Here is a 139811-nt window from a genome sequence, read left to right as displayed (position 1 = left end):
ATCCTGGGTGGAAGGAGCCCCTGGATGGGGCTGGGATGGTCCCCAGGGATCTCAGGAACCCTGGCCCAAACAGTTCCTGGGTGGAAGGAACCTCTGGGATGGTTCCTAAGGATACCAGATCCCTGCCCCTGGGTGGAAGGAGCCCCTGGATGGGGCTGGGATGGTCCCCAGGGGTCACAGGAACCCTGTCCCAAACAGCTCCTGGGGGGAAGGAGCCCCTGGATGGGGCTGGGATGGCTCCCAGGGGTCACAGGAACTCTGATCCTGGGTGGAAGGAGCCTCTGGATGGGGCTGGGATGGTCCCCAGGGATCCCAGGAACTCTGATTCTGGATGGAAGGAGCCCCTGGATGGGGCTGGGATGGCTCCCAGGGCTCCCACACAGCTCCTGGGTGGGAGATGATCTCCCCATCCAGCATTGCTGCTCTCTGGGGTTGGAAATGGGGTTATCCTCCTGTTCTCCCTCCCATCCCCAAGGCTGGATGGGATCTGTGGAGCCTCTGGCCAGGTTGGTGATGGATCAGGGCTTTCCAAGCACGGCCCTGCTGCCAGGTTTGTGTGAGGAATCCTCTCCTGAGCCCCTGTCCTGGAGCTGCCCACCCTGAGCATTGCCAGGGAGGATTCTGGCCCTGGGGGTGCCCTGTCAGGCCATGAATCAGCCCCTGGTGGCCTTGCCAAGTGTGGCTGAGTGTCCCGAGGCTGCTCCCAGCTGGGCAGGGCCACCTGGCTCCAGCTGCACCCCTGGCCTGGCTCTGTCTGTACCTGGGGACGTGGTGCAGAGCACCTGGGGGTGTCCCCAGCACTGTCACACAGGTGTCCCTGTGCCACTGCCACCCTGGGGACAGCTGGCAGGGCAGCAGGGAGCACAGGGACGTGGTGCAGAGCACCTGGGGGTGTCCCCAGCACTGTCACACAGGTGTCCCTGTGCCACTGCCGCCCTGGGGACAGCTGGGAGGGCTGCAGGGCCCCCAGGTGCTGCTGAGCTGAGTGCTCACAGTTCTGGGGGAGCTCAGAGCTCGGCTCTTGCCATGGGCAGGGACACCAGGGTTGTTCCAAACCCTGTCCAGCCCAGCCCGGGGCAGCCACAGCTCCTCTGGGGATTCCAGCCCTGCTTCCCCACCCTCCCAGGGAACAATTCCTTCCCCAGATCCCATCCCTCCCTGCCCTCTGGCAGTTTGAAACCATTCTCCCTTGTCCTGGCACTCCAGGGCCCTTTTCTCTCTCCATCTTTCCTGCCAGCTCCCCAAATTTTGCCTTTTCCAGCCTCTTTTCCCCCCATAATCCAGGTGCTTGCTCTGCCCCCACCCTGGGCACACGGGGGCTGAGGGATCCCTGCGGTGCCACATCCCCTGCAGTGACAAGGGACAGCTTTTGTCCCTCTGCAATGTACAGAGGTGTCCCTGGCACACGCCCAGCCCTGTCCTCTGTCCCCTGTGGCAGTGGCTGCATCAATTTTTCCACGCTTTTTCTCAGCCCTGTTGCTCACTCCTGGGCTGCAGCGACAAAAAACAAACCAAAAAACAAACAAGCAGCTTTGGAGAGGGTTTTTTTTTTTGATGTAACTTCCCCTCCTGAACCCCATGTGGCTGCTGAAAATGAGGAACTGGGGCTGGCCTGGGGTGAGGGGGAGCTGGGACCTGCTGGGCATGGACTGGGAGGGTCCCCAAAACCCCTCTGTGACCTGCAGGGTCCCCAAATCCCCTCTGTGACCTGCAGGGTCCCCAATCCCCTCTGTGACCTGCAGGGTCCCCAAACCCCTCAGTGACCTGCAGGGTCCTCAAACCCCTCTGTGACCTGCAGGGTCCCCAGTCCCCTCTCTGACCCTGTAGGGTCCCCAAACCCTTCTGTGACCTGCAGGGTCCCCAGTCCCCTCTCTGACCCTGTAGGGTCCCCAAATCCCCTCAGTGACCTGCTGGCACCTTCAGGGTCCCCAATCCCCTCTGTTCTGCACCCAGGTAACCCCAGCCTTGTTGTCCCCTGTCCCCTGTCCCAGCAGGGTGACAGCAGAGCCCGTCCCCAGGCTGGGGCACACGCGGGGTGGTTTTGTGGGTGTGTGACAAGGTGACAGCTTGGTGACATTCAGAACAAAGCCTGGGCCCCTGGTGCTCCCTCCCTGCCACCCCTGGGTGTGAAAATCAACAGCGAGGAAGGAAAGAAGGAGGGAAGGAAGGAAGGAAGGGAAGGCTGGGCTGGCCCGTGGTGAGCAGCAAAGCTGTTTTCACTTCTTTCTTCTCCTTTTCCCTCAGTCCCCAGCCCAGCTGGGCTCTGGGTGGGTGGGTGATGGTCCCTGCCCTGTCCCCCTGCTGTCCCCTCTCCCTCCTGGAGCTGCTCATTGATTTTTCCACTCCTAAACGGCCCCGATCGAGCGGGAAATCAAACCCAGCAGGGGCCTGGTGCAGTGGCTTTGGGGGGCTCTCATCACCCAGAGGGTGGCAGGAGGTGTGTGCCAGGCACCGGTGCCACCTCAGAGCCACCTCAGAGCCACCTCAGAGCCACCTCCCCCGGCAGGGTAACGCGATCCCTGCGGCTAAATCTGGAAAATGGCCCCGGGGGGGCAGCTCAGGTTTCTCAGCCACACCTGGGCCTGGGGACACTGCAGGTGCTGTGTCCCCTTCAGGTGGCACTGCCAGCCGGAGCAGTGGCTCTACCACCGGCCACGGGGCTGCGGGGCAGCGCCCGATGTCCCCTCCTGCACTGAGCAGTGGCTGCTGAGCAGCCGCCCCTGTGTCACCGCCCCCGTGTCACCGTCCCCGTGTCACCCACTGCCCCCGTGTCACCCACCGCCCCCGTGTCACCGTCCCTGTGTCACCGTCCCCGTGTCACCGTCCCCGTGTCACCGCCGCAGGGCTGGGGGACAGCTCGGGGCTCCGTCACCTCCTGGAGCAGCTCTGGGGATCCTCCAGCTGGAGCCACCCCCCCAGTGCCAGGGGGACTCTTGCTGATATCACAGCCCTGGAGGGAGAGCATGGAAGGGCCAGGAATAACCAGGAATAACCAGGAATAACCAGAAATAAATAACCAGGAATCACCAGAAATGATCAGAAATAACCAGAAATAAATAACCAGGAATCACCAGAAATAATCAGAAATAACCAGAAATAACGTGGAATAACCAGAAATAATCAGAAATAACCAGAAATAAATAACCAGGAATAACCTGGAATAACCAGAAATAACCAGAAATAACAAGAAATAACCAGAAATAAATAACCAGAAATACCCAGAAATAACCAGGAATAACCAGAAATAAATAACCAGAAATACCCAGAAATAAATAACCAAAAATAGCCAGAAATAACCAGGAATAACCAGAAATAAATACCCAGAAATACCCAGAAATAAATAACCAAAAATAGCCAGGAATAACCAGGAATAACCAAGAATAACCAGAAATATCCAGGAATAACCAGGAATAACCAGAAATAACCAAGAATAACCAGAAATATCCAGAAATAACCAGGAATAACCAGAAATATCCAGAAATAATCAGGAATATCCAGGAATAACGGAGCTGCTGAGCAGCACAGGGACATTTGGAAGAGAGATGCATTCCCTGGGGCTGCAGCCTGGTCAGCCCCTGTCCCGCCTTCCTCCCGACTGGAAAAGTGGAGTTGGGCTGTGGAGAGGGGCTGGGATCATCCAGATTTTCCCTCCCTTTCAACCCCTCCATCATCCCCTTCCTGACTGCTCCATCTCCCGCTCCAGTGGTGCCTCCCTGTGCAAAAATCAGGGAAACCTCTCCTGACTTTTCCATCTCCCCACCCTTGCTCTCTCTCTCTCTCTCTCTCCAGCCTCTCCAGCTTTTTCAAAGGCCTCCCAGCTGCCCTCAAAAGGGGGAAGAAAAGCTGGAAAATTGATTCTTGTGGGTGTCGCAGCCTCCAGGGACGAGGCTGGCTGAGGGTCTCCCAGTATGAACCAGTCTGGGGGTCCCCACTGGTGGCTCTGGCTCAGTGGGAGAAGCACTGGGTGCCCTCCCAGGAATAACAAGATGGAGCAGCCGTTTCCATGGGCTCCCGTGGCTGTCCCTGTGGGCCAGGGGAGGGTGGGATGTGTCCCCAGGGTGGGCCCCATGTCCCCATCCTGTCCCTCCTGCAGGGCTGACTCAGAGTGAAAGCAGAAGCTGCTCAGCATTTGGGGGCTGGGGGAAGCCAAGCAGAACCAAAGGGGTTATTTTAAACCTGACCCTATTTCCCCCTTCTTCTCACCAAACCAAGCCCTGGCCACCCATCCTCATCCTCATCTTCTGCAGCTCCTCTTGGCAGTTTTTGACTCTCCCAGCCCTGTTTTCTGTAAGGGGGCAGCTGGGGGGACCTGCACCAGGGCCAGCAGGGCTCAGTGGGTGCTGTGGGTGGCTTCCCGTGACACCCACGAGTGCCAGCCCTTCTTGAGAAAAGCCTCTCTCCCTTCCCTTCACGTTTGGGGTTTTACATCCCCCGTGGGCATCCCCTGTGGGCATCCCCCCTCAATCCAGCCTTGGGTTGGGGTTGTACATCCCCCGTGGGTTTCCCTCTTAATTCTTGCCTTAGGGTTGTCCATCCCTGGTGGGTTTCCCCCTCAATCCAGCCCTGTTTTAGGGTTGCACATCCCCTGTGGATTTCCCCTTTAACTCAGCCCTGGTTTGGGGTTGTACATCCCCCGTGGGTTTCCCTCTTAATTCTTAGTTTGGGATTGTCCATCCCTGGTGGGTTCCCCCCTTAATCCAGCCTTGGTTTGGGGTTGTCCATCCCCCTTGGGTTTCCTTCTTAATTCTTGGTTTGGGGTTGTCCATCCCCTGCGGGCTCCCCCCTTAACTCAGCCTTGTTCCATCCTCTCTGGGGTCTTTTCCAGGCTTCTGTTTCTCACCCCAGCGCCCCCCCTGTGCCCTCCTCCAGGTCTGTTCCCACATCCCCCTTCACGAAGCTCCAGTGGCTCGCTGTGCCCGGCTCTGGGCTCCCATCCCCCTCGGGCCAGGCCACCATGGCTGATTAATTCCCCTCCCCTGGCTGCTCAATAGCTGCTCTCGAGCTGTGTCATCCTCCGAGGCGCTGCCTTGATTTCATTTCCCCTCCGGGTAACGCATAGCACCGGCTCGCTGTGGCTGTCACCACCGAGGCCATCTCTGAACTTGCATTTAAACAGCAAAACCCTGCAGATTTCTCTGCTTTCCCCTCGCAGCTTTTCCCTCTGCCTCCCGTGCTTCCCTGCCGTGCTGCAGCAGCATCTCCTGCATCCCAGCGATGCTGCTGCAGCATCTCCTGCATCCCAGCGATGCTGCTGCAGCATCTCCTGCATCCCAGCCCTGCCGGGGTGGCCGGGGGTGACTCCTGGAGCCCCGGCAGGCATCCCCCAGCCTCCGGAGCCACCATCCCCTTTGTCCCGAGGAACAAGGGCCGCTCTGTGCCGGGCGGGCGGTGCTGTGGTCCCCCCCGTCCCCGCGCTCGCGTGCACCGAGCACAGAGCCCGCCTTGTCCCGAGCCGGGCTTTGCCCGCTCCTGCCCCCGGCTCCTGGCACCCTCCGGCCTTTTCTTGCTGCTCTGCCCTCACTTTCTCTTTCCCTTTCGCTGCCGGGCTCACTCTGGGCTCTGCCGTGTTTGGGAGGTGGCTCCGGGGTGAGTGCGGGGTCCTGGCTGCTCCATCGCGGTTCCCTTCCTGCCAGAGCCTAAATTCCCCCCTCTCCTTGTCCATCCCAGCTCCGGCCACCCTTCCCCATCCCCATCCTCATCCTCGGCAGTTTCCCTTCTCTAGAGATTCCTGGGGGTGCTTTTGATTTCCTCAGCCTGGTTTTCTGTAAGTGGTGGGGGGGGGGGTCTCACAGCCAGGCCGGGTGGTGGCACCAGGTCCTCAGCCAGCCCTGGGATGCTCCTCCTGGTTTAATCACGAGCCAGAGTGGATGTCTCTCTGTGCCTCAGTTTCCCCGCTGGGCAGGGCTGTCGGTGTCCTCCTGGCAGGCTGTGGGTGACGTGCTGTGCCCTCCTGGCAGGCTGTGGGTGACGTGCTGTGCCCTCCTGGCAGGCTGTGGGTGACATTCCGTGTCCTCCTGCCAGGGTGACCTCTGTGCCAAAGTGGGCGCTCTGGGATATCTCTGTGCCTCAGTTTCCCCACTGTACCAGGCTATCAGTATCCTCCTGGCAGGCTGTGGGTGACATTCCGTGTCCTCCTGGCAGGCTGTGGGTGACATTCCATGTCCTCCTGCCAGGGTGACCTCTGTGCCAGAGTGGGTGCTCTGGGATGTCTCTCCGAGCCAGAGTGGGTGCTCTGGGATATCTCTGTGCCTCAGTTTCCCCGCTGTGCCAGGTTGTGGGTGACGTGCCGTGTCCTCCTGGCAGGCTGTGGGTGACGTTCCGTGTCCTCCTGGCAGGGTGACCTGTGTGCCAGGCGGGTTGGTGGCCTGCACCCCCCAGTGCCGCCATGGCGTCGCGCATCGGGCTGCGGATGGAGCTGATGAAGCAGCAGGCGCAGCAGGAAGCCGAGCGGGAGCGGGTGCAGCAGCAGATGATGATGAGCTACATGCAGCAGCAGCGCATGCCCGTGGCCTCCAGCCCTGCCATCAACACCCCCGTCCACTTCCAGTCCCCACCGCCCGTGCCCGGAGAGGTGCTCAAGGTACCGTGGTGTCCCCTCCGTGCAGTGGTGGTGGTGGTGGTCACAGGGGTCCCAGGGTGAGGGAAGAGATGAGGATCTTGAGTCCATTTTTTAGAAGGCTGATTTATTATTTTATTATATATATTACATTACATTACATTACATTACAGGCTGATTTATTATTTTATTATATATATTACATTACATTACATTACATTACATTATAGTATAGTAATAGTATAGTATAGTATATTTACTATATTTTATATAGTATTATATATTGTATATTATATGACATTATGTTATATTATATTACATTACATTATATCATACCATATAATATAATATAATTGTTATATTATATTATATTATATTATATTATATTATATTATGTTATATTATATCATATTATATCATATTATATTATGTTATATGAAAATGATATACTAAAACTATACTAAAAGAATAGAAGAAAGGATTTTCATCAGCAAGGAAAGGAATGGATGATAATAAAATCTTGTGACTGACCAGAGAGTCCAAGACAGCTGGACTGTGATTGGCCATTAATTGAAAACAACCACGTGAGACCAATCAAAGATGGACCTGTTGCATCCCACAGCAGCAGATAACCATTGTTTCCATTTTGTTCCTGACGCCTCTCAATTTCTCAGGAGAAAATATCCTAACTAAAGGATTTTTCATAAAATGTGTCCGGCACACCTCCACCTGGGTCCCTGATGGGTTCTGTCCCCCCTTGCAGGTCCAGTCCTACCTGGAGAACCCCACCACCTACCACCTGCAGAAGTCTCGGGACAAGAAGGTGCAGGCTTATCTCTCTGAGACCTACGGGAACAAATTTGCTGCCCACGTCAGCCCCGCCAGCCACTCTCCCAAGCCACCCCCGGCCGCGTCCCCCGGCGTCCGGCCCGGCCACGTCCTGTCCTCCTCGGCAGGCAACAGCGCTCCCAACAGCCCCATGGCCATGCTCAACATCGGCTCCAACCCCGAGAGGGAGGTGAGCACGTGTCCCCTGCTCTGGAAATTCTCCAGAAACGGCAGAAATCCATTTTGGTTTAGGTGAGATGTACATCTTGGAGTTAAAAGTGTGTGGTTTGAAAATGGAGCTGTTTGGTCTGGCTGCCTGTTCTTGTAAAAAGTCTGTGCTGAGAGAAACTGCTTCAGCCAAAAGGCAGAAATAAGGGTGAAGAGACAGAGAGACAGAGGCTGCTACAAGAGCAGGTCAACCTGACCCAAGAATTCTTTCTAATAAAGAAGAATTAGCGGCAAATGTCACATGAAATCGGTAAAAATATGCACGAACCTGTTGTGAAATGGCACGCATGTGTATTGAGAGGGGGATAAAAAAGGATCTGGAGTTCCCAGAGGTGCACAGGCCTTTTACAGAGAGTGATCTCCACATGCTCCAGCACTGTTACAAACATCCAACTTTCAACATACAGCTTTACAACTTCCACAAAGTTGTAGAGTTTGTGTTGGGAATGGCAGAGGAGCCCACGGTCACTTGTTCCTTCTTCCTTTCCAGTTTGATGAGGTCATCGATGACATCATGCGCCTGGATGATGTTTTGGGCTACATGAACCCTGAAGTCCACATGCCCAACACGGTGAGTGGGGGGTGACAGGGAGGGGCTGGGCCTGGGGGTGTCACAGCCCTGTCCTTGCAGGTACAGAGGTGGCACAGAGGGGACCTTCTGCCGTGTCCCCACAGCGGTGCCGTGGTGGCAGCCCCAGCCAGCCTTGTCCTTGGAGACTGCAACACCCACAAGAATAAAATTTTCAGCTTTTTTCCCCTTGAGGGCAGTTGGGAAGCCTTTGAAAAAGCAAGAGAGAGGGTGGGGAGATGGAGCCAAGGGAGGTTTCCCTGCCAGGAGCTTCCCCAGAGCAGCACCAGGGGCAGATCCATGTGGCAGCTGGTGCCTCCCAGTGGGATCCATCCTGCCCAGCCCTTTCCAGCTGTGATTCACCTGCCCTATTTTAGATGTTGGCCATGGGAGGGGATCAGCTGTGCCCTTTCAAGTCCTGTTTTCTTTTCTGCTCTGGTGAAAGCCGCTTTAAGGACCTGGGAGGACAATTCCAGCTGCCCAGCTGGGTGTAATCACGGTGCCCAGCCCTGCATGGAGCTAACCCAGCTGTCCCTCTGCTTTGCAGCTGCCCATGTCCAGCAGCCACATGAATGTCTACAGTGGGGACCCTCAGGTGACAGCGTCACTCGTTGGTGTCACCAGCAGCTCCTGCCCCGCCGAGCTCACCCAGAAGAGAGAACTCACAGGTACGTCCTGGCCCCAGAGCAAGGCACCAAAATGGGGCTGCCCTGTCCCCAGGGGGGTACAGGGACCCCAGTGCCAGCCCAGCTGCAGCTTTGTCCCCTCTGGGTGACACCCCGCGTCTCTTGCAGATGCCGAGAGCCGAGCCCTGGCCAAGGAGCGCCAGAAGAAAGACAATCACAACCTGAGTGAGTTCAGCTCTGCCTCTCCCCATCACTCTTCATCCTCATTCCTCTGAGCTGGGGCCCTTCCCATCCCAGCTGACCCTCAGGAGAGCCCCCTGAGCCCCTCCTTGCTGGCTGTGCACAGTGGGGTACAGGGGACACCTGGGGGAGATCAGGTCGGTTGGGAACCCTTTGGAAAAGCTGGAGAGGTGGGAGAGAGGGATGGTGAGGGAGCAAGGGTGGAGAGATGGGAGAGCCAGGAGAGGTTTCCCTGCCAGGAGCTTCCCCAGAGCAGCACCAGGGGCAGATCCATGCGGCAGCTGGTGCCTCCCAGTGGGATCCATCCTGCCCAGCCCTTCCCAGATGTGAACCCTGTGATGGTGCTCACAGGGGCCTCAGGCTGAGGGAAGAGACGAGGATCTGACTCCAGGTTTCAGGAGACTGATTTATTATTTTATTATATATATTACATTAAAACTATACTAAAAGAATAGAAGAAAGGATTTCATCACAAGGCTGGCTAAGAATAGAATAAGAAGGAATGATCACAAGGGTTTGTAGCTTGGACTCTGTCCGAGCCAGCTGGGCTGTGATTGACCATTAATTACAAACAACCACATGAGCCCAATCCCAGATGCACCTGTTGCATTCCACAGCAGCAGATAACCATTGGTTACATTTTGTTCCTGAGGCCTCTCAGCTTCTCAGGAGGAAAAATCCAAAGGAAAGGATTTTCCATAAAATGTGTCTGAGACAAACCCAGAGGGAGGATCAGACCTGCTGGGCCAGGCATGGAGCAGGGTTGGCTCCCGAGCTTCCTCATCCTGGGCTCCCCAGTTCCTTTGGAGCACAGCAGAGGGATGTGGGACATGAGGGACAGGAAGGACACGTGGGAGGGACACAGAGCCTTCCCTGCTTGCTGCCTGCTCACCTCCATCCCTCTCCTCTCACCCACAGTCGAGAGGAGGCGAAGGTTCAACATCAACGACCGCATCAAGGAGCTGGGAATGCTGATCCCCAAAGCCAATGATCTGTAGGTATCCATGGCTCCTGCAGGATTGTGGTGGTGTTTGCAGGGGTCTTAGGATGAGAGAAGAGATGAGAATGTTGACTCCATGTTTCAGAAGGCTTGATTTATTATTTTATTAGATATATTATATTAAAACTATACTAAAAGTTGTGGGGTCACCTGTGAGGACGCTGGAGGGCACAGTTTGTGAGATGTGCATCGAGCATGACACAGAACCCCAGAATCACTGAGAAAAGATTAAATCCAGCCTGTGCCCAATCCCCCTGGGCATTGAGTGCCACATCCAGGTGACACCTGCAGGGATGGGCACTCCAAACCTGCCTGGGCAGCCCCTTCCAAAGCCTGACCACCCTTTCCATGAGGAAATGTTGTGCTGTTTGCAGGGGTCATACGATGAGGGAAGAGATGAGAATGTTGACTCCATGTTTCAGAAGGCTTGATTTGTTATTTTATTATATGTATTCTATTAAAACTATAGTAAAAGAATAGAAGAAAGGATTTCATCAGAAGGCTGGCTAAGAATAGAAAAAGAATGATAACAAAGGCTTGTGACTGACCAGAGTCCGAGACAGCTGGGCTGTGATTGGCCATTAATTGAAAACAACCACATGAGACCAATCCCAGATGCACCTGTTGCATTCCACAGCAGCAGATAACCATTGCTTACATTTTGTTCCTGAGGCCTCTCGGCTCCTCAGGAGAAAAAATCCTAAAGAAAAGATTTTTCATAAAATATCATAGCTACACAGGGTTGGGGTCACCGAGGGCTTTTAGGGTGGAGGAGAGGGGAGTGGCCGCACTGCTGGCAGCCAGGCCCATCCCTTTTTCCATGCTGGGTGACAGGGACGTGCGCTGGAACAAAGGGACAATCCTGAAGGCGTCTGTGGACTACATCAAGAGGATGCAGAAGGACCTGCAGAGGTCCCGGGACCTGGAGAACCACTCCCGGCGCCTGGAGATGGCCAACAAGCAGCTGCTGCTCCGCATCCAGGTGAGCTCCCCGGGGCTCTGCCCCTCCTCAGCCCCACCTGCCCCTCACTCCTGCCCCACCCAGGGCGTGGCCAGGCTGTCTCCTGTGACCGTGGTCACAGGGGTCTTGGGATGAGGGAAGAGATGAGGATCGGACTCCGTGTTTCAGAAGGCTGATTTATTATTTTATTAGGTATATTATATTAAAACTATACTAAAAGTTGTGGGGTCACCTGTGAGGACACTGGAGGGCACAGTTTGTGAGATGTGCATCGAGCATGAGAAGAGGCAGCTGCTGTTCCTCTGGGGAATCCAGTGGAGAAAGCTGTGCTGGTGTCTCCAAACCTCTGGATTATATCTGGGTAGCAATGCTTGGCTCCTCCCCCTGGGCTCCCATCTCCCAATGGGATGCTGTAGCTCTTATCAGCCATGCAGGGACATTCAATAGCTGTTATCAGCACAGGTCCCCTCCCGAGGGAGGAGTGATTGTGGTCACTCAAAGAGAGAGAGATAAGGCAAACTGCCCACTTGACAAAGGTAATCTGCCCTACAGATGGCAATGGAATACATCCTGCATTGCAATCTTCAATAGCTTCTCACCTCTGTGCGGTGTCACCCCCTGAACGCCCCTCTGTGTCCCCTTGGCAGGAGCTGGAGATGCAGGCGCGTGTCCATGGGCTGCCCACCTCCTCGCCCTCGGGCGTCAACGTGGCCGAGCTGGCTCAGCAAGTGGTCAAGCAAGAAGCCAGCGGGGACGAGGGGACCCTGGAGCCACTGCTGCCACCCCCAGAGGCCGAATCCCAGCCCCAGCCAGCGCTGCCCGTGCCCCCTCAGTCCCCCTATCACCAGCTGGACTTTACCCACAACCTGAGCTTCGATGATGGCTCCTTCCCGGACAGCCTGGAGCCCGGCCACAGCTCCTCCTTCCCATCCCTATCCAAGAAGGAGCTGGACTTGATGCTGATGCAGGACACGATGCTGCCCCTGGCCTCTGACCCCTTGTTCTCAGCCATGTCCCCCGAGGCCTCCAAGGCCAGCAGCCGCCGCAGCAGCTTCAGCATGGAGGACGCAGACATGCTGTGATGGGGGAGCTGCCGGGGCAGGGATTGCAGCACAGCTTGGGGTGGGCAAGTCCCAGGAGCCTCCTGGCAGGAGGAGCCCGTCCCACCACACACTTGGATCTTCCCAGGAGTTCCTTTGTCTATGCAAGGAGGGCTCGGGTGCCACCGAGTCTGTCACAGCTTCTTTTGGCCAGGAGGAGGAGGAGGAGGAGGAGGATGGACCTTCCTGGCTTGGCCTGACTGCAGATTCCACAGCCTGGCAGCGACATCTGGGCTGCTTTGCCTTTCAGCTGAAGCCTCCTGGCCTCACCCCCTTCCCCGGGGTGGTGCCTGGGAGCCTGGAGCCCCCAGGGTGGTGCCGTGAGCTTTGTGTCCTGTTTGGTGTCTCCTCACCCTGCCCTGGGATCCTTCATCCCCACCGAGTCCTCCCCAGCCCCTGGATGCTTCCCAGTCCACCCAGTTCCTCCTTGCTGGGAGCACTCACTGCCTCTGGGCTCCCAGCAGGGTGACGAGGTGTTAATTAATTAGAGTGTGTTTATTAATACAGCACCACTGGGGGTGTTGTCTGCAGGTGGCTGTTGAAGCTTCCAGAACACCTGGAATGGGCGGGAGGTTGATGCTCCAGCAACCCCCTGCTGTCACCCCCAGCACCCCAAAACCTCAGGGCGAGGCTGCCAGGTGGCCCTGAGTGTGCTGGAGGTGTCCCCACCCAGTGTCTGTGCCCTGTGCCACCCCCAGCTCTGTCCTGGCAGGATAAAAGGCTTTTCCTGGGAGGATAAAAGGCTTTTCCTGGGAGGATAAAAGGGTTTTCCACTTCTTTTTTTTGGGAGGTACTTCTTGAAAGTCCTGCCCCACGTGGGCAGGAAGCTCCAGGCTGTGAGCAGGGAATGGTTTGTGCCAGCTGCCAAACCCGAGCTGGGAATTCAGGGGTTGTTTCTCCTCCCAGTGTCACCAGTTTGTTCCACAGCTCTGAACTGGGGAGCTGCTCTGGGCTCTGCCTCAGGTCCTGACTTCCCAATCCAGCTGGGAAGGAGCTGGGAAGGCTGGAAAACCCTCCAGGGTTTATTGTGGGAGAGAAAAGGGAAGCTGGAGAGGAGAGGAGACCCCTTGGGGATGGTCCCCCCTGGGTCACCCTGTGTCCCCATCCTGGAGCTGGGTGACCTGGGGGGACACAGGGATGTCCTGGGGTCACAGGGGTGTTTTGGGGGGACACAGGTGGCCCCTGGTGTCAGGATTTGGGGTTGGCAGTGGGGGCCAGCCCCACAGAGGGGTCTGTGGGACGTGAGGATGCGGGGAAGTGCAGAGTGAGGAGGAGCTGGAGCAGGGCAGGGACCTGAGGGGACACTGGGTGACCCGGGAGGGGCTCCAGATGAGGAAGAGGAGGATCCAGGAGAGCTCAGAGCTCCGGGCTGGAGCTCTGGGGGTGTTCACAGGAGGCCTTGGCACCCTTTGTGTGCAGCCATCAGTGCCTGCAAAGAGAATTGTCCCCACCAGGGTCACCCCTGGCCGTGCTGGGGACCTGGCTGTGGGAGAGTCTGTGCCCTCCAGAGGGGCTGGGTGGGTGCTCAGGGCACAAAATCCCACAGGAAATTCAGATTATTGTGGCTTTAGGGTGCCCTGGCCAGTGCTCAGCACGAGATGTCTCCCCTGGCTGTGAGTAAACAGTTGTGGATTATAATTACTATTTTTTTTTTTTAATATTTTTGGGAGTTTCGTTTGTTTTTTCTTTTTTTTTTTTTTTAATGCACTGTGCTCTGATTAAAAAATTTTACTACTGTTTTATAAATAAATGTATAAAAGAATGAACTGGAATGGAAGAAGAATCATTAAAAATATATTTATTTACAACATCCTGGAGCGTGGCAGCTTCTTCTTTGTCTCGGGGTTTTGCAGAACCCCTCTGGGTGCTGGGACCCCTGGGCCAGGCAGGTTTTGGGGACTCTCCTCAGTGCAAAGGGAAAAATTCTATTTTAAAGTAGAATTTAAAAGCCTGTGCCTGGTAAAACTTATCCCAAGCCACGTGCCAGGTTCCCACTCCCCTCAGTGCTGGTGTTAAACACACACAGGATGGGGAAAAAAGCAAGAAAATCCACCTTAAATTGGAAAATCACAGGGGTTTATCTTGGAAACTTTATTAAAAGGAGAAGGAGGGGAAAAAAGAGCGAGAAGAGGCTGAAGGTGGTGAGGGGGGGAAAAGGAGTGAGCGGCTCCAGACACTTTAGAGAAAAAAAAAATTAAAAAAAAAAAAAAATCCCTGATTTGATTTATCAGGGGAGTGCGAGCACTAAATAGAGAACAACGCCTGAAGTGTGAATTATTTCCTATATTAACACAGAGAAAAAACTGATGGCCTTTTCATGTCAGGAGAATAGCATGTGGGGAGGGAGGGCAGCCCATGACATTGTTCCAGCCCGGGCTCTGCTCACTCTTTATCAGCCCGAGATCAAAATTTATTCCCAGGATGAGGCCTGCGGGCCCGGCTGAGGCCCTCAGAGATTTTTAAGGGCCTAATTAAGAAAACAGGATGAAAATGGCGAAATAAGAGGGCAATTTACTTCTTGCAGAATAGGGAGATCAAATCAACTTATGAGCAATTAATGTGCACAAGGAGAGAATAAAGGGATGGCGGGATGTGGAAGAGGGGCCTCATTTTAATGACATGCTCTGGTGTTGGCATAGAGGATTACTCTGAAGGTCAGATGGAGATTGAAACGACCTTGCAGGTTCTTAACCCTCCTTCCAATTAACAGAACCAACTCAGAAATGCAAAAGAGCCCGGCTCGGAGCGCTGTCATCCCTTTATGTGCTGCAAAAATAAAATTATAAAGGGGAGAGGGAGGACGAGAGGGGCTTTCCTTGGGTTCCACGGAGCGCTGTCATCCCTTTATGTGCTGCAGGGAGGGGGGAAAAAAATAAAATTATAAAGGGGAGAGGGAGGGTGAAACGGCCCAGAGGAGGCTCTTAAGTACAGCCCGTGAGGCAGCCACGGAAAAAATGGGGGAAAATCAGGAAAAATCGGGAAAAATCCAGAGAAAAATCCAGAGACTGAAACGACCTTGCAGGTTCTTAACCCTCCTTCCAATTAACAGAACCAACTCAGAAATGCAAAGGAGCCGAGCTTGGAGCGTTCTCATCCCCTTATGTGCTGCAGGGAGGGGAAGAAAAATAAAATTATAAAGGGGAGAGGGAGGACGAGAGGGGCTTTCCTTGGCATTCCTTGGGTTCCACGGCCCAGAGGAGACGGGAGGGGAGGCTCTGAATTACAGCCATGGAAAAATCAGGAAAAATGGGGAAAAATCCAGAGAAAAATCCGGAGATTGAAACGACCTTGCAGGCCCTTAACCCTCCTTCCAATTAACAGAACCAACTCAGAAATGCAAAAGAGCCCGGCTCGGAGCGCTGTCATCCCTTTATGTGCTGCAAAAATAAAATTATAAAGGGGAGAGGGAGGATGAGAGGGGCTTTCCTTGGCTTTCCTTGGGTTCCACGGCCCAGAGGAGGCTCTTAATTACAGCCCTTGAGGCAGCCACAAAAAAAAAATGGGGAAAAATCGGGAAAAATCCAGAGGAAAGGGAGAGGGGGAGAGCTGGAGGGGCTGGGGGATGAGTCGGGGCTGGGGGCTGCGTGTTGGGGTGGACTGGGATGGACTGGGATGGACTGAGAGGGACTGGGATGGACTGGGAGGGACTGGGATGGATTGGGATGGACTGGGATGGACTGGGATGAACTGGGATGGACTGGGAGGGACTGGGATAGACTGGGGTGGACTGGGATAGATTGGGAGGGACTGGGATGGACTGGGATGAACTGGGATGGACTGGGAGGGACTGGGATAGACTGGGGTGGACTGGGATGGATTGGGAGGGACTGGGAGGGACTGGGAGGTATTGGGAAGGACTGGGAGGGATTGGGATGGATTGGGATGGACTGGGATGGACTGGGGTGGACTGGGAGGGACTGGGATGGACTGGGATGGATTGGGACAGACTGGGATGAACTGGGATGGATTGGGATGGACTGGGACAGACTGGGACAGACCAGGACAGACCGGGACAGACTGGGGCAGACTGGGGCAGACCGGGGCAGACCGGGACAGACCGGGACAGACTGGGGCAGACTGGGACAGACTGGGGCAGACTGGGACAGACGGACAGAGCCGTGGGATGGGCACAGCACGGCAGGGTCCCGCTCCCACCCTGCCCCTGGCGCTTTTCCCAATTTCGGGGCTGTCCCCACGGTGAAGGAGGGAGGATGGGGACCCCGGGAGGGGCACAGGGGACCCCGGGAGGGGCACAGGGGACCCCGGGAGGGGCACAGGGGACCCCGGGAGGGGCACAGGGGCCGGGGGGCTCGGGGCGGCAGCGGCGAGGCTGCAGCGGGGCTGAGCAGCCACAAGAGAGAGCCCGAAGGTTGCGGAGCAGCCGGGGCCGGGCTCGGGAACGGGAAAGGGAAAGGGAAAGGGGATCCCCGGGACCCGGACACGGGGATTTGGGCTCTCAGCCCCCAAATCCATCGATCTGCAGGTGAGACCTGACCTGCAGAGCTGCCCCAGCCCGGGCTCCCACAGCAGCAGCACCTGGAGCTCAGCCAGAGGAGGCACCGGGGGATGCTCCAGGGCTGGAGCCAGGTGGGACCCCCGGGGATGCTCACCTGGACAGCAGAAGGATCCAGGGACACCTGGGGATGCTCACCTGGACAGGACAAGGATGCAGGGACACCTGGGGATGCTCACCTGGACAGGAGAAGGATCCAGGGACACCTGGGGATGCTCACCTGGACAGGAGACGGATCCAGGGACACCTGGGGATGCTCACCTGGACAGGAGAAGGATCCAGGGACACCCGGGGATGCTCACCTGGACAGGAGAAGGATGCAGGGACACCTGGAATGCTCACCTGGACAGGAGAAGGATGCAGGGACACCAGGGGTGGCCCTGGATGAGCTTTAGGGTCACTTCCAACACAAACCCTTTTAGGATTCTGTGTGGGAAGTGCTCCCTGCAAACCCCAGCTCTCGCTGGGAGCTGATGCTGGAATTTGCTGGGATTTTTTCCTGTGGGGCTGGGAAAAAAAAAAAAAAAAAAAAGAGATTTTTTAACACCTCAGGAGCCATTTCAGCAACACCAAACCCGAGAGAGGCGATGGCTTTTTCAGGTGGGGAGCAGCCCCACAGCTGCCTTGGCTCCCAGAAACCAGAGCAAGGAAATCTTTGCAATAAAGAGGGAGAGGCTGCAAAACCTCTGATGCCTGTCCAGAAACTGATTCCAAAGAGAAGGGGCTCCGTGGGTGAGCCTCTGGCTGGGGAGGGCCTGTTTGGCCCTGCTGCTTTTCCATCAGCAGCTTTTGAGGGATTGGGGAGCCCTTGGGATATTTTGGGCAGCCCTGAATCCCAGTTCAGAATTTTCCTCCCAGTGAGAAAAGTGGAATTCCTCACCCTAAACCCCTTTAGGCTGCACCCCAAATCCTGGCTATCAGCTTCCTCTGTCTGAATCCCAGTCCTGGGATTTTCCTGCCATTTGGGAATGTAGGATTCCTCATCCCAAATCCTGGCAATCTGCTCCCACTGACTGGGGGCCACCCTGAATCCCCATCCTGGGATTTCCCAGCTGGATGACCCTGGAAATGTGGAATTCCTCATCCCACTGCACCCCAAATCTCAGTAATCAGCTCCCACTGCCTTGGAGCCATCCTGAATCACAATCCAGGATTTTCCTCTCATCTGGAAATGTGGAATTCCTCACCCTAAACCCCTTCAGGCTGCACCTCAAATCCTGGCTATCAGCTTCCTCTGTCTGAATCCCAGTCCTGGGATTTTCCTCCCACCTGGGAATGTGGAATTCCTCATCCCACTGCACCCCAAATCTTGGTAATCAGCTCCCACTGCCTTGGAGCCACCCTGAATCCCAATCCAGGATTTTCCCCCTCTCATCTGGAAATGTGGAATTCCTCACCCTAAACCCTTTTAGGCTGCACCCCAAATCCTGGCACTCTCCTCCCTCTGTCTGAACGCCCATCCTGGGATTTTCCTGCCATTTGGGAATGTGGAATTCCCACCCCAGCCCCTCCAGGGCCCTGCTGTGTTTGTCCATCTCCCACACCACCCTGGAGCTCTTTTCCCCTCTTCCCCCCAACGCTCTGGAGCTGCTTTAATCAGCTCCCAGTTTTCATTTCGTGCCTTTCTCTCTCTCCTTTTTTTTTTTTTTTGAGGGGGCAGTGAAATTTATACAATATTTAAGCAGCATAGTGGAGTCCTGGAAGATATTATTAATGTAAAAGGGACAGGCTGGAAATGCACTTGAACCTGGTTACAATTAGAGGGTGATTTTTCTAAAGGTCAATGAATTCAGATAATATCCACAGGGGGGAAAAGAAATTTAATACCTTTTTAGTGAATTAATTAATTATAATATTATATCAGCTTGGGGTTCTTTTCCAGAATGATTAAGGGAACGATCTGTCTTAGGAGAGGCTGGGGGGAAGTCAGGGAGAGAAGGAGAGACTGACAGAGGGAAGGGGAGAAGGGGGGCAGACTTTAATGGGAGAATAATGGAGCCTTTTCTTCCCTTTCAAAACTTCCTGGATTTCCAGGCCACATGATCCCGGCCTGCTGGGTGCACACCCCTCCTTCCCAGCCTCTCCAAAGGATCCTGGAGGGATTATTCTGAGTTTTCCTCTCCCTTCTGGAGGGATTATTCTGAGTTTTCCCCTTCCCAAAGCTCCCCTGGATGCTTCAGCACCCCCAAGGCTGGACGTGGTGCCAACCTCCAGAGCAATTCCACCCCTGATGCCACCAGCATGGGCTTGTGGAGGGATTATTCTGAGTTTTCCTCTCCCTTCTGGAGGGATTATTCTGAGTTTTCACCTTCCTTCTGGAGGGATTATTCTGAGTTTTCCTCTCTCTTCTGGAGGGATTATTCTGAATTTTTCTCTCCCTTCTGGAGGGATAATTCTGAGTTTTCACCTCCCTTCTGGAGGGATTATTGTGAGTTTTCCTTCTGGAGGAATTGTTCTGAGTTTTCCTCTCCCTTCTGGAGGGATGATTCTGAATTTTCCTCTCCCTCCTGGAGGGATTATTCTGAGTTTTCCTCTCTCTTCTGGAGGGATTATTCTGAGTTTTCCTCTCCCTTCTGGAGGGAATATTCTGAGTTTTCGCCTCCCTTCTGGAGAGATTATTCTGAGCATTATTCTGAGTTTTCCTCTCCCTTCTGGAGGGATTATTCTGAGTTTTCACCTCCCTTCTGGAGGGATTATTGTGAGTTTTCCTTCTGGAGGGATTATTCTGAGTTTTCCTCTCCCTCCTGGAGGGATTATTGTGAGTTTTCCTCTCCCTCCTGGAGGGATTATTCTGAGTTTTCCCCTTCCCAAAGCTCCCCTGGATGCCTCAGCACCCCCAAGGCTGGACGTGGTGCCAGCCTCCAAGGCAGCTCCACCCCTGGTGCCACCAGCCCCATGCCCAGAGGGGGTTGTGGCCATCTGGGAGGGCACAGAGTCCCCAGGAGCCACCAGAATCCGAGGCTTGGCTTTGCTCCAGCCCGGGGAGCCCTGAGGCCCCAGCCCTCAGCAGTGTTGGTTTATCTGCAGCCCAGGATGGAGCTGGAATTTACACTCCCTGCTAATCCAGCCAGCCTCAGAAATTAATTACAGCCTTGTACATTAAAAATTAACATAACCTTTCTGGATATATGTTCTTATGGCACAGGAGTGGGCCAGGGTCCCTGGGCTGCCTGCAGTTGGAGCTGCTTTGCTCCTCATCCTTTCCCTGCCCTGTTTTTCAGAGATGTGGACGTTTGAACTCATTTATCACCAGCCTGGTGGCTGGGAAAGTTTAAGGGGTTTGTGGTTGCCTCTGCTGCAGGCAGAGTTTGCAGGGAAGGGGGAGATTGGGGCGGTCTCCTCTCGCCTTCCTTGGGGGGTTACAGCAGCACCCAAGGGCTGGGGTGGGCTGGGCCCCCCAAAAATCACCAGGGAGGCTCTCAGGGCCTGGCTGGAGGAAAGAGGGGCTGGGAAAAGCTCTTGCAGGAGCTGTTCTGCCGTTCCAGCAGCCACTTTTACACAAAAATAAAAGCAACTTTATTTTATTTTATTTTATTTTATTTTACTATTTTATTGTATTTTATTGTATTTTAAAATTTATTTTATTTTACTTTTATTTTATTTTATTTTACTTTATTTTACTTTATTTTATTTTACTTTATTTTATTTACTTTACTTTATTTTATTTTATTTTATTTTATTTTACTTTATTTTACTTTACTTTATTTTATTTCACTTTGCTTTATTTTATTTTATTTTACTTTATTTTATTTTATTTTACTATTTTATTGTATTTTAAAATTTATTTTATTTTATTTTACTTTACTTTATTTTATTTTATTTTTTTTATTTTTAAATTTTATTTTACTTTATTTTATTTTATTTTATTTTATTTTACTTTACTTTATTTTATTTCACTTTATTTTACTTTATTTTATTTTATTTTACTTTATTTTATTTTATTTTATTTTATTTTACTTTACTTTATTTTATTTCACTTTATTTTACTTTATTTTATTTTATTTTATTTTACTTTATTTTATTTTACTTTATTTTATTTCACTTTATTTTACTTTATTTTATTTTATTTTATTTTACTTTATTTTATTTCACTTTACTTTACTTTATTTTATTTTATTTTATTTTATTTTATTTTATTTTATTTTATTTTATTTTATTTTATTGTGGGAATTCCAGCCCATTCCCGCCCTTCTGCTGAGCTGCAGAGATGCCAGTGCAGAAAGGGGGATGGAGGGTTTGGGGTGCTTGGGATTGCCCAGGGAGGGTTTGTGCCTCCTCAACCAAAACGTGTCAGGGGCACAAGGAGCCTCCTCCTCCTCCTCCTCCTGCAGGGATTTGCTCTCTGCTGCTGCAGCACCACCACAGCCCTGCCCTGTCCCTCTGGGACCCTTCCTCACCTCCCTCGGAGGAATTTTGGGCTTTTTCCCCCAAAAAAGTCCAGCCAGTGCCCGGCCTGGGTGATGCTGCTGGGTTGTGGAATTATTGGATTATTTGGATTTTAAGGGATCCCACCCCCCTTCCACAACCCCAGGGTGGGCTTGGACACTCCCAGGGACGGAGCAGCCTCCAGGAAGGGATTTAGAAGGGCCAGGTTGTGGTGCTGTGCTGGTGGCTCAAAACCCTGCTCTGCTCCTCCCGGGAACGTTCCTTCAACCCTGAGCCCTCATCACTGAGCCTTCATCCCTCAGCCTTCATCCCTCACTTTTCATCCCTGAGCCTTCGTCCCTGAGTCTTCATCACTGAGCCCTCATCCCTGAGCCTTCATCACTGAGCCTTCATCCCTCACTCTTCATCCCTGAGCCTTCATCACTGAGCCTTCATCCCTCACTCTTCATCCCTCAGCCCTCATCCCTGAGCCTTCATCACTGAGCCTTCATCCCTCACTCTTCATCCCTCAGCCTTCATCCCTCCTCCTCCTCCAAGAGGATTAGAGAACTTCCCAGGCCTTTGGGCTCATCTTCTCTCCCCTCCTTCCCCATTTCTCCTCAAATCCCCCCCATTTTTCACCAAACCAACCCTTTCATCCCCCTTCCCTCACCCTCCAGCCCGTCCACCTCCCTCCCACCACCTCCACCTCCCTCCCTCTTCATCCCTGAGCCTTCATCCCTGAACCTTCATCCCTCAGCCTTCATCCCTGAACCTTCATCCCTGAGCCTTCATCCCTCAGCCTTCATCCCTCACTCTTCATCCCTGAGCCTTCATCCCTCAGCCTTCATCCCACACTCTTCATCCCTGAGCCTTCATCCCTGAACCTTCACCCTTCCTCCCTCACTCTTCATCCCTCAGCCTTCATCCCTCGCTCTTCATCCCTCCTCCTCCTCCAAGAGGACAGAGAACTTCCCAGGCCTTTGGGCTCACCTCCTCTCCCCTCCTTCCCCATTTCTCCTCAAACCACCCCTTTCATCCCCTTTCTCTCCCCCTCCAACCCTCAGCCTTCATCCCTGAGCCTTCATCCCTCAGCCTTCATCCCTGAGCCTTCATCCCTCGGCCTTCATCCCTCCTCCTCCTCCTCCAGGAGTATTAGAGAACTTCCCTCTGAATCTCTCCTCAAACCCCCCCATTTTTCACCAAACCAACCCTTTCATCCCCCCTTCCCTCCCCCTCCAGCCCCTCCACCTCCCTCAGACTGCCGGCAGAGCGCCAGCCCCGCTCCCATTGTGCTATCTTTGGGTCCTAAATTAAAATTTATGACATCTTGAAATGAGCAGTGAGGGTAATTTTGCTTCTGAGCGAAGATGCTAATGAGTCCCCTTAATGGCGTGAATAAGGAGTTGACGGGTCGTGTGTCACTCGTGCTGGTGGTGTAATGGCCGCGGTAAGTGGCTGTAATTACACCCTGTCTCGCTCTATTTTGGCAGCCGTGGTGGGAGAGCAGCGCCTCAGCCGCGGCCAAGCCAGGGGGGAGGGAAAAAGGCAAAACGGGGAATAAAAAAATCCCGGTTCCTCCTGGGCATCCTCTGGGCTCCTCATCCCAGGTTCTTCATCCCCTCCTCTGTGACTTTGGAGCAGCGCCTTGGCCAGGTTGGGCAGGTGATGGTTGAGACTGAGCTGCTCCATCCAGAGCAGGAGGGAAAAGGGAAAACGAGGAAAATGAGGGAAAAAAAAAAATCCGAGTTCCTTCTGGGCATCCTCTGTGCTCCTCTGACTCCTCATCCCCTCCTGTGGGACTTTGGAGCAGTGGCTTTGCTTGGCTCCAGTAGGATGGGTGATGGTTGAGACTGAGCTGCTCCATCCAGGGTAGGAGGAAAAAGGGAAAATGGGGAATAAAAAATCCGAGTTCCTCCTGGGCATCCTCTGTGCTCCCCAAGTTCCTCATCTCTCCTGTGAGACTTTGGAGCAGTGGCTCTGCCAGGTTTGGCAGGTGATGGTTGAGACTGAGCTGCCACATCCAGGGTAGGAGGGAAAAGAGAAAATGAGGAAAAAACATCCTGGTTGCTCCTGGGCATCCTCTGTGCTCCCCAGGTTCCTCATCCCCTCCTGTGAGACTTTGGAGCAGTGGCTTTGCTTGGCTCCTGTAGGATGGGTGATGGTTGAGGCTGAGCTGCTCCATCCAGGGTAGGAGGGAAAAGGGAAAACGAGGGAAACAAGGAAAAAAAAATAAATCCCACTCCCTCCTGGGTGTCCTCTGTGCTCCTCTGAGTCCTCGTCCCCTCCTGTGTGACTTTGGAGCAGTGGCTCTGCCAGGTTTGGCAGGTGATGGTTGAGGCTGAGCTGCTCCATCCAGGGCAGGAGGGAAAAGGGAAAACGAGGAAAATGAGGAAAAAAAAAAATCCCAGTTCCTTCTGGGTGTCCTCTGTGCTCCTCTGAGTCCTCATCCCCACCTGTGGGACTTTGGAGCAGTGGCTTTGCTTGGCTCCAGTAGGATGGGTGATGGTTGAGACTGAGCTGCTCCATCCAGGGTAGGAGGAAAAAGGGAAAATGGGGAATAAAAAAATCCCGGTTCCTTCTGGGCATCCTCTGGGCTCCTCATCCCAGGTTCTTCATCCCCCTCCTGTGAAACTTTGGAGCAGCGGCTCTGCCAGGTTTGGTAGGTGATGGTTGAGACTGAGCTGCCACATCCAGAGCAGGAGGGAAAAGGGAAAACGAGGAAAATGAGGGAAAAAAAAAATCCGAGTTCCTTCTGGGCATCCTCTGTGCTCCTCTGACTCCTCACCCCCTCCTGTGTGACTTTGGAGCAGTGGCTTTGCTTGGCTCCAGTAGGATGGGTGATGGTAGAGGCTGAGCTGCTCCATCCAGGGTAGGAGGAAAAAGGGAAAATGAGGAAAAAAAAATCCCGGTTCCTCCTGGGCATCCTCTGTGCTCCTCATCCCAGGCTCCTCATCCCCTTCTGTGAAACTTTGGAGCAGCGGCTCTGCCAGGTTTGGCAGGTGATGGTTGAGGATGAGCTGCCACATCCAGGGCAGGAGGGAAAAGGGAAAATGAGGAAAATGAGGGGAAAAAAAAATAAATCCCATTCCCTCCTGGGTGTCCTCTGTGCTCCTCTGAGTCCTCACCCCCTCCTGTGTGACTTTGGAGCAGTGGCTCTGCCAGGTTTGGCAGGTGATGGTTGAGGATGAGCTGCTCCATCCAGGGCAGGAGGGAAAAGGGAAAATGAGGAAAATGAGGGAAAAAAAAAAAAAATCCCAGTTCCTTCTGGGCATCCTCTGTGCTCCTCTGAGTCCTCATCCCCACCTGCGGGACTCCAGAGCAGTGGCTCTGCCAGATTCCAGGTGGGATGGCCCTGACTCTTTGATGCTGAGCTGCTCCATCCAAGGCAGGGGGAAAAAGGGAAATGGGAATAAAAACCCCCAGCCTCTCCTGTGCACCCTCTGTGCTCCTCATCCCAGGCTCCTCATCCCCTCCTGTGTGACTTTGGAGCAGTGCCTTGGCCAGGTTTGCTCCAGTAGGATGTTGGATGTATTGCCTACATTACAATATAAATTAACTTTCCAACCCAACAGGCTGATGCCACAGAGTTTATTTTGCTTTTCTGACCTCTCACCTTCACTTCTGTCTACTGCAACATGGATCCTTTTGTCCAATAAAGTCTGGTCACACGCACACACATCTGTCTCTATTACAACATCTAAACTCAGCTTATTCCACACAATCACATTACTGCACTATAAATTCCTTTAGCATCTTAACTAATGCAGTTTCTTACTCACTTCAGGCATATTCTTACTTTCAACTATAGAAAGATAAGTTTATGATTTCTCTGTCGTGTCTGTGTGATTTCAATGAAATAATTTCAGTGATTTCTCTGTCTTGTCTGTGTGATTTCAATCCTCACAACTATAGAAACATAAGTTTATGATTTCTCTGTCATGTCTGTGTGCTTTCAATGTCTGTGTACCTTGCTTTCACACCAATCTAAACTTCTTCCAAAGCTGCAAATCAAACTTTCTCAAGCCTGTGAAGATTTCTGCCTCTCCCATTCCCACAGGATGCTCCACACCCCCCTGGCACATCCCTTGATTTCCCCTTGATTTGCCTTTGACGTTGCCCTTGATTTCCCCCTCGGATTTCCCTTGATTTCCCCTCAATTTTCCCCTCGGATTTCCCCTTGAATTTTCCCTCAATTTCCCCCTCGATTTTTCCTTGATTTCCCCTTGATTCTTCCTCGATTTCCCCTTGATATTCCTTTGATTTTCCCTTGATTTTTTCCTCGATTTTCCCCTCAATATCCCCTCAATTTTCCCTCAATTTTCCCTCAATTTTCCCTCGGTTTTCCCCTCGATTTTTTCCCCTTGATTTTCCTGGGGACCCTTCCATCACCTGGGGACACTGAGATCCCCATCCCAGCTCTGCCACGTCCCCAGGTGCCTGCCCAGGTGTGTGACAGGACACACGTGGCAGCTTTGAAGGGACAATATCAATAAAGTCAGGATTTCTGTTCCCAGGCCCGCCGGGATCGTGACCATTGAAATATTGAAGTACTTGCGTATAAACGGCGCTTTCAAGTATTTTTGACAAGGGTACTAATTAAATCTTAATTGACACTGCACTAATTAGCTTCTTAATTACATGGAACCACATAATTAGCAGCACCCTCTGTGCTAATTGTTAATTAGGAAAACCAGGCTTCCCCCCCATGCCTCCCCTCCTGTTGTCGTTTTTAACTAAAGAGGCTCTGGTGGGAGGAGGAGGAGGAAGATGAGGGGGGTTTGTGCTGCCAGCACGTGGCACGGGGGTGGTTTTGGGCTCCAGGTGGGGTTTGGGATGGGGATGGGGTGCAGGCACACCTGTGATGGGGACGGGAGCTCTCCGTGGTGGTGACAAATCCTCCTCTGGAGTCATCCCCGTTGTTCCAGCTCCTTCAGGATGAGCCCAAACCCCCTCAGGCTTTCATTTGGCCGCTTCTCTGCAGGGCTGAGGGTGGATCCCATCACCCCAAAATGGGCACACTGGGGTGGCTGGGTGCTCTCCCCTGCCTGGCCACCCTGGCTTCGCTCCCGGGCTGGTTTCACCCCTCCATGTGGATCAGCTCTGTGCTGGCCCCGTGTTTAACCTCAAAACCTGGATTTTGGAACAGGAGTTACCCAGCTCCAGCTGTGCCACTGCCATGAGGGACTGGGGGTGCTCCATCCCAGTCCTTGCTTCCCCAAAAATCCCACTGGGAATGGCAGCTGTGGGGTGATGCTCTCTTTGTCCACCTTATCCATGTCCCCCATCCCAAAATCTGCTCCAGCATCTCCCTCCCCACCCCAGCCAGCCCACAGTGCCCATCCTCACAGGGGAACAAGCCTGGACTTTTCCAGCTCTCTCCCTCTCTGTTTCTTTTTAATGTATTTTTTTAATCATTTTTAAATTTGTGCAGCTTTCCAGGGAATTCAAAAAAAATAAAAGTGGCCCAACACCTGCTGCAGAGCCTGACTCTCCCAAGAGCCTGGAGGAACGGGATGTGCAGCTGGGATTGCAGACCCGTGTTTATGGGGAAAGAGGTGGAGGGGGAAAGAAAATATCTGTATTTTCATCAGGGGGAAGAGAGGAGGAAAAGAAAAGGGGAGAGGAAAAAAAAAAAAAAAGAAGAGGTGAGAAAATTGTGCTCATTTGACAAATCTTTCTAATTAGGGGCCAATTATGTCCTCAGATTCCTAATTGGGATTCCGGCAGGTTTTCAGGCTTGTAGGGTAATTACAGGCTCGTAATTCTATTAAGATGGAAATTTGGGAGAAATACCTTATCATAACATTTAGATTTTGCCATCTGTGTTGATGGGGCTGCAGCTCGGGTGGGAAGGGGCTGCTTCACTCCCAGGGTGAGCCTGATCCTGATCCTTGTCCTGGTCCTGATCCTCATCCTGGTCCTGATCCTTGTCCTGATCCTCATTGTGATCTTCATCCTGATCCTCATCCTCATCCTGATCCTCGTCCTGATCCTCATCATGGTCTTCATCCTGATCCTTGTCCTGGTCCTGATCCTCATCGAGATCCTCATCCTGATCCTTGTCCTGATCCTGGTCCTGATCCTCATCCTGATCCTGATCCTTGTCCTGGTCCTCATTGTGATCTTCATCCTGATCCTGATCTCGATCCTTGTCCTGGTCTTGATCCTCATCAAGATCCTCGTCCTGATCCTCGTTCTGATCCTTATCCCGATCCTCATCCTTGTCCTGATCCTCATCCCAATCTTCATCCTGATCCTAATCCTCATCCTGGTCCTGATTTTTATCCAGATCCTTGTCCTGATCCTTATCCTGATCCTCATCCTGGTCTTGATCCTCATTCTTATCCTTGTTCTGATCCTCATCCCGATCCTCATCCTCATCCCAATCCTGACCCTCATCCTCATCCCAATCCTGATCCTGATCCTGATTCTCATCCTCATCCCAATCCTGATCCTCATCCTGATTCTCATCCTCATCCCAATCCTGATCCTCATCCTGATTCTCATCCTCATCCCAATCCTGATCCTCATCCTCGTCCTCATCCTGATTCTCATCCTCATCCTCATCCCAATCCTGATCCTCATTCTGATTCTCATCCTCATCCCAATCCTGATCCTGATCTTCATCCTGATCCTCATTCCAATTCCAAGCCTCATCTTAATTTCATCCTGATCCTGATCCTCCTCCCAGTCCTCAGCCAGTGCTGTGGGCATCACCACGGGCAGGAGGGGAAAATGGGGATGTGGGACCTGAGCCTGGTCCCAGACCTGTTGTGTCCTCAGCGTGCTGGGACCCTGCATCCAGGTGGAGATTCCCAGGATTCTGAAGGGTTGGACGCCCCCAGGTCCATCCCCGCCCCATCAATCCCAACTCCAATCCCAATCCCTGCGGTGTTTCCTGCCTGGAATACCCATCAGGGACCTGGAGGAAGAAAAAATAAAAAATAAAAGACAAAAGCTCCCTGATCCTCCTCAGGTTTCCCTTGTCACCTGTGCTTGTCCCATCCCTGGGATGGGTTGGGACACTCCTGTCCCTGCTCCCCCCATGAGCACCTCTACAATTTGGGGTTCCCCAAATCCCTAATGCGAATTTTTATTTTTATTCCTTCACTCTTGGCTAATGAAACCAGCTGTGGGTAATTATTTTAATCTGCATTCCTGGGCGGGAATGCAGCTTCTCCTTCTGGATCTGCAAATTCAGAATTAAAGAAAAAGGGGGGGGAAAAGAATTAAAAAAAATTAAAAAATAAAAAAAAGGAGCAAAACCCTTCTCTCCATGAGAGTCTGGCTGCCTTTGATCTTTTGTGTGAGGCCTCTTATCAGGACCAGAGTAGGTTTACACTGGAAGATACAGGGATAATACTCCACGGAGATAAGCTGCAGCCCCAGCTCTCCTTTGTGAGGGAAACTCGATTGGACTGGCAAAATGTTTACTGGGAGAACCTGGCAGAGAAGGAGTCCCCAGTGCAGCTGAGAGGAAAAGAATAATTTTTAATTTAATATTAAAATAATATTTATTATTAATATTTTTTATTTATTATTGTTAATAATAATAATTGCTTTTTGCGGGGTGATTAAAGAGTGGGGGCTCAGCCCCATGATGGAGCAAAGAGTTGGTTTGCTGGGATACCCCTTGGATTTTTGGGGTTGGATGGGACTGCCAGGACCCCTCCTGGGGAAATTCCATGATCCAGATGTGTCAGATGTTCAACCACTGGATTATTTTATTGGGATGAGAGTGGAAATGGCAGCACTGAGGTTAAAGGAGTGACCCTGGGGTGCTTTTGTCACAAATTTTAGTTCTTGGGGTGTCACAAATTTCAGCTCTTGGAGTGTCACAAATTTCAGCTCTTGGAGTGTCACAAATTTCAGCTTTGGGGTGGATCAGGAGCCAGAGCATCCCAGAGACTCAAGAGCATCATTTGGGTGGGAGGGAGAAGATCTGGATGGTGAAAACTGCTGGGAAACCCCTTGGATTTTTGGGGCTGGATGGGGTTGGTCACTGCCACATCCACACAGGAAATTCCATGACCCAGAGGTGTCAGATGTTCAACCACTGGATTATTTCATTGGGATGAGCCTGGAAATGGCAGCACTGGGGTTAAAGAAGTGACTCTGGGGCACTTCTGGGGTCACAGATCCCAGCTTTGGGGTGGAGCAGGAGCCAGAGCATCCCAGAGGCTCAAGAGCATCGTTTAGAGGGGAGGAAGGAGACCAGGATGGGGAAAACCACTGGGAAAACCCTGCTGGATTTCTCCTTCTGAAGGAGTTCCCCAACTCTTACAGGTGCCAGGAGGAATTTCCCAACTTTTCCAGCATCCCAGACACCCCTTGGCTGCTGGGCAAGGACATTTCTCCCTCGCAGGGCCCATCCCTGGGGTCGCCCCAGGAGCAGCCCCCGCCTCTTGCCTCTCTGTAATCTCTTTCCTATTAATCCAGCTTTTTTTATTATTATTATTATTGTTATTATTATTAAACATCTCTCTTCTCCCAAATCATCTCGGAGCCGCGGCGAGGTCCCCAGTAATAGCTCCATAAATTTCAGCCATAAAAAGTAATGGAGGGAGACAAATGAGATAATTAGGAATAAATCTTGGCGAGGTCTCTATTCATCAACATCCCCCAGAACTGGCCAATATTCCAAATCATTAGCAAAGCCCGTAATTAACAAAGAGCCGAGGCTTCCAGCGTTAATAAAGCTCGCTCAAGTCGAGATTATCAGGTAGCAGCTGACGAATCAGCCCTGGTAATATTATGGCCTTTGTTAAGGATCTTCTTGCTTTTTTTTAAAGCTAAAAACCCCGTGTCTTTTTTTTTATTTTTCCCCCCCTCTCTTCTGCTAAATTTTAATTAGATTTTTTTTTTTTTTTTTTTTTTTGCATCTGTAGAGGGCAAGGGAGGGGACAAAAGGACAAGGGATTTTTTTTTTCTTTTATACTTTTTATGATGGCAAAAGAAGAACCTGATTTTTTTTTTTTAATTTTCTTTTTCTTTCCCCCATTTCTCACTACTTTTATTCATTCCTCCACATTCCACTGCAGGGAGTTCTCCAGGCTGGTACCAATTAACAGCCGACTTTTATTGATTCTTTCCCCTAAAAACCTCAGGGTTTCTGGAATATTTGAGGTGCCAGCTCAGCTCTGTGAACCTGCCACCCCCAGCACCTCGTTTGGGCTAAAAGCAGAAGGAATCAGCCAAAATTCAAGTGCAGGGATTATTTTCCTGCTGTGGATTAGGAATTTTGGGGGGTTTTGGGGGTTTTCTGAGGAGTTTTTCTGCCCCCTGCCCACCTGGACAATGTGGGCACCACAAACTCAGCCCCTCATGTCCTCCATCCTCCCCAGCTGGCACTGAGTGTCCAGATAATTAAAACTGAACTCATTTAATTAAAAATTAAGCACTTCAAAATAACTTTTAAATTGTTTTAGAGCTGCAAGGCTGCTCAGCCCACTTCAAACCCCAGGGAACCTCATTCTGGGGGTCGCACTGCCCCAATTTCAGCCTCTTTAAACTCTCCTAAATAATTCATTTGGCTTTTTTTAAAAACTAAAATCTGCTTTAAATGAAGCTGGGTGAAATCTCTGCTCATGCCAGGGGTGTCTCCAGAGGAGGTGCAGCCACTTGGCACTTCTGGAATGAAAATGTGACCCTCGTGTCTTCGTTTTCCTTGATGATCCCCCTTGATTTCCCCTCGATTTTCCCTTGATTTCCCCTCAATTTTCCTCTCGGTTTTCCCCTCGAATTTTCCCTCAAATTTTCCCTCAATTTCCCCCCAATTTTTCCTCAATTTCCCCTTGATTTCCCCTTGGGTTTCCCCTCAAATTTTCCCTTGATTTCCCCTCAATTTTCCCTCGATTTCCCCTTGATATTCCCTTGATTTCCCCTTGATTTGCCCTTGCTGTTCCCCATGATTTTCCCTTGATTTTTCCTCTATTTCCCCTTGATTTCCACCTCTATTTCCCCTTGATATTCCCTTGATTTTCCCCTGATTTTTTCCTTGATTTTCCCCTCCATTTCCCTCAATTTTCCCTCGATTTTCCCCCGATTTCCCCTCGATTTTCCCCTTGACATTCCCTTCGATTTTCCCTCAATTTTCCCTCGATTTTCCCTCGATTTCGCCTTGATTTTCCCCTCGATTTTCCCTCGAGTTCCCCTCGATTTTTCCTTGATTTCCCCTCGATTTTCCCCTTGACATTCCCCTCTATTTTTCATCTATTTTCCCTTGACATTCCCCTCGATTTTTCCTCTATTTTCCCTCTACATTCCCCTTGATTTTTCCTTTGATCTTCCCCTGATTTTCCCCTGATTTTTCTCTTCATTTTTCCTCGATTTTTCTTTTCCCCTTGATTTTCCCGAGGACCCTTCCATCACCTGCTCCCAGTCCGTGCGCTCCGGTGGCACTGGTGGGACTGGTCCCGCCTTCACTAGAGGGCAGCATCCAGCCTGGAATGAACCTGGAATTATTCGGGAATTATTCGGGAATTATTCGGGAATTCGGCCCCGGGAGCATCTCCAGGACTCCGCACCCCCAGGGCTGAGACCCGCGGATGCACCGAGAGCATCGGGTTTGGGATTTGGGGCGGATTTGGGGAGATTTGGGTTCCTGCAGGAGCCGCTTGTTCCCAAAATCTGGGTGGGATTTGGGGAATTTGGGGTCCTGCAGGAATTTGGGTTCCAGAAGTCTGGATGGGTTTTGGGAGAGATTTGGGGATTTTGGGTTCTTGCAGGAATTTGGGTTCCTGCAGGAATCACTTGTTCCCAAAAATCTGTGTGGGACTGGGGAGAGATTTGGGGATTTTGGGTTCCTGTAGGAATTTGGGTCCCCAAAATCTGGGTGGGATTTGGGGATTTTGGATTCCTGCAGGAATTTGGGTCCCCAAAATCTGGGTGGGATTTGGGAGCAGCTCCTATTCCCACCTGGCACAGGGCACCACCAGGGAGGTTTGGGAAGCTCTAAGAGGGATAAAAGTGGTTGGGAAAAGCACAAATATAGAATTTTCTGTACTCACCTAGTGGTATCTTTAAATATAAATATAAATATAAATATAAATATAAATATAAATATAAACATATTACATATAATATATACAATATCCATCTAATATATACATATATTATATCTATCATACATATAATATATATGTATAATATATATAAATATATACGTATATAAATATATAAAAATATGTATATACATGTGTGTATCTATAAAATATATTTAAAAGATATATAAAATATGTATATATGTGTATAATGTGTGTATATATAACACTGGGTGAACATAGAAAAATCTATGTTTGTGCAAAATATATATATATATGAGCCTATCTATATATAAATGTAAATACATATTTAATTTTTAATATATTATATATGTAAATATTTAATAATGATAATATATTTATAGATCTTCATATTATATTTAATATAATTCTATAATATATTTTGATATATTTATTTTTATATCTTTTCATATCATATATTTTAGAGAATATATTTCAAGATAATGTTTTATAGAATCTACTTTACCTTACCATTTTTATTTTAATTAAAATACAATATAGATATAAATTACTAAAATATTAAATATAAATACATTAAAATTTTGCTTTGAAATTGGTGATATTTCAATATCATATTCTGGTATAATGTTTTAATACTATATTTAAATATAATATTTAAATATTATATTTTTTAAAAATAGAATATATATTTTTACCATATCATTTTTCACCCCATAACTCAGTTTAACCCATGTAGGGCTAAATTCAGCACTGAATTTTCCTCTCCCCAAAAAATTCCCCTGAATCCCTCTCAAACATTGGCACCTCCAGCTCTCAGATATTCCTGAATTCCAGCCCCTCTCCGGTTTCCAAAAGAAAACAACCAGGCAGGAAATCATTATTTGGGTTTGGGAGGCTCCTCTTCCTGAGGGGCTGCCTGGAAAAAACCTCTGGAAAAGATGGAAAAGATGGAAAAGCCTCTGGAAAAGATGGAAAATGTGGAAAAGGCTTTGGGAAAGGTGGAAAGCTCTGGAAAAGGTGGAAAAGGGTTTGGAAAAGGTGGGAAACCTGTGGAAAAGGTGGAAAATCCTCTGGAATAGGTGGGAAAACCTCTGGAAAAGATGGACAAGGCTCTGGAAAAGGTTGAAAGGCTTTGGAGAAGGTGGGAAACCTCTGGAAAAGGTGGGAAGGTTTGGAAAAGGTGGGAAGGCTTTGGAAAAGCTGGAAAAGGCTCTGGAGAATGTTTAAAAGCCTCTGGAAAAGGTGGGAAACCTCTGGAAAAACTGGGGAAACTTCTGGAAAAGCTGGGAAAAAGCTCTGGAAAAAGTGGAAAAGCTGGGAAAGGCTCTGGAGAAGCTGGAAAAGGCTCTGGAAAAGGTAGAAAAGGCTTTGGAAGAGCTGGGAAAAGGCTGGAATAGGTGGAAAAGCCTCTGGAAAAGCTGAGGAAAGACTGGAAAACCTGGAAAGGCTCTGGAGAAGCTGAAGAGGTTCTGGAAAAGATTGAAAGGCTCTGGAGAAGCTGGAAAGGTTGTGGAAAAGCTGGGAAAGGGTTTGGAAAAGCTGGAAAAGACTGGAAAAGCTGGAAAAGCTCTGGAGAAGTGGGAAAACACCTGGAAAAGCTGGGAAAAGGCTGCGGAAAAGCTGAGGAAAGACTGGAAAAGCTGGGAAAAGGCTCTGGAGAAGTGGGAATGTGTCTGGAAAAGCTGGAAAGGCTCTGGAGGAGCGGGAATGTCTGGAAAAGCTGGAAAGGCTCTGGAGAAGCGGGAATGTCTGGAAAAGCTGGAAAGGCTCTGGAGAAGCGGGAATGTGTCTGGAAAAGCTGGAAAGGCTCTGGAGGAGCGGGAATGTGTCTGGAAAAGCTGGGAAAAGGCTCTGGAGAAGCGGGAAAGGTTCTGGAAAAGCTGGAAAGGCTCTGGAGGAGCGGGAATGTGTCTGGAAAAGCTGGGAAAAGGCTCTGGAGAAGCGGGAAAGGTTCTGGAAAAGCTGGAAAGGCTCTGGAGAAGCGGGAATGTGTCTGGAAAAGCTGGAAAGGCTCTGGAGAAGCAGGAAAGGTTCTGGAAAAGCTGGGAAAGGCTCTGGAGGAGCGGGAATGTCTGGAAAAGCTGGGAAAGGCTCTGGAGGAGCGGGAATGAGTCTGGACAAGCCCAGGGTTTCCATGCAGAGGCCGCTCACGTTCCTGGCAGGTTGGGGAGGGGCCGTGGGACTCGGGCAGTGGGAAAAGTGACGCTGCTGGGGCTGGGGGGGCCGAGAGCAGCCGAGGAGCGGCGGCCCCGAAACGTTAATTCCTTCCAGCTGCTGTCAGGCTGGCAGGTTCTCAAAGGAAGTTTAATAGACTGCAGTCGTCTCCCCTCGGCCCCGTCCCCCCATCCTGCCAGGATCTGGGATTACATGAGCTGCTCTGCCTTCCAAAAAAACCAGGTTTATTTTATTTTGTTTTATTTTATTTTAATTTTTTTTTTCCCTCCACTTTTTGGCTCTGGGAGCGTTTTCTTTGCTGTGTGAGTGTGAGCGCACGCACGTGCGCCGTCTTCCAGCTGAACCTGCCCCTTGGATTGCAGGGGTTTTGGGGAATTTTGGGGTGGCACAGTGCAGGAGTGGGGGTTGGAATGAGGAGGAGGAGGAGGAGGAGGGTGAAGAGGAGGAAGAGGAGGAAAAGGCTCCCTGGGCCTCCTGGCTGGAGCGCTCCCCAGCCCGCCGTGTGAACGGGGAGGAAACAGGATGGAGAAAGTATTTGGAGTGGAAAATAAAAATGCTCTCCTGCTTTATTGATCGTGATTGAGGACAGAAATAGCCCAGGCTGCTGACAGCCCTCCCCACCGAGGGAGCAGCCAAATGTGGGGCTCATCCTGAGCTGCTCCAGCCATGGAAAAACCAGGAGGGGTCTGGGGAGCTCAGGGCAGGGGGGTGAGGCAGGGCCGGATCCCTGCAGGATTTCCAAACCTCCCCTTGTCCCTCTTGCTCTGCCCTGGCTGCACCCAGGACAGGCTGAGCAGCCCCTGGAATCCATCAGCAATTAAATAACAAGCTCCCATCATCAATATTCCCATTCCCATTCCCTCCAATGTCCCAGGAATAATCAATCCCCAGCAGGGATTGTAGGAAAAGGAAACCCCTGTGCCCAGCTGGCATCGGGCACTGCCCACCCCAAGGGGCACTGGCACCAAAATACTGGCTTAGGTGACTTAAAAATTAGGAGTTTTAATGGATTTTAGCCAACTTAATTGAATTGTTTCACTGAAAACACCAAACTCAGGGCCAGCCATGCTGGGGAAGGCAGAGAGGGAAGCCCAGGGTGCCCAGGAAAGCCCAGCAGGATCAACATCAGTGTGGGCATGGTGCTGCAACTCTGAGAAAACCATAAAAACCAAGTGCTGGCAGGAGAGTAATTAGTTAAAACCAAGCACATCTGTTGTTAATTAATTCCCAGGCAGGAGGGTTTAACTCTTGCCCTGCCCAGTGTTTTGCAACCTGCACGGCCAGTGCCAACTTGCATCCAGGGGAAGGGTTTAAATCAGCTTTTCAAGCCCTTTCAGGGACTTGAGTTTGCTCTGGTTCGTCATTCCCTGCTCTGGGTCACCAATCCCTGCCCTGATCCATCATTCCCACATCCCAGAACCACCCCTGGGATTTCCAGGAGCTCCTGGGGTGTGAGCAGAGCAGCCAGCACTGCCCAGGGCAGGGAATGCACTTCAGATTTGGGGTGGGGGCTGAAATAAATTTGTCTTTGCCCCTTCCAACATCCAGCCTTGAGGAGCTGCTGAGGAAGGTGGGAATGGCTCTCTGAGGGGGTGTTTGCAGAGGGCAGAGAACTGGGCAGCCCAGCGCTGGTCATTGCTCTTTTATTTGCATTTTCTCAAAGGCAGCTGTCACAGGAGCGTGGACATCACACCCATGGAGGAAAACACACCAGGATGCCATCCCTGCTCTGGATGGGGACCTGCTCCTTTGGGAGCAGCATTCAAGGGCTGAGGAGGAGCAGGAGGGGGGCCGGGGGTGTGTGTGTGACCCCCACCCCACCCAGCCGGCCCTCAGGGCCCTCCTGCACTGGGGGAATCTGTTCCCCATTAAGCGGCTGCGGCTGGTGGGAGCAGCCCTGGCAGCTCCACGCTCCCTAATCAGCAGCAGAAGCGAGGCCAGGCCGGGGAAGGCCAGAACCTCCGTGCCAAGGATGCAAAGGGTTTGGAGCAGAGCCTGTGGAGCAGCTCTGAGCGACCCTGCCAGTGCCACATGGGGCCCTGAGCCCGTTTGCGCCAGGGTGGGCAGGGATGTGCATCCCACCCCTCCCTCACTGCTTTCCCGAGGGGCCACCCCCAAACCCAGCACCCCCAGCCCTCCCTGCGGGCCGTGGGGTGGAGGAAGGCTGCCCACACCATCCTCTGTGGCTCCTCTGTGCACTTGCACCACACTGGGCTCTTGCTCACCACTAAAAATAGGATTCCCGGCCGAGCGGCAGCGCCGGAGGGCAGCGAGCCCAGATCCCCAGGCAGCCCCTGTCACTGTGACCAACTGACCCATTTGGCCTCGCTTTTTAAGTGCTTTTCCCTCCTCGCTCAGCTTCAGCCCAGGCAGCAGCTGAGCTGGGCCAGCCGGGCCTTTCCAAGGGCAGCGGGACCCTGGAGCGGGGTCGTGGTGCCTGGCCCTGGTGCCACGGCCTGGCACGGGTGGGGGTCCCAACCAGGGCAGGAGTGGCCAAAACCACCCCAATTCCAAGGGCAGCAAACCCACCAGCCCCAGGCCTTCCAGAGAATTTGCATAATTTATTTTCTCCTTTGGGTAATTTGTGCTCTGGGGCTGGCGAAGCAGCCTGGAGCAGGTGACATCCCAGGGATGGTGGGACAAGGAGCCAGGGTTTGTGCCCTTGTCACTGTGACCAACTGACCCATTTGGCCTCACTTTTAAAATGCTTTTCCCTCCTTGCTCAGCTGCAGCCCAGGCAGCAGCTGAGCTGGGCCAACCAGGCCTTTCCAAGGGCAGCGAGACCCTGGAGTGGGGTCGTGGTCCCTGGCACGGGTGGGGGTCCCAACCAGAACAGGAGTGGCCAAAACCACCCCAGTTCCAAGTGCAGCAAACTCACCAGCCCCAGCCCTTCCACAGGAATTTCTGTAATTTATTTTTTAATTTGGGGAATTTGTGCCCTGGGGCTGGTGGAGCAGGTGACATCCCAGGGACGGTGGGACAAGGAGCCAGGGTTTGTCCCAGGGCAGCTCAGGGTTTGTCCCAGTGGACCCCAGGGTTTGTCCTGAGAGCTGGGGCACTCCAGGACCTCAACCTGTTCCCTGGAGCCTCTTGCATTTTCCTTCCCAGCACAAGGAGCAGACAGGAGCACCCTGGGGCTTTCACTGACCTGTCCCATGTCCCCAAAGCCAGCTGGGAGCAGGATGGGCTGCAGGGACTGGGGACACAGAGCCTCTGTCCCCAGGGAGTGCCCTGCAGAGCACGTGCTGGGCCAGCTGCCAGTCAGAAATGAAGAAAGACTTTTATTTACAGTAAAAAGGAACCAAAAAAAAATTATAAAATACCGTGACACTTCCCTTCCCGTCTGCCCAGCCCATCAGGGGGTGTCTGCCACCCTCACCCAGCCACCACCTCTGTCCCTGGGGTGGTGGCATGGGGACAGCAATGCTGGGGTCACTTGGCACCAACCCAGCCACCGTGCCCCACATGCCTGGGACACATGGGGGACACAAGGGGGACACAAGGGGGACACAGAGCTTGGTGACAGCTCAACACAGCTGCAGGAAAAGCTCCCTCCAGGAGGGGCTCAGGCTGTGGGTACTGCACTTGGCAGCCAGGCTGGGCACGAGGGCAGGGCCCTGGCAGGACGTGTCCCCCACTTTGGGACACATCAAACCTGGGCACTGGGGACACTGGCAGGACGTGTCCCCCACTTTGGGACACATCAAACCTGGGCACTGGGGACACTGGCAGGACGTGTCCCCCACTTTGGGACCCCACAGTGGTCCCAGTGCCCAGAGGGCACCCAGCCTTGGTGATGTCCCTGCTCCGTGCCAACCCCTGTAACCCCCCTGGAATGCTGTCCTGGCCTGGTGGCAGCAGGATGGGCTGTCCCCAAGGCCAGGCCCCAGGGTGGCTCTACAGGATGGGTGTCCCCAGTCCAGGGGTGGCTCTATGGGATGGGCTGTCCCCAAGGCCAGGCCCTGGTATGGCTCTGAGGGACTGGATGTCCCCAAGGCCGAGCCCTGGGATGGCTGTGTGGGACAGGCTGTCCCCAATGCTGGGGTGGCTCTGCAGGGTGGCTGTCCCCAGGGTGGCTCTGCAGGGTGGCTGTCCCCAGCGCTGGGGTGGCTCTGTGTGACGGGCACTCCTGCTCTCGGCTCAGGTGGCAGGAAGCTCCCACTGTCCCCCAGTGCTGGCAGAGGTAGAGCAGGCCAGGACACCACCAGAGCCCCCGTGGCCCTCTGGGTTCACCCTTCCCCGGGCAGGACACGCTCCAAGGACGAGGATTCCAGCGGGGGATTCACTTTTGTCCTCCTCTTCCTCCTCTTCCTCCGCGAGGTCTCCCCGGGGACCAGCCAGAGCCTCCCCGCTGTGGGAGAGCTGGGGGCTCCTGGTGCAGCTCCCCCTGGCCAGAGGGGCCCTCAGGAGGAGAAGCAGAGCCCGCAGCACTCCATGCAGATCTCCAGGCAGTCGGCAGACTCGCAGCAGGCGTCGATGATGCCGCAGTCCATGTCGCAGGGCAGGTCGCAGTCCGCGCACTCGCCCGAGTTGCAGCAGCAGCAGCAGATGCAGGAATCCTCCGAGGTGCAGGAGCCGCAGGTGGCACAGTCCAGCACGATGTTGCACAGGGTCAGGAACTCGCAGAAGAGGCAGGAGAGGATGCAGTGGACGCAGCAATCTGGGGAGGGACACGGGGTGAGGCGAGGTCAGGCTAGGGGAGCATCCGAGGGTGGAAATGCTCCCTCGGGAATTCATGGAAGGGAGGGGAAAAGGGGTCAGGAGAGGGTCCCCATCAACACCCAGCCCTCGAGAGAAACCGAAATTGGAGGACAGGAGGTGGCCCCACTCAGCATCCACCCTGCAGAGGCTGCCAGGAGGGTCCAGGGGTCCCACTGGGCCTGGAGGGTGTCACCAAGAGATCCCAAGGGATGAGGGGTCCAGGGTTTGGAGGGTGACATCCAAGAGATCCATAGGGATGAGGGGCCCAGGGTTTGGAGGGTTACACCCAAGAGATCCCAAGGGATGAGGGGTCCAGGGCTCAGAGGATGCCACCAAGAGATCCCAAGGGATGAGGGGCCCAGGGTTTGGAGGGTGACACCCAAGAGATCCCAAGGGATGAGGGGTCCAGGGTTTGGAGAATGCCACCAAGAGATCCCAAGGGATGACGAGCCCAGGGTTGGACGATGCCACCCAAGAGATCCCAAGGGACGAGGGGCCCAAGGAGATCAGCTGGAAAGAGACCCCCAGGGTTCAGCAGTACCTTCCTGCGCCTCAATGGGGATGTGGGAAGAGGGCGACTTGGAGCTGCCCTTGCTCTTCTTGCTGCCCTGGCTGTTGATGGAGTGGTGTGGCTGCAGCTTGCGGGGTGGTTTTGGCACAGCCCGGCAGATCCCGTTCCCCGCGTCCCCGTTGGGCAGCAGCTGCGTGCAGGGACCTGGGGACTGCAGGGGTGACCCCACCTGGGGCTGGCCTGGAAGGGAAAAGCAGAGTGTTACCACCCCTGTCCTCTCCAGAGGGAGAAATGTGTGCCCAGATCCCAGGGGAAAACGGGAATCCAGTCCCCAGCTGGACACGGGGTGAGCTGGAGGATGGATGGTCCAAAGGGAAGGTTGGCACAGACGTATTTTATGAAAAGTCCTTTTGCTTGGATTTTTTCTTCCTGAGAAGCTGAGAGGCCTCAGAAACAAGATGTAAACAATGATTATCTGCTGCTGTGGAATGCAACAGGTGCACCTTTGATTAATGTCATGTGGTTGTTTTTAATTAATGGCCAATCACAATCTGGCTGTCTTGGACTCTGGTCAGTCACAAGATTTTATTATCATTCCATTCCTTTCTATTCCTTGCAAGCCTTCTGATGAAATCCTCTCTTCTATTCTTTTAGTATAGTTTTAGTATATAATTTTCTTTTGATAGAATATATATCATAAAATCATAAAATAATAAACCAGCCTTCTGAAACATGGAGTCAAGATTCTCATCTCTTCCCACCACAGATGGTCTCAAGCTATGTCAGGGAAGGTACAGGTTGGATATTAGGAAGAAATTTTTCACCAAAAGAATAATAAAGCACTGGAATGCCCTTCCCAGGGAGGTGGTAGAATCACCACCTCTGGATGTGTTTAAATAAAGACTGGACATGGCAATTGCTGGAGTCTGGTTGAGGTGTGAGGGCACAGGTTGGACTCGATGATCTGAGAGGTCTCTTCCAACCTCATCCTTCTGTGATTCTGTGATTCTGTGATTCTGTGATTCTGTGAGGGACATGGAACAGGAGATGTGGAAAAGGCGGCTGGAGGGAAGGAGGCAAAGGCTGCAGAGAGAGAAAGGGATGGAAAACCACCAAAAAATGAAGATTTGTCAGGAAGGATGGGCTGAAACTCATCGGAAGACCTGAAGGAGGAGATGTTCCTGCAGGGCCAGGAGGGATGAAGCCACCAAGGCTGCTGGACAGGGCTGGACAGGGCTCCTGAGTGTCCCACTGCCCTCTGCAGAGCCACAGCAGATGAGGCACCGCTGCAGAGCAGCCGCTCCTCTCCCCAGCCTGCAGGAACCGGCCACTTCCTTGAGGTCTCGGCAACCTCTGGCTGAACTTCTCTGCAGGAGGAGGAAAATAACTCAGTTCTGTGGCTGTGCCTCCCTCCAGCCTCTCCTGCTGCAGCCCCGTGTCCTGCCAGAGCCCTCGCTCCTGCCTGCTGCCCCCACGCTGCCTCCTCACCCTCACCTGGGAGAGCACTGGGAACCAGCACAAGGTTCCAGCAGCCATCATCCTCCTCAGTAAGGCCACAAATAAAATAAAATAAAATAAAATAAAATAAAATAAAATAAAATAAAATAATAATAAAATAATAAAATAATAAAAATAAAATAAAATAAAAATTAAAAAATAAAATAATAAAAATAAAAGAAAATAATAAAAGAAAATAATAAAATAAAATAATAAAATAAAGTAAAATATAAAAATAAAATAAAAATAAAAAATAAAAAAAATAAAATAAAATAAATAAAATTAAAAAAAATTAAAATAAAATAAAATAAAACAAAATAAAATATAATAAAATAAAAAATAAAAATAAAATAAAATAAAATAAAATAATAAAACCCTGTCTAGTGGTGCTTCAGCCAAACTTTGCTTTTCCTCTCCCATGGCAGTAAACAAGGGATGATTCAGGGCAGAGGCTCGAGGGCAAAGGCACCTCTTGGCACCAGGGAACAGGAGCTGCTTTCTGTGCAGGGCACAGGCGGCCCCTGTCCTGCATCCACCAAAATAAAACAGATGGAAGGTGAAAATAAAGTGGGTGGAAGGTGAAAATAAAGCAGATGGAAGGTGAAAGACACAAGTGGATGGTGCCAGTGGTTGGTTTGACCAGGCTGAGCTGGGCTTGGGCTGCAGAGGGAGGTTAAAGTGGGAGCTTGGTCTTTGACACCCGCTGGGAACTTAAAATAACCAGAGCTGAGAGGGAAGAGCGGGCTGAGAGCAGGAGAGTGGGGGACTGGGGAGACACAAAACAGGTCTTGGATAAAACTGGGATTGTCTCCCCTTCCTAAAAATCTCGTGTGACCGTGTTCACAGGGGTCTTATGTTGAGGGAAGAGACGAGGATCTGACTCCATGTTTCAGAAGGTTTGATTTATTATTTTATGATATATATTATAACTATACTAAAAGAATAGAAGAAAAGGTTTCATCAGAAGGTTGGCTAAGAATAGAAAAGAATGATCACAAAGGTTTGTAGCTCGGGCTCTGTGTCCAAGCCAGCTGGGCTGTGATTGGCCATTAATTAAAAACAACCACATGGGCCAATCCCAGATGCACCTGTTGCATCGCACAGCAGCAGATAATCATTGGTTACATTTTGTTCTTGAAGCCTCTCAGCTTCTCAGGAGGAAAAATGCTAAGGAAAGGATTTTTCATGAAAAGATGCCTGCGACACTCACGGCGTGTTCGTTCATTATGTGCCCTCATGCAGTGCCCTCTCCTGCCTTGTGTGCGCCCTGAGGTGCCCAGAGCTGTGCCAGGAAGGGGCTGAGCCTGCAGGGAGCTGGGCAGGGGCTGAGCCAAGAGCAGCAGCAGCAGCAGCCTGGGGCAGCAGCTGGATTGTCTGGGACTGCAGCAGGATGCACTTGGCGCTCCCCACTTCGCTGCATTCCTCAGATTAAACTGTTTGTAAATCAAAATCACGCTCTGGCTCCGGCCAGGGGCAGCCAAAGGCAGCCAGGAATGCCCCCCTCAAAGTTAGGGAAAATAGCTTCCAATTTTTTTAGGACACGAGGACAAAGCTTTGCTAAAAGAGGCACCTTCAGCTCCCCAGTAATGCAGGAGTGGGGGGACCGGGCCTGGAAAGGAGGATTTTGGGGAAAACTGCCTGTCTACAGCTCTTTAATAACCAAAAACCTCCTGGATGTCTGTAACCTGTAACCTGAAACCCAAAACTTTGGGTTTCCCATGGAGGTGATGCTCCTGGATCCCCTCAGGCTGTCCCAGGGCAGCATCACCGGGGTCCCCCTGCTCGAGCCACTGCCAGGGCTTGGAATGTTGTGGCCACCTGGGTCTGCTGCTCCTGCCTGAAGCTCAACACACAGAATGCCAAACCTGCAACCCCAGTGCTCCAAAATGCTGCAAAACTGGATCTGAGCACAGAGCTGAGCTCAGAGGGGCCAATCCTGGCATTGGTGGGCACAGACCTCACCCTGCACCCTCCAGCCTTTTCTGCCCGGTTCCTCCTGAGCCTGCACGAGCCAGGCTGGCACAGGAATGCCCCCATCCCATGGGAGAGCCTAAATGTGTTCCCCAGGGCTTGCCAAAATGGGAATAACCCCCAAAAACCAATGGTGACCCCCTCCAAGAGCAGCGCGGTGAGGAGCGGGCACAGCAGAGGTGATGCTGCTCACCAGGGGGAGGGTGCCCCAATCCCCCCCAGCCCCGGGGCCCGTGAGGGGCTGGGCTGGGCTGGGGAGGGGGCCGTGCAGGGCTGTGCTGTGACTCAGGCGTGCAGAATGTCTGTGGGCAGCCGGCCCAGCTCGCAGATGCTGCTCGAGGGCTCAGCCGCGGGAATCGAGAGCTCTGCTCTCCCTGTGAGCTCTGCTCTCCTCAATGAGCTCTGCTCTCCTCGCTGAGCTCTGCTCTCCCTGTGAGCTCTGCTCTCCTCTCCCTGTGAGCTCTGCTCTCCTCACTGAGCTCTGCTCTCCCTGTGAGCTCTGCTCTCCTCACTGAGCTCTGCTCTGCTCACTGAGCTCTGCTCTCCTCACTGAGCTCTGCTCTCTCCTCTGAGCTCTGCTCTCCTCACTGAGCTCTGCTCCCCTCACTGAGCTCTGCTCTCCCCTCTGAGCTCTGTTCTCCTCACTGAGCTCTGCTTTCCCTGTGAGCTCTGCTCTCCCCTCTGAGCTCTGCTCTGCTCACTGAGCTCTGCTCTCCTCACTGAGCTCTGCTCTCTCCTCTGAGCTCTGCTCTCCTCACTGAGCTCTGCTCTCCTCACTGAGCTCTGCTCTCCCTGTGAGCTCTGCTCTCCTCACTGAGCTCTGCTCCCCTCACTGAGCTCTGCTCTCCTCACTGAGCTCTGCTCTCCCCTCTGAGCTCTGCTCTCCTCTCCCTGTGAGCTCTGCTCTCCTCTCCCTGAGAGCTCTGCTCTCCTTGCTGTGTGCTCTGCTCTCCCCACTGCAGAGCCTGCATTTCCCATCTTCTCCCCTTCCCTGCCTGCTCCCTGGAGGGGCAGCCCTGTTCCCAGCCACCCTCATCCCACTGGGGAGCTTCCATCCACTTTACACCCCTTGGAAAGGGACTGGGGAGCTTCAAGAACTTTCCACCCCTCGGAAGGGGACGGGGGAGCTTCCATCCACCTAACGCCCCTTGTAAAGGGACTGGGGAGCTTCCACCCATTTGGGGTTTTGGGGGATGCTCCTTTCCCAGGCAGGCTCATCCCCCTTCCCACCACACCCCCCCAGAGAACCCCAACCCTTCCCAAGCAGCTCCAGCTGCTCCGGGAGCCACCCCGGGAGCCGCCCTTCCCTTTCACCTCTCCAGGTGACTCAGGCTCGGTTCAGGCTTTGATGTGGGGAGGAACAAAGCGAGGAGGAGCCGGGCTCCCACCTCTGCCCTGCTTTGTGATGAGTCCCGAGGGCAACACTCACATGTCACAGCTTCAGGAGCACCGCAGAGCTCGGCCCGGGGGCTTTTTGTCAGCACTGCCGGGGGTTTGCCACCTTCCAGGGCTTTCGGGGGTTTGTCACCTTCCAGGGATTTGTCACCTTCCAGGGCTTTCGGGTGTTTGTCACGTTCCAGGGGTTTCGGGGATTTGTCACCTTCCAGGGCTTTTGGGGATTTATCACCTTCCGGGGGTTTCTCCTTCTTCGGGGATTTGTCACCTTCCAGGCGTTTCGGGGATTTGTCACCTTCCAGGGCTTTTGGGTGTTTGTCACCTTCCAGGGGTTTCTCCTTCTTTGGCACCATGGGGCGGGCGAGGCACCGGGGACCCCTCGAGGCAGGGAGGGAGGGCTCAGGCACCTCTGCAAGAGAAAAGGGGTTAGAGCTGAAAATGGGGTTAGAGCTGAGCCCTGGGTCAGCCAAGCTCCCAGCCCTGCCCCAGACACTGCCCATGGCTCGGGGCAGGAGGTTTGGGCTCCCCTGTGTCACACAGCACACAAGGATGTCACCCAAGAGATGTCACCAAGGGATGCACACAAGGGATGAACCCAAGGATGAACCCAAGGATGAACCCAAGGGATGCCACCATGAGATAAACCCAAAGGATGAACCCGAGGGATGAACCTGAGGGATGAACCCAAGGAATGCACACAAGGGATGAACACAAGGGATCAACACAAGGATGAACCCAAAGGATGAGTCCAAGAGATACCACACAAGGGATGAACCCAAGGATGAACCCAAGGGATGAACCCAAGGGGTGAACCCAAGGATGAACCCAAGGGACGAATCCAAGGGACGAATCCAAGGGATGAACCCAGGGATGAACCCAAGGGATGAACCCAAGGGACGAATCTAAGGGATGAATCCAAGGGGTGAACCCAAGGATGAACCCAAAGGATGAACCCAAGAGATGCCACACAAGGGATGAACCCAAGGGGTGAACCCAAGGGAAGCACCCAAGGGACGAATCCAAGGGATGCCACCAAGGGATGAACCCAGGGACGAATCCAAGGGATGAACCCAGGGATGAACCCAAGGGATGAATCCCAGGGGTGAACCCAAGAGATGCCACCCCAGGGAAGCACCAGGTGGGGTTTGGGCAGCCCAGGACGGGCACTGGGGCTGCACCACCCCACAGCTGCTCCCCCCGCTGCAGCACCATCCCAAACAGCCTCCCTGAGCTCTCACATTCCTTCTCCAAAAAGCCAAGGGATCTGGTTACACTCAGCGGCCAGAGCTGGATTTTTCATCCCCCTTCCATGAAAGGGCCACTGTGTGCCCTGCCAGAGCTGGCTGCCACCTCCCTCATCCTCCTGCACTCCGGGGCAGCACCAACCCCTGCAGGAGCCCCCCGTGGGGCAGGAAAATCCTGCAAGGAGCTGAGTTATCCCCCATGGGAGGACTCCTGGTGCCAAACACCCCCTTGCAGAAAGGCAGGAGGAGGCAGGACCACCTTCAGAGCTGCTGAATTCCCATGGGGAATTTGGGGTGCCAGGGGTGCCCGGGGGGGGCTCAGGGCCGTGCCACGCTGCCCCAGCCCCCCCAGCCCTCTGCCCATCCCCCAGAATAGCGAGGTCTTGCACAACAGGGGCTGGAACACGCTTTATATAAAACTAAATTATAGGCTGGGCAGAGGGAGGCAGAGCACAGAGCCATAATTGCCCTGGCTGGAACAGGAGCCCTGCAAGCAGCCAGGGAGGGCAGGGGAGGGGGGGAAAAAGGCCTGGGATGCTTCATTATCCTCCCTAAAACCAGGGTCCCACACAGCAGAGCCAAGGAGGTAAGGAGAGCAATTATGGATAATTAAATATCAGTATTATTGAAAGGAGAAAACGAGGGAAGCTGGGGGGTTCCAGCTGCACCCCAGGATCAGCAGGAGCCTGGAAATGCTGCAGCCAGCCTGGGGTGATGCTGCTCTGCTCCACAACACCCTCCAAAGTCACCCACGTGCCTCAGTTTCCCCTCTCTGCCCTCCCCAGGGTGCAGATCCAGCCTGGGGTGCTGGGGGGTGTTTTTGGGAAGGAAAACTCATCCCAGCACAGAGCGCTGCTCACACAGAGCTCTCACAGCTGAGGAGATTCTGGGGCTCAACCAAGGGAAACCCAGCAGCTCCTGCTGAATTCTGCACAACAGCATTGGCTCCAAATCCCAATGGAGCCTGAGCACCAGATGGGAGAAAAGCCATTCCCATGGCTCTGGAAAGCCCAGAGCAAAATGAGAGGTGAGGAGAGCAGGGGGTGAGTTAAACCCACAGCCTCTGGCATGGCCCAGCCCTGATCCAAAGGCAGAGGTGAAATCCTGATGGATGAGTGTGGGAAATGGATCACGAGGGAATGGAACATGAGGGAAATGGATAATGAGGGAAATGGATCAATGGATCATGAGTGTGGGAAATGGATCATGAATGTGGGAAATGGATCACGAGGGAATGGAACATGAGGGAAATGGATAATGAGGGAAATGGATCAATGGATCATGAGGAAATGGATCAATGGATCATGAGTGTAGGAAATGGATCATGAATGTGGGAAATGGATCACGAGGGAATGGAACATGAGGGAATGGATCATGAGGGAAATGGATCAATGGATCATGAGTGTGGGAAATGGATCATTGGATCATGAGTGTAGGAAATGGATCATGAATGTGGGAAATGGATCATGAGGGAAATGGATCAATGGATCATGAGGAAATGGATCAATGGATCATGAGTGTAGGAAATGGATCATGAGGGAAATGGATGATGAGGGAAATGGATGATGAGGGAAATGGATCAATGGATCATGGGGAAATGGATCATGAGGGAAATGGATCATGAGGGAAATGGATCAATGGATCATGAGGGAAATGGATCAATGGATCATGAGGAAATGGATCAATGGATCATGAGGGAAATGGATCATGAGGGAAATGGATCAATGGATCATGAGGAAATGGATCAATGGATCATGAGTGTGGGAAATGGATCATGAGGATGATTGCCCTGGCCAGGAAGGGGCTGGGGGTGCAGGAGTTTTGGGGAAAAGCAAGAGATCTCTCACCCCAAGGATGCCAGAGATGAAGAGCTCTGAGTGGAGGCAGAGGTGAACCCTGAGCTCTGGTTTCTGCTGTGAGATGTCCTGAGTGTGTCCAGGGCTTAAAACCCCTCAGAAAATCACCCCCAGATCCCCTTCCCTGTGGGAAAAAGGGCTGGGAAATCAGGTGCAGTGTCAGGACCCAGCACATCCCTCTGGCTGTCCTGAGCAGCCCAGACCCTGCCAGGGGGCTCAGAGATCCTGGCACAGAGCCCAAAATGCCCCTGTGGGTTTGATTATGACCTGTGGAGCAAATCACCAACCTTAGATGAAGATCAGCAAAGCCACAACAGTTTAAGTAGAATAATAGTGAAGTTATCACGGGGTGGAAAAGTAGATTTTGGGGTTTTTGGTATGGGGGTTCAGGGGGCAAGATGGAGGGAACTGGGCATGTCCAGCCTTTCTCCTTCTTCTTCTTGGCCTCCATCTCCTGCTGTGATGGTGGCACTTTTGGATTGGTTTAGAATAGAAGCTCACTGTCTAACACAGGTGATAGGTATTGGAAAGTAATTGTAAATATTGTACAGGGAGTTTTTAGTATAAAGACCATATAACACCAAATAACACCACCCCGGAGGCAGGCAGAGTGCCTGGAACTGTCCTGCTGGATGGACCTCAGCAGGGCAGGAGAAAATTTTTTATAGATAAGGAACAATAAACAACCTTGAGACCGAGAAATGAAGAGCCCTGACTCCTTCTTCAAGCACTGGGCTGGGAAAAGAGACTCAGGAACTTTTCTCGGGGTCAATGTGAGCAGTGAGAGACCCTGAGATGTCCCTGCCCCTCTGTGCCCATTCCTGGGGACAGGGACAGGCTGGAGCCCTGGCTGGGTGGATCCACAGGGATATCCAGGCTGTTCTCCAACTGGGATGGAGCCCAGGCTCATCCCTGCTGTGCCCACTTCACACTTGTAATTACCCTGCACAAGGGCTCACACACAACCACAGGCAGGCAGGGAGGAAGGTGGCAATTAAATTAACTCCCCCGGGAACAAGCTGGCCAGGAGAGGGACAGAAATAGCCAGGAATGAAGTTTGGGCGAGCTGATCCTTCCCTGCCTCACACAGCCTCGCATCCCACGGGCTGAATGCGGGGATGGGGTGGGGAAGGACCCAGGGAGGGGCTGGGAGAAGCTGGGCAAGTGTGGGGTCAGCACAGACCCCACAGCTCCCTGCCCATCGGGATCCAGGGGGAAATGCAGGGGGAATGTTCAGGGAAATGAAGAGGGAATGATCAGGGAAATGAAGAGGGAATGATCAGGGAAAGGCAGAGGGAATGGGAAATGCAGGGGGAATGTTCAGGGAAATGAAGAGGGAATGCTCTGGGAAGGGCACAGGGAATGAAGAGGGAATGAAGAGGGAATGCTCTGGGAAGGGCACAGGGAATGGGAAATGCAGGGGGAATGCCCTGAGCAGTGCAGAGAGAATGCCCAGGGAAAGGCAGAGGAAATGCCCCGGGAAAGGCACTGGGAAGGGCACAGGGAATGCCCAGGTAAAAGGAGGGGGAATATTCAGGAAAATGAGGAGGGAATGCTCTGGGAAGGGCACAGGGAATACCCAGGGAAATGCAGAGGGAATGCCCTGGGAAAGGCACAGGCAATGCCCTGGGAAAGGCAGTGGGAATGCTTTGGGAAAGGCACAGGGAATGCTTTGGGAAAGGCACAGGCAATGCTTTGGGAAAGGCACAGGGAATGCCCTGGGAAAGGCACAGGGAATGCTCTGGGAAAGGCACAGGGAATGCCCTGGGAAAGGCAGTGGGAATGCTTTGGGAAAGGCACAGGGAATGCTTTGGGAAATGCTTTGGGAAAGGCACAGGGAATGCCCTGGGAAAGGCACAGGGAATGCCCTGGGAAATGCACAGGGAATGCTTTGGGAAGGGCACAGGGAATGCTTTGGGAAATGCACAGGGAATGCTTTGGGAAAGGCACAGGGAATGCTTTGGGCAATGCTGGAGCAGCAGCTCCCAAACGCCCCCAGGCAGAGGCCGCAGCTCTGCTGGCACAGGAGGAGCTGAACAGGCCCTTCCATCACCAGGCTCATCCCACAGCTCCCTCTCCTTTAAATTCCCCAGTCCCTGCCAAGCTGAGCCTCCCCTGGATGCCTCCTCCCTGCTGCCCCCAGAACAGGACCAGGCTTGACCTGAATCCATCAGGTTTAAAACCAATTGTGAGCCTGGGCCGAACCCTGAGGCCAGGCAGCCCTTGGGATGGGACATCTCTGACTTTTCCCCAAAACTCCTGCACTTCAAACCCTTTCTGGCCAGGGCAAATCCTCCTCAGAGCCCGGGATGAGTCCTGGAGGAGCAAAAGGGAGATGTGGGAGAGCAGCTCAGAGCTCTGGATTTTGGGAACAGAGGTAACGAGGCATTCCAAAACCAATAACCTCAATAAATCACAGCACTGCCCCAAGGTACCAGAGATCAGCAAAGTGATAAATGTGGGGCTGCTTTCTCTGGCCAAGCCCAGGACACGCACATGGAGCCGATTTTCTGATTATTGTCCCCGATCCCAAAGTCCAAATCCATCAGTCATGGAAGTCCTGAGACACCAGGGAGCTCCAAAATCCATCAGGGGGGTGGGAGAACAGGACAGGAGAGAGGAGAGATGGAAAGAAACTGGAAGTTCATGGCTGGAACTGCAGAATTCCTGCAAATTCCAAAGTTTCTACATCCCTCTGGGGGATGCAGGAGCTTCTGTGGAAAAGATCTTTGTGCTCCCAGTGGGAATTCCTGAGCTCAGCATTCCCAAAGAGCTGCACAAACAAAAGGCAGGAGCAGCATCCTGGAGGGAGCACAAACAGGAGCCACAGCACAGCAAAATCTGGGGGTTCCCTTCTCCCTTCCTGCACTGCCCAGAACCCCAGAGGCAAAGCTGGAGCTGTGGTTTGGGGTCCAAACTCAAATTCAATCCCGGTCTGGGCTTTTTTTCCTGTTGTTTTCCCATTGTTTTCCCCCATTCTCTGTCCCCACAGCGTGTTTGGGATGGTTTATGTTGGTTTTGGGATGGTTTATGTTGGATTTGGGATGAGGATTTGTGCTGGGAGATGAGGAAAGGAACCAGCTTTGTGTCCTGGGAAGTTTTGTTGTCCCTTAAAAATTCCTCTTTCCCTTGCAGCTCCACACTGCAATGGTGCCTTAATACCTATAAAATGTAAATGTATTTACATTAAATCAGGTTTTGCTGCAAAAGGAATAATTCCTCCCAAATTGCTGCAGGGGAGATGCCCAAGATCCAGCCCAGCTTCGCTTCCCACCTGGAAAACCTTTGGCCTCACCTGGGCAAAGCTTTGGATAAACAGGAACAGCGAGGAATGCAGTCAAAAAACAAAGTGGTTTCCATGAAAAGTGACTTCCTAAATGCACGAAAAGCAAAACAAAGCACAAAAAAAAAAATACCCACAAAAACCCCAAACAGCTCAGCAGGCTGGGAGTTGTTGTTATTTGTTATTTATAGAGTTTGGGTGGGAAGGGAGGGAGGGGTTTTGGGGCCAGGCAGGCCAGGACCAGCCGGGTCCATCCAGTCCATCCCTGCTGGGAGTTGGACCTGGGTGACAAAACCCCAGTTCCAGGTGGGTGTCCCCACAAATCCCATCCCTGCAAGGTGCTCCTGGCTCCAACCAGCTCCTGCCAAACCAAATTAATGGGAGAATTGCTCCTACAAGGGGCTTCAGGAGAGACAAAACAGGAATTCCCTGCAAGAAGCACCTCTGGCACTGCAGCAATTTGGGAGGAATGATTCCTTATGCAGCAAAAATCGATTTAATGTAAATAAATTTACATTTTATAGGTATTAAGGCACCATTGCAGTGTGGAGCTGCAGGGGAAGGGGGAATTTTTAAGCCTGGAGTGGAAAAAAGGGACAACAAAACTTCCCAGGATACAAAGCTGGGAAGGAGCAGGTTCCTTTCCTCATCCTCATCCTCAGCACCAATCCTCATCCCAAATCCAACATAAACCATCCCAAAACCAACATAAACCATCCCAAACACAAAGGGAATGGGGAAAACAATGGGAAAGCAACAGGGAAAAGACCCAGACTGGGATTGAATTTGAGTTGGACCCCAAATCACAGCTCCAGCTTTGCCTCTTCCCACACTGCAGCAATTTGGGAGGAATGATTCCTTATGCAGCAAAAACTGATTTAATGTAAATACATTTACATTTTACAGGTATTAAGGCACCATTGCAGTGTGGAGCTGCAGGGGAAGGGGGAATTTTTAAGCCTGGAGTGGAAAAAAGGGACAACAAAACTTCCCAGGACACAAAGCTGGTTCCTTTCCTCATCTCTCAGCACCCATCCTCATCCCAAATCCAACATGAACCATCCCAAATCCAACATAAACCATCCCAAACACGCTGTGGGGACAGAGAATGGGGGAAAACAATGGGAAAACAACAGGAAAAAGACCCAGACTGGGATTGAATTCGAGTTTGAGGAGCAGCTGGGGCAGGATAACTCCCCCAAAAAAATGGAAAATCTGGGAAATCATGGGAGGAAGGACACAGGAGGAAATCCTAGGTGTCCTCAAGGAAAAGCAATTATCCCTGGAGCCTGGAAAGCAGCAGAGGTGAGGCCTATCAGATCCAGGGAGATTCTGGGAATTAAGGAGCAGGGAGAAATGATGGAGGGAGTAATTAAGGCCCAAGCCAGGCTGGTAATTGGGTAACCTTGGGGGTTAAACCAGCACAGGTCCTGCCAGGGGGAAAAAAATGGTGTCTTCCCCACCTAAGTCCTTAAAAATAAAAGTTAATTGAGGAGGGGATCAAGGGGAGCTGCTCAATAATCTGCATTTTTCCAGCCCCTTTCATCCCAGCACAGATTGAAACCAGGGCCCGTCACTCCTTCCCTGAGCTCCATGGATTTTCCTTAAAAAAATGCCTCAGTTAGTGGGGAAACTGAGGCAGGAAAATGGGATTTTCCTGCCTCAATTAGTGGGGAAACTGAGGCAGGAAAATGGGATTTTCCCCTCAAAAAACATTCTGTGGAGATGGAGCCCGGAACTCTCTGTAGGCCGGGGTTTCTCCCATGCACAGACCCCCAAAATTCCCCATTTTTTGGGGCACGGGAAGGGATTTTGGGGCTCTCCTGCTGCCCATCCCACAGAGGGGGGAACTCCAGGCATGGAAAAATCTGGGACAAAATCACCAGAACTGCAGCAAATGCCCCGAGCAGGGTTTGGGTTTCTGCAGCTCCCAGGCAGGAGCTTTCCAAGGAAATTCAATCAGGATTTGGAGCAGGAGCAGGGGCAGCACAGCCCCAAGGCCCAGCTTTGTTTTGCTCAAACCCAGAAACTTTGAAAAAAGCCAGAAATCTGCTTTTATTTTTTTTTCTTTTTTTTTTTTTTTTTCTCCTCATGTTTCTTTTCTTTTTCTTGGTAAGTTTTGCATTGCTCAAAGAACAAACACCAGCCAAGCGTTTTCGGGAGCTGACAAGAAAAAAAAAACTTGGAAAGAAAAACCAGAAATGTTGCAAAAAAAGGTCTTTCTGTGGGGTAAAAAAAATACATTTTTGTTTCTTTCAGGGCTTTTTTTTCGGGAGGGGCTCTTTGCACTTTGAGGATGGCTGCGTGCGATCTGCAATCCTGCATTTAAATCAGTGCTGAGACAAGGAAAAAAACCCATTTATTTTGATTTTGGATGGGTTTTTTCTTTGTTCCTACCCCTCTCCCAGAACAGGACAGCCTCAGTAAAAGGTTCCAGAGTGAGGTGGCCTCGATTTTTGCTGAGAATTCCCAGTTTGGGGCACCCCAGGGCTACTTTTGGGGATGAATATTTGGTGTTTGGGGCTGAATATTTCGTATTTGGGGCTGAATGTTTGGTGTTTGGGGCTGAATGTTTGGTGTTTGGGGCTGATTATTTCATGTTTGGGGCTGAATATTTCATGTTTGGGGCTGAATATTTCGTGTTTGGGGCTGAATATTTCATGTTTGGGGCTGAAGATTTTGTGTTTGGGGCTGAATGTTTGGTGTTTGGGGCTGAATATTTCATGTTTGGGGCTGAATATTTCATGTTTGGGGCTGAGTATTTCATGCTTGGGGCTGAGTATTTTGTGTTTGGTGCTGAATATTTCGTGTTTGGGGCTGAATATTTCATGCTTGGGGCTATTTTGTGTTTGGTGCTGAATATTTCATGTTTGGGGCTGAATATTTCATGTTTGGGGTTGAATATTTCATGTTTGGGGCTGAATATTTCATGTTTGGGGCTGAATATTTCGTGTTTGGGGCTGAGTATTTCGTGATTTGGGCTGAAAGTTTCGTGTTTGGGGCTGGGCACGCCTCCTCTTACACCTCAGGGCAAAATCCTTGGGAACAGACAGAAAAAATTAAGGGAATTAAAGGAAATGTGTGTGCCAAGCCCTGAGCTGGGACAGCTGGGACACAGGCAGGGATTGGGGACGTGGATGGGGACACGAGGGTGGCAAATGTCCCCTCTGGGAAGGGAAAAGGGAGGTGGGAATGAGCAGCTCTTGCTCATTTCAAACACAGGTTCTGCTTCTGGAGATGGATTTGTGTCCATCTTCACATGGAGGAGGAGGAGGAGGAAGAGGAGGAAGAGGAGGAAGAGGAGGAAGAGGAGGAAGAGGAGGAAGAGGAAAGAGCCTCTCCTGCTTCCCCTGCTCCCCCTCTCTCTGAAGGAAGAATCATCTCACCAAGCCAAAAAAAAAAAAAAATCCTGTTTTTTCCTCCTGTTTTCTGCTAATTCCTCTAAAAAATAATCACCAGGACAGACAGACAGACAGACAGACAGACAGACTCTCCTCTCCCAAACTACCTGTGGCTATTTCAGGCCTTGCTTTGCCATGTCCCCGTCCCTGCTGGGTGGGAGGGGCTGTGGTGGCACCCAGCCCCATCTCTGGAGATGCCAGGGAATGAAATTTTGTTGGGGGGAAAAAAAAGCAAAAATAAAGCAAAAAAAAAGCAGAAAAAGCTCCGTGTCCAGCTGGGGACCTGAGCTGGGCCAACCCCCCCCCCCCCCCCTCTGTGCCTCAGTTTCCCCGTTTATTCCCCAGCCTGGGGTGGGGTGGGGAGGATCCCAATGAGCCAGGCTGGTTTGTAAAACTTGGGAAAGGGAATGGAGAGAGAATTCCCAGGCTCCGGGCTGCGTGACAGAGCTGCTGGCTCCAGCCCAAGCCACCAGGGCTCTGCTCCTGAGTGTCACAGGGACAGACAGACAGACTGACAGACACCCTGTGACACACTCGTCCCCAAAACCACACGGGGAAGGGAGGAGGGAGAGCCAGGGCTTGGGATGGGGAGCACAGAGCTGCTCCTGAGGAGGAGGAGGAGGGGATGAAGGCTCTGGAGCAGGGCAGGGATGGGATGAAGGCTCTGGAGGGGTGGGAGGAAGGCTCTGGAGGAGGAGCAGGGGGGGATGAAGGCTCTGGAGCAGGGCAGGGATGGGATGAAGGCTCTGGAGGAGGAGCAGGGGGGGATGAAGGCTCTGGAGCAGGGCAGGGATGGGATGAAGGCTCTGGAGGAGGAGCAGGGGGGGATGAAGGCTCTGGAGCAGGGCAGGGATGGGAGGAAGGCTCTGGAGGGATGGGATGAAGGCTCTGGAGGAGGAAGCAGGGATGGGAGGAAGGCTCTGGAGCAGGGCAGGAGGGGATGAAGGCTCTGGAGCAGGGCAGGGATGGGATGAAGGCTCTGGAGCAGGGCAGGGGGGGATGAAGGCTCTGGAGCAGGGCAGGAGGGGATGAAGGCTCTGGAGGGGTGGGATGAAGGCTCTGGAGGAGGAGGCAGGGTGGGATGAAGGCTCTGGAGCGGGGCAGGAGGGGATGAAGGCTCTGGAGGAGGAAGCAGGAGGGGATGAAGGCTCTGGAGGAGGAGGCAGGAGGGGATGAAGGCTCTGGAGGAGGAGGCAGGAGGGGATGAAGGCTCTGGAGGAGGAAGCAGGGGGGGATGAAGGCTCTGGAGCAGGGCAGGGGGAGTTGGCAGAGCCCCTCACCCTCCCCACACTGTAAAGGGGGGGGGAAGCCTGGGCCAGCTCTGCTCAGCTCACACTCAGCTCTGGGGGAAATGAGGAAGAGGAGGGGGCTTTGGGACGGTTTGGGATGGAGGTGAGGCCACTTCAGCCTGGGAAAACTGAACTGGCCCCTGATGGACGCTCCTCTAACACAGAAACACCAAACTGGGCACTCAGGGATGGCCCTGAAATATGGGAGAATGGAATTGGGCACTGATGGATGGCCCTGAAATTTGGGAACACCAAACTGGGCACTCAGGGATGGCCCTGAAACATGGGAGAATGGAATTGGGCACTGATGGATGTCCCTTAAATTTGGGAATACCAAGCTGGGCACTCATAGCTGCCCTTCCAACAGGGGACAGGGACAACAGGGACACATCAAATTGGGCACTCACGGATGCCCCTCTAAGGTGGGAACACCAAATTGGGCACTCATGGATGCCCCTTAAATTTTGGAAGACCAAAGTGGGCACTCAGGGATGCCCCTCCAAGATGGAAAAACCAAATTGGGCACTGATGGATGGCCCTTAAATTTGGGAACAAAGAACTGGGCACTCACAGATACCTCTTAAATTTTGGAAGCCCAAACTGGGCATTCATGGCTGCCCCTCCAACAGGGAACAGGGACAAGAGGTCCCCAACAGGGACACATCAAATTGGGCACTCACAGATGCCCCTCCAAGATGGGAACACCGAATTGGGCACTGATGGATGTCCCTTAAATTTGGGAACACCAAACTGGGCACTCAGGGATGCCCCTCCAAGATGGGAAAAACCAAACTGGGAACAGATGGATGCCCCTTAAACTTGGGAACAACAAATTGGGCACAGATGGACGTCCCTCCAACAGGGAACACTGACCTGAGCACTCACAGATGCCCCTTAAATTTGGGAAAACCAAACTGGGCACTCATGGATGCCCCTCCAAGATGGGAAAACCAAACTGGGCACTCTCTGATGCCCCTTAAGCTTGGGAAGACCAAACTGGGCCCTCACAGATGTCCCCAGTCAGGTCCCAGCGCTCCTGCTCAGGCCACCAGCTCACCTGGGAGCTGAACCACGCTCTGCCCACCCACAGCTCTGCTGTGGCCACAGGAAAGGCAGAAAAGCTCCAAAATAATTTCCCCCAGAGCATTTGACCGATTTTGAAGCCACTTTTTGAAATCCCCCCCCGCAGCTGCTGGTACAGGAGCTCAGCAGAGCTGGGCTGGGGACGAGCCCCTTGCAAAAATCTCTTTGCATTCCCAGCCCATCATTTCCCACCTGGAAAAGGAAGGAAATGCAGGGAAATCATCCAGGGAGTGCAGCTGCTGCAGGGGCTCTTTGGGGCTGAGTTTGGAGCAGAGCTCGTCCAGCTGCAGGAGCAGGGGGAGAGAACAGGAGGATGAATTCTCCAGAGCCAGCAGGGGCCGGTCCAGCTGTGCCGATCCCGCTCTGCTCAGCCTGGCCCCCGAATTTTGGGGAATTTGGGGGTTTTGGGAGCTGCTCCCGGCCTGGATTCACCCCCTTTTGTGTTTGGCCTGACAGAGCACGGTGTGCTCCTGCAGCCTCCTGCTCGGGTGGGTTTTAGTCTCTCCCTGGGGTTTTTAATGCAGTTTTTAATGCAGTTTTTAATGCAGTTTTCAATGCACGTGAAGCTTGGCAGGGCCAGAGGGGCTCTGGGGGGCTCAGCTGTGAGGATTCCCCCAAATTTCCGCCCATTTCTGATCCCTGCAACGCCCCCAGAGCAGCCCCCATGCCCGGGGGGGTTTAACTCCCACCCCCCTCCCCGGCTGCTCCCTGCGTTTGGCACCGGGACAGAAACTGCGGCAGAGTTTGGGACCGAAATCCCGGCGGGTCCCGGCAGCTGCTGAGCTCACACACAAACACAGCACGGGAAACACGGCCAGGGGCACAAACACACACTCACATGTTCAAAAACACATACAAACACAGCCAAACACGGCCAGGGGCACAAACACACACTCACATGTTCACAATCACACACAGACACACCCAAACTCTGCCAGGGGCACAAACACACACTCATATGTTCACAATCACATACAGACACAGCCAGGGGCACAAACACACACTCACATGTTCACAATCACATACAAACACGGCCAGGGGCACAAACACACTCACATGTTCACAATCACATACAGACACAGCCAGGGGCACAAACACACACTCACATGTTCACAATCACACACAGACACAGCCAGGGGCACAAACACACACTCACATGTTCACAATCACACACAGACACACACAAACTCTGCCAGGGGCACAAACACACACTCACATGTTCACAATCACACACAAACACGGCCAGGGGCACAAACACACATTCACATGTTCACAATCACACACAAACACGGCCAGGGGCACAAACACACACTCACATGTTCACAATCACACACAAACACACCCAAACTCACACCCAAACAGGGCCAGGGGCACCAGCACAGCCTCACATGCTCACAGTAATACCCAAACACTGCCAAGGGCAGAAACACACACTCGAACATTCACAATCGTGCATGAACACACACTCAGATGTTCACAATCACCCCCAAACACAGCCAGGGGCACAAATACAGACTCAGATGTTCACAATCCTGCAGAAACACACCCAAACTCACACCCAAACATGGCCAGGGGCACAAACACACACTCAGATGTTGAAACCCTGCACACACACACACTCAGATGCTCACAATCACCCCCAAACACTGCCAGGGGCTCACACACACACTCAGATATTCAAATCCTGCACTCACACACACTCAGATGTTCAAACCCTGCACACACACACACTCAAATGTTCACAATCGCCCCAAACGCTGCCAGGGGCACACACACACACGCTCAGTGCTCACACCCCTCGCACAGGCGCTCTGCCATCCGTTCTCCCCCTCCCCAAAATCCTCCTGACGCCCCCCCCACGCTGCCCCCTGCCCAGCCCCAGCCCCTCCTGCCCTGCCCGTGCCCAGCTTTGCATCCCCGCGGCCCCAAACTGCAGCCGGTGCCCCAAAAATGCACCCCGGGAGCCCCGCACGCACCCCACTGTGCACACACCCACCCGGGACCCCGGACCCTTCCCTGGCATCCCAAAACCTTGCATGGGATCCCGAAATCTTCCCTGGGATCCCAAAACCTTGCGTGCCATCCCAAAACCTTCTCCACGATCCCAAAACCTTTCCCGGGATCCCACAGCGTTCCCTGGAATCCCAAAACTTTGCGCAGGATCCCAAAACATTGCGTGCGATCCCAAAGCATTCCCTGGGATCTCAAAACCTTCCCTGGGATCCCAAAACCTTCCCTGGGATCTCAAAACTTTCCCTGGGACCTCACAGCCGTCCCCAGGATCCCAAAACTTCGCACAGGATCCCGGAACATTGCATGCGATCTCAAAACCTTGCATGCGAACCCAAAACCTTCCCTGGGATCTCAAAAACTTTCCTGGGGTCCCAAAACCTTCCCCGGGATCCCAAAACCTTCCCTGGGATCCCAGAGCCTTTCCAGTGATCCCAAAGCCTTCCCGGTGAGCACACAGCACTCACCCCCTCCAGCCTCGCTCCCCCCCATATGCCCCCCATATCCCCCCGTACCTGGCGGCGGCCCCGCTTCGGTTCGGGGCTGCTCCGGGCGGTTCGGCCGGGGGCTGCCGGGCCGGGACATGGGTGCGGGAGGATTCCCGGGGCTCGGAGCGGGGCCCGGTCCCGTCCCGCTCACCTGGGGCCCCGCGGGGCTCCGCGCCCGCCCCCGCGCCCGCCCCGCATCCCCCGGCCCCGCCGCTGGGCTGGGCTCCGCTCCGGGGCTTTGTCTGCGCCAATCCCTTCCAAAAATAAAAATAAAATTAAAAAAAAAAAATAAAAGAGAGAGAGGAAAAAAAATCGAATTAAAAAAAAGAAAAAAAGAAAAAAAAAAAGAAAAAAAAAAGCGGTTGGGAGCGCGAAGCCGCGGCCAAGCCGCGCTCCCGGAGCTGCTGCTGGAGGCTGGAGCGGCGCCGGGAGAGGGGAGAGGCGCGGGGCAGGCGGAGGTGGCTCCAGGGCCGGCCTCGGAGCTGGGATTGCGCGGCTGGGCCGAGCTCCCGGCGCGGGGCTGCGTCCCCATGAGGGGAAACTGCGGGGGGAGAGCGGGGCTGAGCCGGGCCCGGGGCCCCGGGTGGGGGCTTGGACCCCTCGGGTGGGTGTTGGAGCCCCCCGGGTGGGTGTTTTGACCACTTGGGTGGGTGTTGGACCCCTTGGGTGGGTGTTTCAACCTCCAGGTTGGTGTTGGATCCCCTCGGGTGGGTGTTTGGACCCCTTTGGGTGGGGATTTGGACCCCCTTGGGTGGGTGGTGGAGCCCTTGAGTGGGTGTTTGGACCCCTCAGATGGGTGTTGGACCCCCTCGGGTGGGCGTTTGAATCCCTTGGGTGGGTGTTGAAGCCCTGGGTGGGTGTTGGAGCCCTGGGTGGGTGTTGGAGCCCCCCCAGGTGGGTGTCTGGACCCCCTGAATGGGTGTTGGAACCCGGGTTTGGACCCCTCAGATTGGTGTTGGAGCCCCCGGGTGGGCGTTTGGACCCCTCAGATGGGTGTTAGAGCCCTTTGGGTGAGTGTTTGGACCCCTTGGGTGGGTGTTGGAGCCCTGGGTGGGTGTTGGAGCCCCCCAGGTGGGTGTCGGAGCCCCAGATGAGCGTTAGAGCCCCCCAGGTGTGTGCTCCATCCTCCCCACTCTCCCCCAGGCACGGAACCCAAGCGGGACCTTTATTCCCTCACTCCTTGCCGTGTCCCGTGAACTCCTCTACCTCCCCCACCCCTCCCTGCCTCAGTTTCCCCAGCTGGAAAATGAGGTTCGGCTCCCTGGGGCGATGCTGGGATCAGTGGTGACAGTGTCACAGTGTCACAGAGTCACAGAGTCACTGGGAGCACCGAGGAGCCCGGGCTGGGGCAGCAGCAGCAGATCCCAAACCAGCCTGGAATTCACTTCTCGCCCCGGGGCCGTGTCCCCGCAGGGCCCCACGAGGATTTGTCCCCGTGCCGAGCGTCACGAGGAGCCGGTGGGATGTTTGTGGGGCTGTTTTCAATCCCACTGCTGCTTTTTCCTGTGTTTCCCTGTGTTTGAGAGCACGGGGCTGTGAGGCACCGCAGGGAGAGGCCACGGCCCAGCAGCAGCAGCAGGGACTGTCACAGTGTCCCTCTGTCCCTCTGTCCCTCTGTCACTCTGTCACTCTGTCCCTCTGTCACTCTGTCCCTCTGTCACTCTCTCACTCCCTGCCCTTGGGCTCAAGCCCTGCTGGATTTTGCCCTCTGGAGTTTCAGCTCCTGTTCCAGCTGGAGCTGGGGGAAAGCCCTGGGAGCTCCTCGCTGGAGGGGGAGCAGGGTTCAGATTGAAATTCTAAGAGTAGAGCTGGTATCAGAGCTGTGGTAAATCAGACTGGGGAGGTGTTGATGGTCAAATGGGTTCTTTAATAAATGGTTTTACACCGTCTGCTAGGGGCTGTCCAAATGGGGCCAGCAATGGCCTCTCCCTTTATTGGAGTAAAGCCAGAAAGGAAAGGACTCCTCTGTCTCCTTTTTGGACATAAACCTCTGTGGATTGAATTTCCTAACACCCTGAACCAACAGCTCAGCCTGATCACCTAAAAAAAAAAAAAAAAAAAAAAAATTAAAGAGTAGTGGGGAAGCGGGAAGCTTAATCACGATTTTGGGGGTCCAGGATCTGTGCAGCCCCAGCTTTGGGTGGAACAGGGCTCCCCAGGCTGGCAGCTCCAGCTGTGCTGTGCAGGGAAAGGTTTTACAGGGATTTTGGGGCTGGAGAGCAGCAGGGCTTTACCCACAGCAGCCTGGGGTGCCACTGGGACAGCCTGGAAAGCTCCGTGCTGCTGCTTGGCACGGGCACTGATGGACCAGCAACCAGTGCCCCCCTCCCTGGGGGCTGCAGGGCCCTGGGCAGGGTGGTCTGGGGGGAAATCTGGTCCCATCCTGGCCCTGGAAAGCTGCAGGGATGGAGGAGAGCAGCAAAACACTCGCTGTGTTCAGGGGGTCACACTCAGCGCACTCAAGGGAGTGTGGCCCACAAAAACAAAGATTTGTTTTTCCCCCCAAAATAACAGAGGATGCTAGAAAGGAGCAGCCTGAGCAGGGCCTGGGGTGGGGAAGGACCCAAAATGTCCGAGTGAATCCCTCAGTGATCACACCCAGCTCATCCTGCACTCCCAGTGGATCCCTCAATGATCACACCCAGCCTCATCCTGGGGTCCCAGTGGATCCCTCAGTGATCACACCCAGCCTCATCCTGCACTCTCAGGGTCCCAGTGGATCCCTCAGTGATCACACCCAGCCTCATCCTGCACTCCCAGTGAATCCCTCAGTGATCACACCCAGCCTCATCCTGCACTCCTGAGCTCCCAGTGGATCCCTCAGTGATCACACCCAGCCTCATCCTGCACTCCCAATGAATCCCTCAATGATCACACCCAGCCTCATCCTGCACTCCCCCCGGGCCAGCTGTGCTCCGAGGAAGGCTCTGGCTGTGGGATCTGGCTGGGTTTGGGCAAACAAGGCTGTTCCTGTAGGTGTGTGACTGCACTGACCCACATTCACAAACCCTGGCGCCCTGCACTGCTCCTGGCTCCGCTGTCGCCAAAATAAACCCAAAATAAACCCAGCCCAGCTCTCACAGCTCCCGGCTGCTCCTCGGGGGGAGCAGGGGCTGGGCTCCACCTCCCCTGCAGCTGCACCCCAAAACCCCCAGGTCTGCACCCCAAAACCCCCAGGTCTGCCCTCCATAATGCCCGAATCTACACCCCAAAACCTCTGGATCTGTACCCCAAAACTCTCAGATTTTCACCCCAGATCCCCCCAGATATGCACCTCAAAACCCCTGGATCTACATCCCAAAATCTCTGTATCTGCATCCCCAAACCACTCTAGAGCTGTGCCCCAAAACTCCCAGATCTGCACCCCAAACCTCCCTGGATCTGCACCCCAAAACCCCTGGATCTGCACCCCATAACTCCTGGATCTGTACCCCAAAATGCCCAGGGCTCAAACCCTCCAGATCTGCACCCCAAAGTCCCCTGATCTACACCCCCAAACCCTCCAGATCTACACCGTAAACCCCCCTGACTTACACTCCCAAAACCCCAAGATCTACATCCCAAAATCCTCCAGATCTACACTCCCAAAACCCCAAGATCTTCACCCCCAAAACCCCAATATCTGCAGCCCCAAACCCTCCAGATCTGCACCCTAAACCCCCCTCATCTACACTCCCAAAACCCCAAGATCTGCACCCCCAAAACCCCAATATCTGCACCCCAGACTCTCCAGATCTGTGCCCTAACCCCCCCGATCTTCACCCCCAAAACCCCAAGATCTGTACCCCAAAAACCCCAAGATCTGCACCCCAAACCCTCCAGATCTGCACCTCAAAGTCTCCAGACCTGCACCCCAAATCCCCCTGATTTACACCCCCAAAAGCCCAGATCTGCACCCCCAAAAGCCCAGATCTGCACCCCAAAAACCCCAAGATCTGCACCCCAAACCCTGCAGATCTGCATCTCAAATCCCCCTGATTTACACCCCCAAAACCCCAGACCTGCACCCCAAATCCCCCTGATTTACACCCCCAAAACCCCAGACCTGCACCCCAAACCCTGCGGGTTCCCCGTGGCTCCCCGTGCCCCAGACTGGAGGCGTTGGGAGATTTAAACCTCCCTGACCTTCCCGTCTCCGGCGAGGATTTAGCGCTAAAACCTCGACTTTTCAGTTCAAAGAAGGTTTTGCAACATTCCCGGCATCCATCCCTGGGCAGAGGCTTGGAAAATAAAATAAACAAACAAGAAAAAAAATGTGTGTGATCCTGGAAAACAAGGAATGAAAGAGTGTGGTGGGATGGGGCTGGGTCCTGGGACAGAGCTGAGCTGTGCAGCCCCAGCCGTGTTTTTATGGGGTCTGAGCCATCACCCCCTGATCCGTGGAGCAGAATTTCCCTGTCCCTGTGCACACACAAAGTCTCTAAACAAAATAACCTCCTCAAGGCCCTTCTGCTGGGGGAAGGAGGAGGCTCTGCCTGCCTGGCTGGGTCTGCAGTGAATGACCCCACTGTTTTACACGGGCTGCTGAAAAGATTTTGATGAGTCACGAGCTATTTCTGTGAATAATTAAAAAAAAAAAGAAAAAAAAGGAAATGGACATTCAATATTAAAAAAAAAAAGGGGGCCCTGTGAATATTTATCTTTGGAAGATGGAAAAATTAAAAACTTCCCCAAGACTTCGCTCTGTGCTCCTTCCCTGGTTTCTGCACAGATGGGGATGGGCTGAGGTTTTTGGAGAGGTTGGGGTGGCAGAAGTGGGAGCTGACAGGTCCCATCCAGGACCTGCTCCCACCTCTCCTGGGCTTTTCCTTCCCACAATTGTTCTTCTCCCCATTTTTTGAGCCCCCAGAGCAGGGGGGTTCACAGTAATCCCACCAGGATGAGTGGGCTCAGTGTTTTGGGGTCCCTTCAGCCCTGATCCCAGGGGATGCAGCCACAGAGATCCCCAAGACACCCAGGGAAGGCCCAAATCTTGGAGCAGGAACCCTTTGGAAATTTCCCTTCCTGACCCTGATATTCCAATGTCTTAATGCTCATTTAGGTAAAAAACAAACCCAAAACCCCCAAGGTTCTTCCTCTTTTTTTTTGTTCTATGGAGTTCTTTGGAAGCTTTGCTGGCCCTGGGTTATCCAAGGCAGTGACTTCCCCCAGTTGTGCTTCAGGGATGAGCAAAAAAAGCTCAAAGATTTGGGGTAAAGCATTGGGGTGGACGAAAATCCCAAAGGTTTGGGGTAAAGCATTGGGGTGGACAAAAATCGAAAAGATTTGGGGTAAAGCATCAGGGTGGGCAAAAATCCCAAAGGTTTGGGGTAAAGCATCGGGGTGGGCAAAAATCTAAAAGATTTGGGGTAAAGCATCAGAGTGGAAAAAAATCCCAAAGGTTTGGGGTAAAGCATCGGGGTGGGCAAAAATCCCAAAGGTTTGGGGTAAAGCAAAAAATCTCAAAGATTTGGGGTAAAGCATCGGGGTGGACAAAAATCCCAAAGGTTTGGGGTAAAGCATCAGGGTGGGCAAAAATCTAAAAGATTTGGGGTAAAGCATCAGGGTGGGCAAAAATCTAAAAGATTTGGGGTAAAGCATCAGGGTGGGCAAAAATCCCATGGATTTGGGGCCCAGTTGAGAGAAGGGAGGGATCCATGTGGACACAGCTCTGGTGGGTGCCTCCTGCCAGCGTTTTTTGGGGTGCAGGAAGTTGTGCACCCGGCAGGGGTGACCTGTCCCAGTGTCCCCTCCCATCCACGGACTGGTTTTGCAATCAAACTGGGAGAGCTTTCATGTCTGTGCCAAAGAAAAAAAAAAAAAAAACACCAAAAAACCGACTAAAAAAAAAAAAAAGGGATAAAAAAGTTTCTAGTTTAAAAGTTAAAATCTCCAAGTGTTAAATCCATCAGGGCCAGGGATAATCCCAGGGTGGCTGGGGAGAGGGAGATGGGGATCCAAACCAAACTGGGGAGGGGAAAATGGGAACCCAAACCAAACTGGGAAGGGGAAAATGGGGACCAAAACCCCCAGAAATGGGTGAGGGGAGATGGGAACCCAAATCCCAGCTCACCCCATACTCACCAAGCAGATGAAGCCAATTTTCACCCCTCTCCTTCCTTCCAGGGCTGGCCATTGCTCCTGGAAGGATTTTCTGGGAGAATTTCCTCACTGAAAAGGGGAGTCAGGAATTGGGAAGGAGCTGCCCTGAGAGATGGTGGAGTCTCTATTCCTGGAGGTTTTCAATTTGGGGAATCACATGCAGATCTCAATAAATCAGTGAATTCTGTAAAAACTTTTGTCTCTATTCCTGGAGGTTTTCAAGTTGGGGAATCACAGGCAGATCTCAATAAATCAGTGAATTCTGTAAAAACTTTTGTCTCTATTCCTGGAGGTTTTCAAGTTGGGGAATCACAGGCAGATCTCAATAAAATAGTGAATTCTGTAAAAAATTGTGTTTTGTTTTTTTTTTTTTGATTGTTTTTTTTTTGTTAGGTTTTTTTTGGGGGGTTTTTTTTGGTTTTTTGTTTGTTTTAATTTTTGTTCTTTTTGTTTTTGCTTTGTTTCTGGGGTTTTTTTTTGTTTGTTTCTTTGGGGTTTTTTTGTGTTTTTTGTTTTTTTTTTTCCCCCCCACAATAACCTTAAGCAAACCAAGGCCAGCAGCACGATAGGTAATTTCTTTTATTGCATTTTATAATGCCATTGTCCATACAGATTACATGCAGCTAGACCTACTGTACAAGGGTTTACCGTCTGCCCACGCAGACACACGGAGAGCTCGGGAGTACAAATACACAGCCAGGATTTTCCTTTATACAGCGCGGGGAGGCTCGGGAGGCAGCCGGGGGCAGGCAGGGAGGGAGGCTCGGGGTCGCTTTTTACACATCCGCCCTCCCCTCCGCCCCCTCGGACCTCACCCCAGCTCCCCAGCATCACCTTCACACCCAGCGCTGCGCAGGACAGGGGAAAAACGGGGGAAAAACGGGGAAAAAACGGAAAAAAAAAAAAAAAAAATAAAAACAGGTGGTATGGCAATGCTGGCGCTTCCCGGAGGGGGATGTCCCCAAAGGGGGGATGATGTCCCCAATCTGTCGCGGCTCCATCCTCCCAGCCCAGCCCCTGGCTCTGGAATGTCCCGGCCTTCCCCAGCGCTCCCAGGACAAAAGCCCAGATGCAGGGAGGCAGTGAGGTTGGCCAGGGGTGTAAACAAAGCAAAGAAACCCTTTGGTTTTGGTGCAGGTTCAGCTGCTGCTCCTCTCCAGCAGCTCCTCCTTCCCTCCCAGCACTGGGTTCTGACCGCCCCCCGTCCCTTCCCCAGGTGTGGGGAGAAGAAATCATTGAGGAATTAAAATAAAATAAAATAAAATAAAATAAAATAAAAAATAAACACAAAACCATGGAAAAGTGAGCGATTCCTTCAGTGGGAGATACCAGAAAAATGCCTTTAGGTCCAGGGAGGTGCCCTCAGCTGCCCCCAAGGGTGGAGAGAAACGGAAAATAAATCACAAAAATACAGAATAACCCCCCCCCCCATAAAAAAAAAGAACAATTTGTGTTGGTAGGTTGACAGCCAGAATATCTCTATCTCAATATATACAGACACACAATTCTGCCACGTGTTTGGTCCTTGATCCTCCCCTCCCCGCAGTTTGAGGTAAAACTCGCAGAATTCCGGAAAATTCCAACCAAGAATGAAGCAGAGGGGTGGGAAGGGAGGAGGCAGCGAGGCAGGAGGGGACACTCAGTACCTGGGCTCAGGTGGGAGCCTGCAGAGGTGGCCAGGCTGGGTGGGGGTAAGAGAAGGAATTCAATTTACCCCTGAGTATCAAACCAGGCACGTTTCCCTTTGGAATCCTGGAATTCCCAGGGGGGGGAAAAAAGGCATCACCTGGAGCCACTGGGCTTTTCCAAACCTGTGCATTGTGTTTCAAGGAAAAAAAAAAAAATCCTCTTTTATATTGATATATTTATTTTTATATATATAATATATAGGGAGTGCTCTTGGATGGGGCCAAGGAGCGTCGGGGATTCTTGGAGCGGAGGGGAAGGAGCCCCTGGGTTTGGGGGGGATTTTTGGCAAAATCCGTGGGGATCTGCAGGCCTTGGGATGCTTTTTGGGGGGGTGTTTGTACCTCTGGAAAAATTAAAAAAAAAAAAAAAAAATCACACCCCGAGGAGGTGGAAAAAAAAAAAAAAAGGGAGAGGAGGAAGGTGAAGGAAAAGGGTGAGGAAGGGGAAAAAAGGGGAGCAGCTACTGAACCCCCCAAAAATCAGTGAGGGGGATGAAGAGCTGGCAAAGAGGGGCAATAATTCCCCAAATCCCAAAAGCCTGGATGGGGGCAGAGGTTCCCTGTGGAGGGTGAGGGGTGGCCCAGCATCCCAAAGTCTGGAAGGTCCGGCCCTTCCTGCTCCATCCCGGGAATAAAGCAGCAAAAGGTGATAAAACCCCCATGGCAGCTGTAAACTTGTCCCAACAATGACTTAAATTAAAGAGTGAGGGAACAAAGGGGGAAAAAATGAAGAAAAATGGGAAAAAAAAATGAAAAAAAGGAAAAAAAAAATGAAAAAAAGGAAAAAAAAAATGAAAGGAAAGAGGGGAAAGTAGGAAGAAAAATGGAGGGGGAAAGGGGAAAAATAGGGAGAAAGAAAAAAAGAAGAAATAAAGAAGAAAAAAAGAAAAAAGAGAAAAGGAAATGGAAAAAGGAAAGATGGGGAAAGGGGAATAAAGAAAAATGAAGGCAAAAATAAAAAAGGAAAATAAGGGAAATAAAGAAAAAATAGAAAAGGAAGAGGACAAAGGGAGAATAAGGGGAATAAAGAAAAAGGAAGAAAAAAGGAGAAGAGGAAAAGGGGGGAAAGGAAGAGAAAAAGAGAGAAAAAAAATAAAAAAAGAACAAACAAAAAAGAGAAAAAGAGGAAAAAATAAAGGAGATGGGGAAAATCCACGGTGCCTCGCAGCTCCTTGGGCAGGAGGGGAGGGGACTGGGATGGATTGTGATGGATTGGGATGGATTGGGATGGATCGGGATGGATTGGGATGGATTGGGATGGACTGGGATGCGGGCAGCAAAAGGGGGGCTCTTTGGTGCAGAGCCCGGGAATGGGCCGGGAATAAACCGGGAATATTCCAGGAAGGGCTGTCCCGGCGCTGGGAATGAGCCGGGAATGCTCCGGGAAGGAAGGGCTGTCCCGGCGCCCCGGGGATGCTCCGGGAATAAACCGGGAGTGAGCCGGGAATGAGCCGGGAATGAAGGGCAGTCCCGGCGCCCCGGGAATGAGCCGGGAATGCTCCGGGAATGAGCCGGGAATGCTCCGGGAATGAGCCAGGAATGCTCCGGGAATGAGCCGGGAATGGGCCGTGAACGCTCCCGGAAGGAAGGGCAGTCCCGGCGTCCCGGGAATGCTCCGGGAATGAGCCGGGAATGCTCCGGGAATGCTCCGGGAATGAGCCGGGAATGAGCCAGGAATGCTCCGGGAAGGCTCCGGGAAGGAACGAAGGAGGCGCTGTCCCGGCGCTCGCACGGCACCGCGGGCACGGGTGACACCTAGAGGGGCGCTGGAGGGGCGGCGGGGGGAGCAGGGAAACGCCGGGATCGGGCACGGGAGAGACCCCGCGGCAGCCCCGAGAGCCCCGGGAACCGCCCCAGGGAGTGCATGACCCCCGGGACACGGGGGGACACACGGGGGGACACACAGGGACACCCCGGTCCCTGCAGCCAGCTGGGCACGGAGGATGCGCCGGGGAAGGAAAAGGATGAGAGGGAAAGGAAAGGGATGAGGGGGAAAGGATGAGGGGGAAAGGAAGAGGATGAGGGGAAAAGGATGAGGGGGAAAGGATGAGGATGAGGGGAAAAGGATGAGGGGGAAAGGATGAGGGGAAAAGGAAAAGGATGAGGGAAAAAAGGAAAAGGATGAGGGGAAAAAAGGAAAAGGATGAGGGAAAAAAGGAAAAGGATGAGGGGAAAAAAGGAAAAGGATGAGGGGAAAAAAGGAAAAGGATGAGAGGGAAAGGAAAAGGATGAGGGGAAAAGGATGAGGGGGAAAGGATGAGGGGGAAAGGATGAGGTGAAAAGGATGAGGGGAAAAGGAAGAGGATGAGGGGAAAAGGATGAGAGGAAAAGGAAAAGGGTGAGGGGAAAAGGATGAGGGGAAAAAGGAAAAGGATGAAGGGAAAAGAATAAGGGGAAAAAGGAAGAGGATGAGGGGAGTCCAAGCTCACCCCACAGCGCCAGGAGCCCCTTGGGGGGGAGGTCCTGGTTTGAAAATCAAGTGAGTTTTTTTGGGATGCTATGCACAGCATTTGGGTGCTGTTTGACCACAGCATCCCAAAAAACCTCACTTGCCTTTCAGAGCAGGACAGGAGGTCACAGAGGTGGCACACGGGAACAGGTGACACCTTCCCCTGACCCACAGCTCTGGGTGTGGCATTTCCAGCCCCAAACGTGGCAACCCCCCGGGAATGTCACATCCCAGGAAAACGGGGACAGACAGGGACAGAGGAGACCTCGGGGTCTCACTCTGGAGAGCCCAGAGCTGGCCTTGAAACCCAGAGCAGCTCCAGGTCCACCACAGCAGATCCCTCACGACCTCGCTGGGTGCCAGGACAGCCAGAGCCAGCCTGGCTGTGCCAGGGAAGGGGAGGATTCCAGGGAATGGAGGATTCCCAGGGGAAGGAGAGGATTCCAGGGAAGGGGATGCTCCTGAGGGAAGGTGATGCTCCCCAAAGCCACCACAGGACACTGGGAATGCCACGCTGCCTCCCAGGAGGAGCCTGGCACTGGGTACCCACGTCACCACCCCAGAAAGAAAGAGCAGGGAGAAGAGGGGTGTTTGGTTGTGTTGTTCTCATTATTATTATTTTTTTTTTTGTGTGTGTGTGTGGTTTTTTTTTTTTTGGCATGAATACCATCTGTTCACCTGAACTACGGACCTTCTGTCTCTAAGAAATCTTTTGGTATCTTCCCATCTGGACGCAAACAAAAGGATGAGGAAAAGAAAAGATGAAAAGCAGAATTTCCTCCCCCCACCACCAGCAGCAGCAGGATTTGGCCACCACAGGGATCCTCCAGGGCCAGCTTTGATGACCCCCAGGTCCCCTGCAGGTGCTCATTTGTGGGGATGTTGCCCCTTTGCTCCACCGAGCCCCTGGCCCAGCTTTGGGGGTGGAATGGGGGGCACAGGGAGCCTTTCCCTGAAGTGACATGGGAGCAGTGGCCATCCCTGCTGGCTGGGAGGTGGCACCTGTGGCTGATGTCCAGCAGGGAGGAGGGAGCTGTGACCTTGCTGCCAGCACTGCTGGGGTGGTCAGCACTGCTGGGGATGGTCAGTGATGGTCAGCACTGATGGGGTGGTCAGCACTGATGGTCAGCACTGCTGGGGGTGGTCAGCACTGATGGGGATGGTCAGTGATGGTCAGCACTGCTGGGGATGGTCAGCACTGCTGGGGCCAGCAGCCCCCCACCAGCTGGGGCTCAGGGAGGGTGGCCAGGCTGGCAGGCTGCTCTGCTTGCCAGGCAGAGGTGACAAGGGGACACCGTCCCAGCACCGCGCTGCTTCGTGTCCATCCCAGCTCCGAGCCAAACCCCACACCCTGCACAGGATTCAGCCCCGTTTCTGCTGTTTCTTCCCCCAAAGCTGGGTGGAGGCAGCACATGGGCAGGGTCCACGATCCCTCCGTAGTGCAAAACCCACTGGGGGACACAGAGGTGACAGCAGGGCCCTGCCATGGCTCCCCAGGGCTCAGGGGACAGAGGTGCCTTCCCTGCAGGAAGGAAGGAGGGACCGTTTTGGACAGGAACAACCAACCTACCATCCTCGTCCACCAGTCACTAACCAAGGGAGGAGGGCAGGACAAGTCCAGCTCTTGGGGCTTTGCTTCCATGTCTTGGTGGGGCCGGTCCGTCCCCAGGCAGTGGCAGCGTGAGGGACACGCCAGCAGCAACAGGTTGGTGTCATTGTCATTGTCATCGTCCCAAGGAAAACCCTTTTGCTTTGTGGAAGTGCCTTGAAAGAACCAGGATAACGCCAAGGTCACCTTGGGGAGGTGGGAGCGTGGCTTGGTCTCCGTCCAGGAGGGTGGGAAGGGTTTGCCCCTGGGTGGGGGAGGAGGAAGGAGTCCTTAGGACAAGTCCTCCACCGGCAGCTCCTCCTCCAGGTCCCTGTCGTCGGGGATCGTCACATTCTGGTTGGTGGTGGCCATCAGTGACACGGGTCTGCTGTCGTCCTCTGCCTCAGCCGGCTCCTCCTTCACGTGCACGGGGTGGCTGTGGGGAAGGAGAGCCTTCAGCCTCAGGGAGTGGGTCCCACCACCCAAAACTCCCCAAATTTTCTGGTCCAGAAACCCCCATCACCCTGGGAGCAGGAGCCAAAACCCCCTTTGCTCTGAAAGCTGCCCTCAAGCAGCTCCTGGTGGCTGTGGGGAAGGAGAGCCTTCAGCCTCAGGGAGTGGGTCCCACCACCCAAAAACTCCCTGAAATTCTTGGTCCAGAACCTCCCTCACCCTGGGAGCAGGAGCCAAAACCCTCCTAGCTCTGAGGACAGGAGCCAAAACCCCCCTCACACTGGAATAGGAGCCCACAAGCAGCTCCTGCTGGCTGTGGGGAAGGGGAGCCTTCAGCCTCAGGGAGCTGATCCCATCACCCAAAATTCCCTGAATTATTTGGTCCAGAGCCCCCTCACCCTGGGGATGGGAGCCCAAACCCCCTTTGCTCTGAGAGCTGCCCACAAGCAGCTCCTGGTGGCTGTGGGGAGAGGGAACCTTCAGCCTCAGGGAGCTGATCCCATCACCCAAGACTCCCAGAGGTTTTTCATCCAGAACCCCCTCACTGGGGATGAGAGCCTACAAGCAGCTCCTGGTGACTGTGGGAAGCCTTCAGCCTCGGGGAGTGGGTCCCACCACCCCAAACTCCCCGAAATCCTTGGTCCAGAACCCCCCTCACCCTGGGAGCAGGAGCCAAAACCTCCCTTGCTCTGAGAGCTGCTTGAGGGTGGTGTGTGGCTGTGGGGAAGGAGAGCCTTCAGCCTCAGGGAGTGGGTCCCACCACCCAAAACTCCCTGAAATTCTTGGTCCAGAACCCCCTTACCTTGGGGACAGGAGCCCAAACCCCCTCACCCTGGTGATGGGACCCCAAACCCCCTCACCCTGGTGACGGGAGCTGCCAGTGCCCCACGTGCCAGCCTCCCTGAGCACCCCTGTGCCCTGGCAGGGCCAGGCTGACCTGTACTGCTGTGGGGACAGGCGGGGGCTGTTGCTGCCGTTGCTGTTGACCTGCTCCACGGTGCTGCTGACGTCGTCGTGGCCCACGTGCAGCATGGCACTGGCCGAGCTGGTGTTGATCATGGTGGGGCTGTTGAGCAGGGGGAAGCTGCTCTCTGCCAGTGCAGCCTGTGACAGGGAGCACGAAGGGATGTGGAATTTAGGTTAGAAGGGCCTTAAATCACATCTCATCCCACCCCCCTCTGTGGTGGGCAGGGACACCTTTCACTGTCCCAGGTTGTTCCAAGCCCTGTCCAGCCTGGCCTTGGAGACTCCCAGGGATGGAGTCTGTGCCAGGGCCTCCCCACCCTCACAGGAATGATCTCTTCCATACATCAAACCTAAATTTCCCCCTCTTTCAACTTGAACCCATCCCCCTTGCCCCTCATTTCCTGACGAGATGCAAGACCCCAGTGGAGAACAGGACTGTGGAGGGTTCAGTGTCCCCATGTCCCTGTCAGTGCCAGGGCTGAGTCCTTACCTGGTAACTTGCATTAAGTGCTCCATAACCGAGTCCTGAAATCATATTTTTGACTAAGGTGGGACTCCTGCAGGAAGAGAGAGAACAGAGGGATGCAAGGCTGAGCATTCCCAGCCTGGGGACCGGGGTTGGTGGCAGCTCTGGGGCTGTGTCCCACGGGGAAGGAGCACCCACCCTGTCATCTTTGGTGGCCTTCTCTTTTGGTACTCGTGCTCGTCCACGGTCCACACGGCGCCCTTGACGTTCTCCACGCGCACGAAGCACTTGTGCAGGCTCAGGTTGTGGCGCACGGCGTTCTGCGGGCACATGGGCCTCAGTGCCTCGGCCTTGCCATCCTCCCCCCTGCCCAGCCCCACACCTCCTGGGGGTGTCCTGCCCCCCAAAAAAGACCCCTGGCTGCTCCCTGACCCCATTGGCACCGAGTGGTCCGGACCTCACTTGGAGCCTGATGCTGAGGAAGGTGGGGACAGGGTGGGACAAGGGATGGCAGCTCCACGGCAGCTCTGGTGATGCTCAGCAAAGCCAGCTCCTCTTTCCCTTCCTTTTTCTTTCCCCCCCCCCCCCACCCCTCCCCTGTCGTTTTGGTCCTTTCCCTCCCTTTCTTCTTTACATCGACCATCTTTACATTTCTAAATGTAAAATAAAGAGACACACACGTAGGCAGACAGCGCAGCCCCGAGAGATACCAGCTCCCTTTTCCCCTTCCAACTCCCTGCCATTTGCTACTGCCCCTATTTCATTACCAATTTTAATTTGCCTCTAATTAAATCCTGTGTATTTTTCCGACTCACTTGCTAATCCATGAGGGAGGCAGGAGGCTGGAGTGGAATCTCTCCGAGCTATAATTACAAAGGGCCTAATCACGCCGGGGCTCTGCCTTTGAATAAATTTCCTTGCATTAAGGTTCTCAGATTCTCTGCCTTGCAAATGAGAATGACCCCAATTTCAGGAAGTTGGCCTCGGAGGGGTTTTTTTTTCTCTCCTTTTTTTTTTTTTTATTTCGAGTCCTGATTCGTGATGAGAGACTAATTCGTTACGCTAAAACATTAACAGCAATTTAAAAGGTCGAACGGGGGCTGTATAAACAAAGGAGCCTGGCCAGCACAACAAGGCAAGAGGAGACACAAGGACTGAGCCCCCCCCGTGCCTTCGAGTGCCAGAGTGCCCAGAACTCAGCAAATGGCACCAGCATTTGGATTGGAATTTGAGGAGAAAAACAAAGCTGGGCTCTTCCCTTGTCATCCATTTGTCCATCCATGGATCCATCCATTCATCCATCCATGCATCTATCCATGGATCCATCCATCTGTGGATCCATCCATGGATCCCTCCATCCATGGATCCATGGATCTATCCATCCATCCATCCCTCCATCCATCCCTCCCTCCATCCATCCATCCATCCATCCATCCATCCCTCCATCCATCCATCCAAGGCTCCTGTGACCCCTTGGGGACCCTCTGTGAGCAGCTCCCAGGGTCCCTGGGGAGGGAGCCCCAGGCCCAGCCAGGGCTGCCTGGTGGGATTTTGGGGGCACCCCTGGGTCACAGCAGGACTCTGACCCAGCTCCTCAGGGGACAGCTGGTGTGGCTGAAGCCAGGCCCTGTGTCCCAGCCTCGTGTCACTGTCACCCAGAGGGACATGCTCCATTTGGGCTGTGCCCTGGCACTGGGCTGTGGCACCCCTTGGCCCCACACTCTGCTCTGGCATCACCCAGACAGGACAGAGAGACATCCCAGGGACCTGGAGTTCCAAGAGGGACCCCAGGGAGCAGGACAAGCCCTTGTCCCCCACTCTGTCCTCACCCCAGGACTGTCCTGTCACTGTCCCTGAGAGCACACGCAGGATGTCCCTCCCTGCCAGGCAGGGTCCTGCCCACACTCCCTCCTTCCTTTTGCCCCAACAAAGCCCTGGCTGCAGCCAGGAGTGTGGCAAAGTCAGAACTTCCCCTGCCCAGTGTCCCCTTTTTGCCCTGGTGACATCCCCTGCTCTGAGTCATGGTGAGGATGGGCTTGGGAAGGCTCAGCTGGGGATAAAATAAAATAAAATATAAAATAAAATAAAATAAAATAAAAAACATAAAATAAAATAAAATAAAATAAAATAAAAAACATAAAATAAAATAAAATAAAATAAAATAAATAAATAAAATAAAATAAAGTAAAATAAAATAAATAAAATAAAATTAAAAAATAAAATAAAATAAAATAAAATAAAATAAAATAAAATAAAATAAAATAAAATAAAATAAAATAAAATAATAAACCCTGGCAGTGGGCAGGGTATGATCCTGCACCCCTGGAGCCTGGCATGCCCCATCCCTGTGCTGCTGCCAGGTCACAGGGGAGGTCCCAGGCCAGCCCCTGTTTGGGGACAGAGGGGACATGTCCCCTGCCTCAGCCTGAGGTGGTTTTGTGTTTCCAGGCAGTGTTTGCTCAGAGCCAGGCCCAGCTGCTCTGTTTGCTTCTCATCTCTCTCCTCTAATGATGTTTGCTCTGCACCCTCCACCCACTCCCTGGGCCCTGCTGGGGTCTCCCTGTGGCTTCCCCACCTTGGTCCCCAGCACTCCTGTCCCATCCCAGAGGGGAGCTACAGGAAAGGAGGGAAAAACCCCAGAAAAGTGGTTTTCAAGGGGAGGAAATATGTTATTTTTTGCTGTGTATCCCCCTCCAGAAGAAGCCTGGCCTTGGGCACTGCAAGTTGTGAAGGGAGTTATCCTTGTTATCCTTCCCCCCCTCAAGCTCTTTTTAATCCCCTTTTGGTGGTAGAACAGGAAAAAAATAAAAGAATAAAAAAAAGGGAAGCAGAAAACTGAGGGATGCCCTTCTCCAAGTCTGCCCTTGCTAACACGGGGTATGTGGAAACTGCAAAAAAAACCCCAAAATATTTATTCCTTTCAGCAACAAAAAGGCAGGAAAAAGGCAAATTCACCTCATTGCCGAGGGGGAAACTGAGGCTCTGGGGGCAGTGATGCCACAGAGGGCTCTGCCCCATTGCTGCCACCCTGTCCCCATTCCAGGGGTTTGCCAAAATGCCTGATATCCACCCAAAAGCTTCCCAGGGAAGCAAAGCCAGGATCTGCAGCAGCAACACACGGGGGCCCTGAGCTCCTGGAGAATGGATTCCTCCTCCTCAAGCCTCTCCAAAAGCTCCATCTCACTTGCACCTTGCTGATTTTAATTATTTTTATTTGAACTAGCAGGTTTCCCTCTTCACTCCTTGCTGCCCTGAGCAGGAGGAGAGCTGAAGCTGCCTCTCAGTAAATATGGGCAGCAGGAAACAACAAATAAATAAATCTTCCCTGGTTGAGGCAAGAAGTGAATCACAGAATCACAGAACTGCTCCTTCCACACCCCCCTGCTCCTCTCAGATGGCTTTTCCCAGTTTTGATTTCTAAAAAAAAACCAAGAGGGAGCAGCCCCAGCACTCATGCGCAGCTCCAAAATTCACTCCAGCAGTGAATTCTCCCCAAAATTCAATCCAGTTCTGGGGAGAATTCACCCTCCCAAAATTCATTCTCGCCAGGCTGGCGACAAAACCTCCTCAGTGACAAAAACTTTTGTCTGAGAGGGGTGGGGGGGACCTGATGGGTACAGGCAGCTGTTTGGGGGGTGGCAGAGGGGTTTCCCTGCTGATGGTCCCCCTGCCACCCCCTCTCATCCCTCCCTGCATTCCCAGCCACCAGCAGTGTCACCTGCCCCCAGGTTATCATTAACCTCATTTGCTATTTCCAGTCTCTCTCTCTCTCTCCTGCCTCTGCCCTTGTTCTCCACAGAAAATCCCTGGATTTTACCACACAGCCCTTTGCTGTATCCCACTGTAGGGATGATGCATCACCACAGCCCAGTGAGGCGTTTTGGGGGGGGGGCAAAAAAAGTGGGATTTGGTCCTAAAATAATTTCTTACAGCATTTTAGAGCTGGGCAATGAATTGGCCCTTGAGCACAGGAGCATCTCCTGCAGCAGCCAGGCCTGGGTGGGATGGGGTGAGGCATGGGGGGAATGGGGTGAGGAAAGGGGGGAATGGGGTGAGCCCAGGGTGGGTTGAGGTGAAGTCTGGGTGGGTTGAGGTGAGCCCAAGATGGGATGGGGTGAGCCTGAGGGAAATGGGGTGAGCCTGGGGTTAATGGAGTGAGCCCAGGCTGGGTTGGGGAGAACCCAGGGTGGGTTGAGGTGAGTCCATGGTGGGTTGAGGTGAACCCAATGTGGGATTGGGTGAGCCAGGATAGGATGGAGTGAGCCTGAGCTGGGCTGGGGTGAGCCTGGGGTTAATGGGGTGAGCCTGGGGTTAATGGGGTGAGCCCAGGCTGGGTCAGGGAGAGCCCAGGGTGCCAGGCAGAGCTGCTCTCACCTTCCAGGTGGCCGTGTTCCTCCGGAAGTAGGCGAACATCCGCGTGAACCAGTTATAGATTTCATTCAACGTTAGCTGCCTGTCGGGGGTCTCCAGGATGGCCTGGGCAGCCAGACAGGGGACAAGGCTGTCACTTGTGAGGTTTGACACCCATCCCAAGGGGTTCAGCAGGTGGGAGGGGGGCCGAGGGAGGGTTTTGGGGTGCAGAGCTGGTCCCTGTGGCTCTCACCTGCCGGATGAGCGAGGCGTACGTGAAGGGCGGCCGGACGTCGGCGTTTTTGTAAAACTCGTGATTCTGCGCGAGCTCTGCAGGGACACAACAAACAGAGGGGACAGCTGGAGTGCAGGGACCCTCTGAGCCCCTCAGGAGGGCGCTGAGCCCCAGCCCAGAGCTCACCTGAAGAGATTGGGGTGCAGAACTTGTCCGAGTTCCTCCTGCGGATGGGCCCCACGTTGTGTAAAGTGGAAGAGCTGATGACGGAGGGGCCCTGCCGCAGGGGGGTGATGGGCGCCGTGGCCGAGGTGGGGGGATGAGGTAAACCGTCAGGAAACGTGTCAGAAGTGCTCTTGGAGAGGCTGGCACTGGAGACCAGGTTCAGCTGCACGGACAGGCAGGGAGGGAAGGGGTTGGGAAGGCTGGGAGAGCATCGGGAACGGCGGTGGTGGTGCCAAAGGAGGTGGGGAGGGGATGGCAGGGGGGGCTTGGTGGGATTGGAAAGGGTGGGATGCAGCCAGGGGGTGGGGATGGACCCAGGGGATGGGGATGGACCTGTGGGATGGGAATTAACTCATGGGATGGCGATGAACCTGTGGGATGGGAATTAACCTATGGGATGAGGGTGAATCCATGGGATGGGAATTAACCCATGGGATGGGGGTGAATCTGTGGGATGGGGATGGACCCATGGGATGGGAATTAACCCATGGGATGTGGGTGAATTTGTGGGATGAGGATGAATTTGTGGGATGGGGGTGAATCCGTGGGATGAGGGTGAATCCATGGGATGGGAATTAACCCATGGGATGTGGGTGAATTTGTGGGATGGAGATGAATTCGTGGGATGGGGGTGCAAGAGTGGGATGGGATGAACCTGCGGAATGGGGATGACTCCCTGGGATGGGAATTAACCCATGGGATGGGGATGAAACCCTGGGAGAAACCCGTGGGATGGGGATGCACCCACTCCATGTCAGAGCTGGTGGAGCAGCTGCATTTGCCAGAGGGTGGCCAGGGCACATCCATCCCCCAGAGCCCACCCAGGTGACCATGCACAGGGCAGGGAGGGGACAGCAGCCATCAGGGAGGGGACAAAGAGGGCAGGAAGGGACTCACGCTTACAGGCTGGCTGAAAGGCTTTGGCTCTGAAGGCCTCATGTGGAGATGGGCCATCATTGCTTGGAGACGCTCGCTCTCCTTGGCCAGCTGGGGGAGGCAGGAAGCAGGACAGGGATGGTCACACAGTGCCAAAGTCACCATGGAGGTGCCCACGGCCTGGAGGAGCTGCCACGAGCCCCCAAACCTGGTCTGGACAGGCAGCAACCCCCAGGGTGTCCCCCCAGGTGCCACCTCCTGCCTGATGCTGGTTCCTGAGAACCCCAGTGGGGCTGCGGCCTGTGGGGGCTGCTGCAGCCACCATGGAGGAGGGCACAGGGGCCACTCCAGCTCCGTGTGTGCATCGGGAAAGATCCACAGAGCCACTCCCAGGCTGCCCCCCACCAGCAGGGCCACCCACAACAGCCCTGGGTGCTCTTGTCCCCGTGCCCGCTGTCACTGTCCTGTCCCCTCTGCCTCCCGAGCAGCTCCCTGTCCATCGGTCCATCCATCCCCCAGCGCTCCCACATCGCTGTAATTGCTCCCTGCCTGTTTACTCCCTGCACTGAGCAGAGGCTGAAATATTCACTGTGGCACCAGGAGGGATTTTGAGCGCGGCGCAGCCGATGGGATCTGACACCCCACTCCCCTCCCGTCACCTTCCCTTTCCACCGGGACCCCTCAAGCTCGGGGGAGTCCCCACGCTCCAGCCAAGCCCCCTGGCAGGGCTAGGCGAGGAAGGGGTTAAAAGCAGGAGTTTGCAGCAAGTTTGGAGCAGCTCGGTGCTTTCTCTGCCGCGGTGCTCATTAGAGCTGACAGCTCTCCCCTCGTGATGCAGCCGGCACAGCGGGAGCTCCGCGCTCCAAACTTTCTAATTGGTGGCTCCGTGGCAGGTTCCTCTCTGCACACACAGCTCTGCTCTCACCCTTCAGCTCTTTTTTTTTTTTTTTTTTTTTTTTTTTTTATTATTATTATTATTTTTTCCCTCCTCTCCTTTTCCTTTCCCTCCCCTCTTTAAGCCCCAGTAATTGCTTTCAAGCTTTGGTGAGGTGTGGGGAGCAGGATGGATGGCAGGGATGGCCTGAGAGGGTGCAGCCTCCACAGCCACCCAGGTCTGGCTGTGTCCCCCCCATCCCACAGACCCTGTCAGGACCCTAATTCTGGGTGGGGGGGTCCCAAGGGTGCTGCAGATCGTGTCCTGCTGTGTCCTGGGCACACAGTGTCCCCTGTGGTGTCACACACACCATGGTGAGCCCCTGCCAGCCCAAGCATTGTCCCACCATGGGGGTGACCCCCCTGCCCCATCTCATTTTCCAACCCCTCCATTTCCTCCCCCCTTTTTCCCCCCCTCTTTTCTCCATTAACAGAATTGTGCAGAGCACGCTGGGGGCTCAGAGAGGCTAGCAAAAGCACTATTTAAAGAACTGCCTGGCCAAAAATAGCACCCCAAAGTTGGGCTCCAAAGACCACGCTCAGCCACCAAAATAAGTGGCCTGGTTTTCAAGCAGCCCCGTGGCTCCCAGGGAGGTGGGGACAAACCCTCCCATTTTCCACATCTGTGGCATGTCCTGTTACCCACAGGACACTTAGGGATGAGAGGGGAATGAGTTGGAGGGCTTGATTTCCACCTGGATGCAGGATTCCTATCTGGGAAATAATATTTAAAACAAGCCCCCACTTGGGTGGTTACAGTCCCTAATCCTGTAACGTTCTCCTGAGGGGAGCACAGGGTGACAAAGAGGTGGCTTTTTGTCCCTGTTTCCACAGGGCTGGGGTGGGACACCCACCTGTATCTCCAGCTGCTGTACCACCTGCATCTGGACTCGACACTGGGCCGTGCTCCGGTCATCAAGTGCATGTTCTGTGTTGAGGTGTCTGTGAGGAGAACACGGAGGTTTGGTTAGGCCTGGGCATGCCCAACACTCAGCCCCTCTGCTGGGGCCACACCTGGGATCAGCCCTGACCTGCAAATTGCTCAGGGATGCTCCAGCACCGCTGCCCAAAGCGGGGTGGGCACGAGGGAAACTGAGGCACGGAGGTGACTGAGCAAACCAGGCTGTGGCACCACCCCAAAGCCGGGCTGGAGGACACTCAGCCCTACCCCAGGCAGCCCCAGGGCGTTCAGGAGCAGCCTCTGGCACAGGGAAAGCCCCGTGGAGGTTCCTGGAGCAGGCAGGAGGTGCCAGCAGGACCTGAGGAGCAGGTTCCCAGGACAAAGGCAGCGCCTTCCATGCTCTGAGGAAAGCCCTGAGGGCAGAAGGTGCCATTTCCAGGCTGTTCCCCTCCATTTCCAGGCTGTTCCCCTTCCTGCCTCGTGTTTATGAGGTGCTTGCTTTAGGAAGCACCAGGACCTTTGGTCCTTGCTGCCCTCCCTCCTCCTCAGGGAGGGGAAGGGCTCCTGGTGACAGAGCCAGGGACATCCAGCAAAGCACCAGCCTGGGGACACAGCCAGCCCTGAGGATGTCACAAGGCCAGGCCACGTCCTTGCTGGGGTGGGCACGAACCTGGGGCGGCCTCACAGGAGGAGCAGCATGGTTTGGAGAGGGATTCTGGGGAAATGCCGCCCTGGGAACACCCCAAAAGGTGATGCTGGGGGGTCCCAGGGGCCGTGTGCCAGGTGCTCCCCAGGACTGAGGCTGAGACACCCCAGAGAAGGCGCCTCAGCCTCCCCAGGCTGGCTCTGGAGCAGGGCAGGAGTCTCACCCTGCTGCCTGTGAGAGCCTCCCAGCCCCAGCGTGCACAGACACGTCAGGGAGCCAGGCCCTGCTGCCAAACCCATCTGTGAGCAAAGCCCCCAGAGCCCCAGCCCTGCTCCTCTCCCTGCCTGGCACAGCCAGGGCACGGCTGCTTCTCCAGGGGAACAAAGCCAGGTGGGAATGGAGCCATTTCCCACTGACCCCCACCCCAACCCAGCACAGCTCCGAGGCCACGCTGCCCCTGCCAGCCCAGCACAGACCACCCCAGCTGCCCAGGGAGGGGATGCCCAGGAGATGCCCAGAGGATGCCCAGAGGAGGCTCCAAGCTGCTGCCCAGACTCAAGGCAGGCTCCAGCTCCAGCTGGGCTTGGCCTTTGGGAGCTGCAAATTTTCTGTCTGTCTGTCCCACACCCCAACATGTGCCCAGGTTGGCAAGGAGGGGGCAAAAACCCTTCCCCAGTGCTGCTGAGGGGCTGCCCTCGTGCCCAGGTTGGCAAAGAGGGGACAGAAACCCTTCCCCAGTGCTGCTGAGGGGCTGCCCTCATGCCCAGGGGGGCAGGAGGGGACCCTGCCTGGCACAGCACAGCTCTGCCAGCCCCCTGACCCAGCTCTGGGCATTCCCTGCCAGCTCCAGCTGCAGTTCCCAACCTGGAGCTTGCTCATCTGCCCCGTGCCACTCGGACATGCCCTGCCAGGCAGGAGGAGATGCCTTATCTGGATTCACCCCATGACTCAGAGGCAGAGGAAGGAGGACACAGGAGGCTGAATCATCCTTCACTCATCCCCGGGCTGCCTTCACACCTCCTCATCCTCCCGGGCAAGGCCTCTAGTGGTTTGGCACAGTCCAAGGGATGTTCCCACCCAGAGCCAACCCTCAGAGGGTGGCAGAGGACAGAGGATGAGTTTGGAACACCCCAAAACCAAAACCTGCCCGCTGCAGAGCGCGGCGCTCGGCGAGCAGACAGCCGGGGAGGCGGGGGAAGGAGCCCCGTCAGCTCCTTCTGATGTCTTTGCTAAAAATCCTGGCTACAAAGAGATCTAATTGCAAATGAACTAATTAAGTAAACCTCTGACGATGCGTGAAAACAATTTGTTTGACCCTGACGCTAGCAGAGGGCTCTCAGACAGCAGAGTTAATCAGTCAGCGCCGGAGCCCACAAGCGGTGTCAGCGGTGCCATCTGCCATCTGCTGCCTCCCCCCCGTGTCCCCAGCAGGGCTGCCAGCCCCCCTCGCCTGCTGCCCGGGCTCTGGCCTCCTCCAGATCATTCACTCATCCCATGGCTTGGCTTGGAAGTGCTCATAAAGCTCATCCCATTCCACCTTTGCCACGGGCAGGGTCACCTTCCACTCCAAGCCAGCCCGGCCTTGGACGTTTCCGAGGATGGGACAACACCAGCAGCAACTCCTGCTGGGTTTTCTCCTTCTCCATGTGGTCACCTAGCTCAAGGTACACACTATGGGATGCCTGGACCAACTCCCAAGATCTTCCCTTCCATTAGGTGCATTCTGTCCTTGATGGAATGCAGGGACAGAATCATCCTCTTTGAGATGCTTGGTCTCCTGTTTTCTCCTCCTTCATGAGGTCACCTAGCTCAGGGTACACATTTTAGGATGCCTGGTCTCCTGTTTTCTCTTCCATGAGGTCACCTAGCTCAGGGTACACATTTTAGGATGCCTGGTCTCCTGTTTTCTCTTCCATGTGGTCACCTAGCTCAGGGAACACACTTTGGGATGCCTGGATCAACTCCCAAGATCTTCCCCTCCACCAGGTGCATTCTGTCGCAGCTGGGACAGAAAAACCTGCCCCAAAGAGGTGGCACTTACTTGACAAACTGCCCCAAGTCCTCACAGAGGGTTTCGCAGCCAGGCCACTTGCACTCTCCGTGGCCGTAGAGCGGGTGGGAGCCGGGGGTCTCTTCGTGGGAAGAGCTGCACAAGAGGGAAAGGGGCCTTCAGATGGGGCAGCTGGGATGCTCCAGCATTCCCAGGCAAGGGGACAACCCTGGGGCACCCACGGGACCCCCACAGTGACAGCTCCCTGTCCTCTGTGGGTGCAGCAAAACAGTGCCAGGCCTCTTTTATGGGGTGGGCAGAAACCCCCATCCCTCCCAGCCCTGTGGGTGATGGGTCCCAGCCCCATCCACCTCTCCAGGAATAAAAACACAAAGTGCCAGGGCCCGACCCGGCTCTACCTGTCCCTTCTGGGCGTGTGCATGGTGCTCTGTCCATTGGGCAGAGGGTGGTGGGAAATGGGAGGCGAGACCTTGGCGGCCGAAAACGAGGTAGAGTTGGAGGTGTTGGTGGTGAGGTCAAGACCTTCCTGCTTAATGCTGTCATCCACGGGCTGGGTGGCCGTGACCTCCTTCCAGAGCTGCTGGAGGTCTGAGGGGCAAACAGCTGAGGCACAGGAGAGAGTGAGCAATGTCAGCAGGGACACGAGGCAGCAGCCAGGGCTTCCTCCCTGCTCCCTGACTCCCCAGATCTCACCCAGCACTGGGAGAGCATCACCTGGAGCTGGGCACAGCAAGGAGAGGCTGCAGAAACACAGAGCAAGGCACCTGCAGCGCTCACAGAGCTGTTCCCAGAAGGGAGAGGAGCCTGATTTCCCAAATCCTGGCACCCTCCTGCCAGAGGAAGAGGTGTCCCAAATCCTGACCCTCCTCTGCCAGAGGAAGAGAGGTGCCCCAAATCCTGACACTCCTGTGCTAGAGAAGAGTTGTCCCAAATCCTGGCACCCCCTTGCCAGGGTACCCCAAATGCTGACACTCCTCTGCTACAGAAGAGGTGTCCCAAATCCTGGCACTCCTCTGCTAGAGGAAGAGGTGCCCCAACCCCGCACCCCTCTGGAACCCAGACCCCAACCCTGCACGTCTCCAACTGCTGACACCATCACCCCCCAAACTTTGGGGGCATCACAAAACCCAACACCACAGCCCCTCCCCAGCCCCCCTCACCCAGATCTGGGCAAGCTCCAGCCCAGGACGCCCCCTCCCCAGGCCGTGGCGCTTACCTTGGGGCAGGGTCTGCAGGGGCACCGTGCCCTGCCCCGGCGGGAGGCTCACCAGGCCCTGGCGCTGCAGGTTTAACAGGTGCTGCTGCTGGAGCTGCTGCATCTGCAGGAGCTGCTGCTGGAAGGCCAGCTGCTTGTTCCCCAACGGCTGCTGAGACAAAAGGAGGGACAAATCCGAGCTTTATTCCCGGCCTGGCAGGGCAGGAGGGGGCTGGAGGTGGCGGCGAGGGGCGCTGGCAGCGAGGGGTGGCGGCGCTGGGGACGCCGCGCCCGGCGGTGCCTCCATCCTGCTGCGGGGCCTGCTCGGCTCAGAGGCTTTGATCTATCGGAAGAGGAGGGGAAGGAAAGGGAAAAGGGGAAGGGAAAAATAAAGCGCTGGAAAGAAAAGGGAGAGAGAGGAGCTGGGGGTTTGCTCGGAGGAACACGCAAAGCTCGGCTTGGGGGGGTCCCACGGGGGAGGCTCAGCTGTGGGGTTGGTGTTAAAAAAGGGGGGGTCCCAGCAGGCAACAGGCACAGAAATTTCTCCTGTAAGGCAGAAATTTATATTATGTTTGTCAAAAATGACTGTTAGGAGCTCTTTCTTGGTGAGGGGCTGGAACTGGTGCAGGGAAGGGGGTGCCCAGTGCCAGTGTGGGTGTCCCCACCCCAGCCACAGCCACCCCCCAAGAAGGTGACTCTCCCTCACCCCCTGGAGCTGGCCAGGCTCTGACCAGCATCGCTGGCCCTAAACTAGTTAGGCAGGATGGGTCCCTGGGGAGGCGCCGAGAAATCCATGAGAATTAAGTGAAGGGGAGAGAATTCAATTAGGGCTGGGGACAGGCAGCTGCTAATCCGAGCTGGCCGGGAGAGGGGAGCTGCCCCGGGGCTGCCCGGCCTCATTAGTGGGGCAGGCGGCTCCGTGACCCCGTGAACCCCCCCAAACCCCCCTGCTTGGGCAGACGGTGCCGGCGGGGAGCCAGGCTGGGGCACGTCCCCCCCTCGCTGCACTCTGCAGCCCCCCAAAGGAGAATTTCCGTGTTCGTGCTCTGACTGAGCAGCACGAGAGCTCTGCAGGCAGGATGGCCTTGTTTTGTGAGCATCAGGGGAGTCAGGCCCCTCAGGCACTGGGAATTCCAGGGAACTGGTGATCCCTGAGGCTGCATCAACAGGGAGCAGCAGCCAGACTCTCTGTGGCAATCCCAGTCCCTGACTGAGTCTGGGGCCATCCCAGTCCCTGAGTCTGGGGCCATCCCAGTCCCTGAGTGAGTCTGGGGCCATCCCAGTCCCTGCCTGAGTTTGGGGCCATCCCAGTCCCTGACCGAGTCTGGGGCCATCCCAGTCCCTGACTGAGTCTGGGGCCATCCCAGTCCCTGACCGAGTCTGGGGCCATCCCAGTCCCTGACTGAGTCTGGGGCCATCCCAGTCCCTGACTGAGTCTGGGGCCATCCCCATCCCTGAGTGAGTTTGGGGCCATCCCAGTCCCTGAGTGAGTTTGGGGCCATCCCAGTCCCTGACTGAGTCTGGGGCCATCCCAGTCCCTGAGTGAGTTTGGGGCCATCCCAGTCCCTGACTGAGTCTGGGGCCATCCCAGTCCCTGACTGAGTCTGGGGTCACACCCAGGGCCTCACTGGATGCAGGTGGATCCCTGTGGATGTTGCTGATGCTCAGCCTTGGCTTTGTGAATCAGAGGGTGAGGATGGGCTCCAAACCCCTCTCTGCAACATCAGGCACCACCACGAGTCCTGTCTAGGGTACAGACTGTGTTTAATTCCAGTTTCTCAGCCTCAGGGAGATGTGTGGGCTCTCCCTGTCCTCTCCACCTCTTGGCCACAGTGGAATTGCCTCCCCAGAGTCAGAGCTGGATCCTCCCTGGCTCTGTCTCAGTCCTGCACCTCTGAGGCTTAAAGATTAAGGCACAAATCAAAGCAATTCCTGCTCAGTGAAGAGAAATCCCTGACTCCTGAGCCACGAGGGCTCCAGGCCATGGGATCAGCAGGATGGAGGGAAAAGGGCAGGACCAGGCTGCAGCCTGAGAGCTTTAACAGCTTCTCTGTCCCCCAGGGTGTCCCCTCCTGGCGAGGGGAAGCTCTGCCACTGTGTGGGATGGACACACTGTCCTTGCCTTGCTTAGAAACAGCAGCTGGGAAGGGATGGGATGGGAAGGGATGGGATTCTCCTCCCCTTCCCGGCTCCACCACCGCCCTCCCCAAGGGCCCTGGGGCAGGCCCAAGCTCTGCTCCAGCACAGCCTCATCCACGTCACTTCCAGGCTGAGCTGCTGGGAGTGGGTGAGGTCAGGAGGATCCCTGGGCACGTTGCCTGCATCCCACAGCCCAGCCAGGCTCTCCTGACCTGGCCTGGCTGGATTCAGACCCCCTGACGCTGTTGAACCTGGTGATGTGAAGGTTGAACCTACACGTGCCTCAAATCCATGTCCCTCCAGCTTCCACAGACCAGGAACAGGAGGAGCAGCCCCAGGAACACAAATCCAAGCCTTGATCCAAGGCTTGATCCAAGGGGAAGCCAATCTGCCACCCCTAGGGAACACCTGTGGCACCACAGACCTCTAAAGCCCTGAGTGATGGGTGAAGGGATGCAGAGCCATCCACCAGCCCACAGCCAAGCTTTCCCTGGAGGAACCAGGCTGGGGAGAGCCTGGATGACAGCTCCAGCTTTCCCAAAAACCTCACAGCCCGCTGATCCTCATGACTCCCATTTCCCCTTGGAAAAGCCACTCCCAGAGGAGCTGGGGCCGAATCCTGGGCCTGGCTCCCCCAGCTCATTTCCAGCTCATTCCTAACCCATTCCCAGCCCATTCCCAGCACATTTCCAGCTTGGGGCTGGGGGTCTGCAGCATCCCTGAGGCTTGGCTCCCCCAGCTCATCCCCATCTCATTCCCAGCTCGTTCCTGGGACTGGGGGATTGCAGCATCCCTGAGACCTGGCTCCCCCAGCTCATTCCCAGCTCATTTCCAGCCCATTCCCAGCTCATTCCCAGCCCTTTCCCGGCGTGGGGCTGGGGGTCTGCAGCATCACCAAGGTCTGGTTCCCCAGCCCATTCCCAGCTCATTCCCAGCCCACTCCCAACACATTCCTGGCTTGGGGCTGGGGGTTTGCAGCATCCCTGAGGCTTGGCTCCCCCAGCTCATTCCCAGCTCATTTCCAGCCCATTCCCAGCTCATTCCCAGCCCATTCCCGGCGTGGGGCTGGGGGTCTGCAGCATCACCATGGGGTTCCCCAGTCCATTCCCGGCTCATTCCCAGCCCATTCCCGGCATGGGGCTGGGGGTCTGCAGCATCCCCGAGGCCTGGCTCCCCCAGCCCATTCCCAGCTCATTCCCAGCCCATTCCCAGCCCATTCCCGGCATGGGGCTGGGGGTCTGCAGCATCCCCGTGCATTAGATGCAGCTGAGTGGGTGCAGCCACCGGGGCAGGAGGCGCCGTCACTTTGATTTATGAGCACATCAGGAGGAGTTTGCGCCGTGACACGCGGGACTGACAGCAGCACTTCATTAAGCTGACACCAGGGTTAGGAGCCAGCAGCTCCCCCTCCCCACGCTGCCTGTCTCAGCACAGGGACAACCCCTGCCCTCAGCGGCTCTGGGCACACACTGGGACCTTCCCAGGGCATTTGGGGGGCTCTGCACCCCGTGGCTCCTCCAAGCATCCAGGGAGGAGCAGGATGGGAGACATGAGCACAGCTCCTTGTTTCCCCCACACCCAGGATGCTGCTGGAGGCTGGGGGGTGGCTCTCACACCCCAGCACAGCAAAATGCTCCAGGAAGGGCTGGGATGTGCCACAGCTCAGCCCCATCCCGGTGGGATGCATGGATTCATGGATCAGCTGCCTTGCTCTGTCCCTTCCTCCAGAGTGGCACAGCACCCATGGACACAGAGCATCCTTAGGGACAGGATGCTGCTGACAGGCTCTTCACACACATTTCCATCCTCTTGTCTGTCCTTCCCTTCTCTGAGGCATTCCCCATCCCAGGGAGATCAGAGCTGCTCCCTCAGAGATGCTGCCCCTGCTCCTGGGGATATCAGAGCTGCTCCTCCCAGAGATGCTGCCCCTGCTCCTGGCTCCTTCCTGGTGTCCTTCCCACCTGCAGATCCCACTCCAAGCTGCTGACTCATGGAGAGGAGCCCTTGGAATCAGGCAGAGGGGAAGCAGAAGGTGCTGGGTTTACAAATCCTGCAGCAGGACAGGAATTAAATCTGGCCGTGGGTTTCCAGGAGAGATCCAAGGGCAGCTCTGTGGAGGCATCCCAGACACTCCAGCTCTTCCCCGAGTGTCAGGGAAGCCACAGCATCACCATTCCCAGCAGGCAAACATCAACACAGACTTTAGGAACACCACCCACCCCAATTTTTGAGGTGAAACCAAAGCTTATCCAAGGATTTTGGGGAAGGGAAACACTGACATCCCCTTGCTGAGACCCCCTCAGTGCTTTTCCCAGCAGGAAAGCTGGACACACACCCCTCCAGCAGCATCCAACACCCCTTCCCCCCCTTGCTACACCCTTTCTTGTTGGATAAATTTCCCATCTCCTCTGTAGCATTTAATTAAAAGTTAACACGAGCTTTTTAAAGCGGTGCCCGCTAAGCAAGCGCTTTGTTAGAGCTTAATTATATCCCTGCTCAGTACTGCAAGAGAACATCACCAGGGCCAGCAGGAAAGTCCTTGAGGAAGCTCACATTTACACCTCCCCCATTTCCCCAAGCACCAGCAGCTCCTGGAGATGGTTCTGATTACCCTGACCCTGTAAATTCACCCACACCTCACAGTGAGAGCCTGCATGAGGCTGCAGCAGGTGACCCTGAGCCCCTGCAGCCACCCTGGTCCCCTGATGCCAGCGTGGCTTTGCCAGTTGTGGCACCCCAACACACAGACTAGGCTTAAAATCTTCCCTCCCTGCCAAAAAACTGAGTTTCAAGTGCTGGGTGTGCATCAGGGTGCTGGATTTTGGGAGGAGTGATGGCCACAAACAGCCCCAGTATTGCAGGGACGTGGAGGGAGTGGCTCAGGAACAGGTCCCTTGTCACTTGGAGCCCATGGAAGGACACTCAGGGGAGGGGCAGCAATGCCAGACATGAATTCTGCAAAACTGCACAGCAAAAAACCCCATGTGAAGCATTTTGACAAGAGAAAGGGGCAAAAATACCCAAGGGAAAGGAAGGGAGCAGTGCTGTCTGCTGGCTGGGCTCTGTCCCCAGCCTCTGTGTGACCAGCAGGTCCCCAAAACACAGCCACAACCCCTTGGGGGGCATCACTGTGCCCTTGGGGGCAAAAACTGCTGTGTAAAGGGGTTCTGCAAGATTGCTGCAACCACAGGGGCACAAAATGAGTGTCCAGCAGGCACTGCCAGCATGATCCTGGGGCTGAGAGCCCTGCCCACCTCAGTCTCCTGCTGGAAGAGCCCTTTCCTAGGATCACTGCTGTTTGCCACATTCCCTGGCCTTTGGAGAGCCACCCTTTTCCTTCCTGGCAGGAAAAGCCCAGCTCTGGTTGCCACTCACCAGGGCACTGCTGTGCCAGCTCAGCCAGGACTGGGCTGCCCAAGCTGAGCCTGGCAGGGCTGGGCTGAGCCTTCTGATCCCACCACGGGGGGATGTGGGGAGCCCTCGCTCTGTGATGGAAGGATGGCACCTGTCCCTGTCACCAGGGAGGGTCCAGTGCCCCTCCAGGGCTGCCCCACACCCCCCACATCTCGTGGATGCACCAGATCACAGAGAGGGAGGAAGAGGAGGAGGAAAATGAGGAAGAACAACAACTGCCAGTGACAGGACTGGTCACCCTGGCACCCTCAGAGCAGGATGTCCCATGTCCCATTGCCAGGGCTCCCTGGGGGTTGTCCCACACCTTGTTTTGTGCCCTCCAGGTGAGCTCACCTCTTTGGGTTGCTGCTTTCCGGCTTGCTGCTGGGTCAACAGCTGCAGGTGAAGCTGCTCCTGCTGCTTCTTGTAGTATTCCTGCAGCTGGGAAGGGGAGAGAGCAAGGGGATCAGCAGTGGAACCACCCCAGTGCCCACCTCACCCACCCCAGTGCCAGGGCTTTGCCACAGCCACTCCAGCTCCTGGCCCTGTCCCCAGGCCAGGCTCCCTGTGTCACCTGGAGCAGGGCAGGAGGGAAAGCACCAACCAGAGGAACCCCGGGCATGCATTGCCAAGGGTTCTGGATGCCCCTGGCCCTTGGACCCCCCAAACACCCCCCAATGCCCACCCTGATGTTTATTTTAATGCCAGCCTCGACAGAAAAGCAGGCTGGGGTGCTCTGGTACATCACAGAGCACTTCAGGGTGGGGAAACTCCAGTTTTGGCATGGGGTGGGACCCCAAAACACCCCTGACAAGTGCTGTGAGAACCAGTGGGGTCCCAGCTGGGGAGGACCAGGAGCAGCCACAACCCCTGGCCTGTGAGAGCTGGGGGTTCAGCCCTGCAGTCAAAACAGCCCCTCCAATCAAAGCAGAGGTTTTTAAAAGAGGGATAAACCCCCTGGATCCACAGGGAGCCTCCAGAGAGGGTCCCAGTGCCCACAGGCAGCACCGGGACCTGCCAGCATCGCCACCAGCTCCCACCCTGGCCCCTAAACAAACTGTGGGTGATGGATTTGCTGCGTGCAGGGAGGGGGAGAAAGGCATGGGGAGGTCAGTGAGACCCCCCCAGCCCCCTCACAGGGGCTCAGGAATGTCCCTGGGGATGCTGGGAAGCCTTTATCAGCCCCAGGGCTGCCAGCAGCCAGTGGCTGTTTGTGTCTGAGAACAGGTTTGGAGGGGCTGGGTGTTTACCCCCGAGCCAGCCCGAGCCAGGGAGCTGCAGAGTGGCCGGGCTGGGAGCAGGAACATTGGGTCAGGGGTGAGAGGTGTGATGTTTGGTTTGCTGCCGGTGGAGAATGTGAGCTATTCCGGCCTGGGTTGTTTAATTTGCAGTCAAACGTGTTTCTTTATCCGGCTCCAAAGAGGCTTGTGGAAGGACCCACCCAGGGTAGTGTTTACCCTTTGTTCTTTCCCTGGGGCCAACCTTGAATCCTTATCAGGCTGTTTGGAGTAAACAGGTACTGGAGGCAGGAGGAAGGGTGTGGAGGATGCTTGTGGGGTTTCTCCCTCTCTCCCTCCTTCCCGCTGCCGGGAGCTGTTTACCCAAGCAGACATATTTTGTTTCAGAGTGGAAATCTGGTTTTTTTTTTTTTCCTTCCCTCCCCATCTGACTGAAATCTCTGGAAAAGTCGAGCAGGGCCATGAGAAACAAAGCTCAGCTCTGGAGCTGGACTCAGGCACCTGCCCAAAGACCAGCAGTGGCCACGGGGGCTCTGCTTGGGGCACATTGAACCAAGGGCATCCACCCTGACCCTGGCTTCTCCCAGGAGCTGGGCAGCTCCAAATCAGCCCTTGAGCAGGAATTTTGCACGTTTTGAGACCCTGGCTCAGGGTGGCAGCACTGTCAGCACCTGCAGCTCTTTCCATCCCTGGATGTGCTGGGAATCCCAAAGGAAATATGTGGAAAGCAGAAGGAGGAAAGGAGCCCCCATTTCTGTGCCTCCAACAAACCCCAGCATTCCCAGAGCCCGGTGGGAATTGCCTGGCTGGATTCAGCCCCAGTGCAGTGTTACCTGTTGCAGCATTATTGCCTGCTGCTGCTGCAGGAGGGCCTGGAGCTGGGGTGGGGACAGGATCTGCTGCATCTGCTGAGGCGTGATCATCTGTGGGGACATCATGGCCACGGACACGGGGACCTGTGACAGCAAGGACACGTCACCACTCCCAACCCCGACCTCCCCAAACACCAACAGGGCCTCTCCCAGAGCATCCTCCATGTCCCCCACACCTCTGTCACCTCTGGATGTCCCATAGTGCTGCTGGCACCAGGATGAAGCTTCCTGAGCCATGAGAGCTCTGAACAAGCTGAGAGCTCTTCTTTAAATGCAATTTAGCTGGGGGAACTGGGCACCAAACCACAGCTCCCTCCCCTGCTGGGAGCATGGGAAGGGTGGAGGGAAATGCCAGGGAAGTGGGAAGATACTGATCACCCAAATAACTCTGCAGAGCAGAGCACTGAGGAAGAGGTTACGGGGTTCTCCAGACACATCAAAGCTTTACCTCCAGCTGACACCAGTAACTCCTGAAATTACTGTGCCAAGAGGAGGGAGGGCCGAGGGAACCTGCCAGCCCCTGCCTTTGGTTATCAAAACACGGGTCCACACCCCGGGCAAAGCTCCTGGGAAGGTGTCAGTGATGGATCTCAGCCCTGCTGGGTCCTGCCCAGGTGGAGCAATGCCCGGATGGAGCCATCAGGAGCTGCCTTGTCCTGGCCTCCCACCAATCCCACCAGCCCAAAGCCCTTCCCGAGGCTCTGGGCAGGGTTAGGGCTTCATTGTAATTTAATGACCCTCCTGGATGCCTCATATTCCTGGGAAAACAAATAAGAATTGCTGGTCAGGAGCCACCAGCAGCCACGAGCTCTTCCAGGGGATCCCAGGAAGAGGCAGCAGCTCCTTGGCATGCGGGATGGGGCAGAGCACAAGCCAGGACCCAGCTCCACGCCAAGGAGCAGGTCCTGATCCAAACTAAACAGCTCCTCAGCCCCTCAGCCCAGCATCTCAGGAACTCAAAAGAGCAGAGAAACCCAGCAAAGTCCCACGGAGAGCCTGGTTCCTGCCAGCCCTCCCAGTGATGCCCAGACTGCCCTGCCTGGACCCCTAGCAGCCACTCCAGCAGGGATGGCACCACAGGCTGGCCCCGTGCAGTCCCTCCCATCTGTGATGGGTGTCCAGCTGACCTTCAAGGGAGATTGCAAAGCCTTATCTATTTACTCAGGCATTCTGCTGCAGGGAGGCGTCGGGCACGGGGCGAGCTCTGTTTGTCACCAGCGTTTCCCCCTCCAGCCACCTCCGTGGCTGAGCTATCGATTAAACTCCTCTGACTTCCCACCCAAGGGCTGGAGCTCAGGAACGAGCCCCAGCACCCTGCAAGGCTGCAGCACCCACCAGAGAGCCCCGAGCACCAGCACCCAGTGCAGAGCTGCTGTTTGGGCACCCAGGTGGTCGCAACCAGCTGTGCCAACCCCTGGGTGAACATCTGGGAATCTGGTGAGGAGAGCGAGGGCTGGAGCTCAGGAACGAGCCCCAGCACCCTGCAAGGCTGCAGCACCCACCAGAGAACCCCGAGCACCAGCACCCAGTGCAGAGCTGCTGTTTGGGCACCCAGGTGGTCGTAGCCAGCTGTGCCAAGCCCTGGGTGAACATCTGGGCAGGAGGGGAAGCTGGCGAGGTGCCCAGGAGCGCTGATAATTTCCCTCTGCCAATTCATCAGCTCCAGCACTCACCAGAGAGCCCCGAGCACCAGCACCCAGTGCAGAGCTGCTGTTTGGGCACCCAGGTGCTCGCAGCCAGCTGTGCCAAGCCCTGGGTGAACATCTGGGCAGGAGGGGAAGCTGGCGAGGAGAGCGAGGTGCGCGCCCAGGAGCGCCGCTAATTTCCCTCTGCCAATTCATCAGCCAGCAACGTGCTCGGAATGAGAGCCCCTAATTAATTGCTCCTCCACATCCCCCCCAAGCCTGGGCGGGCTCCCCGCCCCCTCCCGCGGCCCCTCGAACACGTTTGCTGGCATTTTCAAATCGGAGGCATCCTAATTACCGGAGAGTTATAACACCTTCCATTTCTCGCCCAGCGGACTGACACCCTGTCAAGAGCAAAGAGAATTGCCAGAGGTTTTGACAACACTAATTGCCCCTATAATCTAAAAACACAAAGGAGAGGCGATTAGTCGAGAGGGCCCCAGCTCTCGATCCGACACGAGGTTTTCACAATGTTACAAGAAAACAAAAGTGACGCTTTTTAGAGTTTGATGGCTGCTAACAAAAGCAGAATTATATTTTCATACAACCTTTGTCTGCATTAAATGGCTTTTTTTTTTCTTCCCCCCCCCGCTCGGATGCGGAGCTGACACGGAGAAATGGTGGCGGATCCGTGTGGGGGTGAGGTGGGGATGGGGTGAACTTGAGAGGGGCATCTGAGCTCTGCTGCTTCCTTGGTTCCTGTGAAGAATTTCCCCACAGTGTGGAAAATGCTCCTCTCCCAGTTAAGGTTTCCAGAGAAAGCAGCAACTTTTAGTAAAAGAGGAAATTCCCACTTACAGGCGGTTTTGCTCCCATTCATCCCACGCCCCGGTGCTGGGAATGTTCCAGCACTGCCTTGACCCCAGTGTGGGCCAGCAAACCCCAGTGCTGGGGGCTCTCTGTCCCAAGCTCTGGTGACACTGCCAGCTGCCTCTGTTGGGGACAGGGAAAGCTGCTGCTCTGGCAAAATGAGATGGGAATGGAAATGGGGGTGGAAATGGGGGTGGAAATGTCCAAAAGCCTCACAGGGATGGCCCTGGGACACCCTGCATCCATGGCCCTCAGTGACAAGATTCCCTGTGGCAGGATATGAGGCCAGCCTGGCATCCCTGGATAACAGCAGGATCTGGGCAGCAGCTGCCTCAAAATCTGGGATACACGAGAGCTGAAGGGTGCCAGGCAGAGCAGCACAGGGGCTGTGAGGGGTGAGTTCACCCAGCTGAGGGCTCAGTGTCACCCAGCTGCCACCACCCCCAGGCACAGGAGCAGCCAGGAAATGTCCCTGCAGCCAGCACATCCCTCGGGAAGCAGGTCCCGGCAGCAGCCCCGGAGCAGCAGCAGCAGCAGTGGCTGGGGACCAGCCCGACGCGTCACGAGCTGGCATCTGCCAGACACCGAGTCAGGAAGGGTTTGACTCACGCCTTGGCCGGCTGCCACCCCGCAGAAAGTGCTTACTAACAGCTCTGGCTGCTCCCAGAAACAGCCGGCGCTGCTCGGGCCGGCCAGCAGCATCTCCAGGGGCTGCTTTTCCAGGCGGGCCCCGCTGGAATCCCCGTGCCAGAGGCAGTGGGTGGAAAAGCAGGCAGGTATTCCAGGGAATATTCCCTCCCTGAGCCAAAGCCAGCTGAGGGAAGCAGGACTTGGCTGTGTGGAACGAGGCAGGATGGGGAGCGAGGCTGTTGAGAAATTTTTCCTGGATTTTTTTGGGTTGTTGTTACGGGAAGCGGGTTGAACTCCCAGGCACAAGGCAGAGCGGGGGAAGCCGCAGCCCGGCAGCCTTGGCTTGCAGTGCCACGGTGTTGTCATCAGAGGGACACTGTCCTCCTGACCCCGGGCACAGCTGGCTTGGCACAGCCTGGGGACATCCTCCACCAGCCTCCAAACATCCCTGCTCTGCTGTCACCCGGGCTGGAGGTCACTGCAGGAGCCACCACATCCCCAAGGGCCACACGTCACCGCCACGACGGGAAGGGGCAGCTCCTGCTCCACATCCCAACCACACAGCCCAGAGCTCGTCCCTCCCATCCCTGCTTGCTCTGGGATCACAGGGATGAGCACCCCTCTCTCTCTCTCCAGAGGGTGCTCCTGGTTTTCCAGAGAGCTCAGGGATGCACATCCCTGCTCTGATCCAATCCTGGGGTTTAACTCCCAGTTAGAAACAGCAGGAAACATCTTTGTGCTGTTTTTTCTAATTTTAACCACTCTTTTCAAATCCAAACCAAACAGAAACAAATTGAGGAGACTGGGAACAGAAGGGAGGGAACAACCACCAAAAGCAGCTTCAAGTTGTGCTGTTTTAAGGGCAGAGGATGAGCAAATCCCACCCCAGAGCATCCAATTCTCACAGGACCAGAGCAACCCCAACCTTCCTGGCACATCCTGGCCTCCCTTCCTGCATTCAGCATCCCTGGGTGAGCTCCAAGATCCATCTGGCTCAGACAGTGTGGGAGTGCTCCCAGTGCCAGGCAGTGATGCCACTGACACCGAGGTGACCCCAGCCATGGCTTACAAACCCTGAGGGGTGGCACAGGGCCACCCAAACGCTGCTGTGCCACCTCTAGACCTCACCAGGCTGGGATGAGACAATGCACTGAAATCTGGCCAGGGTCAGAAGAGAAATGAAGCTTAGGCCTATGTGCCAGGCTGGGTTTTGAGGCTGTGGGTGGTTTTAGGAGCAATTTTAGGAACACTCTGAACAGCCCCAGCACCAAGTGAGTGCCCTGGGTAGGGTGGCAGCAGGGTGAGCAGGGGGACACCATCGTGGAGGACACCAGGCCCTAATGTTCAGCTTCCTGTGAAGAAAAGGAGGAATCAATCCCTGGCATGTTCAGCCCAATGTGTATCCTTGTTAGAGCATCCTCATTAGCACACCCTCGTTAGCGCAGCCTTCCTGCTGGGGAGGCCCCAGTCACACCTGGCTGGGCTCCCATCGCTGCTTGGGGACAGTGGCAGCAGAGGTGACAGCACTGAGCCCCCTCCTCAGCCAGCCCCTGTCCCCCAGCACCACCAGGGCAGGGTCCCTACGTCCCCTCCATGAGCACAGGGTGCTGGCGCAGCTCTCACACCAATGATTCCACAGGGATTCCAGTGACTTTGCTCCTCTGTGAACCCAAAACACCAATCCCAGAGTGGGATGGTGGCAGTGGCACCGGGCTGGCAGAGCTGGGGGCTTTGGGATGGAGCAGGGACAGACAGGGATGCCACAAGTTCAAATGGAAAAAGCTCAGTGCGAGCCCAGATGGACAGACAGGCTGCTGCTGCTGCTGGATTTTTTTTTTTTTTCCCGGAGAGGGAACGCAGAAGGGCTGGTATTGATCTGTCTTCATTACCCATTTCACTCAAGTTTCAAATCAACAAAATACACTTTTCCGCTCTGCTGCCCTCCCCGCTGCAGCAGACAAAAGAAAAGCAATTTCCCGCAGTTTGCTCCAAACTCCTCTCCTCCCTTCTCCGGGTGCCCTCCAGCCCCTCTCCCTTCCCAGCCCCTCGATGCCAGCAGAGGCAGCTCTGAGGCCCCCAAAGAGGGCACCCTGTCATCCCCAGGTGCCTCCAAGCCAGCACTGACAACTCAGGGTGCTGCTTTTCCAGCACCTCCTCCCTTGGGATTTCCTGGATCCCAGGGGGATCTGCTGCTCCCACCATCCCAGGATGGCAACGCCCTGCAACACCAAAAGCCCCCCCCCAAAAAAAGCAACATTTTGTCAGTGCTCACCAAGTTTTCAAGAGTTTTAAAGTTGTAAAGAAATAAACTTATTTTTAAATGTTTCAGAACACCCAAAGATGGGGTTTTGGTTTTTTTTTCCCCCTTTTCTGCAGCTGTAACTGGAGTGGCAACAAGAGACTGTCCACACACACCTCCAGGCATCTGTGGGAAGAGGGTCACTACTCCAAAACCAACCCCAGCCCAAGATGCTGCTGAGTCCAGCAGCTCCCTGGTTGTTTTTAAGCTCAGGCTGTTGGGAATGTCATTAATCCTGCTGGCTTGGTGCCCCAAAAATGTCCCATCCCCATCAGCGGGGTGACAAGGAGAGTGCATAGGGTGGGCAAGCAGGGGGGGTCTCCTGCTCTGCACTGGGACCCTCCTGCTCATTCCCCCAGGAACCATCTGGCACAGAGCTGGGGGTACACAAAATTCCCCATGGATGTGGAAATCCATTCCCAAACTTGGGGGGGGGCTGCACCCCAAGGACACCCAATTCCCAAACATTCCCACCCTGCTGCGCTTCCTGCTGCCTCCAAGCCGAGGAGTGCTGTGCTGGGAGCCAGCCTTCCTCCTCCTCCTCCTCCTCTTGCAGCCGTCCTGGCCAGTCTCATCCACACCACGGTGCCTTAGATAAACTTCCTTTCAAAGGAGTCTGCTTAATCCCCTATCTCCCCTCGGTCAGATCCCGCTCCAGCTGCCGGCGGGGCCGCGGGGGGAGGCACTGCCGGGCGCTGCTGAGTTATGAGCTATTTCTGACTCACGTCTACAACTTTCACAAGTCCTTTTTGCAACACGGAGAGAGAGAAAAAAGGGAGGAGGGGAGGGAGGGAGGGAGAGAGAGGAAGGAGATCCAGTTCGCTCCGGCAAAAGCCGCTGGCCAGATGGGCAGGCAGGGAGGGGAGGCTGGGGAGCAGCACGGGATGTTCGGCTGCATCCAGCCGGGAATACCAGGGAGAGCAAGGAGGGATAAGGAGCAGCAGGAGGAGGAGGAGGAGTGCAGGGACACACACCCACGGAGGGGAGCAAGGCGCCGGTTACCGGAATCTGACTTCACCCTCGCCGCCTTTGTCCTCTGCAGACATTTTCCATGCAGTGACTGCATTTCCTTCCTGCCGGCACCGCTGGAAAAAGCCGCCTGTTTGTGCCGTAGGAGCCCTGACTAATTCCCACTGCTCCCACCCAGCTGCTGTTTCCCAGCCCGGGGGGTTCTGGGCTCTCCTGACCCCTGGCAGTGCTGGGATTTGCTGCTGGATGGCTCAGCCATGCCCGGGCACTCCAAGCCAGGAGAGGATCCCAGGATTGCCCATCCCAGCCTGGCTCCTGCTGCCACCCGGCTCAGCCTGGCACAGGCAGGACCTCCAGCTCCGAGAGCGCTTGTGCTAATTACTTTCCTTTGTTAATTAAACCCACGTGGCTCTAATAAGGTAACCTGCTGTTCTCCGATAAATTTAATTAGCCTGAAGGGAGAGCCCCTCCACACAGCTATTTAAATTGTCACTTCCCATCGCTTGGGCTTTGCTTCTCCCTGCCTCTCCCTCTTTCCAGATTTCACCCCTCTCCTGCCCATTTTCTGCCCTTTTCCTCTGGCAGAGAAGGGGAGCAAAGGGAGGTGCCCCATCCCTACAGGAGCAGGATGTGCCAACCCAAAGCCAGTGTCACAAATCCCCATCCCAGCTGGGCCTCTGTCCCATCCTGGAGGACCTGCCCTGGCTCCAGCCCAAAAGATTGTTCCCTTTTCCAGCCCTGTGCCACCCTCACAGCACCCACCATCAATCCTGGGATGCTCCAACCCTGGGAAACCCTGCCTCCAAAACACTGTCCCAAAAAATGGTGACACACAGTGACCTCCCCTCCCCAACCATTCCCACACCCAAAAAAACCTCCCGAGAAACTTCTGGAGGTTTCCAGAGGATTTAACTCCTGGAGTGCTCCAGCCAGGGAGGTGACAGGGGTTTGTGCTGTCCCCAGCCCTTCCCAGGAGGGGTGACAGGGGACACTTGGGGCTCACCTGCACCGCTGGCTGCTTGCCCTCGTTGCTGCTGGGGGAGCTGAGCCCCGTGGCCTGCTGCAGCAGGAACTGCCGAGCCACCTGCAGAGCCTGCAAGAGAGACACAGGGGTGGGCATGAGCAAGGCTCCCTCCTCCTCCTCCTCCTCCTCCAGCTCTGGCTCCTTCTCCACGGATTTCCCTCATGGGATGGGTTTGATGCACAGAGAGGGCAGCGCTCCCCAATGCTCCCTCCTGCCACACCAGTACATCCCATTAGAGACCAGCACTCTGCCAGCCCCCATGGGGACAAACAATCCTGTCCTCTCCCAAAAATCCCCACCAGTACATCCCATTAGAGACCAGCACTGTCCCAGTTCCCATGGGGACAAACCTGTCCTCTCCCAAAAACCCCCACCAGCTCCAGCATTCCCACCTCACAAGGATCGTTCCCAAACCCCAGCCCTGGCACAGCCACTCAGAGATCTGTCCCCTGGTGGATTTATTTCAAAGCCACCACCACCACCACCTTCCTGCAGCTGTCCCTTGTTCCCAAAGCCACCGTGGGTATTTAATTTTATTAACTGGATTGTGGCAGAAAGTTCCAGTCACCAGCCAGGTTTGGGTGAAGCCAAGTGCAGGATTTCAGCCTGAATCAATCCAGGAACGTGTCTGAGTGGATTTGATGGTGATCCAGGAGGTGGTCAGCAACCCACACATGAAACCTGATTGTTTTTAGGGGGGTTTGCCTAGAAAAAGTGATGAGTTCTTCAAGTCTTTTACAGGGAATCCCACAAAAATTCCACTGGGAGTCCCACAAAAATAGGGAAAAAAACAACAGAAATGGATAAAATGCACTTGTGAAAAACACAGGTATAAGAGAGCCATGCCCAGCACTGTGGGCAGCTGGAGAAAAAGGGAAATTAAGGAAAATCCTGTGAAGAGATGAGGAGAGAGGAGCAAGTGTGAGCCGAGAAAAAGAGCTTGGGAGCCAGGAAAAGGAGTAAAGCTCTGAGGAAAACAACCCAGTGCTCCCAGACCTGTTTGCTCCTTATTTCTGCTTTACAAGGATTCTTCTCCTTCCTTCTGGGGTTTTTTGGGTGCATTTCTGAAAAATCTCCACCCCCTTCCCTCCCCAAATCCACTCACAGCTCAGCACATGCCTCACCTGTTGATCCAAACCAAGGAGCACCCACAGAACCCTAACCCAGAGCCTCTCCTCAAATGGAGCACCCATGAAAAGTCATTCCCAGCATTTTAGGTCCCGTTTCAGGAACCCATTTCCCTCTGCACAAGGGAACTCTTGGGAAGAGCACAGGATGCCCCAGCTGTGCCACATCTTTGGGGTGGAAAATCCACCTGACCCACTCTGTGCAGCTGGACAGGCACTACAAGGACACTACAAGGAAAACGAGAGGGAATTTCCAGCTGGAAGCTGAGAGCAAAGGGTTTAACACACCCAGCCTTACTTTATAAAAAAATTATAATTTCATAGCAGGAGGCCCAAACCAAACAACCCAGACATAGCACTGAGCACTCTTGGTTGTATTTGTCACCGTCCCACGAACCAAAGAGCCCCAAAAAAATCAAAACCTGAGGAATTTTATAAGCAAATGGATCCTAATTTTCAATTGCTGTGGTGAATTACCAGAGCTGTGTCCCAGCATTGTGCACCCAGAGCTGCCCCATGGCCACTGAGCACCCCCAACCAATAACTCCCAATCTTCCTTTATCCAAACAACTCAAAACTCAAAATCCTCGAGGACAAACACCACAATTCACTGCTGGGAATCACTGTTGGAAAAATCCCATGGTCCTGATCCTGAAGCTGCCTCAGCCCCAATGTTTTCTTTTTTCTTCAGGGCATTTTATTTTCCCTATTATTACCACGGATAGATGTGCATCGGTAATGCGAGCACAAGAACCCTGTGACAGTTATGACAGCTCAAGGTCTGATATTTTAATTACTTTTGGAAATGAAAACAGTAATTCCAGTTAAAAGCCAAGGTGGAGGAATCCACTTGATGGCAGCTCAGGCCCGAGGCTCCCACCAGGATGGGTGCTGGAGCTGCATCCCACATCCCCACAGCAAATCCCTGAGCTTTAGCTGCTTTTCCAAGTGTCTTTTAGCAGAGTTTTCCATGGATTTGGCTTCTCCACATGCAATTCCTGCCATTTTTGCAAGCACCACCTCACAGAGGAGACCCAGCGAGGGCAGGGCCCTGCTCCGGCCTGGCAAAAATCAGCACAGCAAGGGATGGAAAACACAAGGGGGAAAACCCTCAGGAACAGAATTCCAGCACACAAAAAGCGCTGCACAAAACTTCTCCAGCACAAAAAAAGTGCTGCACGGGATTTCTCCTGAAATTTGTCTTCCCAAAGTTCAAATTTCTCTTCCCAAGGCCTGGCTGGCCCGGGGTGGCGGCTCGGCCCCACCGCGCCGCCTCTCAGGGGGGAATTTAATTCACTCCCTGCTGGGTCCCTCACTTTGGTGTGCTCTGAAGCACGAAATTACAAAGATTTACAGGAAAAAAAAACCCGACATGGCCTCACAATTGCACACAGGGGCCTCTCTGGCAAACGCCTGGAGCTGCCCCTCCCTCCCTTGCCTCTGTCCCCTCCCCATCCTGAGCTGGGCTCAGCTGCGGACAGGGATGGAAACCTGCTGCAGGTCCTTTAAACAGGAATAGAACCTGCTGCAGGTCCTTTAAACAGAGATAGAACCTGCTGCAGGTCCTTTAAACAGGAATAGAACCTGCTGCAGGTCCTTTAAACAGGAATAGAACCTGCTGCAGGTCCTTTAAACAGAGATAGAACCTGCTGCAGGTCCCTCAAACAGGAATAGAACCTGCTGCAGGTCCTCTAAACAGGAATAGAACCTGCTGCAGGTCCTTCAAACAGGAATAGAACCTGCTGCAGGTCCCTCAAACAGGGATGGAACCTGCTGCAAGATCCCTCAGACAGGGATGGAACCTGCTGCAGGTCCTTTAAACAGGAATAGAACCTGCTGCAGGTCCCTCAAACAGGAATAGAACCTGCTGCAGGTCCTTTAAACAGGAATAGAACCTGCTGCAAGATCCCTCAGACAGGGATGGAACCTGCTGCAGGTCCTTTAAACAGGAATAGAACCTGCTGCAAGATCCCTCAGACAGGGATGGAACCTGCTGCAGGTCCTTTAAACAGGGATGGAACCTGCTGCAGGTCCTTCAAACAGGGATAGAACCTGCTGCAGGTCCTTTAAACAGGGATAGAACCTGCTGCAGGTCCCTCAGACAAGGATGGAACCTGCTGCAGGTCCTTTAAACAGGAATAGAAACTGCTGCAGGTCCCTCAGACAGGGATGAAAACCTGGACAGAGCATGTGGAGCACCCAGGATGGAATTTCAGGATGCAGAGCCACCTGTCAGATGCATTTGTTGCCCAAACAAGGCAGGAGAAGCAGCCCAGTGGTGCAGGGGTGAAGGTTTCCATCAGTCAGAGCCTCTCCTTGGGGCTGAGGAGGTGGGAAGCAGAAGGAAGAGTTTCCCTGTGGGAGTAGATGGGATTTTAGATGGGATTTTACCTCTGTGAACCAGAGGGAAAATGATTTATAAATAAAAATCAACACATATCCCAATGCCTGGTGTTATCCAGGAGTCATCAGCACATCAGCCAGAATTGGGAACAAATTCCTTGTGTCAAACTCCCTCCGATCACCAAATGATCCCAGAAAAAAGTTTGCAGATGATCCCAGAAAAAGTTTGCAAAAGATCCCAGAAAAAGTTTGCAAAAGATCCCAGAAAAAGTTTGCAAAGGATCCCAGAAAAAAGTTTGTCTCAGACACAGCCAGGGCTGCTGTGGTTTGGCTCTGCCCTCCCCAAGAGCAGCACATTCCAGGATGAGGAAGAGGATGGGGACCTGGACATTGCTGGGGGAGGCCCAGAACTTCCTTGGGATGTGGAACACACCTGGGCTTGCAGGGAGAGGTGGGAGATGCTGGAAGGTGTCACTGGGATGGGGAAGGGGTCAATGACCAGCCCAGCCATGCTGGGACCAATCCCACCCTGCCAGGACCTGCTCCCACAGCACTGGAGGTTTTCCTGCTCCCAGAATCCCCCCAGGGATGCTCATCCCTCCCCTCAGACCCCAAATCCCCAAATTCTCTGAACCATCCCCAAATCCAGACATCCTCCAGCAGGGGAGCAGCCTCATTTTCCAATTCCCACCCAGCCTACCTGAGGATTATTCTGAATTTTCCCCCTCCACCCCTGGATGTGCTGGATGTTTCTCCAGACCCCAGCAAGGGCAGATTTTGGCTGATTTTTACCTTTTCCATGCTAAACACCACAAACTCCCCTTTCCGACATGGGGAAACACCAGGAAAAAACCAAACCAAACCAAAAAACAAAAACAAAACCAAAAAAACCCCACAAAAACAAACAAAAAAAAAAAAAAAACCCAAAAACCCCAACCCCCCCAAAAAAACCTACCAAAACAAAAAAAAAAACCAAAAAAACCAAAAAAACCAAACCAAAACAAAAACAAAACAAACCCCAAAAAAACCAAAAAAACCCAAACCTGGCTCCAGCCCTGGAATAGCCCAGGGAGAGCTGCCTCACACCACACCTTGGATTAATGTGGGATTAATCCTCATCCCTGCCTTTTCCTCCTCAAAACCTGCCCCAGCAGAGCCTCTCTGAGGCCTCCTGATTGGGAAGAAATGGGTCAAGAACTCCAAAAAAAAGTTTGGAGAGCATGGAGACATCCACGGGTCATCTCTGAAAAGGAGGAGTCACAGCCTCCCCCCACAAAAAATCAACACAAAATAATCCCAGGACAAAGGAAAATCTTGCTTGGGGTATCTGAAAGTGCCTCATTTACCAGATTTTTCACTTTATGAGGATGGAGTTTTTAATTCCAACAGGGAAGAGCTGCCCAAAATCATCTGAGGGATTTTCCACCTGGATCACAGCTTTATATGGTGTTTTACCTTCCAAAAAGAATAAAAACACCTGAAAATTTCCATTAAAGCAAGAACTTTTGCATGGAAAAAGGGAGGAAGGGAATTTTTACCTTCCCTTTTCCCTCTGATCCGTTTGGAGGGTGGAGAGAGGTTGGGAAGGGCTGAAAAAAATGGTAAAAAAGAAAGGGAAGATTTTTTACACTAACCTCATAAAAATGACATCGTCACATTCCAGAATTAGAGCCATTAAAACAACACACAAGGATATTTTTAGCTGGATATTAACAGTAAATGATGCCATATTGAGGAGCACTTCCAGCAGCCCAGCCCTGGCCTCGCTTAACCAGAACCAAATGGCTCCAAGAGATCCAAATGAGCAAAAAAAAATGACACAATTCCTCACAGGAAAATGAAAAAAATAAAAATAAAAAAATCCCTTTTTACACCCAGCTCCGTGTCTGTGGCCCAGCCCCAGCTGTTCTGACCCTGCTCCAGTGCTCCTGGATTTTATTCCTCTGCTCCTGACTCCTCAATCCTCACAGGGAAGGGGTTAAAACCAGCCCCAGTAATTAAGAGGACAAGGAACACCCTCCTGACAATCCCATCCCATGGGAAAAAAGGGGAAAAAAAGGGGGAAAAAGGGAGGGAAATGAGGGAAAAGGGGGAGAAGGGGGAAAGGGGAAAAAAGGCAGAAAAAAGGGGAGAAAAAGGGGGAAAAACAGGACAATATTAGGAAAAAATGAGGCAAAAAAGGGGGGAAAAAAGGAAAAACTGCTCCTGCATTTGTCCTCAGTGAAATATTAAATATGAATCAGGGAAGTGAAGAGAGAGATGAGTTTCACTTAAGTGCTCCGGCCTCGTTTTTATCTTAAATACCCTAATAATAGAGGATTACACAATATATTTGAGATGTGATCACATGTTTTATGGAATGGTATCTCTCCCAGGGCAGCAAAGTGCCTCTCCTCCCCCTCCACACCCTTCCCCAACTCCCAAAAAAGTCCCGTTTGCTCCTTCTCCAAAACAAGTCTTATTTTTGTTTATTCCTCCCCGTTTCTTTGACGTCCGTCTGCAGCACGCCGCAATTTTTTGGGTATTTTTTGCGCCATAAAACAACCCCAAACAACGCCAGAGCAGCTGGATTTTCCAGCTGGCTCCTTTTCCATGGATTTAGAGCTGGAGGGAGCTCCCGTGGGGTGCCAGGCTCAGGGATTGTCCCCTTGCTTCTGCCAGGACACCCCTGCTCCATGAGGTTTGCATTCTCCATGGGGAATTCCTGCTGTGTCTGCAAGGATTTTTTCCCCATCCTTTCCCCCCATTCCCTGCACCCCAAACCTGCAGTGACCCCATCTCTCCGCACCCCATGGGTTCATACACCAGCTGCTGGCTACAAGTTGGAATCCTTTGCAGCAATTCGGCAAAAAAACCACCCTGGAAAACCCCAAATTGTGGCTGAGCAGCGCTTCATTCCCACTCCTAAAAATCCAGAGGATCCCCCACCACAGGGATGTGCCACTCCCATCACCCCATGCCTCCTTTCCCCTTTTTCCTTCCCTCTCCCTTTTCTTTTTCCTTTCCCTTTCCTTTCCCTTTTCCCTTTCCTTCCTCCCCCAGGAATTCCGGGGGGATCCAGCCTGGCAGATCCCTTTGGAGCCCGGCAGTGCCGGAGGTCCCTCCACGTTCCCACAGCAACAGCGGGGACAGGGGAGGGGTCCCGGGCCAGGGGCTGCCCCCGGGCGACCTCTCCCCTCTGCCAGCCCCTGCACAAAGCTGCTGTGAGCTATTGAGGCTTTTCAGCCCCATCCCGAGCATTGAAATGCAGGGATTTAACCCCAGCGCCAGCCCCCGGGCTGGGGAGAGGGAGGGAGAGGAGGAGGAGGAGGGAGGAAGGGGAGGAGGATGCCCTTTCCACCCTGCTCTCCCCTTCCAGGCTCTCCGGGAAGTGGTGTGGATTGGGATGGATGAGGGAATGTTGAGGGACACCCCAATAAAAGGTCCCTGAGCACCCCACAGCACCCCCATGGCCTCAACATCTCACCCACCTCGAGGCAGCACCCTTGGAGAGCAGCTTTAACCCAAAAATTCCCTGCCAAGACCTGTCTGGCCTCACACTTGTAAAAACAGGGAGGTCACAGGCACTGGAAAAGGTCAAATCTGGGCACAGAAATCCCCACAGGCACAGAGCTTTGGGCACACCAGGGTGAAACGTGGGCTCCCACCCCTGCAGGCTCCCCAAGGTTTCTGGGGGAGATTTCATAAAGCTCAATGAGAATCAGGATGGAGTGCTGCCATTCCAGGGTGAGGGAGTGAGCACACTGAACGGCCCAGCCATCCAAAAACCCGGGGAGAACGCTGGGTGCTCGCGGGGATGGAGCAAAGCCTCCATCAAGCACCTAATTGTCCAAAACTCCCGCTGTGGGGACATTTATTCCTGACCCCAGCTGGTGCTCAGCCTTGCTCCCTGAAGCAGGAAGATGGATGGATAATCCTCTGGGATAAGTTCTCCCCCTTCCCCAGGTGCTGTCGCTGGAGGTGTCACTTGGTTTTTTTGGAAGTTCACCAAACCCTCTGCTTTAATAATCCCACGTGGCAGCCAGCTTCCCACCAGGAGAAACGCCACAACAGCAGCATCCACCGGGAGCATCCACAAGGACGAAAATCCCGATTTTCTGGAGGAGATCCCCCATTTCACAGCCACGATTTGCATCTTTTTGGCTGGGGGGGGGCACGGATCTCCCGTTATCCGCTGGAATTCCAGGAGGGAGAGCAGGGAGCTCCTCAGAGGGGCACTGGCAGCAGCATTACACGCATGATTACCCTTTGGATGCGGGGAACAGGGGCTTAGCGGCGTGCGGAACGCCTGTTATCCAGGTAATGGATTTACAGCACTCCCTACTAAAGTATCAGACACAGCAATTTTTTACAGCTTTCACGCTGGAATTTATGGCTCAGGGAGGCGATCTCCGTACGAGGAGAGGGATCATTGCCTTATTTAGTAGCCGAGCAGGGAAATTGATGTTTTTTTGCCAAAGTTTGTTTGGAAAGGTGAGCTGCAGGCATGTCCCCAGGGCTGAGAGGGGACACGTGTGGCAGGGGCTACCCCAAGGGCACATCCAGAGCTGCTGCACACAATGTCACTGTCACACGTGTCCTGTGGGTGAGGTTCAATCTCCAGGAGTGCTGGGAATGGGAAAGCAGCTCCTGGAAAACCAAAATCCTCTCAGGCAGGACCCGCTCCTGGTGTTACTGCCAAGGGTTTTTGGTGTCCCAGCCCCACAGATTGATGGGGAGCAGAGCAGGCAGGAAAAAACCAGCAGGTTTGGATGGATGGGCTCTGCTTCCCAAGGAATGTGGGACAAGGACAAACCCCTGATTTTTGGGGCACCTCAACCACGAATGGTTGAAGGTTTTTGGTGTCTCAGCCCCACAGATTGATGGGGGCAGAGCAGGTTTGGATGGATGGGCTCTGCTTCCCAAGGAATGCGGGACAAGGACAAACCCCTGATTTTTGGGGCACCTCAACCACAAATGGCCAAACCTGGTGCAACCCAACCCCGAGCACAAATCCCGGCAAAACCCGATGTTGTCCCCAAACCGCATCCTTGCAGAACCCCGCTGCCTGTGCAAGCCAGGCTTGAAGGAACAGGTTTGGATGGATGGGCTCTGCTTCCCAAGGAACGTAGGACAAGGACAAACCCCTGATTTTTGAGGCACCTCAACCACGAATGGCCAAACCTGGTGCAACCCAACCCCGAGCACAAATCCCGGCAAAACCCAATGTTGTCCCAAACATCCATCCAGGACCCGCTGCCTGTGCAAGCCAGGCTTGAAGGAACAGGTTTCCCTGAATTACCTGCTGCTGCTGGAAGTGCAGGAGCTCCACGGGGCTCATCTCTCCGTTGGCCTCGGCTCCGGCGGCTCCGTCGCGGCCGCCGCCGCCGCCCCCGGGGCCGCCGCCGCTGCCGCCGCCGCCATCGGGCTGATTGCTCAGGCTGCTCACCCCGTTCTGCGCCGAGGGCGTGGAGCGGATCGTCTCCGAGGCAGATTCAACCATCATGACTCGCTAGCAGGACCTAGAGAGGGGAGAGAAGAGCCTGAGAACGGGGGCTGAGATCCCGGTGGGATGGGGATCAAACCGCGCTGGGTTTCGGTTGCGTTCGGTTCGCCCCCAAAAAAATAAATGTGGAGCTGCTGCAAACACGGTGCACGTCCCTAGGCAAAGCCAGTGCAACCCAGTCCTTAGGAAAACCCACAGTTCCAGCTTTCCCTGAGCCTGGTGCAAGACACAGAGCTACAGGAATACAGGAATCCGTCTGTCTTCCCCAAATCCCAAAGTATTTCATGGCAAGAGCACACCTGAAGCCCCAGCAAGACACAGAGCTCCAGGAATCTGTTTTCCCCAAATCCCAAGTATTTAATGATGAGAGCACACCCAAAGCCCCAGCAAGACACAGAGCTCCAGGAATCTGTTTTCCCCAAATCCCAAGTATTTCATGGCGAGAGCACACCTGAAGCCCCAGCAAGACACAGAGCTCCAGGAATCCGTTTGCTTTCCCCAAATCCCAAAGAATTTCATGGTGAGAGCACACCCAAAGCCCCAGCAAGACGCACCTCAGATTCCACCCTGAAAAATCCTAACAAAATCGAAACATTCCCTCCAAATGCTTCATCTCCCAGCAAACCACCACTTCCCAGCTGGAAGAACCACCTGGCAGAAGGCGCCAGGCTGAGGAAACCCAAAGGAACGGCAGAGCTGGGATGTGGGAATGAGAGCCCAGCGGAACAGAGGTTGGAAAATCTTTCCCTTCTCCCAGTTTTTGCTCAGTGGGCTTGGATGAGTGGCAGGTTGGTGGTTGTGAGGATGAGGGTGCCTTTTTCTGGGAGAAACTCCTGGATTTGGGCTGGCACTGGAGGAAACAGGACCAGCACACCCCAGCACTGGTCTCTGCCACATCCAGCCCTGAGACAGAAAAGGGGCAGCACGGAATCCACCCAGGAGCGAGGGTCTCTCTCCTCCATGGACAAGCAGTTTTTATTTCCACAGCCCTCCATCCCACCAGCACGGGCTCGGCGCTCACCCACCACCGCTCGCGGAGTTCGTAACAAGACAGGAACAAAACCAGAGGGATGGGATGAAAAAACACCACCCCCCTTTCTCTTTCCACCCTCTTTTCTTCCCTGTTTCCCCCCTCCACACCCCAAAAGGCAGCGAGACAAACCAGGAACAACATAATTGCTGAAATGTGGCGTGTAATAATCGCTATTCAGGGGCTGATCATTCATATTAAACAGCGAGCAGTGAGCTGCTCATTTGCATGTTGGAGATTATCTGCATTTCAAAAGTCATTTCCGCAGGGGATATGAGTGACATCCATTCCCAAGGGGAGCTCCTGGCTCCCTCCCACTGTCCCAGGGCTCTGGGGGTGACACACCGGTGGCTGTGGGACAGCTCAAGGTTAAGGGCATTGCTGGGATTTGGGTTTGGTTGGAGCAGCTTCCCAACCATGGGATGCCTACAGGATGCTGCCTCAGCAGCAAAAATCGGGAATAGACCCCTCACTTTTTTCCTTAAAACTACATTATTTCCTTCCCCACTTGGAATCTCAAGGATTTCAAGTTCAGAAATATGAAATTATTGCTGTTCCTATTCCTGCTTTCCCTCTGAAATCCACGAGGCCCCACAGGGAACGCTTGGTGTCCGACACTCCAACGGCACCACCAGGGTCAGAAACTCATCAGGATTCCAGCAGGGCTTTGACTTTTACATGGAGAACAGGAATATCCAGAGTTACAACAGGAAGTATTAAAAAAGGCCAAAAAAAAAAAGAAAAAAAAAAAGAAAAAAGACAGTTTTGGAAAGGATATAAAACTTTCCTGGCTTTGGGCATAAACTGGAGTTTCACTGTTGGGAATTAGGAGGAAATCTCTGCTGGTGGAGGAGCCGTGGGCTCGCTCTGGTGGTTCCAGCCCCTGCCAGAGGCGGGATGCTGGAGCAGATTCCTGCAGCCCGGGTGATTCCCGGAGCTGGGGACACCGGGCCAGCTGAGCTCCCTCTCCAAGTCCTGTAAAACTCCACTTCCCGTTCCCAAACCCCTCTGGGATGCTGGAGTGTCTGGGATCCCAACAACGCTGCGAGGGAAGTCATAAAAGAAAGTCATCATCATAATAATGGAAATATTTCCATTCCTATAAAAAGTTTTTCAAAACCTTAAAGAAAAAAAAAAGGGGGGGTGGGGGGAAAATAAAAACGAAGCTGGTGTCTGCGAGGTTATAAAGTGGATTTAAATTAGGAACAAGCACTTTTCCAGCCAGGACGGATCTGGGATGAGTGGGAAGAGCAGAGCCGGGCTGAACGATGCCAGAGCACACGTGCAGCCCTGCACAGAGCCGGGAGGGATCCGCAGCATCCCAGCCCCTGCTGCTCATCCCTCGCAGTTCAAACACGAGCAGGGTTCCAGGGATTCTCCTCCACGGCATCCAGAGGGGCTCGGCAGGATCAGACCTTCCCCCAGGCACAGAGGCAGGGACGGAGCCCAGACAGTCAGCGGGAAGATCCAACAACACCCACATCCAGAGGGAAAGGGTGGGTTTGGTTAAAAGGGGAGGGAGGAGCCCCCTCCAACGGCAACAGCAACAGAAGCTGCACAAATGGATCGTTAATTACCATTAATTACCATTTCAGACTCGCTGAACCACCGCTCTGCGTTTTTTGTTCCCCCCTTTTATCCAACCACGCACCTTCCGCAGGACAAAGGGAAGGAAACGGAGAATTACAAACGGAGCAACGAATCCCCCTGCCTTCGGCAGGACCATATGGCAACGAGGGTGTATTAATTACCGCGGCTTTTAATTAACAATTGCTTCATCTGAGCAGTAACATTTCCTTGACATCCCCCGACTCGCCGCTAACCTGCGCGGAGCACGCTCCATCCCAGTCATCAATCCCGCTTTATTGACATCCATCCCTCCCGCAAACAGGCACCATCCCAGGGTTTTCCAATTAACACCTCCGCACTCTCTAATTAGCGCAATTAACAGGCTGATGGATGCCCGGAGCTTCCCTGGGAGGGAGGGGCTGGAGCAGGGGCTGGGGACGCGGCTCCCACCGTGTGTGCCACGATTCCCGTGGGGACACCGTGCCAGGGAGCCTGGCACTGCCACCGAGCCTTCCAGAAGGGAAGGATGAACACGGAGGTGGCCAAAACCGTGGGCTCAAAGCAATGTGGGATGTGGGATTTTAGGCGCAGCAAGAGCAGATGAAGCAGCGATTTCCCCCCCAAAAAAATTCCCAAGGAATTTCGGGCCGTCCAGACCTGTCCCAAGCGATGCCACTGCTCCACCTGATTCCAAGGACAGGAGAATTCAATGGCATTTCCCAGCCCCCAGGACCTTGCTGGAACAGCCACAGCCACGCCACGAGCTCCTCAGAAACCACTGCCCCAACACCAATTTCAGCAGCTTTCCCTACTTTTCATTTTCCTCGGCGGCTCCGTAATTTTGGGCTGCCCTTCGTGGGCCACGCACGGATCCAGTGTCACCTCCATCCGCCCTGCTGTCCCTGTCCTTGAGTCCCCATCCCCAACCACTGTGGGTTACCCTGCCCTGAGTGTCCCCAGCCACAAACTCCAAGAGCTCCTAAACCATCAGCCAAGAGGGAGGGATGAGGAATAACAGTGGGAAACACCACTGGGAAAACTCCCCACGAGCACAGGTGACACACAAACTGACACTGAGACCTTCCAGAGGCTGTTTCCACCCCTCCCACCACATCCCAGTCCCAAAGCAGTATTCCAGAGTCATCCCAGTCCCAAAGCAGCATTCCAGAGCCTTCCTCCCAGCTCCAGCCTGGCCAGGACACGGAGGGGAGCAGACCCTGGGTACCAGCGGATCCCAAAGGAGCAGAGACCCAGCAAACCCCCCCCAGAGCCCTCAGAAATCTGCAGGATGCTCCTCTGCACAGCTGGAAGGAGAAGAGGACTCGGAAAAGCTGGATCCCAGGCACTGGATCTGCTCCCAGCTACAAAAAGTTGAGCAACCTGCCCGTCCTGCTCCGGCACCGCGAGGCTTCAGGAAGCGGCTGCTAATCCCAAAAGGCTTCGCTGGGAGAGAAGCAGCAGCCCAGGATTGCTCCAAGAGTGGCTTTTTACCCTTTAATTAACACATAAACACATGGAAATGTGGAAAGGGGATTAAAATAAAAGTCTGGGGGAGCTGAGAGGAATCCGGAGCATTACTGTAAATTAGAAGATATTTAAGGAACCAGGGACCGGCTAAGCCCAGGCACTGCTTTAATGGGATCTCACCTCTGGGCACTTTCATCTCCCACTTTCATCTCGCTCCCAGCAACTTCTTTGGGAAGAGCCAACCTCTGGTGCTTCACCTTCACCCCCTGGCTCTCCTCACCTGCCTCGGTGCCAGCCCAGCCCAGCCACACTTGTGGGCACCAGGGACTGGCAGGCAGTGAGGAGCCTTTGCTGAGAACCACAGCGAGGGTCTCCTGCCCCCCAAAAATGGGGGATCCTTGGATCAGCTCACTCAGAGAGCTGGAGAGCACCTGGAAGTGTGAAATCTCCAACATGGGAAGCCCTGGGACGTTTCCTGTGCTCCTGGCAAGCCCCACCTGCATTTCCAAAACCTGTCACCCCCGAAGCATCCCTTGATCTCCAGAGCTGCCCCAACCCCACAGGAGATCCCACACCCACCCCACACGTTCCCAGAGACACCAACACCTGCCTGGCACCTCTCCCGTTCCCTTCCAAGCTTCGAAGAACACAAAACCCCTCCCAGAGTGGGTGTGGGACTGGCTGGAGGTGGCCAGGCCGGTGCTGGGACCGCGGGGCTGCTGCTCCATCCTGGAGCACGTGCCCGGCTGCCCCATCCTGCTCCATCCCCGCTTCCCTCGCTGTGCTCTTGAAAAGATTAAAAAAAAAAAGGAACCCCACTCCATCTCATTAAGAAAGTAAACACAAGAGCCGTCTAAGTGTCTAATTAAGCTTCTAATTAGTCCCTGCTTGTTACTAATGCAAATTAGATTACGCCGCTTAACTACAGCATGTCCACAACACCCTTGTTAATTGCGGCCTTTTGAAATTAAATTACTCCCTAATTAGCATATCAAAGCCATTGATTCGGAGCCAGGAAAGATGAGGGCAGGAGGAAGCCTAACACCAAGTTTTGTTAATCAGGGACGTCTAATTAAATAGTGACGTGGAGCACGGGGCTCCCACCTCGCTGCTCCGGAGCCACCACACGTGGGGACCCGGGGGCAGCCCCTCGGTGGGTGCTGGTGGTCTCTGGATCACTGCTGGGGTGATGGAGCAGCCTGTGGGCCAGGATGCAGGTCCAACACCTGTGTCCCATCAGGTGGGGATGCAGGTCTGGTACCCGTGTCCCACTGAGCCAGGATGAAGGTTTGGTACCCATATCCCACTAAACTGGGATGCAGGTCTGGTATCCATGTCCCAGCGGGTCAGGATGAAGGTTTGGTACCCATATCCCACTAAACTGGGATGCAGGTCTGGTCCCAGTGGGTCAGGATGAAGGTTTGGTACTCAAGCCCCATCAGGTTGGGATGCAGATCCAGAACTTGTGTCCCAATGGGTCAGGATGCAGGTCTGGTACCAGTGCCCCATCAGGTGGGGTTGCAGGTCCAACAATTGTGTCCCATGAGGTTGGGATGCAGATCCAGAACCTGTGTCCCATCAGGTGGGGATGCAGGTCTGGTATCCATGTCCCAATGTGTCAGGATGAAGGTTTGGTATCAAAGCCCCACTAGGTTGGGATGTAGGTCCAGTGCCTGCGTCCCATCAGGTCAGGGTGCAGATCCAGAACCTGCTTCCCATCAGGTAGGGATGCAGGTTTGGTACCCATGTCCTGGTGGGTTGGGATGCAGAACCAGAACCTGTGTCCCAATGGGTCAGGTTTGGTATCTGTGCCCCATCAGGTGTGGTTGAAGGTCCAACACCTGTGTCCCATCAGGATGGGATGCAGGTCCAGCTCCTGTGCCCCATTAGGTGTGGTGGAAGGTCCCATACCTGTGTTCCATGAGGTTGGGATGCAGTTCCTGTGTCCCAGTGGGACAGGATAAAGGTTTGGTACCTGTGTCCCATCAGTGTGGGATGCAGGACCAGCACCTGTGTCCCATCAGTTTGGGATGCAGGACCAGCACCTGTGTCCCATCATGCTCGGATACAGGTCTGGCACCTCTGCCCCATCAGTCTGGGATGCAGGCCCAGTGCCCAAATCCTGTAGGATTCCCACTGGGAGCAAGGCCAGGGGCACTCCCCAAAATCCAGGAAGCCCCCATGGAGCCACATGAGCCACCACAGTGCCACGTCCAGCCCTGCATTCCCTCATTTCTCATCCCCCTAAAAACTTGCTCTCCTTCAGCCCAACACAATCCAAATGGGAATTCAGAGATCCCAAAACTCCCTTCTGTGCACATGGATCAGGGTCACCCTCTCCCCAGCCCCAAAATCCTTGGTGACCGTGCAGAGGAGCAGGAGAGGCCCCTCAGTGAGGACAGGAAGGGCTGGGAGAGCCTCTCAGCTGCCAGATCCCAAACCCAGCTGGGCACAAGAGGTGAGGGGACAGGGCAGGGCACAGGGGGAGGTGACACTGGGGTCCTGACACTGAATCACCCCTCAGGGCACCGGGCTGGGGGGACACATCCCCTCAGCATCCCTGAGGAGCCCTTGGATGGGACACCCCCACCAAATCCCCATGCCAGATCCCTCCCTCAAAGAAACCCAAAACCACCTCTCTGCTCTCATCTGGGTGATCCCCCAACACCTCCAAGCCCAAATTCCCACCTGGACATCAATAACAGAGCCACCAGGGAGGAGACTGGATCCAAAGGCAGAACCACTCCAAGGAGAGTGAAAGTGAAGCCTAATTTTGAAGTTATTTCAATAACTTCCTGAATGACCCAGTTCTTCCCATTTTATAACTTTTCCTGGATTTTTTTGGTGGTTTTTTTTCTTTTTTTTTTTGTTTAAAGAGGTGGGAAGGGAAAAAAATAAAGGGACGAAGATTGGAAAAGTTTAATAGAGGGAGAAAAAGTCTATTAAAAAAAAAAAAATAAGGCAGGCAGCCCGTCTCAGGGGAAGAGCTGAAATATTAAAGAAAGGAAAATCGCTTCTCCGGCTGCCGAGCCAGGGCAGGAGAATGGAGCAGCTGGAAGAGAAGGAACGGGGCACTTTTAATTGAAAAAAAGGAGATTCAAATGAAATATCCAATATCCCCCGTTAAAGAAAGGAAGAAAGACGGACCTTGGCCGCCGAGAAATTGCTAAAAGCCCCAACTTTTCTTTCTCTCCCCCTTTCTCAGAAGTTATAGGAAAGAGGGATGAGAGAAAGGAAGGGAAAAAAGGGTCTTTCATCCGAGAGGAACTCAGGGGGAATGGAGGATGAGGGCGGGGAGACAGAGAGAGAGAGAGAGCGAGAGCAAGTTTGATTCATTTATTTTATTTTATGAGATGAGTAAAAATAATATATTTAAAATAAAATATAAAAAAAAAAAAGAAAGAAAAGGCCGAGTTTTATAATGTCCCAGTGTTTGGAAGCAGCGGAAGGGAGCGGAGAGGGGGGAAAGCAACTAAGAACAGAAGGGCCGGCTCCAACCACCCGCCGCACGAGCCTCTCTCCCAACGAGATTCAATTAATTGATAACAAGAGGCATCAAATTAATTTTTCAAGGATGTTAGATTTTGATGAAGGAAAAAATCTCTCTGATTTTAATCGGGGCGGCGTTTAAAAGGCATAAATGAATATCCCTTTCTAATCATCTGAGGCGCCGAGGAAGCACCAAGCGGTTAACGTGGAAATTCAAATCGTTTAATTGGGGAGGGGGGGGAGAAGAGGGGAGGTGGCCGTGGTGGGGGAAGGGGGCCCGGGGTTTTCTTTTTAAAGAGCTTTTATAAAGAAATTATTTTTTTTTAAAAAATTATATTTCTTTCAAGCTCTCCCCCTCCCCGTCCTTCTCCCAGCCCCGGAACGCAGCCGCACTTGGAAAAACCCATCTCAGAGCTTTTTGCTTTTCAATAGAGACTGTTTCCCAGCACAATCTAATTAACAAAAATGATAATGAAGACGGTGGGGAAAAAATTTCTGAGGGAACAAAATAAAAAAAAAAAAAAAACCCTCCAAACTCCCAGGGAAAAAAAAAAATCCCAAACCCACAGGATAAAGTGAGATTCCCATCACGCACAACTCCCATCCACCGCTCCGTGCTTCCACACGGGATGAGGGTTTTAGGATTTGGGATGAGGTTTTCAGCACAATTCCCCCAAAATCCCATTAAAATAATTGCCAGCAGCTCCCATTGCTGGTGTGGGGTAGAGCAGCAACCAACACAGCATCACCCACACCAGTTTTCCAAAGGTTTTTCCAGCATCTCCCCGTAAATCCCAGCTCGGTTCAAGCCTCTCCCTCATGCCCAGAGCCCAGCTCACACTTTTTTTGACACTCACACACTGGGGACACATCCCCCTGGTGCAAATCCCACCCGGAATTCCTGCTGCAGACACCAGAGCCCCTCATCCCACCAGGAACACACGGAATGCTCCGGCCAAAATCCCCTCTGCTCCCAACCAGGATGGTCCAACACCTGCCTCCCAGAGCCTGGGACACCTGAGGAAGAGGAGGCATCTTCCTCTTGGATGGAGGCTCAAGGACACTGCCCTGTGGCAGGGAGGAAGAGCAGGGACACGGGAAAATGTCCTGACTCGATCCCTGCAAAGGCGAAAGCTCCCAGAAAAGGGGAGTGACGGGGGAAGCTCTTAAATCAAAATAAACCCCAAACTCCAGGAGCTCCCCACTCCCCATCCCCTCAGGAGAGGCTGAAAAGGGCAAGGATGGAGCCAGGGAGGAAGAAATGCCCTGGAGCAGGTGAGGGACACTCTGGATGCCAGGGCTCGGGCTCGGCCTCTCATGTCCTACCCCGAGCGCAATTTTCCAGCTGAGTTCGTGGGGAGTCAGACTGGAAGTTACTACAAGTCTCTCCTGGCCTTCAAATAATCCAGAGGGGAAGAAAAAACAGGCATGGTACCTATGGAGCAGGAGGGAGGAACTCGGATGCCACAAGTTTTCCCAGACTCCGTCGTGTCTGTGCAAAAATTCATCTGGAAAAAGCTCCGGTTAATGCACTCCCCGATGCTTTCCATGGCAAATCCCATTTCTATGCAGGAAGAGGCCTGGTTTCCATCCAGAAATTATGCTGCTCATGAGGAGGGAGAAGAAGAAAAGCAGTGGGGGCAAGAACTGTCCTTGGGCATTTTCAAACTCCTGGTCTTAAGTCCATTTTTCTTCGCATCCCGATCGGAGGCAGCGTGACCCGAGGCCGGCTCTGTCTCACAGCCCTGCCAGAGCCTGGTTCCACACTTCCAAGCAGCTTCCCTGATTTTATTCCTGCACAGCCTGGCTTCTCCACGGGCAGCCTCAGCATCTCCTGCTTTCTCTGGGCACCTGCCACCCCCACGGAGCAAACCCAGCCCCGCGGACGAACACGGCTCCCGGCAGCTCGGCTGGGAATAACCCCGGAGATTTCTCCACTAAAATCTGGGAAGCAGCGTGCTCAGCAGGGCTGTGCTGGGATCTGGGAACGCTGCTGGGTGCCCGTGGAGGGGAGTGGATGCTGCATTTCATATTTGAGGCGTTGGGAAGGGAGCAGGAGAGGCAGGAGCATCCCTTGGCTGCGGGAAGCGCTTCCCACCTGTGCTGAAGTCAGAAGGTCACCGGGGTCCCCTTCTTGGTGTCACCTGGATGAGCCATGTCCAGCCACCACGTCCTCTTCCCAGGAATGTCCTCGTCCCAGGAATGTCCTCTTCCCAGGAATGTCCTCTTCCCAGGAATGTCCTGTTCCCAGGAATATCCTCTTCCCAGGAATGTCCCCCTCTGTGGCTCTTCATGGGGAATCCGGGAGGTGCCGCCCAGCCCAGCCCAGCGTGGATGGATCCCTCAGGGATGGCAGCAAACCTCAGCCACAGCTCCAGCGTCCCTCTGGATGCCAGCCTGGCACACAGGGAAGGGCTCTGGTCCCACAGCATGGCTCCAGGGTCACACCCAGCATTCCCAGGCCGTGCTGATCCATCCAGGCTCCTGAGCATCTCCAGCTCGGCGACAGCGGCGTCTTCCAAACCCAGCACATCCTGCTGGACTGGGACAGAGCTGGGCAAGGGGGAATCCATGTCCTGAATCCCTGCTTGTCCTCCTGGGAATGGTGAGGTCCTGAAGCCCAACTTTAGGGTATCCTGGTCCCCAGGTGGCTGCTCCTGCTCCAGCTCAGTGGCCAAGGAAAGCCCAGCACCTTCCCACGGCTGTGGGACACAGAGCACTGTGCAAATCCCAGGGATTATTCCCAGGAACTGGGCTCCCTCCACCCCTCCTAAAAATAACCCTCATCCTTTAAAAATATTAAATAATGATTCACCAACTGCTGTCACCCTCCTGCAGTCCTGGGGTCCTGTGAGCACCTTGGGGTGCTGGGGCAAGGAGGGGTTCAAGGTCCCTGGTGCCCACCTGGCTCCCAACGCGTCCCCTGCCTGAGCAGGACTCACCACCAGACAACTGGAAGCTGCTTTTTTAGGGGAGATCCCAAAAATCCCCAGCTGAGGGCTCTGGCATGGGGTCACAGGTGAGGGGGCCCACCTCGGGCTGGGTGCCCACCCTCTGGGTGTCACCTTTGTCCCCTCTGGGTGTCACAGCAGCCACAGCACAGCCCCGGAGTCGCCGCTGGCGCCGCTCCTCCACAGTCCGGTCACATCCTCTGCCCACATCTCCCGTGATGTGGGGCACACAGAACTGTCCCCACATTGTCCCTGGGTGGGCAGAGAGCACTGAGGTCACCCACTGCAGGACAGGGGGTCACAGGGGCTGCCACAGGCAGGGTACCAAGCCAGGGGATGTCTCCTGTTGTCCCCAAGCCAAAAATCATCACACCGTGGTGAGAGAAGGCAACAACACCAGGATACAGAATCAGACAAACTGTGAAGAGGACACAGCTGGGGACACCAAATCCCTCAGGGACATGAGCCACATCCCTGTGTCCCCCATGTCCTCTCAGCCCCAGCACAGTCCTGCCCACTGCCAGGAGTTTTCTATTATTATTCTATTATTATTCTAAACCTCCAGATAAACCCAGCAGTTTGTGCTCATTCCCAGAGCACTTGGGAAGGACCCCAGGCTGCAGTGGAAGGAGCTGTTTGTCCCCTCTGAAGGGACAGTGGTCTGTCCCTCCATCCTTTCCCCAGAGGGACGAGCAAAGCTCTGTTTCCATCCCAAATTTACAGCTGGAATTTCAGCAGCAGCAGCAGCGCTCCCAACGCATCCTCTGCTCTGGCACGGTGGGGACACGAGGGACCAGCCAGCACCGACCCTCCCAGAGCCAGCAGCAGCCCCCAAACCACCCCCTCACCTGCCAAACTCCCTCCCTCTGCATTCCCAAAGGGAGCAGACCCTTCCTCATGGAGGATTTTAAACCCCCAGCCCCACAGAGCAGGGGGAATCTCTCCAGCATTCCTGATTCCAAGCAGTGCCGGCGTCAGAGCCACTGGAAAACCTGTGGATGCAGGGATGAGGAGGGGTTTGGTCCATGGGTGCAGGGATGAGGAGGGGTTTGGTCCATGGGCTGCTCCCACAGCTCCAAAGTCTGACCCAGATTTGGAGCCACGGCTCCACTTCCCAGGGAAAATGGAATTTGTTCAGTGGGAGCCCAGCAGAATCAAGGGAAAGATTTCAAGGGGTTTGGGAACGGCCCTGCCCTGTATCCTTTCATGAATAAAACCTGGGTTAAAAGGAGAAGTGGGAATAACCCAGACAGGGCTGTGGGCTGCATCCAGAGGGTCCTGAGCATCCCTCAGGATGCAGAGCCCAGCCCTGAGACCCATCCCATGGGAAAGGGCTGAGCTGGACCCTGCAGCCCCTGGCACCTCTGGGTTTGACTCTGGGAATGTCAAATCCCAGTTCCAGCCCAAATCCCACTCCTGTCACTTTGGAAAAAGGGGATGGAATGAGGGTTGTGCTGAGCCACGGGAGCAGAGCTCAGCCAGAATTCCCTTCCCAGGATGGATTTTTGGACATTTCCCTTCACCTGTTCCTCTCGAGAGCACAGGGAGGGAATCTCCCTTCCCCAATATGCACAAAAAGCCATAATTACAGAGATCTGCTCCAATTCTTCCTCTCCTTCACCTCCAGGGGGGAACAAGGGCTCTGCTGCCAAACCCAGACCCTCTACGAACCCCGGGTGCCTTGGGGACAGAAGGATAGGAATGGGTCCTGCCAGAGAGGCAGAATTGAGGATGAGAACCCCAGACCACGAGTTCCAAGAGGCTGAGACAAGCTGGGAGCAATGGGATGAGCAGGAGCATCCTCCTCCTCCTCCTCACCCCCCAGCCCCAGCTTTACCCACCCAGCAGGTGACAAGGGCCCCTTTTGTTTTCCAAATGAGGAATTCCTGTTGGTTTTGAGGGTTTGATTTATTAAATGGGGAAGATCTGTGGCATCCTGGCTCCCCAAACCCTGCTTGGGCTGAGCACAGGGCAGGGCAGCAGGGGATGGGGATGGGAGACCCTGCCCTGCCCACAAACCCAACCCCATCCCAGCAGGACCCTGCTGCAGAAATGCAGGATAAAAATCCATCCAGGAAGCTGCAGGGAAAGCAGGTTGGGGGTGTAAAGGAGAAATGTAAATTTTCGGGAAATAATCCCAGAGAAAGGCAAAGCTGGAGGCTTTATAATCCCACCTGAATCCACCTCGGTAAAAATCCAGGGGTTTGCAGCTCTGCTGGGCCCAGCACATTTCCAAAATTAACATTTCCTGCCTCAAAACTTACAGGACACTTCTCCCCATGTCTTTATTTGCTCTTTTTCTGTTTCTAACAGGCCTGGTGATGCCGTGTTTCTCCTCCCCATCCCAGTCACCCCACGCTCCAGGGAATTTCCCTCCCACTGCCTGGAGGAAGGAGCAGCCTGCTGGGTGCCAGGAACCCTCCTGGGGACACAGAGCTCCCCAGCACCTCCCTCCCTGCTGGGACAAGGGACACACAGCCTGGCAGGTGGCACCCAGAGGGGACACAGGAGAGCTCTTCTCCCCTGCCCAGCACAAGGTCTCTGCCCAATATTCCTGCCCAGATCAGCCCAAAACTCTGGATCCTCAGCAAGGAATTTCAGCTGGGCCAGGTTATTTCCTGCCACAAGTTGTCCCCTCACCCTGGGTGGCTCCTCCAACCTCGCTGTGCCCACCCTGAGCCACAAAAGCTTTTCCTGAGGCTGCAGTGGGGCACAGCTGCCCCATCCTGGGATGATCCCTGCCAGGCATTCCCTTCTCCCAGGTCCCTGCAGGTTGTGGGGTCATCCCTGCTCCAGGAGCACCCTCCCAGCAGCTCCAGGATGCTGTGGGCAAGCTGGGGTGCCCTGTGCTGGAACCCCCATCCCCAGGGATGTGCTGTGATCCTGGCATGGCATGGGAGGCAGCGATGGAGCTGTGAGCCCAGTGCCAGCTCCAGGAGCACCAGCAGAAGGGCACAGGGGGCACATCCCCACTCCCAGGCATGGCAGACACCCAGGAGAGGCAGGAATGTGAATCTAAGAGGCCTCCAGATGGAAGGAACTGCTGGGAATCCGGGATCCCAGCTCATCCCTGGCTCCACTGCACAATCCTGGCCTTGTATTCTGCATGAAGCCTCCGACCTCCAGCCCTCCTCCACTGTTCCCTCTTTTCCAAGGCATCTTTTCCCAATCCACGACAGCTCCTCCAAGGTGGTCCCATCCACACGTGCAGCTCCCAGACTCACAACAAACAGCAGAAAGAAAATCACTCACCTAAAATCTACAGGTTGTGGAATAAAGCAGAACTCGGAGAAAGCAAGGGGAGGGTTTGGGATCAGAGCTGACAGATCCCGAGGGAAGCTGGCACTGGGATGCTCAGCCAGGAACCTGGAATGGCACTGATTTTGTGCCTTTATCAGCCCTGGAGCAGTGAAATCCCCGTGGATAAGCCCAGCTCTGGCCAAGGGCTGTTCCAAGGAGCCATTCCTGAGCCCCTGCTCCGGGCGAGCGGCTCCTCCCGGCCATGGCTCCATGGCTGTGGGAACAGGAGCAGCACCTCCCCGAGCTGCCAAACACAGCCTGACAGCACCCCCAGCACAAACCCATCCCACTGGGGCTTCCTCCTCTTCCTTTTCCTCCTCCTCCTCCTCCTGCTCCAGCCGGGGCCATCCCGGTGCTCCCCAGCCCCATCTGCCCATTCCAGCTCTGGAGGAGTTTTCCCAATGAGGCAGAAAAAAACCACTTCCAAATCACCTCCAAATCACCCCCCGTCATGGGATTTTTTTCCTCCTCTGTCACCTTAAATTTTTTTGTGCACTTTCCCACAGTTTTGAAAAGAATCTTCCATCAAACCATTTTATTACCCCGACTTCTTCCTCCGTCATACCCAGCGCGGAGCCCCGAGCAGAGCAAGGTGAGACTTCCTCCACATCCACCCTCTGCTCCTTTATTCTCCCAGGGAAAAACCCCTGGTTTTGCTGCCAACCTGGCTCCACAATGCAGGAGGAGGGACAGCCTCCACAGGAACACGCTGCCAACAGCTGCTGCCAACTTGCCAGGGCACGGAGCCGCCGGGAAGTGTCACCGGGGCTGGCAACGCCACAATGCTCCACCCCAGAGAGACCTGGGCACAACAGGCTGCAAACACAGCCTGGCTTCTCCTTAAAAATCAAATAAACCCCGGGAGAAAGGATCCAGACTCGTGCCAGGCTCCTTTCCCCTGCGCATCCCGGTGCCAACCCCGTGCCTGTGGCGCAGGAATCCCTTAATGACTTCCCTGCAGCTCATCCCTGCTCCAGCAGGATCCCCACGAAATAAATCGTGGCTTTGGATCTCTCCCTGCCTCCTGCTCTGCTTCTCCTGCCTCTCCTTTCTCCCTTTTCCCTGATGCCATTCCATTTCCAAGCACGTTTTTGTCACGGGCAGCCAGATCACCGCAACACATTTCGTGCTGAGCCACGCCAAGAGCCGTTTAAATTAGGAAAAGTTTGTAAAAAACAAAAACAAACCCTCAAGCGGCGTCTTGGCTGGATTTCATCTCCCAAACACTTGGAGGGGGGGGGGAGGAAAAAAAAAAGAAAAAAAAAATTAGGAAGTTTTTCAAGCTGTGCCCGGCCCCATCTTGATCTACAAGTTCTGTTTGACTTGAAAAGGTGCAGCACAAGGAGGTTTTGTAAGAGATAAAATGGGTGCAAGTCCTTGCCCTGAGCTGGCCCAGGAGCCAGTGCTGCTGGTCACAGCCCCAGAGCCACTCAGGGGGCTCTGGGGCCACCCCAGGTGTCACCAGCTCCGTGTAGGGGCCATGTCCCAGCCCCTGGGGTTATTTCCAAGCCAGCTGCTCCCCCTGAGTTTCAATCAGGTGCATCCAGGAGTGGCTCACGGAGGATTTTTACACCTTCCGAGGCAAACACACGGAAATTCCAAGCTCTGAGTGGTTTTATTTTCTCTCTTTTTCCTTCCCTCTCCTGCTACCATTGCTCATCCCTCTGTGGGGAGATGCCCACGGAGCAGGAGTGAGCTCCCCACCCTGCAGAATCCCCCTGTCCGTGCTGCAGGAGCTGCAAAGCAGAGGGGAAGGGACAGGAAATTTCAAGTTCCCACTGCCAGAAGTGGCAGGTGACGCTGAGGCGGCAGCGGGGTCATTTTGGGAGCAGAGCAAAAAACCCAGGGTGGCCCTGGAGGAGGAGGTGGGATCCCCCCCCACACCCAAAAATGGGGAACAACCCCTGGAGACCCCAAACCCACCTTGCCAGTGCCATCCCAGCGCTCTGCTGGGCTTCAAACCCACAGGGACGAAGGGGGGGAAAAAAACCCATCACAGCCCTCCCTTCCCGAAATAAGAGAATTTCCCCAAACCCTTCAGGCTCCCAAACCCCACAGCGAAGGGAAAGGCAAGGAGCCATAAATGTGTATGAGTTATAAACCCAGGGACCTCCAGGCTTCTCCTCCCGCCTTTCCCCGGTGGGAAGAATGAGCCTGTTCCCGTTGCCCCCCACCTTGCTGCCACAAAGGCAATCCCAACCCCACAACTCTCCCCCTCCGGCCCCGCTCCCCGCCGGACCGACAAGAAAAGAGAAAAAAAGGATGGAAGAAGGGGGGGGGGTGAAAAAAAAAAAAAAAATTATCAAAGGAGAGAAAACCCTGAAAGGCAGAGCCCCCCGGCCCCTCCCCAGCCCCACAGCGAGACACAAACATCAGCAGACTCAAAGCATCCCCCGAGCCAGCGGCGGAAAAGAAAAGCTCCCGGGCTCTCCGGGCAGCAACTTCACAACTGAGTGCACTCGCATTCCTGCCGGGTTATTAGGAGAGAAAGGCCGAGGGCCCGAGGAGATATTTTAGTGTCACTTGGTTTTATACATTGCACTGATTTTTTTTTTGTTGTTGTTGTTGTTGTTGGTTTATTTCTTTCTGAATGCTCCCTGCTCTTCCCTTTCCAAAGGGGATGTAAAACCTACGGCTGCCTGGTTTCCAGGCAGGACAGCGGGTCTGGACACGGATTTTAGAGATATTTTGGATATTATCTGCTTCTCCAGCCCCTTCCCCACCTCCCCCAGCAGCAACTTTAATCCGTTTTATTCCACCTCGCTCCGTTTGCTCAGCCTTTCCCCCCTGCCCACCCCTCGCCTCCTCCTTCCCTGACCCTGCTGGGCGACGCATCCCGGGGTGCAGGGGTTGGGGAGGGGGATTTTCCACACTGATCCCGTTCTCCTGCACTTTTCCCCCCCATCAAATCCAACTTTGTGCTGCTCGGTGGTGCCACTTTGGATTTTGTATTTTACCTGCCAGCGATGCTCGATCCGGCCGGGTACGGACGCACCCCATCCCCACACTGAGAATCCCGTTAAAAAGGGGCTTTGGGATGGGGGGAGATCCACAAAAAAAAAACCAAAACATCCCCAGCAAATAATAAATTAAAATTCCACATGAGAATAAAACGGGGAGCAGCTCAAAGCAGCAGTTCCCAGTGGTATTTCTGGGAGATCCCGGGAGCAGAGGGCTCCGGGATCTTCTCCACAGCCCCCAATCCCACACCACAAAGGGCAGGAGAAGCCGGAGCCTCCCAGGGCTCCACAGCCCTGACAAAGCTCCCTGGTTTGGCACAGGGAATTCTGCCCCTTCTCCCCCACATTTTCCCCTTTCCCAGTTCGATTTAAGCCACCTGAAGGAGAAAAAAAATTAAGTAAAAAAGGGGGAGAGCAGAGTAATTTTTCCAAACCTGATTATTTCCTCCACCCACCCGCTCCTGGAGCTTGTTAGATTTATTTTTGACGGACTTTAAGGTGGGGCGGCAATTAAAAAAAAAAAAAAATTAAAATCCTTAATTTAGAGTGTTAAGATTCTGGAAAACCCTGAGACTTTGCTGTGTTTTAATCGAGGATATGGGGAGGCATGAAAGGGAACACATCCCTGCCGACACCCGGGACCGGGTCACGCCGCCTGCCTGAGACACATGTTGGGTTGATTTAACATCAAATCCCTGCTCTCCACGGAGCGTATTCCCCGTGTAAATTTTTAACACACCAGCAGAAATTTGTAAAAGTAAATCCTCCTTCTGGTTTGGGTTAAAAACAACCCAACCTTTTAATACAGAAACTAATAACAATTTTATTGTCTGCCCCACAGCTTTACGACGCCCGCGGAGAAGTGAGGTCTTAATCCGATGGAAGTTGGGGTGGAGGGTGGGAAAAGGAAAATCTTGGGGTATCAAGTGATGGGGAGGGAAGAGCTGCCTGAAGCTGAGGAGTGATCCCAGGCAGGAATTCCGACAGGAATTCCTCCAGGACTACATTAAGAGCAGCAGAAAAGAAAAAAAGAATAATCTCAGCGCAAGTTTTCCAAGCGGGCACTTCCCAACCACGACTCCTGGGCAAAGTGGGGTTGGTGAATTATTCCCGCTTTCTCCTCTGCACATTTTTCATTTGTATTAAAAAGTGCACAGGAGGGAGAGAGGGGGAAACACATGGCCCTTGGCTTGGTTGCGTTTTAAACGGGGAAAGAGAAACCAGCATCGCTCCCAAACGGAGAAAAGAAAACCCAATTACGCTCCACTTGTTCTCTCCCATCCACACCTCCGAACGCGCCTGCCAACTCAAACCAGATTTCCTCCACCCAAAGAAACATCCAGAGCCATCCTCGGCACTTCCCGAAGTGCCCTTTCCTCCCGGAGAGGGGGAGAGGGCAGAGCAGACAGAGGCGCGTTTGTTTATCCCACGGAGGAGCGGGGAAGAATAGAAATCCCTGAACTTTGCCAGCGCCGGGAGAGCATCGCAACGACGGCGGACACCGCGGTGGGAAGGGGATGTTGCCGGAGGCTGATCCAGGGTTCCTGGTGAGCCAGCACACGCTGTCTGCCCGGGAATTTCGGAACTCCCAGAAGACGATGCTCCGTAATAAAAACTTCCCGAACACGTTATCACTGTCGGTATCACCGGCAGCGTCCCCGCTGAGCCCCCGCGGCACCGGGCGTCGTGTCCTGGTTAGAGAGACCCACCCCAAAATGCTTGGAAAAGCCTCCCCAACCTCTCTCCCCGTCCAAACAAAGGCGCACGGAACCCCCGCAAACTTTACAAGCGGGTGAAACCCAGGCGCGGGCGAGCCGCGGGGCAGCCGGCTGCCGTCAGCCCCTCCGGAATCCAAACCTGCGGGGGTTTCTCGGGAATATTCTCCAGCTCCATCCGAAGCCGTGCCTCGTCCTCCTCTCCCTCACCTTGCGGTCTGGGTTAGGGTTTTGGACGCGGCGCTGGATTTTCCCAGGGCGCTGCGGGAGCGACGGCCGGGCAGGCTGCAGGTTGTCGGGGACGGCGGCGGCTGCTGCTGCTTCTCGCAGGAATTGCAAAACTTGGGGCAGACTTACGGATTTCTCTCCAAGGAGGGAATCACACCCCCCCCGGGCCCAAGCGGCGGCGGGTCGAGGCTGAGTTAAAATGTGATGGAGAAGGGGGGAAAAAAAAAAAGGGGGGGGGGAAATCCCACCCGAGCCCCTCCAGCAGCCGGAATTAAACCAAAACTGCCGGAGAGAAAGGAAAAAGATGGGGAGGAAATGGGAAGCACCAACAAAGGGAGCGCTGGGGCGGCTGCAGGGCAGGGGCGGCCGGGCCCCCCCCTCCTACCCCGGTGCGCTGCCCCCTCGGGGGGTGCGGGACCCCCGAAGCGGAGGCGGGTCCGGATCCGGCACCGGCAGCGCGGCTGTGCCGGCGGCAGCGCAACTTTCCCGGGGCCCGACCCCTCCTTCGCCGAGGGGGCTGCGACCCCCCCCTCCCTCCCTTCCCGGTTACCGGCCGCCCAAAACGCCTCGGGGGCGGCGGCGACCCCCGCGCCCGCCCGGAGCGGGGCAGCCCCGCACGCACCGGGACCCCCGCGCCCGCCCGGAGCGGGGCAGCCCCGCACAAACCGGGACCCCCGCGCTGCTCGGAGCGCACTGGGACCCCCGCGCCCCCCCCGGGGAACGCTCGGTGCCCCCCGCGCCCCGCCGAGCCCCGGCTCCCCCAGCGCCGGCCCCGCTCCCTTTGTCCGGGCGCCGTAACAAAACTTCCGAGCGCGGCGCGGCCGAGCGCGGGGCACGGCCCGCCCGGGGGGCACCGAGGGGACACCGGGGGCGGGGGGGACACCACAGCCCGAGCCCCCCGCACCTGCCGGGGGGATCCCGGCCCGGGGGACACCCGCGGACGGGATGGGATGGGATGGGGTGGGGTGGGAAGGGATCCCGCGCCGCTCGCACCCACCTGGTCGCGCCGCTCGCCGGGCTCCGGGGCGGGCATGAGCCGCGCCGCTGCTTCCCCCGCCAGCCCAGCGCAGCCCTCCCCGCACCGGCACCTTCCCCAAACTTGGACGGGGCGGGCGCGGCGGGGCCGGAGCTCAGAGGCGGCGCGGCATGGCCGGGCCGGGGGGCTCCGTGCCGCGGAGCTCCGTGCGGGGCTGGGCGCGGGCAGCCGGGGCCGGCCGGGCCGTGGCCGCGCTCTCAGGTCCGGCTCGGCGCGGCGGCGGCGCGGGCGCGGCGGCGGCGCGGGGCGGGCGCCGGCCGCCCTACCATAGTTCCTCTAAAGCAGGTGCAGCCGCTTTCCCCGCCCGAGCATCCCCCCCCCGCGCCCCCCGCTCGATCGCCGGAGTTGTTTTGGGGGGGTTTTTTTTGGGGGGGGTCTCCCCTCGCTGGTTGGAGCACCCCGCTGGATGGAGCCTCCTCCCTTCCCCCGTACCCCGCGGTTCTCTGGGCCCCCCTCCCCGCGTTTTGCTCATTAATGCCTGCGCTAATTGGTTTCTGCCGCGTTCAGTCCCCGGCGCGCAGCGAAGCTGCGGGGCTGGGGAAAGGGGGGAGCGGCGGGGAAACTGAGGCACGGCGGGATTGGGGACACGCACAGGGGCGGCCGGGTGGGGAAAGAGCGCTCGGAACATGGAGCTCAACGCGCGGGGCAGAGGCAGGACAGGCGCGCTGAGCCCCATTTACAGATGGGAACAGCGAGAGGCTGCACTGGTGACCCCAACACCTCCAAATCCGCCCCCTGACACCCCCGTGACACCCCCGTGACACCCCCGTGACACCCCCGTGACACCCCCGTGACACCCCGACATCCCATCCCACAGCAGGGACAGGGTCCCCGGAGCCCCTGGGGGTGCAGAGCTGTGTCAGGGTGCAGCACCCAAACCAGCACCGGGCTGCTGCACCCAAACATCTGCACCCAGATACTGCACCCAAACATCTGCAGAGAGGCCCCAAAACTCCGAGAGGGGGCTGGGCCCAATCCAGCACCCGGGCGCTGCTCCCAAACCCCCTCCCAGCGCTGGGGACCCGGGGCACGGTGACACCGCTGGAGCAGGGGAGGGAGCAGCGTTCCAGCCTTGTCACTGCCTCTGGGTTCGGGGCTGAACTCCCACCTGCCTCAGGCACCTGCACGGCTGGGGATGGATGATCCCACTCCCACATGCAGAGGTTTTCCAGAGCCAGTTACATCTTGATGGCACCAAAGAGCGGCCACTCTGTTCCCTTTTTTAAGAATTCAAAAGTAGCTCTTTTAAAATTTCCGTTTTAAGGACGGCCCAAGTAGCTTTAAGGTGTGAAATTGGAATGAAAAGTATTTCAACCCACCTGGATTTTTCTTCCCCCTATAATTTAATTTTTTTACAGGAAGACTGTTTATGGTTGGTTTGTTTTTTGGTTGTTTTTTTTCTAAATATTCTATTATTGAATGAAAAGTTAGGGAATTTCTGTGAGATGGGGAAGCTGGTTTTCTACAACAACATTCTGATGGCCCTAGGAAATATCCCATTGCTTTTGTCCCCAAAAAAATCTTCAATTCAAGGGGACAAACAGGATGAGGGCCAGCACCCGGCTGAAACTGAGGTCTTAACCCACCCATGTTGGAGTCCTGGGGTTTGGCTTGGTGTCAGAGCCCTCTGGAGCTGCCTCTGCTGCTCCCCCTCCTGCAGAAGCCTCTCCTGGTGGAAGGAGCCCGAGTTCGTGGAAGAGGCGCCCCAGGCCCCGTTTCTCAGAAGCACCAGGGCTCCACTTCCTGCCAGCACCTCCTTCAGGGCAGGGCAGCGTTCCCTCTCCCTGCCATGGAACACCAGGAGCGCCTCTGCAGCCAGCTCTGGCTTCTGGGTGACCCCTCGGATCCAGGGTGGCCCAGCAGGGCTGGCTCTGCCTCCCATCCCATCCCATCCCATGGATCCCATCCCATCCCATCCCATCCCATCCTATGGATCCCATCCCATCCCATCCCATCCTATGGATCCCATCCCATCCCATGGCTCCCATCCCATCCCATCCCATGGATCCCATCCCATTGATCCCATCCATCCCATCCCATCCCATCCCATCCCATCCCATCCCATCCCATCCCATCCCATCCCATCCCATCCCATCCCATCCCATAGATCCCATCCCATGGATCCCATCCCATCCCATCCCATCCCATGGATCCCATCCCATCCCATCCCATCCCATCCTATGGATCCCATCCCATCCCATGGCTCCCATCCCATCCCATCCCATGGATCCCATCCCATCCCATCCCATCCCATGATCTCATCCCATCCCATCCCATCCCATGGATCCCATCCCATCCCATCCCATCCCATCCCATCCCATCCCATCCCATCCCATAGATCCCATCCCATCCCATCCCATCCCATAGATCCCATCCCATGGATCCCATCCCATGGATCCCATCCCATCCCATCCCATGGATCCCATCCCATCCCATCCCATCCCATCCCATCCCATCCCATCCCATCCAGCCTGGCCTTGAGCATTTCCAGGGATGGAGCAGCCCCTTCCTCTCACTCCAGGCCCTTGTCCAAATCCCTTTCCAGCTCTCCTGGAGCACCTTCAGGCCTGAGGAGCCTTCACTTCTCCAGGATGAGCATTCCCAGCTCTCCCAGCATGGCAGGGCAGACGCGGCCCTTGCACCAGCCCTTGATGGTTCAATCCACTCCGTGCTCGGGACTCAGAGTTTTGGGACACCCCACCCCATTTTAGGGGGTCCCCATGAGAAGTGCAGCATCTCCAACCCCCCTAGTCCAGCCCAGATCCCTCCTGACACACTCCAAACCCCGGGGGCGCTGGAAGCTCCAAGATCTTTGTGATTTCTCCCCCCAGCCATCAGTGCATGACAAACACAACACCCACTTTTATTCCACCCCAAAGTGGCACTTTTCTGAGTGAAAAACCAGCTCTGAGGGACGAGCCTGGTCCAACCTGTGCTTGCATCGGAGGAGCCCCTTTGAAGACATCAAACACCATCAGAGGGGGAAGGAGCTGCAGGTTGTGGGCAGCCTTCCACTGAGGGCAGCTTGTGAATCCAGCCTGGCCCCCAGATCCCTCTTTGTTTCAGCCTGGAAATGAGGCAGAGCAGGGAGGAGGGGTCTGGGAGAGGAGGCACAGCTGGATCAGGGTCAGACAGGGCTGGTACAGCTCCTTCCCTGCTGGGGCTGGGTCTCTGAGGCATCACCTCGCTCCTGGGAAAGCAGTGGGGACATCAGGGATGAGGAAATTCCCAGGAAGGAGACCAGCAGTGCTGAGCTCCCAAAAACACAGGGAAAAAAGGGAAAAGGGAAGAAACTTCCTTTTGTTCTGCAGCAGGTAAAGCCTCGGGCGTGGATCAGCCCCAGCAGAGGAGGAGGATTTGGAGCTCTGGGATAAAACATTTTGTGTGGATGCAAAGCCCTGAGCCATGTGGGCAGAGCAGGGTCAGGGATCAGCCCCAAACCCAGAGCCTTTCTGCTCTTCCAGGAAAACTCCACCTTCCACCAATTCCCAGCTCATCCTCACTCTCAGCATCTGCAATCCTCTCCCAAACTCCCAGCTGGGGGAAGTTTTTCCTAAAAAAGTTGGGCTTTTTCTCCTCCAGGATTTTGGAAAACTCATTAAAACCTGAAAATTTTTTTGGCCAAAGGATGGTGTTTGTCTGGAATGGGAACAACCCCAGTTTGCTGTGAGGTTGACAGCAAGCTGAAATCTTCCATGGAAAAGGTGAATTTGGGTTTGTCCTGAATCCTACCTAAGGAAAAGCAGCTCTGAATCACCTCCCCTGAAGCATCCTCATCCCTCCAGGAAAGTTCTCTCCAAGATAAACCCAAAGCCTGTTTGCCACAGGTTCTGAACTGGCATTTCTGGCACACGGGTGGTGGAGAGCATCTCCTTTGGTTTCCCTTTTTTCTTCTGTGGAAAAGCAACTTCAGAAACAAAACCTGAGTTTTCTGAATGTGCTCACTTGAAAAATCAGGGTTTGGTGATGGGAACAAATCCCCCTGAACTCCTCTGCTTCCTGCTTCATCCTGGATTCTCTCTCTCTCTCTCTCTCCTGCTTCCAAGGCAAAATAAAGATAAAAGCACCTGGAAATATGAAGAAAAAGAGAATTGGAGATGGGAAAATTGAGAGAATGAGGGAAGAAAGTAATTTTTCCCTTCCAGAGCAGTGTTTTGGGGATGGCATTGTGCATTGAAACAGCTGAACTCCAAATCCCCATCCCTTCCAAGGAGGAAATTTCAATTGATAAGCAGCAAATCTGATTTTCCACCCAAATTACACCATCAATTTTCACCCCAGCACCCCGTGGTGCCCAGCAGCCCAGCCCTCTGCCTGCTCCCCCTCCTTCCTGAGCATCCCAGGGCTCATCCCAGGGTTTCATCCCCAGGGGCTCATCCCAGGGTTCATTCCAGGGGTTCATCCCAGGGCTCATCCCAGGGCTCATCCCAGGGCTCATCCCAGGGTTCATCCCAGGGCTCATCCCAGGGCTCATCCCAGGGTTTCATCCCAGGGCCCATCCTGGGAGTTCATCCCAGGGGCTCATCCCAGGGCTCATCCCAGGGCTCATCCCAGGGCTCATCCCAGGGGTTCATCCCAGTGCTCATCCCAGGGCTCATCCCAGGGTTCATCCCAGGGTTCATCCCAGGGGTTCATCCCAGAGGTTCATTCCAGGGCTCATCCCAGGGGTTCATCCCAGGGCTCATCCCAGGGTTCATCCCAGGGTTCATCCCAGGGGTTCATCCCAGGGGTTCATCCCAGGGGCTCATCCCAGGGCTCATCCCAGGGCTCATCCCAGGGGTTCATCCCAGGGTTCATCCCAGGGCTCATCCCAGGGTTCATCCCCAGTGCTCATCCCAGGGCCCATCCTGGGGGTTCATCCCAGGGCTCATCCCAGGGTTTCATCCCAGTGCTCATCCCAGGGCTCATCCCAGGGCTCATCCCAGGGCTCATCCCAGGGGTTCATCCCAGGGTTTCATCCCCAGGGTTCATCCCAGGGCTCATCCCAGGGCTCATCCCAGGGGTTCATCCCAGGGGTTCATCCCAGGGTTTCATCCCCAGGGCTCATCCCAGGGTTCATCCCAGGGTTCATCCCAGGGCTCATCCCAGGGCTCATCCCAGGGCCCATCCCAGGGTTCATCCCAGGGTTCATCCCAGGGCTCATCCCAGGGCTCATCCCAGGGCTCATCCCAGGGCTCATCCCAGGGTTTCATCCCAGGGCTCATCTCAGGGCTCATCCCAGGGCTCATCCCAGGGTTCATCCCAGGGCTCATCCCAGGGCTCATCCCAGCCCCTCCAGGGCACCGAGCAGAGCAGGGAGCAGGATCAGCCCTTTCCTGGGAACCCCACGGTGCTGGGGGCTGCACCCCCAGCCAGCCCAGGGCTGGAGGGGCTGGGGGGGGTCCCACAGAGCCCCCCCGAGGGTCAGTGCTGGCAGGGCCGGGCCCCAGGAGCCGAGCACACGGAGCAATGCGGCTCTGCAGCTCTTGGACCCCGCTCGGCTCTTGCGTAAGGGCAGGGGATGATGCACCGAGTTCCTGTAAGTGATGAGAGGCTCCTGGCTGCCCGGGAAAGCCACAGGCTGCTGCCTGTCCCAGGGCTGGCACTGCTCCCCTGCTCCAGCCAGCGGGATCCTGGCACCCTTGGACAAAACCCCCTCAGGGAGGGGGATCCCAGCAGAGAGGGGAGAGCAAGGAAATCCTCAGCAGCTTGGGCTCAGCTCAGAGCTCAGGGTGAGTTTTGGGGGAGCTTTCACCACCTCCCATCCCTGGCTGGTGGCTGTGCCGTGCCTCAGTTTCCCCCGTTGCACGCTGAGGGTTGGACTCGGCCGGGTTTTAGGGAGCTGGAGGTGATGGGTAAGGGAGGGAAACCCCCAGTGCCTGGGAGTGCTGCTCCCACCCAGGGCCACGAGGATGTTTGGGGCTGTTTGGGGGTCCCCAGACAGTCCCCAGCGTCCCTCTGTGCCTGCAGGGCCCCATTCCAGGAGAGGAGGGAGACGCCAGCAGCGACCGCCCATCCTGGATGGAATCCCCCAAGCCCTGCCAGGCCCAGCTGTGCCACCAGCACCTGGGCACCTCCCCGTGCCCAGCAGCACGTGCTGTGCTCTCCCTGCAGGATTTCCCCTCCTCTCCTCCTTTTCTCATCATTTCCCTGCTTTTCCAAGAATGTTACTCATCTGGAGCAGGACTCAGCTCCCTGGTTTGGGTGAGTTGTTCCCTCATGGAACAGGACTCAGCTCCCTGGTTTGCCTGAGTTCTTCCTTTCTGGAGCAGCACTCAGCTCCTGTATTTTCCTGCCTTGTTCCCTCCTGGAGCAGCACTCAGCTCCCTGGTTTTTCTGTGTTGTTCCTTTATGGAGCAGCACTCAGCCTCTGGTTTGGGTGAGTTGTTCCCTCATGGAGCAGCACTCAGCTCCTGTATTTTCCCATGTTGTTCCCTCATGGAACAGGACTCAGCTCCCTGGTTTTTCTGAGTTGTTCCCTCATTGAACAGGACTCAGCTCCCTGTTTTTTCTGTGTTGTTCCTTTATGGAGCAAGGCTCAGCTCCCTGGTTTTTCTGGGTTGTTCCCTCATGGAACAGGACTCAGCTCCTGTATTTTCCCATGTTTTACCCTCATGGAGCAGCACTCAGCTCCTGCATTTTCCCATGTTGTTCCCTCATGGAACAGGACTCAGCTCCTGCATTTTCCCATGTTTTACCCTCCTGGAGCAGGACTCAGCTCCTGCATTTTCCCATGTTTTACCCTCCTAGAGCAGCACTCAGCTCCTGTATTTTCCCATGTTTTACCCTCCTGGAACAGGACTCAGCTCCTGCATTTTCCCATGTTTTGCCCTCCTGGAGCAGCACTCAGCTCCCTGTTTTCCCGGTGTTTTTCCCTCCTGCTCCTTCAGGAGATGCTCACCCACACGTGGTGGCTGCTGTCACGGTGCCGGCCGGGAATTACTCACGGTGTAAGGTTGGAGGAAGGAGGCGGGGAGGCCACATTCGCTGCTTTGTCTGCAGTTGTTCATTTCTCACCCTTTGATAGAATTTTTTTTCCCCTCTTCTCTTTCTTCTCCCGCCAGTGTTCTCTGTCCTGGCTCCCTGAGCTCCCTCCTGCTCTCTCCTACTTGGGGTTGGAGAATCTGCAGCTCTGTGGGGTGTAAAATGTTCTTTGCTGTGCTGTCCCCTCACACCTGGCTGGATTCCCTTGGCATCGCCCTCTTCCCACTCTGCCACTTCCACCCTCGCCCATTTCTGCTCATTTTTGGCCCAGTTGTCCCCCATCTCTGCCACAATGTCCCCACACGTCACCAACCAAGCCCACCCCTCATCCCCCCTCAGACCTGGTGTGTGACACCTCAGGTGGGTTAGAGGAGGGGCAAAAACCACCCAGAAAACCCCAAATCTTCACACCCAGAAACCCCCAAATCTTCACACCCAGAAAACCCCGAATCTTCACACCCAGAAACCCCCAAATCTTCACACCCAGAAACCCCCAAATCTTCACACCCAGAAAACCCCAAATCTTTACGCCCAGAAAACCCAAATCTTTACACCCAGAAAACCCCAAATCTTCACTTCACCCTTGCCCATTTCTGCTCATTTTTGGCCCAACTTTCCCCATCTCTGTCACAATGTCACCAACCAAGCCCACCCCACATCCCCCCTCAGACCTGGTGTGTGACACCACAGGTGGGTTAGAGGAGGGGCAAAAACATCCAGAAAACCCCAAATCTTCACACCCAGAAAACCCCAAATCTTCACACCCAGAAAACCCCAAATCTTCACTCCAGAGGGATGGGGGGCTGTGGGAATTCCTGTCCTGCTGCTGTTCCTTGGGAAGACTCAACAGAAAAGCATTCGGGACCCTCGCTCCTTCCCCTTCTCCACGCACACCCCAGCAGATCAATGAATATTTTAACAAAGAAATATTTCATTAAAAGAGTTGATTGCTTAATGAACTGTCCCTGTGAGCCATCAGAATGCAATGGGTGGTTTGTTTTTTTTTTTTTCCCCTGCCTTTAACGAAGGCAAAGATTCATATCACGAAGAAGTGGCTTATCAAATTACCGTAATAGCCTGAGTAGAGCCAGCCTGGGCAGCGTGAGGGGAGCCCGGGGCTGCTCCCACCACAAATGGGACTGGCCAAGCGAGGTGGGACCAGGGTGTCCCTAAAAACGGTGTTTGGGACAGTGGGAAGCAGGTTTTCTTCCCTTTGGGCTGTCAGGGTTTGAAGGGAAAGAGAATTCTCCGTCCCTTTTTATTCCCAAGCCAAGAACGTTGTGATAAAGGGACATAAAAGGGGTTTCTGTCACCTGAGGCCATGAATTGCACCAGGGCTCCATCCTCCTCTGCCTGGCCCTTGGAATCACAAGCCAGGGAATGGTTTGGCTTGGAAGGGACCTCAGAGTTGCTCCAGTTCCAAGCTCCTTGGGTGATTAGAACAGAAAAGCACCCAAAAAAATGTAATCACTGTCTCTTATCAGCCCTGGGTGCTGCTGGTGTGCCCTAAGGAGCCATCACTGCTGCTGCTGCTGCTTCCCCAGAGCTGCCAGGCAGGACAGGGGCTCACTCTGCCTTTGGGAGCTCAATGAAAATGTCCCTGCTCGTCCCAGGTTTCCTGCAGGCTCCTCCTGCACCGGGCTGGGCATGGCTGGAGGGATCTGGCCATTAACAGGCGGGAAATGAACAATAACCTGACAAGAAACGACCAATTTTCCATCAATTAGAGCGAAGCCTCTTTTTGTCTTTTAGTAAAATTAAGTTTTGCTGACTGGTGATTACTTTGGTCCGATGACAATTCATTAACGTTTACATGGGGAGGATGCTAATGGCCAGGAGAGGAGAGGAGAGGGAAGGTGCTGCTGCACTTTGGGCAGGAATGTGGGCTTGGAGAAGCTCTGGGGGTCAGGACAGGCCAGGCAAGGAGGGCAGCAGGAAGCCCTCCCGCCCCTCTCTGCAGGAACACAAAAAGGGCTTTGTCTGGGGCTGGAATTCTGCTCCTTGTGCTGCTTCCCCCACCCTGGGGCTCTGGGTTTGAGGGCACCGCAGAGTCCCTGGGGCCAGCACCAGGCCAGGGTCCCCCTGAGCCACTCCTGGCAGCGTGGGGACAACGCAGGCAGCGCTGGCTGTGCCCTCAATGGGGCTCCCAGCCGGGGACAGAGCTCTGAATGTGGTGTGAGAGGCAGCAGGGGTGGGCAGTGACAAAACCGGCCAGGGAAGGGACCACCAGCACCTCAGACCACCCAAACCAGGCACAGCCAGCCCGAATTTCTGCTGGGGAGTGAAGGGGGAGTTGGTGCTGGGTGTGAATATTTGTGTGCATACAGACATGTGTGTGTGCAGGGCACGGGAGCCTCCAAAAATCAAATTATTCCCTGGATCAAAGCTGCCTCTGCTGCTGCATCAGGCCTCTCCCTAGGCAAGAATCCATCCCCAAATCAAAGGGCAGAAGTTTCTCAGGTTTCTGCTCCTCTTGCACACACCTGAGGGTTGGATATCCTAACCCTAACCCTAACCCTAACCCTAACCCTAACCCTAACCCTAACCCTCTCCACACCTGAGCAGGTTTGGGGCAAGAAACAGAAACTCTCCTTCCCACAGCAGCCACCTCAACCCTCCTTTCCCCTTAAAAAAAAAAATAAATTCCTGGAGTGTTCCCAACCCCAAAACTTCCACTCTTATTGATGGATTTGCACCAGATCCCCAGTGGTTCCCAGTCTGGCAGGGGAAGGAGCTGCCTCTGATCCCTTCCCCTGGAATGGGGCAGGGATTTGCTCATCCCCATGGGGGATTGGGAAAGCTCAGGGAGCATTTACTGTAAGAGGCCTTTGATTCTGGCACTGGGATGGGGAATGTGTTGAATCAGAGGCACCAGCAGAGCCCTCCAAGCTCCTGGGACATTTCCCCAAATCCCCATCCTGGATTTAGTAGGGGGGAAAAAAATGGTCAGGCTCTCACCAGGTTTTCTGTTTCTTCCCCTGAGTTCAGGAAGGGTCAAATTTGGATTTTTTTATTTCTTTTTTTTTCACCAGGATGGGTAACACAGGGATTCAGGAAGGGGGAAATTTGAATTTTTTAGCAGGATGTGTAACACAGGGATTCAGGAAGGGGGAAATTTGGATTTCTTACCGGGATGGGTAACACAGGGATTCAGGAACGTGAAATTTGGATTTTTCACCAGGATGGGTAACACAGGGATTCAGAAATGGCGAAATTTGGATTTTTTAGCAGGATGGATAACACAGGGATTCAGGAAGGGGAAAATCCGGATTTCTTACCAGGATGGGTAACACAGGGATTCAGGAAGGGGGAAATTTGGATTTTTTTCACCAGGATGGGTAACACAGGAAAGGATTCAGGAAGGGTGAAGTTTGGATATTTTACACAGGGATGTTGGCTCCCTGAGCTGTTCTGTCACTCCATTTATAACTTTATTTGGGAGGGGATTTCCACAAAACCCCATAAAAACTGGGGTTTCCCATCAAAAAGCTTTTCAAGTTCTTTCATGACCTTTGTTCAACAATGACCTAATTTCACTCCAACTCTGGCACAGCCTATTCCTGAGGTGGGAGGAGAAGTGGCATTCAAAATTGGGTCAGTTTTCATTAAAAACGCTTCCGTTTACTGATAGTTTTTCGTGTGTCAGAAGGACTGGGATGGGCTCCAGACACTGGCTGCCCTTCTTCACTGGAGAAATGGGTTCATCTTCCTGGGAAATCACTGCTCAAGGGCTCCTGGGCTCTCTTTCTCCTCCCAAAAGTTGGGATGGACGCGGTGTTTCGGTGCTGCCCCTTCCCGAGGCTCCTGGCTGGGTGCTGGGGATGAGAATTCGGCTGGGATGGGGCTGATTGCAGCTGGGCCACACATCTGGGTGTGCCTGTGTCACCTGTGTCACCTGTGTCACCTGTGCCACCTGCCCTGGAATCCCAACTCCATCCAGGAGGGAGATGCAGGATGAAAAGATGAGAGCAATGAGGAGGCTGGGAGATGCCATGCCCTGACCTAATTCAGAGCCTAAGCCAAAGCCTGTCCTAATCAGGGGGAACCTGAACCTTCCAGTCTGACCCCCCCAACCCAGGGAAGGGGACGGGAAATGGGCTGGGATCCGGGGCAGCCTCGGAGCCTCCCGGGGATGGAGCAGGGAGTGGGAAGGGATCGGGGATGGAGCGGGGAGTGGGAAGGGATCAGGGATGGAGCAGAGAGTGGGAAGGGATCGGGGATGGAGCGGGGAGTGGGAAGGGACTGGGGATGGAGCAGGGAGTGGGAAGGGATCGGGGATGGAGTGGGGAGTGGGAAGGGACTGGGGATGGAGCAGGGAGTGGGAAGGGATCGGGGATGGAGTGGGGAGTGGGAAGGGATCGGGGATGGAGCGGGGAGTGGGAAGGGATCGGGGATGGAGCAGGGAGTGGGAAGGGATTGGGGATGGAGTGGGGAGTGGGAAGGGATCAGGGATGGAGCAGGGAATGGGAAGGGATCGGGGATGGAGCAGGGAGTGGGAAGGGATCGGGGATGGAGCAGGGAGTGGGAAGGGATTGGGGATGGAGCGGGGAGTGGGAAGGGATCAGGGATGGAGCAGGGAATGGGAAGGGATCGGGGATGGAGCAGGGAGTGGGAAGGGATTGGGGATGGAGCAGGGAGTGGGAAGGGATCGGGGATGGAGCAGAGAATGGGAAGGGATCGGGGATGGAGCAGAGAATGGGAAGGGATCGGGGATGGAGCAGGGAGTGGGAAGGGATCAGGGATGGAGCGGGGAGTGGGAAGGGATCAGGGATGGAGCGGGGAGTGGGAAGGGATCGGGGATGGAGCAGAGAGTGGGAAGGGATCGGGGATGGAGCAGAGAGTGGGAAGGGATCAGGGATGGAGCAGGGAGTGGGAAGGGATCGGGGATGGAGCAGGGAATGGGAAGGGATCGGGGATGGAGCGGGGAGTGGGAAGGGATCGGGGATGGAGTGGGGAGTGGGACAGGATCGTGGCCCCGGCTCTGCTCCCACAGCGCTGAGAGCTGCCGAAATCCCCTCTTTGGAGGATGGATCCACTCGGACCCTGTGATTGAACCCCCCGAGAGCCGCGGGATGGGAGAAAAGCGGCGGCAAAACGGGCGGGAGCCGGG

The 139811-nt window shown here is 54.4% G+C and overlaps 3 protein-coding genes across 4 annotated transcripts in view; 1 reads left to right on the top strand and 2 right to left on the bottom strand.

Annotated features, from left to right (window-relative positions):
- TFEB (transcription factor EB) overlaps window positions 1-13919 on the top strand; it is a 21887-nt gene extending 7968 nt beyond the window's left edge. Inside the window, exons 2-9 of one of the 2 annotated variants that reach the window (XM_077190549.1) lie at window positions 6304-6580; window positions 7320-7574; window positions 8103-8183; window positions 8728-8848; window positions 8975-9031; window positions 9965-10040; window positions 10881-11028; window positions 11655-13919. In XM_077190549.1, coding sequence (XP_077046664.1) covers window positions 6386-6580; window positions 7320-7574; window positions 8103-8183; window positions 8728-8848; window positions 8975-9031; window positions 9965-10040; window positions 10881-11028; window positions 11655-12089 — 1368 coding nt within the window. In that variant the 5' untranslated portion in view covers window positions 6304-6385 and the 3' untranslated portion in view covers window positions 12090-13919. The remainder of the gene's footprint in view (window positions 1-6303; window positions 6581-7319; window positions 7575-8102; window positions 8184-8727; window positions 8849-8974; window positions 9032-9964; window positions 10041-10880; window positions 11029-11654) is intronic. The other variant, XM_054648673.2, reaches the window with a different exon arrangement.
- Window positions 13920-38590: 24671 nt separating this feature from the next.
- On the bottom strand, window positions 38591-59059 carry MDFI (MyoD family inhibitor). Its single transcript, XM_077190640.1, has 4 exons — window positions 58944-59059; window positions 44297-44671; window positions 39430-39639; window positions 38591-38847 (listed from the first exon to the last, which is right to left on the bottom strand). Exons 1-4 carry the CDS (start codon window positions 59011-59013, stop codon window positions 38591-38593), a joined length of 912 nt encoding a protein of 303 aa, XP_077046755.1. The 5' UTR covers window positions 59014-59059.
- A 9881-nt stretch (window positions 59060-68940) lies between these two features.
- FOXP4 (forkhead box P4) lies at window positions 68941-127939 on the bottom strand. The gene is made up of 17 exons (XM_077190586.1): window positions 127700-127939; window positions 107790-108009; window positions 99018-99107; window positions 91583-91705; window positions 89866-89952; window positions 84001-84148; window positions 83183-83387; window positions 82815-82919; window positions 80081-80168; window positions 78315-78404; window positions 77379-77580; window positions 77211-77287; window positions 76982-77083; window positions 72806-72927; window positions 72632-72698; window positions 72113-72279; window positions 68941-71158 (listed from the first exon to the last, which is right to left on the bottom strand). The coding sequence occupies exons 2-17, from the start codon at window positions 107991-107993 to the stop codon at window positions 71014-71016; spliced, it is 2022 nt and encodes a 673-aa protein (XP_077046701.1). The 5' UTR covers window positions 107994-108009; window positions 127700-127939; the 3' UTR covers window positions 68941-71013.
- Window positions 127940-139811: the final 11872 nt, after the last annotated feature.

Source organism: Agelaius phoeniceus, chromosome 25 (genome assembly GCF_051311805.1).
Source record: "Agelaius phoeniceus isolate bAgePho1 chromosome 25, bAgePho1.hap1, whole genome shotgun sequence".
Taxonomy (NCBI): domain Eukaryota; kingdom Metazoa; phylum Chordata; class Aves; order Passeriformes; family Icteridae; genus Agelaius; species Agelaius phoeniceus.
This window is presented reverse-complemented; position numbering and strand designations above follow the sequence as displayed.

Excerpts from the sequence above, each read along its gene's own strand:
- MDFI (XM_077190640.1), bottom strand. The coding sequence starts at position 59,013 with ATGTCCCGGCCCGGCAGCCCCCGGCCGAACCGCCCGGAGCAGCCCCGA. Across the intron at positions 44,672-58,943 it reads CGAAGCGGGGCCGCCGCCAG|AGGTGCCTGAGCCCTCCCTC; the intron begins GTACGGGGGGAT and ends TTTCTCTTGCAG. Across the intron at positions 39,640-44,296 it reads TGCTCCTGAAGCTGTGACAT|GCCAGCCCCAGGTGGGGTCA; the intron begins GTGAGTGTTGCC and ends TTTCCCTTCCAG.
- FOXP4 (XM_077190586.1), bottom strand. The coding sequence starts at position 107,993 with ATGATGGTTGAATCTGCCTCGGAGACGATCCGCTCCACGCCCTCGGCG. Across the intron at positions 77,581-78,314 it reads CTTTCAGCCAGCCTGTAAGC|CTGAACCTGGTCTCCAGTGC; the intron begins GTGAGTCCCTTC and ends CTGTCCGTGCAG. Across the intron at positions 77,288-77,378 it reads CTGCACCCCAATCTCTTCAG|AGCTCGCGCAGAATCACGAG; the intron begins GTGAGCTCTGGG and ends GTGTCCCTGCAG.